The 122,246-nt window shown below is 51.4% G+C and overlaps 2 protein-coding genes and 1 long non-coding RNA gene across 6 annotated transcripts; 2 read left to right on the top strand and 1 right to left on the bottom strand.

The window, feature by feature from the left end:
• Window positions 1–36,896: 36,896 nt before the first annotated feature.
• LOC120384691 (C-factor-like) lies at window positions 36,897–47,967 on the top strand. Its single transcript, XM_039503683.1, has 6 exons — window positions 36,897–37,043; window positions 38,409–38,460; window positions 39,144–39,331; window positions 45,276–45,434; window positions 46,643–46,762; window positions 47,833–47,967. Exons 1-6 carry the CDS (start codon window positions 36,897–36,899, stop codon window positions 47,944–47,946), a joined length of 780 nt encoding a protein of 259 aa, XP_039359617.1. The 3' UTR covers window positions 47,947–47,967.
• A 33,245-nt stretch (window positions 47,968–81,212) lies between these two features.
• LOC120384220 (C-factor-like) lies at window positions 81,213–104,195 on the bottom strand. 4 transcript variants are annotated; one of them, XM_039502600.1, is made up of 7 exons: window positions 99,847–100,054; window positions 99,440–99,491; window positions 89,205–89,392; window positions 87,146–87,304; window positions 85,837–85,947; window positions 84,321–84,430; window positions 81,213–81,344 (listed from the first exon to the last, which is right to left on the bottom strand). In XM_039502600.1, coding segments are annotated over exons 1-7 (786 nt in total). In that variant the 5' UTR covers window positions 100,012–100,054; the 3' UTR covers window positions 81,213–81,343. The 4 variants fall into 4 exon arrangements, 3 of the variants coding, with proteins under 3 accessions (XP_039358534.1, XP_039358535.1, XP_039358533.1); XR_005588680.1 differs by having other exon boundaries at window positions 81,233–81,344; window positions 84,216–84,430; XM_039502601.1 differs by lacking the exons at window positions 81,213–81,344; window positions 99,847–100,054 and adding an exon at window positions 104,052–104,195 and having other exon boundaries at window positions 83,518–84,430.
• Window positions 96,342–105,385, top strand: LOC120384222. The gene is made up of 3 exons (XR_005588681.1): window positions 96,342–96,453; window positions 104,073–104,258; window positions 105,139–105,385. It is a non-coding gene; the product is annotated as an uncharacterized LOC120384222 (long non-coding RNA).
• Window positions 105,386–122,246: the final 16,861 nt, after the last annotated feature.

The raw sequence follows: 122,246 nt of genomic DNA, 5'->3' as shown, positions 1-122,246 counted from the left end.
GCCAAGAGCTATGGGATCCCCTTCATTGAGACGTCAGCCAAAACAAGACAGGGTGTCTCTGACACATTGGTGAGAGAGATCCGCCAATACCGGATGACAAAGCTCAACAGCAGCATAGACGGGAATCACGGCTGCGTGGGATTGTCATGCACTGTGATGGGATAAGCCCCCAAGAACACCTGGTTCAGACGTAGCTGGAGGACAAGTCTTGGTGCCACTGTAAAGCATGTCATGAGGATGCCCTGCCAGTACCTGGTGCCAGCCAAGCAGTATAAAGTCCTTTTCTGTGCTCCAGCTGAAGAGAACATCTCTGAACAGCTACCTCCTTGCTAGGCTACCTGAGCAGAGAAAGCCCCATCTGCTGATGCACTGGGATTTCTTTTTTCTTTTTTTTTCCTGGGTAGGTTCAAACAGAAAACCGGTCACAAGAAAAGCAAACTTTAAACACCAAATGCTGTGAAAAAGATGACAACATTTTTACCTTTAGAGTAGATGCTAGAAGTGATGTTTGTTTCGTTTGTATCAGATTAAGACCTGGGGAGGGATAGCTCAGTGGTTTGAGCATTGGCTTGCTAAACCCAGGATTGTGAGTTCAATCCTTGAGGGGGCCATATAGGGATCTGGGGCAAAAATCAGTACTTGGTCTTGCTAGTGAAGGCAGAGGGTTGGACTCGATGACCTTTCAAGGTCCCTTCCATTTCTATGAGATAGGGATCCTGAACGTGCTCCCCACGCTCTCCAGGAAGGAGAACGGGGCCTTTGTGAACTGGGAAGGGAAAGTTCTTCCCTGGTGAGACGCCCCCTGGCCACGCGACAGGAGCCCTGGGTCAGGTCATTCCAGTGACCGCGCCGTCAGCCGTGCCTGTGTCCTCAATAAACACTCTGTTCTCAGGCAGCAGTCCTGCCCAGGCTGGTTTTGTAGCATTTGCCCAGCCTGAAAGCTGGGCAAGCGCTAACCCCCGTATGCCCAGCAGAGCGGAAAGGCTGGACTCCCAACGCCGGGGCTGTGCCGGTGCCAGGGCGGTGGCGAGTGAGATCAGGGCAGCTCAGCACCCGGAGGGCAGCACTGTCTCTTGTGTTGTCTCATCTGGAGGCAGGGCTGGATTTAGGGGCAGGTGACGCAGGCGACCCCCTGGGGTGCTGCACTTGGGGGGGGCACCAGGCTCGGGGTGCTGCTTTTGTTCTTAGCAAATGTATAGTCTTCTCTGACTGTGATAACTCATGCCTGCAAATCATGCAGCGAAGTCGTGAAATGGGCTCCCAATGCAATACAAATCTGGGTATTCAAATGTTTTACAAAGGGGGTGGGTAAGTCGAGGACGCTCCTTGCTTGAGCGCCATTGGGTCATGGGCTGGCCCTGCCTGGGGGATGCTTCATCCGTGTGCTGCCTGGACTGGGGGTAAATGACTCTTTGGCTCAGTGCTCTCGCCCCAGCGTCAGCTGAGCTCGACCCTCCTGCACCTAAAGGAGGCTGAATTCAAAGCAGTCGCTCGGACTGGGGTCTCTCGCTTGCCATTGGCCTTACAGGGCACGGCGCTGCATTGAGAATGGAAGCAAGCCCCTGGGGCACTTCACTGTGGGGAGAACAGGTGACTGCTGGAGTGGGGGCTGCTCGCTTTGAAGCGAGCCATGAGGAATACACCTCCCAAGAGGCGCTGTCAGCATGCCAGCCTGGCACCTTGCTGGGCACTACCTTCTCTGTCCCCATGTCAGTTCTGTACCTCGGGGGGACACCTTAAAGCTCCATGTTCATCCATATAATATGATTGTGTTATATCCAATGCAAAGTTTGTCATGTTAGGGGGTCTTCAGAAGGCTCATGATGCACTGAGCATGGTTGTTATAGTGAGGTTATAGGTTGTAATTTCATGTAGAATCATAGAATCATAGAATTCAAGATCAGAAGGGACCATTATGATCATCTAGTCTGACCTCCTGCAAGATGCAGGCCACATAAGCCGATCCACCCACTCCTTAAGCAAGCGACCCCTGCCCCATGCTTCGGAGGAAGGCGAAAAACCTCCAGGGCCACTGCCAATCTACCCTGGAGGAAAATTCCTTCCCGACCCCAAATATGGCGGTCAGCTGAACCCCGAGCATGCGGGCAAGACTCTCCAGCCATACCCTCTGGAAAAAGGCTAACAATATCCTATCATTGACCCATTGTACTAATTACCAGTGTGGCACTTAATTGACCTATTGACTAAGCCCGTTATCCTATCATACCATCTCCTCCATAAACTTATCTAGCTTAATCTTAAAGTCATGGAGGTCCTTCGCCCCCACTGTTTCCTTCGGTAGGCTGTTCCAGAATTGCACTCCTCTGATGGTTAGAAACCTTCATCTAATTTCAAGCCTAAATTTCCTGACTGACAATTTATATCCGTTTGTCCTCGTGTCCACATTAGCACTGAGCTGAAATAATTCCTCTCCTTCCCTGGTGTTTATCCCTCTGATATATTTAAAGAGTGCAATCATATCTCCTCTTATCCTTCTTTTGGTTAAGGAAAACAAACCGAGCTCCTCAAGTCTCCTTTCATACGACAGGCTTTCCATTCCTCGGATCATTCTAGTAGCCCTTCTTTGTACCCGTTCCAGTTTGAATTCATCCTTCTTAAACATGGGAGACCAAAACTGCACACAATACTCCAAATGAGGTCTCACCAATGCCTTATATAACAGGACTAGCACCTCCTTGTCCCTACTAGAAATACCTCGCCTAATGCATCCCAAGACCGCATTAGCTTTTTTAACGGCCACATCACATTGCCTACTCATAGTCATCCTACGATCAACCAGGACTCCTAGGTCCTTCTCCTCCTCCGTTACTTCCAACTGGTGTGTCCCCAGCTTATAACTAAAGTTCTTGTTAGTCATCCCTAAATGCATAACCTTACACTTCTCACTACTGAATTTCATCCTGTTACTAATACTCCAGTTTACAAGGTCATCCAAATCTCCCTGGAGGATATCCCTATCCTTTTCCGAATTTGCAATACCTCCCAACTTGGTGTCATCCGCAAACTTTATCAGCCCACTCCTACTCTTGGTTCCCAGGTCAGCGATAAATAGATTGAATAAAATCGGACCCAAAACCGAACCTTGAGGAACTCCACTGGTAACCCCCCTCCAACCCGACAGTTCCCCCTTCAATACGACCCTCTGCAGTCTCCCCTTTAACCAGCTCCTTATCCACCTCTGGATTTTCATTTCGATCCCCATCTTTTCCAATTTAACCAGTAATTCCTCATGCGGTACCGTATCAAACGCCTTACTGAAATCAAGATATATTAGATCCACCGCATTTCCCTTGTCTAAAAAATCTGTTACTTTCTCAAAGAAGGAGATCAGGTTGGTTTGGCACGATCTACCTTTTGTAAATCCATGCTGTAATTTGTCCCAGTTGCCATCGGCCTCATGCTCCGTAACCACTCTCTCCTTTAAAATTTTTTCCATGATTTTGCATACTACAGATGTTAAACTAACAGGCCTGTAGTTACCGGGTCACTTTTTTCCCCTTCTTGAATATAGGAACTATATTAGCTAATCTCAGTCGAGGCAACAACCCCGAGTTTAGAGATTTATTAAAAATCATCGCTAACGGGCTTGCAATTTCACTCGCCAATTCCCTTAATATTCTAGGATGAAGATTATCCGGGCCCCCCGATTTACTTCCGTTTAGCTGTTCAAGTTTGGCTTCTACCTCAGATACCGTAATGTCTACCTCCATATCTTCATTCCCATCAGTCCCTCTACCACTATTCCTTAGCCCTTCATTAGCCTCATTAAAGACCGAGGCAAAATATTCGTTCAGATATTGTGCCATTCCAAGATTATCCCTAATCTCCACTCCGTTTAAAGTTTTAAGCGGTCCCACTTCTTCTTTCTTGGTTTTCTTCCTATTTATATGGCTAAAAAACCTTTTGTTATTGGTTTTAATCCCCTTCGCTAGGTCCATCTCCACCCGGCTCTTTGCCTTTCTCACTGCTTCCCTACACCCTCTGACCTCAATGAGGTAGGTTTCTTTGCTAATCCCTCCCATTTTCCACTCCTTGTACGCTTTCTGTTTTTTCTTAATGACCTCTCTAAGACGCTTGCTCATCCAGCTCGGTCTAAAACTGCTACCTACGATCCGTTTTCCCTTTCTCGGGATACATGCCTCTGACAACTCCTGCAGCTTACGCCTGAAGTAACCCCAGGCGTCATCTGCCTTTAGATCCCTAAATATGTTAGTCCAGTCCACTTCCCTAACTAGTTGCCTGAGTTGCCTGAGTTTAATCCATGAGGACAGTATGAGGCTGAAAATATGTCCTCATGGATTAAAACAAGCCCAGGCAAAAACTCTCCAAGCGCAGAGAGGCAGTTCACACCTTGTCAGGGCATGGATGGGACAAACCCAGCGCAGCCTCACAGGAACAATGGACTCTGGCTTCGGCAGCAACAAAATAATCGGTTAGACCCTCGAGGGAGTCACCCCCTTCCTTCGGGCAGTTTGGAACTGTGATGATGTAATGCTCACCTGACTCTGAAGGGGGGGGCGGGCAAAGCCAAGAGGAAAGAAAGGACATGATAAAAGGGAGAGACATTTGCCAGGCTGTCTCTCTCTCTCTTCCACCTACATCTACAGACATCACCACCACCAAGCGACTGAAACGCTGATCAAAGGGGAGAGCCTGGCTGAAGGGCAGCCAGCCAGCCTTTGGTGAGAAGCAGCTAAGTTTGTAAGGGCACTGAAAGTGTTCAGATCAGCTTAGAATGTGTTTTGCTTTTATTTCATTTCACTAAATCAGACTTGTTTTGCTTTGACTTATAATCACTTAAAATCTATCTTTATAGCTAATAAATCTGTTTGTTTATTCTACCTGAAGCAGTGCGTTTGGTTTGAGGTTTGTCAGAGGCTCCCCTTGGGATAACAAGCCTGGTGCATATCAATTTCTTTGTTAAACTGACAAACTTATATAAGTTTCCAGCATCCAGTGAGCATGACTGGACACTGCAAGACGGAGGTTCCTAGGGTTGTGTCTGGGACCCGAGATATTGGCTAGTGTCATTCGGTTGCAAATAGCTGGTAGCAGGTGTTGTGTATTTGGTTGTCATGGTTTTTGTTCCTATGGCAACTGAGTTAGCTTATTAGGGGATAGCCCAACCGGTTTCAGCTGGTTGGGTGAGCTCTGTGTCTGTAAATAAAATGGTAGTTTTGTTAGCTGTCTGCTCTCTGGCCTCAAGTGATTTTTTCCTAAACCGGCTGCCCCCAAGGATATAACAAGTGGCGACGAGGGTGGGAGTCCAGTGGTGCTCCAGTAACAGAAGGAAGTAGAAGTCAAGGTAAAGAACAAACAAACAAAAAACCTGCTTGTTTGCACTGACTGTGAAAGTGAAACTAAAAATCATGGCTACTCTGACCAGGCCACTGGAACCTTTTGATGAGAATATAGAGCAGTGGCATGTGTATACTGAGCGTTTTGAGCTTTTTGTTATTGCAAATGACATTACAGAAGCGAAGAAGGTGCCAATATTCTTAAGTGTTGTAGGGGCTAAAACCTACTCCCTGCTACGCAGCTTACTACACCCTGTTAAGCCAGCGACTAAATCTTACAGTGACATTGTGGAAATCCTGGGGTCCCATTTGTCCCCAAAACCACTGGTAATTGCTGAAAGATATAGGTTCCACAAAAGAGACCAAAAGGAAGATGAAACAGTTGTACAATTTGTAGCAATTTTAAAAAAGCTAGCAGAACACTGTGAATTTAAAGAGATGTTAAATGATGCCCTGCGTGACAGGTTAGTGTGTGGCCTCTACAGTGAAGCTATACGGAAGCACCTACTGATAGAGGCTCAGCTTACATTACAGAAGGCTGTTGATATTGCTGTCTCCATGGAACTGGCTACAAGGGAGGCGCAATACATCGGTGAATCCCCTAGGGTGCAAAAAGTGTCACAAGAACCAACCCACAAAACGGTGCAGAGACAAGAATGTTACCGCTGTGGTAAACCGGGTCACCAGGCATCAGAATGCTGGTGTAAGGACCTGGTGTGTCAACACTGTGGCAAAAGGGACACATTGAGTGTGCCTGTAAACAAAAGAAAAAGAGGCCTGTGGTCCGGCCGACAAAAAGAGGAACCCTGCATACCCTAGGGCAGACCCAGGATGATCAAGGTGACACCTCATCGCAAGAGGAAGTGCCACTGCATGTTTTGTCTTTGGCAGTGGGCTCACATGAATACTGGGTAACCCCGTTGTTGGATGGCAAACCTATACGCATGGAACTGGACACCGGTGCAGCCGTCTCGCTGGTCTCCGAGACTGTGTATAAAGAAAAGCTACAGCGTCTTCTGCTTAAGGCAACAAAAACTGTTCTGAAGACGTATACGGGAGAAGCTGTGCCCATGTTGGGCACTATTGATGTTAAGGTGGAGCTCAATGGACAGGCTGCTAAATTGCCACTGTTTGTTGTGAGAGGTAACTACCCAGCCTTAATGGGTAGGTCTTGGCTTGGGAAGATTCAACTGAACTGGGCAGAAGTGCACCGGATGACTAAAGAAGAAACCAGTCTAACCCCTATTCTAAGGAAACATGCTGCTGTTTTTGGAGATGATTTGGGAAGTATGAAGGGAATCACTGTGACATTGAACATTAAACCTGACAGTCCACCAAAATATCTGAAAGCCAGAACTGTGCCATATGCCATCAGGTCAAAAGTTGAAGCAGACCTGGAGCGCCTGGTCACCAATGGAGTCCTAATACCAGTTACCCATAGCTCATGGGCCACTCCTATCGTTCCAATAGTGAAGAAAGATGGCTCCCTCCGGATTTGCGGTGATTTTAAAGTCACTGTCAACCCAGTGTTGTGTGCAGAGCAATACCCGCTTCCCCACATCGATGACCTCTTCGCAGGCCTGGCTGGGGGACAAAAGTTCAGTAAGATTGATCTGAGTCAAGCATATTTACAGATGCACGTTGATGAAAAGTCCCAAGAGTTGTTGACTATTGTGACTCATAAGGGGCTTTATCGATACTGTCGCCTACCCTTCGGAATAACGTCTGCTCCTGCCCTGTTCCAGAGGTCTATGGACCAGACCTTGTGTGGCTTGTCAGGAGTTCAGTGCTATCTGGATGATATCCTGGTCACTGGAAGAAATGAAGAGGATCACTTAAAGAATTTAGAGGCTACCCTACAAAGACTGGAAGAGTATGGCCTACGAGTTCGCAAAGACAAGTGTGAATTCTTCAAACCCCCTGTTGAATATTTGGGACACATCATTGATTCTGCAGGTCTTCATAAGGCCCCTGCAAAAGTTAAAGCTATTGTGGAGGCTCCCCCACCTCGAAATGTAAGCCAGCTGCGCTCGTTTCTAGGACTACTGAACTATTATGGAAAGTTCATCTCACAGTTAGCCACACTGCTAAAACCACTTCATGAGCTCCTTGGGCAGAACAAGGCCTGGAAGTGGACTGAAGCCTGTGATGTTGCATTTAACAAAGCTAAGGATGCATTGCAAAATTCTGAAGTTCTAACGCACTTTGATCCATCCTTACCCCTGCAGTTGGCCTGTGATGCCTCCCCTTATGGAGTGGGAGCAGTCGTGTCACATATTATGCCTTCGGGAGAAGAGAGACCTATTGCTTTTGCTTCACGCACTCTAAGCAAAGCAGAAACTAACTACGCCCAAATCGAACGTGAGACATTAGGAATTGTTTTTGGAATTTGGAAGTTTCATCAGTACCTGTTTGGGCGAAAGTTTACTCTTTTCTCACAGACCATCGACCTCTGACGTCAATTTTTGGACCCTACACAGGCATTCCCCCATTAGCTGCTAGTCGTATGCAACACTGGGCATTGTTACTTTCAGCACACACATATGAAATCAAATATCGGAAATCCACTCTGCACGGCAATGCAGATGGCCTCTCAAGGTTGCCTTTGCCGGTCAAACATCAAGATAGTGCCCAAAAGGAAATCTTGTACTTTGAACAGGTAGAGAATACACCCATCACTGCTACTCAGATAAAGAAGGCAACTCGCGTTGACCCAGTATTGTCCCAAATTATGGACCTGGTGATGCATGGAAAATCTCGACAAACCTCTCCGGTCTCACCCGACCTTGTTACCTACATGTCCAGGAGGATGGAGTTATCGGTCCAATCTGGTTGTTTGTTGTGGGGGAGACGTGTCATTATTCCACCACCATTGAGATCACAGATGTTAGAACAGCTACATTCTGGTCACTGTGGAATAGTGCGCATGAAGGAAATTGCACGAAGCTATTTTTGGTGGCCTGGATTGGACAGTGCTATTGAAGAGAAGGCAAAAGCTTGTATGTCATGTCAGGGTGTGAGGAATGCACCCCAGTGGGCACCCTTACATCCATGGGACTGGCCTGAAAACCCGTGGCAACGTATTCACGTTGACTTCACTGGCCCCCTTGAAGGAAGCATGTTTTTGGTGGCAGTAGATGCCCATTCTAAATGGCTAGAAGTCTCTATAATGCAGTCCACTACTGCAGAGAGTACTATGCAAAAACTATGAGGACTCTTTAGTCGTTTTGGTCTGCCAGAACAACTTGTGAGCGACAACGGACCGCAGTTCGTCTCTCAGGAATTTCAAAATTTTATGAAGGCAAACGGGATACACCACATCACATCAGCACCATATCATCCATCCACCAACGGATTAGCTGAAAGATTTGTGCAGACAATGAAACACGCTTTGACATCAGCAAGGGGACAACACTCCATTCAAAAGCGTCTGGATACCTTCTTACTTTCCTACAGAAACACACCTCATGCTACGACCCAGGCATCCCTGGCCTTTCTAATGAGGGACGACAGCTGCACACTTACTTTGATCTGCTGAAACCTTCTGAACCCCGACAAATTGTGCAATGTCAGCAGCAATATCAAGTCATCAGACCAGAGCAAAAGACCGAACTTTTAGCCCGGGACAGCCAGTTTTGGCTCAGAATTATACTTCCAGAGCTAAATGGGTCCCTGCCACAATCATCACTCAAACAGGACCTGTTTCCTACACAGTCCAGACTGCAGAGAATCTTACCTGGCGGCGACATGTAGATCATCTGTTGCCAGGTCATGCCAGTCCTCAGGACACATCTGCAGTTGAGGGGTCTGACTTCACCACTTCTGGTGAGACACCGAATCACGAACCACCTGTTCCTGACTGTTCTCCTCCATTACTGCCGGCTGAGATACCCCTTTGCCCAGCACGAGCTGATACCACCTCCTCACGTGTTCGTGCTGCGGACCCTGAGCCCATGGTACTTTCGGGTGCAACAACACCAGAAGTTCACCGTAATCCACCTAGAGACAGAAGGCCTGCTTATCGGCTGGATCTTTAGCTAGGGCGAACCCATGGTTATGGGGCAAAATAATCCCCCGGGTTTAGCTGGGAATGGAGGCAGTCTACCCTCCTTCTCTAGTCTAGTGTGTGTTTTATTTAGGGGATGTTCTTATTAAGGGGGGGAGGAATACGTTGTGTATTTGGTTGTCATGGTTTTTGTTCCTATGGCAACTGAGTTAGCTTATTAGGGGATAGCCCAACCAGTTTCGGCCGGTTGGGTGAGCTCTGTGTCTGTAAATAAAATGGTAGTTTTGTTAGCTGACTGCTCTCTGGCCTCAAGTGATTTCTTCCTAAACCGGCTGCCCCCAAGGATATAACAGCAGCTTACATGCCAGAGGCTGTGTGTGAACAGCCCAGGAGTGGGGGTTCTCACAGCAGAGCAGGGTAAGGCTGGCTCCCAGAGTCAAGCATTAGAGGGGCCTAGCAGATCACTGGTCCAGACAACACCAGAGGGGAACGTCACAGTGGGGGCTCAGGGAGAAGGCGTGGGGCCTTGGAGAGAAGGGGTGGGGACAGGGCCTCGGAGGAATGGGTGGTGTGAGGATGGGGGCTCAGTGAGAAGGGGCAGCAGGGGGCAGCAGGGCCATAGTTCGGGCACTGGTGGCCCCCCCACATTTAGGGAGTTTCCACCACTCCCGTCTGGGGTGCATTAGTTTAGGGTTAATCTCTGTGCAGTGCAGGGGATTTTAGTCCTTTCTGTTAGTCTATAAGGTGCCACAAGACTCTTTGCTGCTTTTAGTCCTTTCTGGTCGCCCCGCTGTCCTTTGGCTTGTGCTGTTGGCTTGGTGAAGCATTCTGCCTTTGGGCTGGATTTCTAGCAGCAGAGGGAGTAGACGGGCTGCACTAGTGCTTTTCCCATCTCTGACAGGTGTGATTCTGTGACTCGATGAGTGAGAGCACTGGTGCAGCTCTCGCCTGGTGCCTCTGAAAGGGCTGCTGGGTTCATTTCAATGGAATAAAGGGGCCCAGAGAGTCACAGGGACCCTACCACTGTCCAGCATTAAGCAGGGTGGCCAACTTGTAAGCGGGGGAATGGTCCCGCTATTGTGCGGAACTTTTCTGGCTTCTGTGCTACCCCGGTGAAGTGGGCTAGCGAAAGGATCTGAGTCCTCGCTCCCACTTCCTTTACCCAGAGGCCTCCCTGCCCTCGAGGACTCTCCTGTCTGGCAGAGTTCTCGTAGCCCCAACAAGGCTGGGACCAGGATTCCTGGGGGGCTCGACCCTCAACCCTGCTGTGGTCACCCAGGACAGGGGCTAGGGTGTCCCCACTCCGGGGTACCCTTTCTGCACTGGGCACCTCCCTGACCCACTGATTATTCCAGACAATTTAAAGCAAATACAAGTTGTTTACTTAACAATTAATTTAAAGAAAAGAATAAGAAGAAATGGGAACGGTTACAGGGAAACACATCACCCTGCTCTGTGGCAGGGAACATCACAAACAGTGTCTCTGGACATCAAGGCACTTTGCAGTCTGTTCCTTGTAGGCCCCAGGCCTCCTTCTCAGGCTCTGGCTGTGCTGCAGGGATGCTGCCGGTGGAACACGTGCAATGGTGGTAACCACACACCTCCGGGCTTTGGGTGGTGGGACCCTTCTTCCCAGTGCCAGCCCCCCGGCAGGTTAAGGTCCCCCTCCCAGCCTGGCCTGCATGGACCCTTGGCTGGGGGTGTCTTTTTGTGCTGGGCCCTTTGCCCAAGGTCCCCCCTTGGCTGGCCCCAGTTGCTCACCACACCTGGCACTGGGGCTGCAGCTCTGTTACCAGCACAGGATCTGCTCCCCCTGGGCCGTGCCTCTGGCTCTCTGGCTGCAGCTCTGCTCCCAGCACAGGATCTGCTCTCCCTGGGCCGTGCCTCTGGCTCTGTGGGTGCAGCTCTGTTCCCAGCACAGGATCTGCTCCCCCTGGGCCGTGCCTCTGGCTCTCTGGCTGCAGCTCTGTTCCCAGCACAGGATCTGCTCCCCCTGGGCCGTGCCTCTGGCTCTGTGGGTGCAGCTCTGTTCCCAGCACAGGATCTGCTCTCCCTGGGCCGTGCCTCTGGCTCTCTGGCTGCAGCTCTGTTCCCAGCACAGGATCTGCTCCCCCTGGGCCGTGCCTCTGGCTCTGTGGGTGCAGCTCTGTTCCCAGCACAGGATCTGCTCTCCCTGGGCCGTGCCTCTGGCTCTCTGGCTGCAGCTCTGTTCCCAGCACAGGATCTGCTCCCCCTGGGCCGTGCCTCTGGCTCTCTGGCTGCAGCTCTGCTCCCAGCACAGGATCTGCTCTCCCTGGGCCGTGCCTCTGGCTCTCTGGCTGCAGCTCTGTTCCCAGCACAGGATCTGCTCCCCCTGGGCCGTGCCTCTGGCTCTGTGGGTGCAGCTCTGTTCCCAGCACAGGATCTGCTCTCCCTGGGCCGTGCCTCTGGCTCTCTGGCTGCAGCTCTGTTCCCAGCACAGGATCTGCTCCCCCCTGGGCCGTGCCTCTGGCTCTCTGGCTGCAGCTCCGCTCCCAGCACAGGGTCTGCTCTCTCTGGGCTGTGCCTCTGGCTCTCTGGATCTGGCCCAGCTCTGCTCCCCAGCTCAGCTTAGGCCCCTGCTTTCTACTTAGCTCGGCCCCACTCTGTCTGACTCCGGCACATTCCTGCTCACACGGAGGACGGGACCCACACTGGCCTTCTGTCTCCCTGATTAGCCGGCCTGCCCTGTCAATCAGGCTGACCTGGAGCATTGGCCTCTTGCCATTGTTCCTGGGGAGTGTCAGTCTCAGCGTCCTGATTTGCCATTGATCCCTCCCCTTTTAGTGCTGGGAGCTAGCAACCAAAACATCCCCACTGAATGTTAGTAAGGGGGCAACAGTCCCCTTACATACTCACACAAAACCAAACACCCTTGCCCTGCCCCCTGCCCTGCCCTTCTCTGAGGCCCCGCCCTCTTCACTCCATCCCCTGCTTCCTCTGTTGCTCACTCTTCCCACCCTCACTCACTCATTTTCACCGGGCTGAGGCAGTGGGATGGGATTTGAGACGGGGTGAGGGGTCCGGCTGAGGGTGTGGGCTCTCTGTGGGGCCAGGGATGAGGAGTTTGGGGTGCAGGGGGGGCTCGGGGCGGGGGGGGCCGCCACGGGGTTCAGAGTCTGGGAGGGGGCTCTGGGCTGAGGCAGGGGGTTGCGGTGTTGGAGAGGGTATGGGCTCTGGGCTAGGGCATGTGGGTTCCAGTGTGGGGCCAGAAACTAGGGGTTCAGGGTGCAGAAGGGGGCTCTGGGCTGGGGCCGGGGTGCAGGGCTCGGGCTGGGAGTGCAGGCTCGGGTGTGCGGCTGGGAATGAGGGATTCGTGGGGCAGGAGGGTGCTTCAGGCTGGGATCGAGGGGTTCAGAGGAGGGGAAGGGGATCAGGGCTGGGGCAGGGGTTTGGGGGGTGTGAGGGCTCCAGCTGCGGGTGCAGCCTCTGAGGTGGGCCGGGGGCTGAGGGGTGTGGGGGGCAGGTGGGGGCTCGGGGTTTGAGGGGGCTCAGGGCTGAGGCGGGGGGGTGGGGGCGGGGGGCTGGGGCACGGGCTTACCTCGGGCAGCTCTGGACTAGCAATGCCGCATGGCTAAGGCAGGCTGCCTGCCTGTCCTAGATCCGCGATGTGCCCCAGCAGCGGCCAGCAGATCCGGTTCCTAGGTGGGGGACCAGGAGACTCTGTGTGCTGCTCTTGCCCGCAAGCACCGCTCCCCCAGCTCCCATTGGCCACCTAGGAGCCAGACGTGCTGGCTGCTTCTGGGGTGCAGCATGGAGCCAGGACAGGTCGGGACTAGCCTGCCTTAGCCCTGCAAAACTGCTGACTGGATTTTTAACAGCTTGGTCGGCGGTGCTGACTGGAGCTGCCAGGGTCTCTTTTCGACTGGGTGTTCCAGTCAAAAACTGGACACCTGGCGACCCTAACATTAAGCCAGGTTCAGGGCGTGGCACACAGAGAGCCCGGCCTGCTTAGTTTTATGACCAACACAACCCAAACCATTCTGAAAGGAAAATGGAGTGGTTACGGAAACCAGACCGAATTGAGCAGCTGCTCTTTCTGAGGAGCTAGTGCTCAGAGTGCCACTCCTGACCCTCGGCTCCTATTCCTGGGCTCTGGCGCCTGTCTACGCTGTAAAGAAAAACCTGCAGCACCAAGCCTCAGACTTGGGCTTGCAGGGCTCAGGCTGCACGGCTAAAAATAGCAGTGTAGCTGTTCCTGAGCGGGTCGGAGCCTGGCAGGGGAGGGCTGGCCCCCAGCGAGGGGGGGAGGGTGTCAGAGCCCAGGGGCTGACACACAGCAAGGGGGAAGGGCGTCGGAGCCTGGGGGGCTGGCCCCCAGCGAGGGGGAAGGGTGTCGGAGCCTTTTGTTTTTGCCAGTGGCTGCTTTTGAAGAAGTGTGTGTGTGTTTTGGGGGGGCTCTGCCAGTTTTTGGGGGAGGCTATTTTCAGCATAATTTTACACTTCTTTCATATTCTAGTCATTGAACATGTGTCCAGCTTTTGCGAACAGGGGCTGCTAACAGGGAGTTTCGCAAGGGAGTTTAGAAGGGGAGTGGGAAGAGAGTGGGAGCCCCTCACCAGCCCTAACCCCTTCCCCGTGGCCCCCCCCCAAACCTATAAACCGAACCACATTCCAAAACTACTTTCCGTAAACCACCCTTTCACTAACTAGGAGACAATGCAGGCAGAAGCCCAGCAGCAGAGTGGGGGCTATCCAGTTTATTGCACTGAGTGTAGCATGTATGATTACCTGCCCTGTGGGCGGGTGGCGTATGTGTGCGGTCGGTGCAAGGAGCTCCTGGTCCTCAGAGACCATGTACGGACTTTGGAGGCCAGGGTGGCGGAACTGGAGGAGCTGAGAGAGGCAGAGAGGTATGTTGATGAGGCTTTCCTGGACACTGTAGAATTGTCCCACCTCCGCTCAGACAGCCCCTGTGCTGTTGAGGAGGAAGAAAGGCCCAGGGAAGCAGAGCAGTCAATGGGAGCAGAGGGAAACCTTTCCATAGTTGGGACCCTCCTTCCAGATGGTGCTGGGGTTGCCTCTCGCACTGAGGTTGCCACTCCGGGGAAGGGAACTCCAGTTGCTAGGAAAAGGCAGGTGTTAGTAATGGGAGATTCGATCATTAGAAATGTAGATAGCTGGGTTTGTGATGACCGGGAGAATCGTATGGTGACTTGACTGCCTGGTGCGAAGGTTGCGGATCTCTCGAGGCATCTAGACAGACTTATGTGTAGTGCTGGAGAGGAGCCGGTGGTCGTGGTACATGTAGGTACCAATGACATAAGGAAGGATAGGAGAGATTTCCTGGAAGCCAAATTTAGGCTGCTAGGGAAGAGACTGAAATCCAGGACCTCTATGGTGGCATTCTCAGAAATGCTCCCAGTTCCACGTGCAGGGCCAGGTAGGCAGGCAGAGCTTCAGAGTCTCAATGCGTGGATGAGACGATGGTGTAGAGAGGAGGGGTTTACATTCATTAGGAACTGGGGAAACTTCTGCGATGGGGGGAGCCTATACAGGAGAGATGGGCTCCACCTAAACCAAAGTGGAACCAGCCTGCTGGCACTAAACATTAAAAGGTTGTAGAGCAGTTTTTAAACTAGGAGATGGGGGAAAGCTGACTGCTGCAGAGGAGCATGTGGATCGGACACAGACTTCTCTTAGGGGAGAGTCTGATGATAGAGAATCTCCAGGTTATAGTCAGGAGCAGAGGAATGAGAAGTATAATGAAAGGGCCGGATCAGATGATAAACAGTCACATAAAAAGAATCTGGCACATCAGAAAAAGGCAGGCTAATAAACAGGGACAAGTTTTTAAAGTGCTTGTACACAAATACCAGAAGTCTAAATAATAAGATGGGTGAACTAGAGTGCCTTGTGATAAAGGAGGATAGAGATATAATAGGCATCACAGAAACCTGGTGGACTGAGAGCAATCAATGGGACACAATCATTCCGGGGTACAAAATATATCGGAAGGACAGAACAGACCGGGCAGGGGGAGGAGTGGCACTATATGTTAAAGAAAGTGTAGATTCAAATGAAGTAAAAATCTTAAGCGAATCCACAGGTTCCATAGAGTCTCTATGGATAGAAATGTCATGCTCTAGTAAAAATATAACAGTAGGGATCTATTATCGACCACCTGACCAGGACAGTAATAGTGATGATGAAATGCTAAGGGAAATTAGAGAGGCTATCAAAATTAAGAACCCAATAATAGTGGGGGATTTCAATTATCCCCATATTGACTGGGAACATTTCACTTCAGGACGAAATGCAGAGATAAAATTTCTTGATACTTTAAATGACTGCTTCAATGACTGCTGGTACGGGACAGCTGGTACGGGAACCCACAAGGGGAGAGGCGACTCTAGATTTAATCCTGAGTGGAGCGCAGGAGCTGGTCCAAGAGGTAACTATAGCAGGACCGCTTGGAAATAGTGACCATAATACAATAGCATTCAACATCCTTGTGGTGGGAAGAACATCTCAACTGCCCAGCACTGTGGCCTTTAATTTCAAAAGGGGGAACTATACAAAAATTAGGGGGTTAGTTAGACAAAAGTTAAAAGGTACAGTGACTAAAGTGAAATCCCTGCAAGTTGCGTGGGCCCTTTTTAAAGACACCATAATAGAGGCCCAACTTCAATGTATACCCCAAATTAAGAAAAAACAGTAAAAGAACTAAAAAAGAGCCACCGTGGCTTAACAACCATGTAAAAGAAGCAGTGAGAGATAAAAGAGCCACCTGGCTTAACAACCATGTAAAAGAAGCAGTGAGAGATAAAAAGACTTCCTTTAAAAAGTGGAAGTCAAATCCTAGTGAGGCAAATAGAAAGGAGCACAAACACTGCCAAATTAAGTGCAAGAGCATAATAAGAAAAGCCAAAGAGGAGTTTGAAGAACGGCTAGCCAAAAACTCCAAAAGGTAATAACAAAATTTTTTTTAATTACATCAGAAGCAGGAAGCCTGCTAAACAACCAGTGGGGCCTCTTGACGATCGAAATACAAAAGGAGCGCTTAAAGACGATAAAGTCATTGCGGAGAAACTAAATGGATTCTTTGCTTCAGTCTTCACAGCTGAGGATGTTAGGGAGATTCCCAAACCTGAGCTGGCTTTTGTAGGTGACAAATCTGAGGAACTGTCACAGATTGAAGTGTCACTAGAGGAGGTTTTGGAATTAATTGATAAACTCAGCATTAACAAGTCACCGGGACCAGATGGCATTCACCCGAGAGTTCTGAAAGAACTCAAATGTGAAGTTGCGGAACTATTAACTAAGATTTGTAACCTGTCCTTTAAATCGGCTTCGGTACCCAGTGACTGGAAGTTAGCTAATGTAACGCCAATATTTAAAAAGGGCTCTAGGGGTGATCCCGGCAATTACAGACCGGTAAATCTAACGTCGGTACCGGGCAAATTAGTCGAAACAATAGTAAAGAATAAAATTGTCAGACACATGGAAAACATAAACTGTTGAGCAATAGTCAACATGGTTTCTGTAAAGGGAAATCGTGTCTTACTATTCTATTAGAGTTCTTTGAAGGGGACAACAAACATGTGGACAAGGGGGATCCAGTGGACATAGTGTACTTAGATTTCCAGAAAGCCTTTGACAAGGTTCCTCACCAAAGGCTCTTACGTAAATTAAGCTGTCATGGGATAAAAGGGAAGGTCCTTTCATGGATTGAGAACTGGTTAAAGGACAGGGAACAAAGGGTAGGAATTAATGGTGAATTCTCAGAATGGAGAGGGGTAACTAGTGGTGTTCCCCAAGGGTCAGTCCTCGGACCAATCCTATTCAATTTATTCATAAATGATCTGGAGCAAGGGGTAAACAGTGAGGTGGCAAAGTTTGCAGATGATACTAAACTACTCAAGATAGTTAAGACCAAAGCAGATTGTGAAGAACTTCAAAAAGATTTCACAAAACTAAGTGATTGGGCAACAAAATGGCAAATGAAATTTAATGTGGATACATGTAAAGTAATGCACATTGGAAAAAATAACCCCAACTATACATACAGCATGATGGGGGCTAATTTAGCTACAACGAGTCAGGAAAAAGATCTTGGAGTTATCGTGGATAGTTCTCTGAAGATGTCCACGCAGTGTGCAGAGGCGGTCAAAAAAGCAAACAGGATGTTAGGTATCATTAAAAAGGGGATAGAAAATAAGACTGAGAATATATTATTGCCCTTATATAAATCCATGGTACGCCCACATCTCGAATACTGTGTATAGATGTGGTCTCCTCACCTCAAAAAAGATATTCTAGCACTAGAAAAGGTTCAGAGAAGGGCAACTAAAATGATTAGGGGTTTAGAGAGGGTCCCATACGAGGAAAGATTAAAGAGGCTAGGACTCTTCAGCTTGGAAAAGGGAAGACTAAGGGGGGATAAGATAGAGGTATATAAAATCATGAGTGATGTTGAGAAAGTGGATAAGGAAAAGTTATTTACTTATTCTCATAATACAAGAACTAGGGGTCACCAAATGAAATTAATAGGCAGCAGGTTTAAAACAAATAAAAGGAAGTTCTTCTTCACGCAGCGCACAGTCAACTTGTGGAACTCCTTACCTGAGGAGGTTGTGAAGGCTAGGACTATAACAATGTTTAAAAGGGGACTGGATAAATTCATGGTGGCTAAGTCCATAAATGGCTATTAGCCAGGATGGGTAAGAATGGTGTCCCTAGCCTCTGTTCGTCAGAGGATGGAGATGGATGGCAGGAGAGAGATCACTTGATCATTGCCTGTTAGGTTCACTCCCTCTGGGGCACCTGGCATTGGCCACTGTCGGTAGACAGATACTGGGCTAGATGGACCTTTGGTCTGACCCGGTACGGCCTTTCTTATGTTCTTATGTCATTTCTTCCAAAGGAGAGCTTTGGGGAAAAAGCATACTCATGTACTCCCCATTCGGCCCAATATGCTAAGTTGCAGTGGTAGCTTGTGTACTGGAGTACTGTGTACAGGCCTCCCTTAAACCTCATACCAGTGTATTGGTCTGTTTTCAGACTCTGCTTGGGTGTGCAATTCTCTCACTGAGTTCCTGCCCTGTTGGGAAACAAATGGGTTCACATTCTCTGATGGGTCCCCAATCAAGTATGCATCACTGCTAAGGTACATCTATGACCTGGCATTAAAAATCACTATCTCAGGAGGGCCAGTCATGGTGAAAAAGGTCAAGGCCCATTCCAGATCAGAACCCTATGTGATGGAGAATGGAAAGGCTGATAGACTAGCCAGAGAGGGAGCTCAATCAGGGGAACCTTGGAAAGAAAAGGACTTAGGACATTCCTTCATAACCCTTGGTTCTAAGTGTTCAATTGCTGTTGCCAAGGTGGTAGAGACTGACATTCGCGACTTAAAGGAGATGCAAGCATTAGACAAAGATATAGTGGAGATAATTCGAGAACTCTCCAGGACAGAAGGAGAATGGTCATCTATATTGAACCGTGTATATGGGAGGTACAGACATTATCTACAGGTGGTGAATAAAATCCTCATGTACATAGGAGGCCTTTTTCCAGTGTGGGTGTTTCCAACCTCCCTAAGAAGGGAAATGATATACATGGTCTGTGATAGTCCAACAGGGGGACATCAAAACTTCCAATGTCTCTTAACCGTGGGATGGTGGCCTCTTCTTAAGCCTGGTCTACACTAGGCGTTTAAATCGGTTTTAGGAGTGTAAAACCGATTTAACGCCACAACCGTCCACACTAGGAGGCACCTTATATCGATTTTAATGGCTCTTTAAATCGGTTTCTGTACTCCTCCCCGACGAGAGGAGTAGCGCTAATATCGGGATTAACATATCGGAATAGGGTTAGTGTGGCCGCAAATCGACGGTATTGGCCTCCGGGCGGTATCCCACAGTGCACCACTGACCGCTCTGGACAGCATTCTCAACTCGGATGCACTGGCCAGGTAGACAGGAAAAGCCCCGCGAACTTTTGAAATTCATTTCCTGCTTCCCCAGCGTGGAGAGCTCATCATCACAGGTGACCACGCACAGCTCATCAGCACAGTTAACAATGCAGTCTCCTGAGAATCGAAAAAGAGCCCCAGCATGGACCGCTCGGGAGGTACTGGATCTGATCGCTATATGGGGAGAGGATTCAGTGCTAACAGAACTGCGTTCCAAAGACGAAATGAAAAAGTATTTGAAAGAATTTCTAAGGCTATGACGGATAAAGGCCACTGCAGGGACTCAGTGCAGTGCAGAGTGAAAGTTAAGGAGCTCAGACAAGCCTACCAGAAAACCAAAGAAGCAAACGGAAGGTCCGGGGCAGGTCGAAAAACATGCCGCTTCTATGCTGAGCTGCATGCAATTTTAGGGGGCTGTGCCACAAGTACCCCACCCCTGACTGTGGATTCCGAGGTGGGGGTTGTAATCTCTGCCATGTCTGAGGATTATGCAGACGGGGAAGATGAAGATGAAGAAGAAGAGGAAGACCTAGCAGAGAGCACACAGCACTCCGTGACCCCCAGCAGCCAGGAGTTTTTTATCACCCTGACGGAATTACCCTGCTCCCAGCCCTCACAAGCAACTATTCCAGACAATGACGCCATGGAAGGGAGCTCTGGTGAGTGTACCTTTGCAAATAGCAAACATTGTTTTTTAAGCAAGCCTTTTTTAATGATTGATTTGCCCTGAGGACTTGGGATGCATTCGCAGACAGTATAGTTACTTAGAAAAGTTTGTTAACATGTCCGGGGATTGAGAGGAAATCCTCCAGGGACATCTCGATGAAGCGCTCCTGTAGGTACTCCAGAAGCCTTTGCAGAAGGTTTCTGGGCAAGGCAGCCTTGTTCCGCCCACCATGGTAGGACACTTTACCATGCCATGCATGTAGCAAGTAATCAGGTATCATTGCGTGGCAAAGCATAGCAGCGTATGGTCCCGGTGACTGCTGGCATTCAAGAAGCATCCGCTCTTTATCTTGTTCTGTTATCCTCAGCAAAGTGATATCGTTCAGGATAACCTGGTTAAAAATCAGGAATTTAAGTAAGGGGGGTGGCCATTTTTCTACTGGGTTCGTGGAATGCAGCAGCTTAAAAACACTTTCCTGCACATAGCGAAGCGGGGAGGAGGAGTGAAATGCCGATGATCTTTTCTGTTTGGTAAAAGGAGATCTTCCCCAAGCTACCAGACACGCAGTGGGTGGGGGGGAGGGGGAAGGTTGTTGATTAGCAGGGAGCTATCGTGGTATTAGCCATGCGTTGGGGGGGAGGGGTAAATCACTGAGACAGTGGCTTACCATGGCCACATGCAAGCTGAATTCTGATGCCTGGACCTGTGTCTGTGAGATCTGTAACTCCAGAGCTGCAAGCACTCACTATTAAGATGAAAAATGCGACCTTGTAGGGAAATCACATGTGCTAGGTGAATAGTGATGTTCACTGTGAAACAGTATAACCATTGTTCTGTAAAATGTATCTTTCTAAATATTTATCTCCCTCATGCAGCTGCAAATTTTTCAACCATCCCTCCTCCATCCCAAAGGCTAGCACAGATAAGGCGGAGGAAAAAGAAGACGCGAGATGAGATGTTCTCGGATATTATGGAAGTTACACGCAATGAAAGAGCTCATCTGAATGAGTGGAAGGACGTGGTTTCAAATTACAGGAAAGAGGCCAGTGAACGTGAGGACAGGAGGGACAACCGAGATGAGAGGTGGCGGCAGGAAGACCGGCAGGAAAATCAGCGGTTGCGGCAGGAAGATCAGCGGTGGCGGGATGCAACTCTGGGGCTGCTGCGTGATCAAACTGACATGCTCCGGCGTCTTGTGGAGCTTCAGGAACGGCAGCAGGATCACAGAGTGCCGCTGCAGCCCAGTATAACCACCCTCCCCCCTCACCATGTTCCTTAGCCTCCTCACCCAGACGTGTAAGAAAGCGTGGGGGGAGGCTCCGTGCACCCGCCCACTCCACCCCCGTGGACAGCCCAACCAGAAGGATGTCGTTACTCTGAATTTTTTTTAATGGCCTTCTCCATCCCTCCTATCCTCCTCCCAAACCACACCCTTACTTCTCTCCCTCTTTTTATAATGAATCAATAAAGAATTCATGCTTTTTAAATGAGAGTGACTTTATTTGCATAAGTAAGCTGTACTCGAAGGGGGAGGGGGAGTTGCTTACAGGGACTGAGTCAATCAAAGGGGTTGGGTGTTCATCAACAAACACAGCAGTCACACTGTACCCTGGCCATTGATGAAGCTCGTTTTCAAAGCTTCTCTGATGCGCACCGCTTCCTGGTGTGCTCTTCTAATCTCCCTGGTGTCTGGCTGCACGTAATCAGCGGCCAGGTGATTTGCCTCAGCCTCCCACCCCGCCATAAAGGTCTCCTCCTTACTCTCACAGAGATTGTGGAGAATACAGCAAGCAGCAATAACATAGGGGACATTGGTTTGGCTGAGGTCTGAGCGAGTCAGTAATGTGCGCCCGCGCGCCTTTAAACGGCCAAATGCACATTCCACCACCATTCTGCACTTGCTCAGCCTGTAATTGAACAGATCCTGACCACTGTCCAGGCTGCCTGTGTATGGCTTCATGAGCCATGGCATCAAGGGGTAGGCTGGGTCCCCCAGGATAACGACAGGCATTTCAACATCCCCAACTGTTATTTTCTGGTCTGGGAAGTAATTCCCTTGCTGCAGCCGTTTAAACAGAGTAGAGCTTCTGAATACGCGAGCGTCATGAACCCTCCCTGGCCATCCCACGTGGATGTTTGTGAAACGTCCCTTGTGATCCACCAGTGCTTGCAGCACCATTGAAAAGTACCCCTTCCGGTTTACGTACTGGGTGCCCTGGTGCTGCGGTGCCAAGATAGGGATATGGGTTCCATCTATCGCCCCCCCACAGTTAGGGAATCCCATTGCAGCAAAGCCATCCACTATGGCCTGCACGTTTCCCAGAGTCACAAGCTTTCGTAGCAGCAGCTTAGTGATTGCTTTGGCTACTTGCATCACAGCAGCCCCCACAGTAGATTTTCCAACTCCAAATTGATTCCCGACTGACCGGTAGCTGTCTGGCGTTGCAAGCTACAACAGGGCTATCGCCACTCGCTTCTCTACTGTGAGGGCTGCTCTCATCTTGGTATTATGGCGTTTCAGGGCAGGGGCAAGCAAGTCACAAAGTTCCATGAAAGTGCCCTTACGCATGCGAAAGTTTCGCAGCCACTGGGAATCGTCCCACACCTGCAACACAATGCGGTCCCACCAGTCAGTGCTTGTTTCCCGGGCCCAAAATCGGCGTTCAATGGATAGAATCTGCCCCATTACCATCAGGATCTCCAAAGCGCCGGGGCCCGCGGTTTGAGAGAATTCTGTGTCTACGTCCTCATCACTGTCATCGCCGCGCTGCCGTATCCGCCTCTTACTCGCCTCGGTTCGAAGGTCCTGGTTCAGCATATACTGCACGAGAGTGCGCGAGGTGTTTAAAACATCCACGATTGCGGTATGGAGCTGAGCAGGGTCCATGCTTGCTGTGCTATGGCGTCTGCACAGTTCACCAAGCAAAAAAGGCGCGAAACGGTTGTCTGCCGCTTTCAGGGAGGGAGGGGTGAGGCTGTACCCAGAACCACCCGCGAAAATGATTTTTGCCCCATCAGGCACTGGGATCTCAACCCGGAAATGCCAAGGGGCGGGGGAGGCTGCGGGAACTATGGGATAGCTACGGGATAGCTACCCACAGTGCAACGCTCCAGAAATCGACGCTAGCCTCGGACCATGGACGCACACCACCGATTTAATGTGTTTAGTGTGGCCGCGCGCACTCGATTTTATAAAATCTGTTTTACAAAACCGGTTTATGCAAATTCGGAATAGTCCCGTAGTGTAGACGTACCCTTAGATTAGATGTACAACAGTATTGTAACAACTATTTGACTTGTGCCCAAGTCAATCCAACTCCTTCCAAACATAATGCACCATTACAAACTCAGGTGTATGAAGGTCCATGGATGGCTTTGCAGATTGATTTCATAGGCCCTCTATCGTGAACAGCCAATACCTGTTAGTGGTTGTCGATCCTTTCTCAAAATGGGTGGAGACCTTTCCTTTGAAGACCAATACTGCAAAGGCCACAGCCAAGGTCCTGGTAGAAAAAGTCTTCTCTTGTTGGGGGATCCCTGCAAAAGTGGAATCAGACCAGGGATCACATTTCACAGAGGAGTTCTTCAAAGACTGTCTTAAACTAATAGGGATCTCACAGAGATTACACATCCCATACAGACCACAGTCATCTGGGATGGTGGAATGTACAAATCTGACCATAAAGGTAATGTTGAGGAAACTGGTAGATCCCCAATCTAATCAAAGACGAGCAATTATTAAACTGATATTCCCCTAAATGTTTTCAAAGGCCTGAAGGGCAGAGATCTATATGTTTGAATGCATGTCTGCATGTATCTATTGGAATTATGAGACAAACGGGGTCTGTGACACCTCATCCCAACCAAGACAGTTGTTTATTTTCTTAAAATTGTGTTGTAGCACGATCCTTGTATGTTTCATTCACAGTCTCTTTACCTGTGTTTGATTCAGACAAGGCCTGTGTATAAGCGGTTGGCTGCAGTACAGTCCATAGGTTACCTTGAAGACGGCATCTTCAAGGAATGTGTCCATGTGCCTCCCTTGGTAGTCTATCACACTGTAACCCAAACATGGAAAGCTCCGCAGATGGCCTGTTGCTCTAAAAAGAAGCCTTAGTATATCTGCAGATGTAAAAACAATGAGTCGTCCTTGTGGCACCTCACAGACTAACAAAATTATTTGGGCATAAGCTTTTGTGGGCTAAAATCCACTTCATCAGATGCAAATGTAATGTGTTTGAGGCAAATACTATCAGGGAGAGCTCCAGAATCAATCAGTGTTAGGGTGTATGGTCCAACGGACCAGATGGAAGACCCCTACAGAGAGGGTGACCTATGCTGGAAATAGCCAATTTTGCATAGTAACCAACCAGGAAAGGTTCCTATATGGCTCCGTGGAGTGCTTTAATGTTGCTACCCCTTCCCCCCTTCCTACCAGCAGGGTCACCGACAAGGGAGGCAAAAGGGGCAGGGACATTAACGTGCTGCTGTGGCAGCGCTTTAATGTGGGCTGGGTATGGGCTGGTTCGGGTTTCATCCCTGGGTGAGTTGTGCCTCTCTGTTTTAGGGAGCAGGCTGCTTTGTTTCTCTCTGTTTTGGGAGGTCTGTGTGTTCTGAATTCTAAGAAATAAAGAAGCACTACACAGCAGCCTTCCAGCAAGATTAGTGATGCTGTTTATCTAATTTCTCTGTTTGTATGTCATGAAACATATTGACTTAACTGGAGACTCACTGAACCGCCAGTGGAGGCTATGGCTCAGGGCCGCCCAGAGGATTCAGGGGGCCTGGGGCAAAGCAATTTCAGTGGCCCCTTCCATAAAAAAAGTTGCAATATTATAGAATACTATATTCTCGTGGGGGCCCCTGTGGGGCCTGGAGCAAATTGCCCCACTTCCCCCCCCCACTCCCGAGCAGCCCTCAGTTGAAAGCAGTAATTGTATGTATCAACTAAAGCTAAGGGAAAACAATAAGTGAATGGTAAGAGTGGGATTGTCGCTTTTCTGTGTTTGCACCAGCATCCAGTACCATAGGGCACCAGGCCTTTGGATGCTATTGTAATACAAATATTTATCACTACCAATGTTTAGCAACACCTATGCCCTATTTGCACTAGCAGATCTGCCATTGCTACCATGGTGGAGCTGCTTGGGTGGGGATTTCTCAAATTGTGTCTGCATGTAAACCTGGGCAGAGCTTTGGAGCACCATAGGAATGACCAATCAGGTGCTTTCTTGTGCCTAAGCATTTCCTCCAGGTGTGCAGAAGACAATGGTTAAAAAAAACTACATGGGAGCTTCATTCTATCTGCCTCACTCCTGGCTTGAGAAATGCAACCTTCACTCCTAATTCCCTGGCTTTCTAATGTTTTTAAATTTCACTCCAAGTTTTTTTAAAGGGACCCCCCATTGTGCCAGGCATTGGCCGGATGCAGAGAAGGACACACTTACAGTCTCGGTGTTTTAGTCTTCGTTTCAGGGGAACTGGTGCTTTAAAGAGGGAAAGGTGTGCTCCCGCTCACTCTGGCTGCAGGGAAGGTGGGATTGGTTGGGCTTCCATCCATCCTGAAATCTTGTTTCCGGCTTTGCACTGTCGCTGTGTGATGACGTTGCAGTGATAGATGGTAAAGCAGTGCCCCATGCATTGAAGCCATATCGTGATGTGAAGATTGTAATGCAATCCAAGGGGCCAGACTTGCTTCGCTAAGAGCTCCTAAAACCAGCCTGTAAAAAACCCCAGGGAATCGTCAATAAGTGCAAGAGGGCATTTTTTCTGAGAGACAGTTTGCCACCCCTGCCTGCATGCTCGTGCCCTGGATCAGCAGAACTGGAACTGGGGCACACGAGCACCTCATGAATAAGGCAATGTTTTAGTCATGGGCATTTTAGTAAAAGTCATGGACAGCTCATGGGCAGTAAACAAAAATTCACAGCCTGTTACCTGTCCATGGCTTTTACTATATACCCCCGACTAAAACTTGGGAGCGGGGCAGCTCAGAGTGGTTTGGCCTGGGGGCACCATGGGTGCTCAGGGGGGCACAGCCTGGCAGTGCCGCGGGTGCTTGGGGGTGGGTCGTGGCCCAGGGGGACACCGCAGGTGCTCAGGTGGGGGCAGGTTGGTGGGGCTGAGGCAGGTTTCCTACCCGGCTCCTGGGAAGCGGTGACCTCCTGCTCCCACTCCACATGCTGCCTCTGCCCCGCTCTGCCCTGTGCCCCAATTCTGCGGTCAATGAGAGCTGCGGGGGCGGTGCCTGAGGGCAGAGGCAACACCTGGAGCTAGGAGCTGAGGGAGGGGAGTTCCTGTCGCCCTTCTGGGGAACCTCCCCCACATAAGCACTGCCCTGCACCCCAACCCTCAGCTCTGAGCCCCCCCAAACTCCTGCTGCTGGGGGTGGGGGAGCCCGAAATTGCCCCAGCAGCAGACAGTGTGACTGGCCCAGGGGCTGCCTGAGCTGCTCAGGCGGCTCCTGGGCCAGCTGCAGGGGCTACTGCAGAAGCCATGGAAAGTCACGGAATCCGTGATTCCATAACCTCCGTGACAAACGTGGTGCCTTACTCATGAATAACTGATGCAACTTTTCACAACTTCTGTGTTTTCCCTAGAGGCCGAGATTCCACTGGGCATGCTCACAACAACCTGACAAGCCAGCATTTTTTCCTGGTGGCTGCATCCAGAATCTTATCTCCTATGTCCTGAGTAACAAAAAAGGAGATTACCACCCCTATCTGACTCCTGGCCAGAGGTTTCCCATTGCGTTCCAGCAGTGCCTGGCCTCAGAAATCCAAGGAGATCTCATCACAAGCTCACAGGCCATAAAGAATCTGATAGCCACGCTATCATCCATTCCTGAGTCTCAAATGAGTAGTGAGGGATCCTTTGTAGCCAAGATCATTTCCGTGGAATTGGCCTACTTATTCCACTCCGCCCTTGGGAGTCCTTAAGGTCTCTGCAAATAGTCAATAGCCCAGCTCCTACCCAGCCTCCTCCTCTCCTCCCTGAGAAGTCCTAACACGTGCTCTGCAGGTGCTTTTCTAAGTGAAATTCCTTTGTAAGGTTTGTGTTTTTATGACACTCGGGCACTGACTCAGAGACAAAACAGGTTACACCATTTCACTGGAACAAAAACCATTCTGCAACACTGACCCTTCTAGAGAGAACAATAGGCTGAGAAGGGAGGGTTTTGCTAGGTGGAGCAGCACAGACGTGGAGCTAGAGCTTCTGGGTTCCCTTGCCAGCTGGCACCGGTTCACTGTTGCTGTGCAGAAAAGCACTCCCTGCCCCCACAGTCCTACCCTCCTCTTTGGCACGGCTCTCACAGATAGCGTGCAACAGCTGTGAGCCAGAAAAGCATCCTGGAGCTTATTAAAAAAGCACAGCCAGGAACCCACTTTATTTCTAATTCCCGTCCTTACGCAAGAGGACTCACAGGGAGAGAGTCCCCTGCTGGGGAGAGACGGGGACTTGGAGAACGCCAGCATTTGCCTCTCTCTTGGCAGGGTCGGGGAGGATAACGCAGGGGTGTTAGCTACTCTTGGTAGCTAATCTGTGTATGATTTGCTGGCTCTTTATTTTCACCCAGTGCTCTCTTGTTCATATCAGGTTTGTCTCACCACATGATCCCGCCTGAGTTTTTGGAAGACAGACGTCAGTCTCACCCCCTCCATCCTTGGGCATGGCCAGACCCAGATCTTGTGTCCTTTCCCCAGAGGTTACCAGCTCTTTGTTCTTGCTGCTCTCTTCCAGACCAACATGGACACTGTGTGTAGCGCACAGTGTCTGCTTAGCTAAACATACTCTAACAAAACCTTTCCAGACAACACATTTCCTGAGCTTTCCTTTCCTCCCCATCTAATACATCCCAGCTTCTAGTCACTGCTGTACACTGGGCTCACATTTCCAAGGGTCCACTTCCCATTAATCCCAACACCTCCTGGTGATTTCTATTCTGCTAACCGAGCTGATTAGCGGACACTGCCCCTTCTTGACCACAAACGTCAACCTTGTCCAGTTTGTAACTCATGAGCCACAGGACTCTGATTTCCCTCTGGTGTCTCTATGGGTGGTTAATCCAAAGGACTGTGGGGGTGGGGAAGTTTCTAAAGCACCTGTGAAATTCAGGAACACAAGTCCCAAGGAAAATCATTAAACAGTTCCCCAAGCTGTAAATCAATCTGCTCAGCCACCCTGTTTTATATAATCTATTCCAGGAGTAGGCAACCTATGGCACACGTGCCAAAGGCGGCATGCAAGCTGAATTTCAGCGGCACTCACACTGAACATAACATAAGAAAGGCCGTACCGGGTCAGACCAAAGGTCCATCTAGCCCAGTATCTGTCTACGGACAGTGGCCAATGCCAGGTGCCCCTGAGGGAGTGAACCTAACAGGCAATGATCAAGTGATCTCTCTCCTGCCATCCATCTCCATCCTCTGACGAACAGAGGCTAGGGACACCATTCTTACCCATCCTGGCTAATAGCCATTTATGGACTTAGCCACCATGAATTTATCCAGTCCCCTTTTAAACATTGTTATAGTCCTAGCCTTCACAACCTCCTCAGGTAAGGAGTTCCACAAGTTGACTGTGCGCTGCGTGAAGAAGAACTTCCTTTTATTTGTTTTAAACCTGCTGCCTATTAATTTCATTTGGTGACCCCTAGTTCTTGTATTATGGGAATAAGTAAATAACTTTTCCTTATCCACTTTCTCAACATCACTCATGATTTTATATACCTCTATCATGTCCCCCCTTAGTCTCCTCTTTTCCAAACTGAAGAGTCCTAGCCTCTTTAATCTTTCCTCATATGGGACCCTCTCTAAACCCCTAATCATTTTAGTTGCTCTTTTCTGAACCTTTTCTAGTGCTAGAATATCTTTTGTGAGGTGAGGAGACCACATCTGTACACAGTATTCGAGATGTGGGCGTACCATGGATTTATATAAGGGCAATAATATATTCTAAGTCTTATTCTCTATCCCCTTTTTAATTATTCCTAACATCCTGTTTTCTTTTTTGACCGCCTCTGCACACTGCGTTGACATCTTCAGAGAACTATCCACGATAACTCCAAGATCTTTTTCCTGACTCGTTGTAGCTAAATTAGCCCCCATCATGTTGTATGTATAGTTGGGGTTATTTTTTCCAATGTGCATTACTTTACATTTATCCACATTAAATTTCATTTGCCATTTTGTTGCCCAATCACTTAGTTTTGTGAGATCTTTTGAAGTTCTTCACAATCTGCTTTGGTCTTAACTATCTTGAGTAGTTTAGTGTCATCTGCAAACTTTGCCACCTCACTGTTTACCCCTTTCTCCAGATCATTTATGAATAAATTGAATAGGATTGGTCCTAGGACTGACCCTTGGGGAACACCACTAGTTACCCCTCTCCATTCTGAGAATTTACCATTAATTCCTACCCTTTGTTCCCTGTCCTTTAACCAGTTCTCAATCCATGAAAGGACCTTCCCTTTTATCCCATGACAGCTTAATTTACGTAAGAGCCTTTGGTGAGGGACCTTGTCAAAGGCTTTCTGGAAATCTAAGTACACTATGTCTACCGGATCCCCCTTGTCCACATGTTTGTTGACCTCTTCAAAGAACTCTAATAGATTAGTAAGACACGATTTCCCTTTACAGAACCCATGTTGACTATTGCTCAAGAGTTTATGTTTTTCTATGTGTCTGACAATTTTATTCTTTACTATTGTTTCAACTAATTTGCCCGGTACCGACGTTAGACTTCCCGTCTGTAATTGCCAGGATCACCCCTAGAGCCCTTTTTAAATATTGGCGTTACATTAGCTAACTTCCAGTCATTGGGTACCGAAGCCGATTTAAAGGACAGGTTACAAACCTTGGTTAATAGTTCCGCAACTTCACATTTGAGTTCTTTCAGAACACTTGGGTGAATGCCATCTGGTCCTGGTGACTTGTTAATGTTGAGTTTATCAATTAATTCCAAAACCTCCTCTAGTGACACTTCAATCTGTGACAGTTCCTCAGATTTGTTACCTACAAAAGCCAGCTCAGGTTTGGGAATCTCCCTAACATCCTCAGCCGTGAAGACTGAAGCAAAGAATCCATTTAGTTTCTCCGCAATGACTTTATCATCTTTAAGCGCTCCTTTTGTATTTTCATCGTCAAGGGGCCCCACTGGTTGTTTAGCAGGCTTCCTGCTTCTGATGTACTTAAAAAACATTTTGTTATTACCTTTGGAGTTTTTGGCTAGCCGTTCTTCAAACTCCTCTTTGGCTTTTCTTATTACACTCTTGCACTTAAGTTGGCAGTGTTTGTGCTCCTTTCTATTTGCCTCACTGGGATTTGACTTCCACTTTTTAAAGGAAGTCTTTTTATCTCTCAAGAACCGGTCAGGGAGGCTCTGCATTTTAATTTTAAAAGAAACTTTTAAAACATTTTTTTAAAAAACTTATTTACTTTACATACAATAATAGTTTAGTTATATATTATAGACTTATAGAAAGAGACCTTCTAAAAATGTTAAAATGTATTACTGGCACATGAAACCTTAAATCAGAGTGAATAAATGAAGACTCGGCACAGCACTTCTGAAAGGTTGCTGACCCCTGATCTATTCAGTGGTGTCAGTTCCCCTCAGAAAGGAATTGTGTATTCTGGCTCTAAAAGAGAGACCGAGGATTCCCAATATTTGGTATTTCACCCTGGGGTGAAAGTAACTGAAGACCCTTACCATTATGGGGGGGCGGCTGGGGAGCTTGGGCAGATGGGGCGGGGCGGGGGGTCAGCATCCCCCAGCCAGTCCTTCCATGCCACCTGGCCTGCGCCACCTGGGGCCCCGTGTTGATTTAAAGGGCCCGGAGTAGTAGGGGCAGTGGTGTCTGGAGCCCCGGGCCCTTTTAAATTGCGGGCCCCATGGCAGCTTCTCCCATTGCCCCACCCATCAGCAGCTGGGGAGCAAAGGGGCAGGAGGTTAAAGTGCTGCAGGGTCTTTTGCCGTGGCAGCGCTTTAATGTTGCTGCCCCCGCCCCTGCCAACAGCAGGGTGGTGCGCAGCAACATTACAGTGCTGCCATGGCAAAGGGCTGGGTATGGGCAGTGCGGGTTCTTACGGTACACAGTCCCAGCTCACTTTCACCCCTGTTTTTAGTACATATTCCCCTCTGGGACTACAATTAAAACAATTGGTATCCCGAAAGGAAACCCACCTTATCCAAATTACAAATGACGTGGATACGGCAGAACAAGCAATTGTCCAGTTATTAGATGGGGAAGTGTAAATGGGCAGAGACTCACCCGGTGGCACCGTCTGCTAGTCATCCGTGGGAATTAGCTCATCCGGCCTCCAGAGAATGCTCTGCTGGTCGGTGTCCTGCTGCCGGTTGCCCCCCGTGTCCCTCCCAGGACCCCAGTGCCCCTTTAACTGGGTGCTGCCCGCTGGCAGTGCCCCCACAGTTCTGGGTCTCCCCTCCCCAGGGGAACCCCCACCTACTATCCCAACTTCACCTCAGTCTTGGCTACTGCCCAGTCTCCATCTGGCCCCTGTTCACGGAGGCAGACTGCAGTACAAGCCGCTCATCACAGGCAAAGGGTTCGGACCTGCTGCCTCTGGCTACCTGGGAGCTGCCCCTACAACCCAGTACCTAATAGGCCTTACCAGGCCTGCAGCCTGGAGCTTTCCTGGGCCGGAGCTCCCTGGCTCCCTTGGCCTTTCCCCAGCCCTGCTCCGCTCCAGATACTTGGTTATCCTCCCTGCAGCCAGGCCCTTCTGTCTCTGAACACAGACAGACTGCTGCGCTCCTGGCTCCCAGCCTCTTATATAAGGCCAGCTGAGGCCTAACGGGTGTGGCCCAGCCACCGCTGCTTCCCCAATCAGCCTAGTAGCTGCTTTCCCTGCCCCAGCCCTCTCTCAGGGCTGTTTTAAGCCCTTCAGGGCAGGAGCGGGGTAAGCACCCCGCTACAGGAAGGCCAAGAAGTAGATTCTTCCTAGTAGGAAATTGGATTGAAGGGATGGATTATTATATATGATATTGCAACCGGAATTGTTTTAATCACTTTAGGATGTATGCAGTGTAAACTCAAAAATGACAAAGGCAAACACCTCTGGTATAACCAACTGAATATGCCTCTATAATGCCCATGATAGAGATATATCAAGAAATAGTGTCTATTCCCGCACATGAACTATCTGTCCCTTCATCAGTGTGATGGGGTTCTTTAGTAATCACCCCATCAAAGAAGGGATTTGTAACCCACAGGATTACTTTGCTAGCTATTACATATTACTAATCCAGCCAGATATATCAAATAATGTTTCTCTTTCTGAATTAATCCATTTCATATATGATTCTTATATTTTATCAGTATTAATTCCTATGAAATTAGGATATGTTGAGGCATATGATATGTGTTTCCTAATAATTATATATAAAATAAGTTTTGCTAAAATGCAAGAAGCCTACCGGCCTGTATCCAGCAAGATCAGCTATATAGCTAAAAGTATGATCAGTTAAGAGTAAGTCAGCACAAAAGCTGGCAACCTTTAGTAAAGATAGAAACGGTCCCTGAATTTTGGGGAACCGAAGGGAGGAACTACACACAACACTGAATAGGTTTATCTGGCATCTGCAACCGGTTGGTAACCACAGGGTACACCACAAACCTGCAAGTCACCAAGAGAGCCTAGGTTGGCAGTTTTTGGAGTGAGATAATCCTTATTAATATGTAGAGAGTAAGAGTCACAATCCACTAACCTATAGGAGAAGAGTACCCATACATTTCTTAGGGTACGGAAATAAGATTTGGGTCTAGTAGGTTGGGCCTGAATTGCATGATATTTTATAGGATCCTGACACTATGTAAGGATATCTTAGGGAGCTTTTTTTTTCTTTTCTTTGTTCTTCTATATTCTATAGACTATCTTTTATCTACCTATCATTCCACTTCCATCACGCTATCAGCTGAGCTTGTGCAGTACAGTAGAACTACTCAACATTCCTAACCATTGGGGAAGCCAGAACCATTGTGTTATCGGGCATGCCAGGAGTGAGACTGGTCCTTCACCTTCTATTACCGGGTCCTCAAGGAAGGGTGTGAGTATGTTAGGTTAAGGTACTTATAATAGGAATGTTAACACCAGGAGTTCTGGAATTCCTTTACTGTTTTGCAGTCATAAGTTTCATAGCATTTATTATTCTTGTGTGACTTTCAGTAAAGCTTTTATCAATTTGGTATTGTCCTCAGTGTAAGTGTTTTTGCCGAGCACCCCGAGAGTCCTCTCGCGATATAGAACTCAGAGTTCTTGGACCCTGTATTCTGAATTGGACAAGAACCTATAGATCTTCTGGTTGGAGGTGATCAGTGGCGAGCCATAACAACTAACCCATAAAATTCAGGTCAACATCTGTTGGGACTGGGAGAAACCTGATGTGGTGTGATTGTGACAAAAGGTTATTTAAACCTAAAATGTTCAGTTTGTCTGGGTGGCAAGGTAGGCTGGAATCTAAGGGGACTGTCGGTGACTCCATAGTAAGACTGGTAGAGTGATCCCGGAGTGCACATTTGTTACTGGCTTGGTGAAATTACCAATTTGGGGTGTCTGCCTTTGTTTTCTGACAGCGTGACCTGAAACTGGCACTCACAACTGTGAGCCACTCCAGGCAGCGTGACACCATCTATATGTAACCCTTCTGCCCCTCTGAGTTGGCAGCAACAAGGGCCGGGTTCAGTATCCAGGGGTTCCGTTTCAATAACACAATGCAAAACCGGCTCGAGCCCCCACCCAGTGACCTGAGACAATTATCTACCACCCCCCCGGGCGCCTCTAGGAGGCAATACTTCCCCACTCGCAAGCGAAGTCTGAGTGTAGCAAAATCCTTTTAATAAAGGAGGGAAACAATGTGGCATCACGTTGGAGAGACACCACAAACAGGACTATACACAAACCATAAGCAAAACCCCCCTCCAAGTACATTTGGCACTGTCCTTAGGGTCTTAAGTCCAATCACCCCAAAGTCCAACAACCCAAAAGTCTCAGTCTCCGGTCAGTGCCACCCCAGAGTTCAAAAGTTTATCTGCAGAGTTTTACCCCCCCCAGCCTGGGTGGAAATGGGGGGGGGGTCGCACACACAGGGTGTTAAGGGACACCTTACGTGGGCCAGGGCCGACTGCCCCGCTTCTCCGTGGAGTTCTGCTGCAGCCTTCACCACAACTGGCTCCCTCCACCAGCTGTGCCGCTCCTCCAGCAGACCCGTGAACCACGTCAGCCATCCCCGCAAACCGCTCCACACTGCTCACTGTTCCATGGGCTGCTCCAACGTGCTGCAGACCGCTCCACTCTGCCAGCTGCTTGGTGATAGATCTTCAGGCTCTCCCACTACTTAACACAGCACTCAGTGATCTTAGCTTAGTAAGCTTAGCTCTTTTAGTGATTTCAGCTCCTAGTGATTTCCACTTGTAGTAGGAGAGCCCCACTGCCACATGGCCCAACGTGAATTCAGGTCAGCAGCCTCTAGATGGACTCCTAAAGGATTCAAAATTAGCTCTGCTCTTTAACAGTGGAGAGAGGAGGAAGTGCAATTGGTGTTCCAGGCCCTCAAAAGGGGCCCATACCATCAGGTACACACACCAGTCCCCAGCCTCTCTCCCTTCACTGGGTTTTGGAACCCCTGTCCCTTGTCTGGCAAGTACTATTTAATGTAGGTTGAGTCATTTCTGTCATAAAGCAGTCTCATAGTTCCTCATTCACATAATTAAGGTAACAGCCCCTTTTTTTCCTTCCTGCCCCAATAACAAAGAAATTGGGGATTCCACAGTGTGAAAATAACCTTCCCATGCTGCTGTGTGTTATGCTAAGTGAAGTGGGTTTACCAATGCAAATGCACATTCCTAAAATTCCTTTGCCCACTCCTCATAATGTACCACCAGATGTCAGGGCAGGGCTCATCCTGACTCTGCTTACATCTACATCTGTCAAATATGGGGGGAAGGGGTTCTTTCTACAAACTCTCTTCTGCAAAAGGGCAAGAGAACAAGGGATGTTGTTAAAATAAAAACTGATCTTAATATTTTACAATTCAAATGCTAGAACTGTTTTTTCCTCCTTTTCTGTCTCTGATAAGGGTTTTAAAGGATTTTTAATGGTGTTTGTCATGGTATTACGCTGGCTAAGGTCTCTGGGTACCAAACACTGAACCTTATTTACAACTGTTTAATGTTGAACATAACAGGGTCATGTTAACACCTTTGATTCTTTGGGCCTACATATTCCATCAGAATTAATACAACAGTGCTCTTACAGGCAGTACTCACCTTCTTGCAGGCACCGAGTCTGGACATAAGGCAAAGGAACAGAGCATTCAGTTGGGAAAACATGACAACAATAAATCAACCGTGTCCTTAGATGAATTGTAAGTAAAATACCGACCTCCCCAGTATCTTGGTCAGTAGACTTTTGTCTCAATTTCCTCACCAGCTTGTGTTAATAGCCAGTGGACAAATATCCCCTTCGTCCCATTTATACCCCACTCATGGTTTGTTATTAGTAGTTAGTGAAATTCCCAAGCATGGGCGCGCACTCAGGCAGGTCTGTCTCCAGTCCCTCAGGGGAGGTGCTACCTTGGATTGTGGAAGAGATGCCTTGCCAATAACACTACCTTGCCTCTTGCCACAGTGTTCGATGTGCTACAGTTCTAGCAGGGCTGGGTACAGGCACCTGGGCACTTGTCATTGCCTCTACAACTGCAGATCTACATCCTTACCAGAGTTCACCCTTCCCAATTCACACAGTCTTATCGTCACTTTGTAGAGAAAATTAAACATCACATAGATTTCTAGAGCAAAATCCTTATTTCCAAGCACATGCCCTTCCCCCACCCAGTTTCTCCCTGTTTTGTTTCCAACACCACTGCCCAGCTGTGGAAAACAGATCATGGTTGTGGTGACTCCTTACTCCGAGTGTGCTGAGTACAGTTGTTCTGCCCTTTCACACAATAAGGAGACCAACACTTCAAAGGCCCTGCACCCAAAACTTCAATAGCTAGCAACCAAAACAGCCAAACTGTTCACCCTGAGACCCTTACTGAATGGGGGAGGCAACCTAGTGACAGATGATGTGGAAAAAGCTAATGTACTCGATGCTTTTTTTGCCTCTGTCCTCACAAACAAGGGCAGCTCCCAGACTGCTGCACTGGGCAGCACAGCATGGGGAGGAGGTGAGCAGTCCTCAGTGGTGAAAGAACAGGTTAAGAACTATTTAGAAAAGTTGGATGTGCACAAGTCCATGGGTCCAGATATAATGCATCCAAGGGTGATGAGAGAGTTGGCTGATGTGATTGCAGAGCCATTGGGCACTATCTTTGAAAATTTGTGGCGATCGGGGGAGGTCTTGGATGATTGGAAAAAGGTGTGACCTTGTTGCCAAGAAGGCCAACAGCATATTGGGGTGTATTAGTAGGAGCATTGCCTGCAGATAGAGGGAAGTGATTATTCCCCTCTATTCAGCACTGGTGAGGCCACACCTGGAGTATTGTGTCCAGCTTTGGTCCCCTCAATACAGAAGGGATGTGGACAAATTGGCAAGAGTCCAGCGGAGGGCAAGGAAAATGATTAGGGGGCTGAGTCATATGACTTATGAGGAGAGGCTGAGGGAACTGGGCTTATTTAGTCTGCAGAAGAGACAAGTGTGGGGGGATTTGATATCAACCTTCAACTACCTGAAGGGGGGTTCCAGAGAGGATGGAGCTTGGCTGTTCTCAGTGGTGGCAGGGGGTTGGACTAGATACCTCCTGAGGTCCCTTCCAACCCTGATATTCTATGATTCTATGATGGGTAACAAATATACAAATAAGGTCTGTCTCATTCCAGTAGATGGCAGCAGAGAGCTCATTCCCTAGCGCTAGCTTATATAACCCAGGTGCAGGGGAAGTGGGGCCAGCACTAGCCCAGCGCTCGCTGAGCACAGGCCCTGCCAGCTGGGGCACAGGCAGGCGAGGACCATGGCTGGCTTTAATGTCCGCAGCGTTCTGGTGACTGGGGCCAATCGGGGAATCGGCCTGGAGCTCGTCAAGCAGTTTCTGGAGAAATCCAACCCACCCGAGTGGGTCTTTGCGACCTGCCGGGACCCGGAGGGAGAGCGAGCGCAGGTGAGAACGGGGCGAGGTGAGACGGAGTGAGCTGTACATGGTGGTGGGGAGGGAGGGGAACCTGAAGAAGCCTTCAGCTCCGAGAGCAACGTGCCGCAGGAGGAGGCGACTGCAGACACCGCTCCAGGCTGAGGGTTGTAGCTACACCCGAGCTAGCGTTAACAGAGGTAGCTCGAGTCCCGGAGCAGTGAGGATGCGGCAGCACTGGCTAGCCCTTGAGTAATTCCCCAGGGGTTCCGGGCCGGCTTGTACAGCTTCTACACGTTGTGATTGCGGTGGAAACATACCCAGTACTGCCAGCCTCAGGAGAGAGACAATCATGCGTCCGACCCCCAAAATCACGATACTTTTAACAAAATCAGTTTTTTAGTCTGTCTTGTGACTTTGTAACTGCCCTCTATTCCTCTGTCAATGTGTGCGTGGATCATTTCAGGTGGAAATGTCAATATTTAATGCGCACAGAATGCACGGCACTCCCTGGCTGCTCCGATGGCAACTCCACCCCCCGTCTTCAGCCTCCTTCCCCCTCACACAGGGGAACTGCCATCCATTTCCTATGGCTGTGCTGTCCCAGCAGCAGCACTTCTCTGCTCAGCGTCCATGGCACCACTTCCCTGACCCCCCCTCCCTTGTCTGCCACTGCCCCAGACCCTCTGTCTGCTCTAGGGCCATGCTTACATAGAGGCAGGGCTGCTCTGTGTCCTCAGCCCCGAGGCTCTTGCACTGAGCTCTGCCCATGCGCCCACCCTGGGAAACTGCAGAACCAGAGTTCCTTCCCGTGTTATCGCCAAAACCCTCACTCACAACCAGTTCACGAGAGCTGGCAACACTGCCACACTCCCTTCCCCTGGCTCCTGAGCGAGGACTCCCCTTCCTCACAACTGTCCCATCTTAGGGGAGCTGCCCCCAACCCCATCCCTGTCTTCTGCACCACTCAGACTCACTCCTGCCCCCCATCCCCATATAATTCCTAAACCTGCTCCTCTCCAGGGTCCTCATTCACAATGTCCCAGCTGCTCCTTGCACTCGCTGTGCCCTGACCAGCCCCCGGTGTCACAGACTCCCAGAGCGCATGCAGGGAGAGGGCAGAGAGCACAGGTGTGGTACTGACAGGGAAGTGGTTTGTGTCCCTGACTCGATCGCACTGAGTTAGATGATGGTGTTTTAAACGCTCAGGAGACAGACAGACGCCTCCTACCGACCCGGAAAGCCAGAGCTGGGTGCTGCACGTGGGGGCTTCGCAGAGTCAACGCAATAAGATATTGACTTGGCCCCAGATAGCAGCAGGGAGCTGGACTCTACCCAGCCTGGCCATCCCCGGGGCTGGCGGCTCCGTCAATAATAATTGACTTTATTCTTTTCCAGCAATTGAAGAACTTGGTGTCCAGGCATCCAAACCTGGTGATCGTTGCGCTAGGTGGGTGCCCTGCCCTGGACCCAGAGTTGAGGTTCCCTTCCCTGGATTATGTTGTTCCCTGTTCCCTGCCCTCCAGATCTCAGTGGGGAGAACAGGACCAGAGTCAATAATCACTCGGAGCCCACTGACTCCTTACCCAGCCCCAGAGAAGGCGGGTGTGAGTGGGGAGCCCTGCAGGGGTCGGAGAGCCCTGGGTGGGCTGGGAAAGCCCCAGGGCCACTGTGTGCCAGGCCCCTCGTGTGACAATCACACCTGGGCAGCTCTGTCATGCAGTCCCACCTCTGGGATGGAGCCTCAGGCATCCAGCTGATCAGTTCTCTCACCTACAATGCATTCAAAAATAGTTTTAGATCGTTCCAGTTCTTTGTCTAATGTAGATCAACGACACACATCTGAAGTATTCACTAATTACAATAAATTGAGGTTTTTTAAAATCTCCTACTAAGATTGTCCAAATAACTAATTATTATTATTGATTATCATTATCCTTTCCTATTGCTGCCCCAGTACAACCCCACTTCTGTGGGCCCAGCAGCAACTCCCCACCCCACCAACTTCCACCCCCTCTCCTCCCTCTCATTCCGGCTGGAAGAAGCCCCTTGGTGCCTGGGAGAGGGGTGTGCCCTGGAGTGACATGAGGGAGGAGGAATCATGCACCTGAACCCCCTGCTCTGTCTCTATAGAAGCTACTGACCCAGCCAGCATCAAGGCGGCAGCAGCCAGAGTTGAGGAGCATCTGAAAGGCTCGGGGCTGAATCTGTTGATAAACAACGCTGGGGTACTAAAGCTGAACACACTAGAGTCTGAGACACCGGAGAACATGTCCCTGGTGTACGCGACCAACGTGACAGGGCCCCTGCTGGTGAGCCAGGTAAGGGCCCCGACCGAGGGCAGGTCGCCAGCTGCACTGGGGTTACGGGATCAATGAGCCAATCCAGGCAGGGCCCCAGGGTGGGGCAGGTCCCATCCCAGCTGAGAAATGGGCCCGGAGTCCCAGATCCACAAGCAGCCTAGGTGTTGTGACGCTCCCGAGAGAGCCAGGGGAAGAGCGATGCGATGCACAGACCCAGGCACGTTACCACAAGAACGGCCACAGTGGGCCCCTCCAAGAGCCTGTCTCACTCAGGGGCCAGGGAACTTTTCCAGCAGAAATTCAGGCTCGCGCGGGAGGAGGTGGTGATAGTTTCCAGTGTATCCTTTCTCTGTGACAAATAGTCCCCCATGGAATCGTTAGCGAGCGTGATGGAAAGGGGGCTTTGCGGGGCAAGGGCCCTTCCTGTGCAAACTGCATCTATTGCTGGTTAGCTTCAGTCTCATGCATAGGCAGCGAGTTCCAGACCCACGTGGTGCCCAGGCCCCAGCAATATTCAAAGCCAGGGGCCCAGCTCCAGCAATATGTGGGGCTGGGTGTCTCCCCCCCACCTGTGGCCCCCCCATGTCTCCCCCGAGTGTCCCACGGCCCCGACTTGCTGCCCCTGACACCCTTTCCAGCCCAGAGCAGAGTGTCACTGACTGTCTCTTCCCTGTGCGGCTGCATGTTGCCTCCCTGCAGCAACTGCTGCCGCAGGGTCCCACTCCACTGACTCTGAGCCTGCCCTTCCCCCTCAGACCCTTCCCTTTTCCGGCAGGACCCTCCACCAGCACAGCCCCCTCCTGCGCCTGCAGTCGCCGCTCCTGCCCCATGCAAGGAGGCAGCGCCATCCCTCACCCCAGTGAGGCTACAGTGACTGTGTGTTGCTGGGTGGGCAGGAAAGGGGGGCTCCTCCCGCAGAGCTCGCTGCTGCTGGCAGGGAAAGGGCTGGGGGGAGTCCTCCTCTCTGGCCCCTGTCCCGGAGCAGCCTGCCTGCACCCCAAACTCATCCCCAGCCCTGCCCCACCCCTGAGCCCACACCCCCAGCCAGAGCTTTCACCCCCCACCGCACCCTCAACCTTCTGCCCGAGCCCTGAGCCCCTCCAGTACCCCAAACACCTTATCCCTAGTCCCAGCCAGAGCCCTCACCCCCCACACTCCTCCTCTTGCCCTGAGCCCCTCCCACACCCCAAACCCCTCATCTGCAGCCACAGCCTTCACACCTGCACCCCATCCCTCTGCACCCCTCCCATCCCCAAACTCCCTCCCAGAGCCTGCACCCTGCACCCCAATCAGGGGCCTGCACCCTGCACCCCAGACCTCCTCCCTCACCCAAACTCCCTCCCAGAGCCTTGGGCAGGTGGGGAGGGAGTTTGGGGGGACTGCGTTTGGGCAGGCGCGGGTTCTGGGCACCCTCAAAATTTCTACAGACATGCCACGCCTGGTCTCATGTTCCTCAGCATCTCTGGTCCCTTCTCCCTCTACCTTTTCCTTCCCAGCAGCAGCCCAGCCTTCCTTAGGTGTGATTCACAGGACAGGCTAACTTTGCTGTGAAGTGAGTGCAGTGTGTGCTGAGCTGCAGCTGTGCGAGGGCACCAGCTGCTTTCTCTATCGCTCCCCAGCAGTGGCGGCTGACTGGGCCTGGGGATGGCCAGGGCGAGCCGAGAACCTGTCTCAGCTGCAGGGGCAGCTCTCGGGACTCACTCTGAATCTCTGCTCCCGGCCCCTTGGGAGCTCGTCCTCAGTTCCTAGGGCGAGAGGCAGGGGAAGAAAGGAAGCCGTGTCCGGAGCACAGGGCAGTGTGAGGCAGGGATGCCCGGGCTGTCAGGCTGGAGAGGCCCAGCTGACGGGGCTGTTAGAGCCAGTGTAGCAGGCAGGGTTTGTGTAGCCGGAGTGGCAGCTGGTCTAGCCGGCCCTTGGCTGGAACAGGGTGAGAGGAGACTCGGCAATGGCGCTCCCCTGGCACTGACTCTCCTTGGCTGTCATAAGGGGTGTAGAGTGGGGTTCTCAGACTTTTGTACTGGTGACCCCTTTCACACAGCAAGCCAATGAGTGTGACCCCCCTTTATACATTGAAAACACTTTTTAATATATTTAATACCATTATGAATGCTGGAGGCAAAGCAGGGTTTGTGGTGGAGGGTGAGAGCTTGCGACCCCCCCCCCAGGTAATACCCTTGTGACCCCCTGAGGGGCCCCGACCCCCAGTTGGAGATCCCCCGGTGTAGAGGTATGAGAGCTGGGGTGTGTGTCACATTTGGGTCCATGGGGCTGAATGGCCAAGACTGGCTGCTCTGAGGTCCTTGTGCTCCATTCCCTTCTCTTCCAAATCAAACCATTTAACACAAGTTCAGCTTCTCACTTATGGCCTTTTCCCCAGCCCAGGGTCTGCTGCAGGGACCTGGCTACCCTACAGGATTCCTGTCCACAGCTCATGTGCCTGGGCCTCCAGTCGACCCTCTGTGCTCTCTTCTCCTTCCCAGCCTGCTCCCAGCAGCACTGCACTGAGCCTGAGTCACACATGAACCGGTTGCTTTCCCCTGCCGGAGCCCTGCCTCCTCCCGGCGCTCTCATGCTCACTAAGGCTCCTGTGAGGACCATAGAATTATAGAATATTAGAGTTGGAAGAGATCTCAGGAAGTCATCTAGTCCCATCCCCTGCTCAAAGCAGGACCAACCCCAACTAAATCATGTCCCAGCCAGGGCTTTGTCAAGCCAGGCCTTAAAAACCTCTAAGGATGGAGATTCCACCACCTCCCTAGGTAACCCGTTCCAGTGCTTCACCACCCTCATTATGTAATAGTTTTTCCTAATATCCAACCAAAACCTCCCCCACTGCAACTTCAGACCATTGCTCCTTGTTCTGTCATCTGCTACCACTGAGAACAGCTGAGCTCCATCCTCTTTGGAACCCCCCTTCAGGTAGTTGAAGGCTGCTATCAAATCCCCCCTCACTCTTCTCTTCTGCAGACTAAATAACCCCAGTTCCCTCAGCCTCTCCTCGTAAGCCATGTGCCCCAGCCATCCCATCATCCAGATCATTAATGAAGATATTGAACAAAACCAGGCCCGGGACCAACCCCTGGGGCACTCTGCTTGATACCGGCTGCCAACTAGACATGGAGCCATTGATCACTACCCACTGAGCCCGACGATCTAGCCAGCTTTCTATCCACCTTATAGTCCATTCATCCAAATTTGTACTTTTTTAACTTGCTGGCAATAATACTGTGGGAGACCGTATCAAAAGCTTTGCTAAAGCCAAGGTATGTCACGTCCACCACTTTCCCTATATCCTCAGAGCCAGTTATCTCATCACAGAAGGCAATCAGGTAGGTTAGGCATGACTTGCCCTTGGTGAATCCATGTTGACTGTTCCTGATCACCTTCCTCTCCTCCAAAAGCTTCAAAATGGGTTCCTTGAGGACCTGCTCCTTGATTTTTCCAGGGACTGAGGAGATACTGTACTTCCCCAAATTCTCCTTCTTCACTTTTTTAAAGATGGACACTATATTTGCTGTTTTCCAATTGTGCAGGACCTCCCCCAATTGCCACAAATTTTCAAAGATAATGGCCAATGCCTCTGCAATCACAACAGCCAACTCCCTCAGCACCCTCAGATGCATTAGATCCGTCCCCATGGACTTGTGCACATCCAGCTTTTCTAAATAGTCCTTAACCTGTTCTTTCAACACTGAGGGTTGCTCACCTCCTCCCTATATTGTGCTGCCCAGTGCAGCAGTCTGGGAGCTGACCTCGTCTGTGAAGCATTGAGTACTTCAGCTTTTTCCACATCATCTGTCACTAGGTTGCCTCCCTCATTCATTAAGGGGCCCACACTTTCCCTGACCTTCTTCTTGTTGCTAACATACCTGTAGGACCTTCTTGTTACCCTTCACATCCCTTGCTACCTGCAACTGCAGTTGTGCTTTGGCCTTCCTGATTGTACCCCTGCAGGGGATCTCCAAGCTGTCTGATCTCTGCCCCGCAGCTGCAGCTGATCAGCCAGAGATGGGGCTGGGCCCAGTTCCCCTTAGAGGACCAGTCATCCTCTGACAGGTTCCCTTCTCCTAAGCTGACCCCGTGGGTGCTTTTTTTCTCCCCTCCCACCAGGCTCCTTCCCCTCACTCTCCTTTGCCCTGTGCCGGCCCCACTGACGGTGGATGTGAGTGTCTGAGGGACCCCCACACTCTCCAGGAAGGAGAACGGGGCCTTTGTGAGCTGGGAAGGGAAAGTTCTTCCCTGATGAGACGCCCCCTGGCCACGTGACAGGAGCCCTGGGCCAGGCCGTTCCAGTGACTGCGCCGTCAGCCGGGCCTGTGTCCTCAATAAACCCACTGTTCTAATGCAACAGCCCTGCCTGGACCCTGCCTGGCCTCGCCTGGCCTCCACAGGCTGGGTTTGTACCATTTAGCCAGCCTGAAAGCTGGGTAAGCGCTAAGCCCCTATGCCCAGCAGAGCGGAAAGGCTGGACTCCCAGTGCCGGGGCTGTGCCGGTGCCAGGGCCATGGCGAGTGAGATCAGGGCAGCTCAGCACCCAGAGGGCAGCAGGAGCCAGGTGGTCAGGAAGCTGGTTTCAAACTTCCTGCTGAAAGAGTCTGCGAGACAAAGCGGGCTGCAGGGAGCCAGCCAATGCAGGGGCGGGGCGCTGGGGATGCCGCTAGAGAGCAAGCTGAGATGGCAGCTGCTGCAGGGGAACCGGGGCAGCCCTAAGCGTATGGAGACCAGAGCCCGGGCTCCGCACTACGGCAGAGCCAGGGGGTGGAGCGAGAGCGGGAGCTACGGGCAAGGCTGCTCTGGCTCTCTGGAGACCTGCCCACGAAGGAGGGGCTGACAAGGCTGGGGAGAACCATTCTCTGTCCAGGGCAGCTCGGCTCCTGCCCGGCAGCCTGTGGGGTTAGAGCCGCTCTCTGCCTGGCTACAGCTGGCTGCCAAGGACATCGGGCCAATAATCTCGCACCTCTCCCCTGTAACGTCTCTGCCCAGCGCCTCGCCCCTGACACCAGGCGGAGCGTCCATGCCAGGTGGGTCCTTGACCCCCGCACCACGGTGCAGCCCTCTGGCTTCTGGGCTGGGAACTAGACACTGGCACTGGCAGGTCTCCAGTAACCTGTGTTATTTGTCATGGTTTGAATGATACCTTGGAGCCTCCTTTTCCCAGTAAAGCTTGGTGCCCCCAGGCATCAACCCCGCAGCTCCCACTGGTCATGGTTCCCGCCCAATGGGAGCTGTGCAGTTAGCACTTGGGCGGGGGCAGTTCATGGAGTCTCCCTGGCTGCCCAGGTGCCTAGGGGTTGCAGGAACCTGGTAGCCACTTCTGGCAGCTGTGCAGAAGCAGGGCAAGTAGGGAGCCCTCCGGGCCCCCACTGTGCTGCCGACTGGACTTTTCCGGTCATCCAGTCTTCATCCCAGTTTGAGCTGGGCACAGCCCTACCTCCCTGAGGGACTGTCTTTCTGCTTCCCAGCACCTCCTCGCATCCCAGTGGGCCTTATTCTCCTCCCCTCCCCTCCCGCAGCCCCATTCCCAGCACTCGGAGACAGGGATACATACCTCGAACTCCTGGTGCCAGCGATGGGGTGACAGACCGCGGGGTCGCTGCAGGAGCACACGCCGCAGCTGGGCCCAGCCACAGGAGGAGCGTGAGGAGCTGCAGGGTATGGACAGAGACCTATGGCAGTTCTTGCCTCTCCCTGCTACAGGCAGGTGGAGGGTCCATCATCCCCGGTCCACTCTTACCCGGCCAGGCTCCAGCTTCCATCCGGGCCAGAGGGCAGGACCTGAGGGAGAAGAGGAAGAGCAGGGGATTGGGTCCGTGGCAAAAAGTGGATGAGCCAGACCCGTCCACTTTCAAAAGTGAGAGGGCCACGGCCCCTTGGCCCTCTCTGTTCCGGTGCCACTGCCTCACAACCCGGGCTCCTTTCTCCTAAGCTGACCCGGGGGTGCTCTGTTCTCCCCATTGCCCAGGCATTCCTGCCCTTGCTGAAGAAGGCTGCCCAGGGAAGCAACCAGAAAGGGCTGAGCTGTAGCAAGGCGGCCATTGTCAACATGTCCAGCGAGGCTGGCTCCATCCAGAATGTCTTAGCCTGGCCCACATGCCAGATTATCTCCTGTCGCTGCAGCAAGGTACAGGACATGCTCAGTGTCACTCAGTGCTTTCCCCATGTTCCCCGCAGTGGGGAGTTGGAGCCGGTTCCCACAGGTTCTCAAGAACCGGTTGCTAAAATTAGACCTCCGTGGAGAACCGGTTGTTAAAGGGCCAGGGGGTGGGCAAAGAACTCTGGTCCACGGGCCAGACCATCCTGTTGCTCCCAGGATTCCCAGCTGGGGAGGCTGAGGGTCCTCCAGCCCTCCCCCCGCTTCCCCCCAGCTGCAGCGTGGCCAGCTGCCGGCACCAGCTGGGCAGCTCAGCTGAGCTCAGGAGTCATCCTGCTGCCGCTTTTTGAATGGCACAGCAAGGTGTGTGTGTGTGTGTGGGGGGCTGCTGCAAGCTCCAGGGCTGGCCAGAGGGGAGGGGAGGGGAAGGGGCAAGTGGGACAATTGGCCCAGGCCCTGCAGGATGTCTCCCCCGGCCCCTCCCCCGCTCCCCTTAAATCAGAACTTTTTATAGGGAACCGGTTGTTAAGATTTTGGCAGCTCATCACTGGTTCCCCGCCCTCCTGCCCAGCCGTTCTAGCTTCCACTGCTGTGCCAGGTGGGACCAGCTGTTGTTCAGCTGCCTGGAATTCAGATCAGCTCCCGGATTTCCCCTCAGTGAGGAACCTTCCATCGTGTGTATCCCAGCAGGGAAATCCCCACACTGGGAGGCACATGGGGCTCCTCAGCACTACACTAGCCAGTCTCAGCACAGACAGGGGAGGGCCACTACGGAGCTATTAATTATAGCCCTTCCTAGGGGCGAATATAACCAGTTGAGAGACCGTCACTAGGTCTAAATGGAGGGGACCAGATCCTCTTCTGCCCCTGGTGAACTCTTGGGGGAAAACAAAGGAGAATCGATGCCACATTTACACTTCCCTCTGCCACCCCCTGATCATGCAAAACCTAGAGCAGCCTCAGCACTGCTCTAACTTGTACTCAGCTGTCACAGCCCCCCTGAAGCTACGCAGTAGCTGTGGCTGATTGAAGTGCAGCTACATCCCCTTCCCCATGGCCATGCCCCTGAGAGCACCTTGTTATCCCCATCGAGCATCAGAAACTGCAGCTCACACCAGGGTCCTCACGCGCTTGTCTGTCTTTCCCTTCCCTGCCCTCAGGATCTGGGGTCATTTCCTGTAGGGCTCATTCCCCTTCCCCACACGCTGCTGTCTCTGCTCATGGTGTCTCGCCCACAGGCTGCTCTGAACATGCTCACCAAGTGCCAATCCTTGGGGTATGAAGGAGATGGAATCCTGAGCATCGCTGTCCATCCTGGCTGGGTGCAGACTGACATGGGGATCTCACTCTCCCCCGAGGTAGGTGCCTCGCTGGGAGAGGCTGGTAGTAGCCTCATGTCATGGGCAGATGTTCATCGTAGGGGGAATGGTTACGCCGTAACCTGTTGCCCCCTCCACTTTCGACCTGTGTGGAGGAAAACTGTCGCAATGAGCCTGTCATCAGATCCCACCTCCCGGGGATTCAGCACTGTGTCCTGGGCATTGATCCCCCTGCTGCTACTTCCTTGGTTCCTCCGGCTCCTGGCATCGCAAAGCAAACGTCAGCAGAGCTGCTGCCATGGGGAACTGGGGGAGATGGGACCTGGTCATCATGGGCACCTGTATGAAGGTATCTGCATGGGGATCCTGCCCCAGCTCCCCACCCAGCATCAGGGGACAGTGACCTGGGTTGGCCTCTCATGGTTTTGGCTGGCCCTAGGGAGATCCTGGCCTCAGCCATGGGCACCTAGCGGCCTGGACCAGCACCAGGCCAGATCTGATAGTTTGGGCCAGATTTTAAGCCCAACTAGATCGGAACTAATCCAAGAATGTCAGGTTGTTTTGAAACCAGATCCGATCTGAACCTGACACTGCCCCTGAACTTGTGTCTATGTCACTTCTGCCACCTTGTCCTTGAGGCTCGGCCTGGTGGGGGCTTCCTCTTCGCATGCCCCATGCCAGCCCCCCATCTCCAGCTGCCTCACACCCGTGGGGTCAGCATGGCAGTGGCTGCATGCCCTGCTCATGCCAGCCACCACCGCCTCGCTGTGCAGTGCTGCTGGGGGAGAGGGGCTGCCAGTAATCAGCACACTCTCCACAGCATGCACAGCGCGGTGAGGTGGTGGTGGCCAGCAGGAGCACAGAAATGCTGCCACCACCTCACCAATCCCATGGCAGGAGAAGGTAATGAGAGACCCCAGACCCCAGTCAGAGTGTGTCAGGTTGTTTTCAGACTCCACCTGACCCAAGTCCGACACCTGTAGTTGTGTCCCGTCAGGTTCCAGTTTGGTTGCAAGGCTCTAGGTCCATCCCCTGGGCCAGCCCTGGAGCCGATCCTGGTCTTTCCCCTGGGCAAGTTCCTCCCCCTCACTCTCCTTTGCCCCATGCAGGCCCCACTGACGGTGGATGCAAGTGTCCGAGGGATCCTGAACGTGCTCCCGACGCTCTCTGAGAAGGACAACGGGGCCTTCGTGAGCTGGGAAGGGAAAGTTCTTCCCTGGTGAGATGCCCCCTGGCCACAGGACAGGAGCCTCGGGCCAGGCCGTTCCAGTGACCGCGCTGTCAGCCGTGCCTGTGTCCTCAATAAACCCACTGTTCTAATGCAACAGCCCTGCCTGGACCCTGCCTGGCCTGGCGTGACAGCCACAGGCTGCGCCACGGGTGGAGCTGCCATGGGGTGGGAGGGCAGCTCCATGTGATGGTTCTCACTGGGGAGAGCCTCACTGATTCCTCCCACCACAGCCAAAGCCCAGAGCTGGCCTGTGTGGGAGGAGCTGAGCAGCTGCTGGATGGAGAAGGGTGAGCAGGCCACTGGCCGGGAGGGCAGGCTGGGGGTGGCTTTGGTAGCTGCCAGGTGTGGGAAGATCACCAGGTTGTTCAGGTCCCCAGGGAACATCCTGCGGGAGGGTTTCTCTCAGGCCAACTGCAGCTGGGTTTCAAGAGTGTCTGGAAGGGACCCAGGAGTTGTTATGGGGTCTCCTTGTTCCATGTCCTGAACCTCTGACTAAGTCGCAACCCCCCATCTGGGGAGAGCCTGGCTCACCCAGGAACAGACACCACACTGAGCAGTCACTGCCGCAGGAAAGAGATCCCACGGAGACCCCACGGGACGTTACACCCCCCCCTTCCCCCACAGTAGTGCAACGTATTGACTTAGCCAGGCTGAAACATACAGGCCGACGCTCTGTAACCTGATCCGAGATGCCCCTACCCCCAAAACAGCACAGAGGGCGCTGGGAAGGGGGCAGCCAGGAGCCGCTGGGTATATCAGCTCTTTTAATTCATGGGGCGAGGGACCCTTGGGGATGGGGGAGTCCTCCCTGCCTGCTCCTATTGGTTGGGGGAGGGCAGTGCCCTGGGAGGTGGGGGTTGGGGGCTGTGGGAAGGGGAGCCTGGAGGAGCTACACCCCCCCCCATGTGGCACAGAGGGGTTGGTTTGCTCATGGAGCCTGAGTGGGCTTTAAGCACAGGGTGAGACCAGCCAGGAGAGGGAGAGGTACAGGGGTGCTGGAACAAGGGGGGCCAAGGTGCCAGGCCTTCCCATTTTTGGAAGTCCACTTTTTGCTGTGGGCCCTGCCCTCTGTCCCTCTTCTTCCCACCGAGGCCCTGACCCCTGGCCAGGCCAGAAGCTGGAGCCCGAGCAGCTGTGGGGAGCTGCAGACCCTCCTACTGCCTGGGGTAGAAGGTCCATGGCTACCCACAGCTTCCCAGGCAGCTCTGATCAGGTCCGGTTGAGGCTCTTTGGCCCCGGGTCCCCACCCCCATGCCAGGCTGGAACCGGAGCTGGGTCCAGGTAAGAGTGCCACAGGCATCTGAGGGGAGCCGCGGACCCGACACCTGCCCTGACCCTCCCCACCCCAGGCAGGTGGAGGGACCTGGTCTCCTCTGCGTGGCTCCAGCTTGGTCAGGGGGCGGAGCCTTGGGAGAAAGAGGAGGAGTAGGGGTGGGGCCTTGAGGGGGGCAGGGCCCGTGACCCCCACTTTTAGGAAGAATCCATCTCCCCTGGAGAGGCACCGACACAAAAGAGAGGGGCTCCTCCACAGGCCAAAGGGGGGAAGATGAGGGGACCCTGCTCTGCACTCGGTGGGAAGGAGTCAAACCAGAGGCAGGAGGGGAGAGGCAATTCTTGCTTTAGTCCTATGTGGAGCGCAGGATCTGGTCCAAGAGGTGCATAGAGCTGAACTGCTCAGTAAGAGCAACCATAATATAATTAAATTTAACATCCTTTGTGGGGCAGGGGGGCAGAAATACCACAGTAGCCCCCCACAGTAGCACTTCGGTTCAGAAAGGGGAGCTACACAAAATGAGGAAGCTTGTTAAACAGAAATTAAAAGGCACAGGCACGAAAGGGAAAAGCCTGTAAGCTGCATGGAAACTTTTTAAAAACACCATAATAAAGGGTCAGATTAAAAAACATAGTAAGAGGACCAAATATGTGCCACCGTGGTACGCAGCAAGGTAAAAGAAGTGGTTAGAGGTGAAAGGCATCTGTTCAAAATTTAAGGAGAAATCCTACTGAGGCAAATAGAAAGGAGCATAAGCCCTGGCAAGCAAAGTGTAAATGTAGACATAGCAGGCCAGAACGACTTTGAAGTGCAACTAGCAAAAGACTCAGAAACTAACAGCAATTTTTTAAAAAAGTACAAAAGCAGGAAGCCTGCCAAACAATCAGTGGACTCCTGGAAGATGAAGATGCTAAAGGAGCGCTCAGAGAAGATAAGGCCATTGCAGAGAAGCTAAATGAATTCTTTGCATTGGTTGTCACTGCAGAGGATGTGAGGGAGATTCCCACATCTGGTCTCATCTTTTTAAGAGACAAATCTGAGGAACTGCCCCAGATCGAGGTTTTGGAAGAAGTTGATAAATTATACAGTAATAAGTCATCAGGAACACGGCTGCTACTCTAAAACTCATCAGGAACAGGTGATATTCACCCAAGAGTTCGAAGGAACTCAGATATGAAATTGCAGAACTAGTAACTGTGGTATGTAACTGATCATTTAAATCAGCTTCTATACCAGGTGTCTGGGGAATAGCTAATTTGACAACAATTTTTTAAAAAGGCTCCAGAGGGAATCCTGGCAAATACAGGCTGATTAGCCTAACTTCAGTACCATGGAAATCGGTTGCAACTATAATAAAGAACAGAATGATCAGACACAGAGATGAACACGATTTGCTGGGGAATAGTCAACATGGCTTTAGTAAAGGGAAATCATGCCTCACCAATTTTTTAGAATTTTTTGAGGGGATCAGCAAGCATGTGGACCAGGGTGATCCAGTGGCTGGAGCGTCCATGACAGGTAGGACCCACAGCTGTGCGTCTCCTCACCCTGTGTGGTTTCCAACTGTGCGACCTTAACACTGCGATCCAGAGGAGGGGGTCAGCGCTGCAGATCCCTGCCTGGAACGACTCCAGTGCCAAGGTGCCCCTCGGAGAGAGGAGAATGAGATCAGCCAGTCTGAGCATCAGCCTGCCCACATTCTGACAGATTAACAGGAGCCTGAAAACCCTGCCCAGGCTGCAGGTCGCCCCGTGAACCCGCATGAACACAGCCAACTCCCATGGCTTCCTGGCCACCTCCTCATGTCCCCAGTTCACCTCCTTTTCTGTACTTCAAAGCTCCATCCCTTCTGCTCACCCTGCTCCTGAGAACGTAACCAGCGAGCACCTCCAACCCCTGCATGCAGGATTTGTTCAGCTCCTGCTTTCTCCCTGCAGGGCAATGTCAGCAGCTCTCTGATGATGGGGGCCAGACGTTTCAAAGCACACCATTGGCCTCATTCCACTGTAATAAAACTTAGAGGGGGGGGGAGGAGTACTGAGGAATCGCAGAGCAACCATATGGTGTAGGGGAGAGACCACTCAACTGGGGCTATTCCTGGCTCTCTCTCCCACTGAGCTGCTGGGTGATCTTGGGCAGGTCACTTCGCCCCTCCGTGCCTCAGCTTCCCCATCTGTAAGACAGGGAGGATGATATCGAGTTTGTTGAGCTTGACCAATAGAAAGTGCAGTGTAAAAGCGAGGTCTTTTGTAATAGCCTAGCCACAGCAGAGTATCAACTGTAACCCCACATGGGACCTACACCTGTGTACCTGACCACTAACTCACACAACAAAACATTTCTTTCAGTGCAAAAGACAAAACTAAGACATTTGTTGACAAAAATGGTCATTAATGCAGCATTAAATTTGCCCAGAAGTATCACTTGTCCTTCCAGAACATCTAGTTCAGAAAAACTGAAACCTCTGCAAAATGAAGGTTGAACAGCCACATAACCTTAACTCTGCCCTCTTTGAGTGATGAGCTGGTAGGCCCAGAGTGCACACACTCGACATCCACCTTTGCAGATAGTGCATGTCCCTTGGGGAATAGGGCACAGGACAAGTGGAGCACAGAATTGAGTGCCGCCTTGTTGTGAAGGTAGAACTTGTTCAGCACAACTCACCAATAACCAGGAGCTACCTACCCTTGTTCTATACTCAAACACTGATCCTGCTCTCCAGAAACAACCCCACACTTGTTAAAAACTTTACAACCTCTTTTATAGTCATGGGTGTGACGTGTTGGGTCACAGAAACCCCCTTGGGACTGCCACCTGATGCGCTGGGACTACCTCTGAGCCCATTTTCCCTGTCAACTTGGGACTTCAGAACCCTGCCTTGTTGTGCCAGACATGCTAGCCTGCTACAAACACAGACCCAGGTCTGAACCATGTCCCCCAAAAGCTTCAGGCTTAACTGAAAACATCTTAAGAAGTGCTCCTGTCTCTAGCACCCAGATACTCAGTTCCCAAATAAATCCCAAATAAATTCATTTTACTCTGTATAAAGCTTATACAGGGTAAACTCAGAAATTGTTCACCCTCTATAACACTGATGGAGAGATATGCACAGCTGTTTGCTCCCCCAGGATTTAATTACTTACTCTGGGTTAATTAATAAGTAAAAAGTGATTTTATTAAACATAAAAAATAGGATTTAAGTGGTTCCAAGTAATAACAGACAGAACGAACTAAGTTACCAAGCAAAATAAAATAAAACACACAATTCTAAGCCTAATACAGTAGGAAACTAAACGCAGGTAAATCTCACCCTCAGAGATGTTCCAATAAGCTTCTTTTACAGACTAGACTCCTTCCTAGCCTGGGTCCAGCAATCACTCACCCCCCGTAGTTACTGGCCTTTGTTCCAGTTTCTTTCAGGCATCTCTTTGGGTTGGAGAGGCTATCTTCTGAGTCAGCTGAAGACAAAATGGAGGGGCTTTCAGGGCCTTTTATATCCTCTCTCTTGTGCAACATCACAGCCACAAGATGGGGTCTCTGGTCACCTGGGCAAGTCACATATCTATGACTGATTCAGCTTTTTGCAGGCCGATGCCACTGTTTACTTATTAGTTTGAACATTCCCAGGAAAGCTCAGATGTGTTCATCAATTTAACAAAGAAATTAATATGCACCAGGCTTGTTATTCTGACATGCTTCAAACCAAACACACTGCTTCAGGTAGAATAAACAAACAAATTTATTTGTATAAAGATAGATTTTAAGTGATTATAAGTCAAAGCACAAGAAGTCAGATTTGGTCAAATGAAATAAAAGCAAAACACATTCTACTCTGATCTTAACACTTTCAGTGCCCTTACAAACTTAGATGTCTGTAGATGGACGTGGAAGAGAGACGAAGAGCCTGGCAAACATCTCTCCCTTTTATCATGGTCTTTCTTCCCTCTTGGCTTTGCCCTCCCCCTTCAGGGTCAGGTGAGCATTACCTCATTGCAGTCCCAAACTGACCAAGGGGAGGGGGGTGACTCACTCGAGAGTCAACAGATCCTTTGTTGCTGCCTAGGCCAGTGTCCTTTGTTCCTGTGAGGCTGGGCTGGGTTTGTCCCTTGCATGCCCTGAGGAGGTGCAAACTGCCCCTCTGCTCTTGGAGAGTTTTGTCTGGGCCTGTTTTAAGCCATGAGGACATATTTTCAGTTTCATAACTATATACATGAAATTACAACCTATAACATTACTGTAACAACAATTACTATAACAACAACGCTCAGTGCATCATGAGCCTTCCGAAGACACCTGACATGACAAACTTTGCATTGGATGCCACACAATCATTTCATAAGGATGAACATGGGGGTGTAGTGTGTTCCCACGAGGTACAGCACATCACAGACTGCAAACACCCAAGAAATGGACCCAGAGCCCCTAGCGCTGTCCCGGTGGGGTCTGAACCAAGAGTCCAGCTCCCACAGTAAGGTCCATTTCCCTAGAGAAAAGATGGTGAGGGGTCTCCACTGAATCCTTCCTCTGACAAATAGTCCCTCAAGATGACAAGCACGGGTAGAGAGAAGGGGGTTCTCAGGGGCAGGGTTATCTCCTTAGCCAAATGCACTTAGTGCTTGTTAGTCTGTCTGAGGCTACATGGCCTCTCTAGACCCTCCTCCCCAGACATCTCCCTTCCCGGGACAGCTCACCCACCTTAGGTGTAACTCACAGCATGAGCTAACTCTGTGAATTTAGTGCAGCGTGTGCTGGGCTGCAGTGAGCAACGGCTGTGACCGCTTCCCTGACCTTCCCCAGCAGTGGCGGCTGACTGGGGCCAGGGGATAGCCAGGCCGAGCAGGGAACCTGTCTCAGCTGCAGGGGCAGCTCTCGGGACTCACCCTGACTCTCTGCTCCCAGCCCTTGGGAGCTCGTCCTCGGTTCCTTGGGCGAGAGGCAGGGGAAGAAAGGAAGCGGGAAGGGTCTGTGTAGTGAGGCGACGACTCACCCGGCGGTGCCGCCTGCTGGTCGTCCAGGGAATTAGCGTGCCAGCCTGCAGAGCGCCCTCTGCAGGCCGGTGCCCCATCTCTCAAGGTTCAGCCCCTGCAGTACCCCGCAGACTCACTGGGTCTCCTCTCCCCAGGGAACCCCCAACCCTCTGTCCCCGCCTCACCTCAGTCTTTGGTGACTGCCAGTCACCATCTAGCCCCTGCTCATGGGGGCGGACTGCAGTGTAACTGCCACCCATCATCGGCAAGGGGGGTTTGAACCTGCTGCCTCTGCCTACCCTTGGGCTGCCCCTCTGCAACCCCAGTACCTTCTTGGCTTTAACAAGGCCTGTAGCCTGGGGTTTTCCAGGCCGGAGCTCCCCAGCTCCTCTGGCCTTTCCCCAACCCTGCTCCACTCTAGGCACCCGGCTCAGCTCCCAGCAGCCAGGCCCGTCCCTCTCCACAGCTAGAGAGAGACTGCCAAGCTCCAGCCTAGCAGCCCCTTTACAGGGCCGGCTGCAGCCTGATTGGGGCCTGGCCCAGCTGCGGCTGCTTCCCCAGTCAGCCCAGGTTTACTGGTACCCGCCCCAGCCCTCTCCAGGGCTGATTTTAACCCCTCTGGGCAGGAGTGGGGTGACCACCCCACTACAGTCTGTTAGAGCCACTGTAGCAGGCAGGGTTTGTGTACTTGGAATGGCAGCTGGTCTAGCCGTCCTGGGCTGGAACGGGGTGAGAGGAAACTCATTGACGCCCCCACCACACACACTTGGGGCGTGTGTAACATAGAATCATAGAATATCAGGGTTGGAAGGGACCCCAGGAGGTATCTAGCCCCACCCCCTGCTCAAAGCAGGACCAATCTCCACATTTGGGTCCATGGGGCAGAATGTCCAGTGCTGGCTGCCGTGAGGTCTTTTTGCTGGGGCTGGGAGCTCAGAGGAGGAACATGGCTCCACGAGCTGGCAGGCGAAGGAACCGGGCCCCACACTGAAGAATACTCTCCAGCTGTCCAACTCCCTTCCCTTCCCTTCCCTTCCCTTCCCTTCCCTTCCCTTCCCTTCCCAAGGAAACTGCTGAACACAAGTTCAGCATCTCACTCATGGCCTTTCCTCCTGCCCCAGGGGCCTAGGCAAAGGACCATCTAGCCCTGCAGGCTCCCTGTCCACAGGCCATGGAGGGGAAAGGGCCCTCACTGGAGCTCACTCTGCTCTGTTGCTACCCTCTGCAGTTTCAGTGGCAAGCTGCCCTCACTTCTCCCCACAGCACCCGATTTGTGCATGTCACGCTGTCTGGAGCGGCTCACGCCGGCGTTCCTACCTCAGGGCAGGTTGTCAGATGCAGGGCAGAGACCCCGATCTGGTGAGGTGCTCTACAGTTAGATTTCACCAAGCGGGTACCATGGAGTCTTACCAAGGAGTCACAGACAGCCCCCTTAGACTCCCCAGTCTATCTCGCCACCCGACAAATGGCTAGTGACAAATGGTCACTTACACCAAACATCACAAATATTTCAAGTGTCAGGTTGAGGTCGTCACTGAATACATGACAGTGGTCTGGTGTCCTCCCACAAGCTCTGGTGTCATGGCAACAGTCCTGCCCCGCAGCCATGGTGACGGTAAATGTTCTTTTTCTGTTCTCCCCCAAAGTCTCTTTTTCATGGCCCCAAGCAGGTGATGGATGGAATAATCCAGCCTCCCATTATTTTGTCCACCAATTAGGCCTAACTTCCAAGCCATCAATTTTGGTTCCTTGATGTCCCATCTTCTGCTTCTCTTGTTTACCAGTCATAATCCTACCACTGAAGAGCTGTGTTATGTGTAGACTCTGTTTTGTTCCCTTCTCACATCTTTTCATATACTGTTTGATATGACAGCTCTTTGTGTCACTGCATGAACAAGGAGCAATGGTCTCAAGTTGCAGTGGGGGAGGTTTAGGTTGGATATTCGAAAAACTTTTTCACTAAGAGGGTGTTGAAGCACTGGAATGGGTTACCTAGGGAGCTGGTGGAATCTCCTTCCTTAGAGGTTTTTAAGGTCAGGCTTGACAAAGCCCTGGCTGGGATGATTTAGTTGGGTTTGGTCCTGCTTTGAGCAGGGGGTTGGACTAGATACCTCCTGAGGTCCCTTCCAACCCTGAGATTCTATGATTCTATGAACCTTCACCCACTTCTCACAGTTGATTTTACAATTCGGGTACATTTGTAGGCTCTGTTATCATAACAGTGCCCTGAACAGACAAAACTTCCCCATGCGCAAACACCGGATCAGTGTCTAAAACAAGGAAAACTGTGTTAAGGGGAAAGGAACAATAAATCCATCGTACGTTCCTGCCAGCACTAAGACACTGACTCCTCGGTACCTTGGTCAGTCCTTTCGTTTTCCCCTCCCGTATACACTACTCACAGTTTGTTAGTAGCCAAACCCGGGAGTGCAGTGCATGCAGGTAGGTCTGTCTGCAGCCCCTCTGGGGAGAGAGGCCTTGGATTCCTCAGCGCTGCCTCTGCATTCTCCCTTGCCAGTCTCAGATCCATTATAACTGTAGCAGGCTGGACCAGGGCACCTTGCCACTGCCTCTGAAATACTCGATCCAGCTCCTTCCTGGAAGTCACTTAGCCCTGTGAAGATTAAAGAGCATTAGGATACTGGGATCCGTATCCCCTGATATTTACGCCTGACGTCCTTTGCCTAGCGCTTTGTTTCTGGTTCCACTGCCCAGCTGTGTCAGACGGAGCTTCTAGATGTGGCTGCTCCTCATTCAGGGCATGTTGGGTACACTTGTGCTGCCCTTTCTCACACACAATGTGGAGAAGAACATGTCACCAGCTCTGCACTCAGAACTTCACTGACTAGTATCCAAAGCAAACAGACTGTTCTCCCTGAGATGAGGGGTAACAAGTATACAAATAAGGTCTGGCTCCTTCTATCTCTTCCTGTCTCATTGCTAGCTGGCAGCAGAGAGTTCTTTCCCTGGAGCTCCCCTTAGGTAACCCCAGTTGTTGGGGGTGTGAGTGTGTTTGTGTGCAGCTAGCCCAGCGCTCGCTGAGCACAGGCCCTGCCAGCTGGGGCACAGGCAGGCGAGGACCATGGCTGGCTTTAATGTCCACAGCGTTCTGGTGACTGGGGCCAATCGGGGAATTGGCTTGGGCCTTGTCAAGCAGTTTGTGGGGAAATTAAATCGACCCAAGTGGGTCTTTGGGACCTTCCAGAACCCAGAGGGAGCACAGGTGAGAATGGGATGAGGTGAGACAGAACAAACTGTGCGTTCTGGAGGAATCTGAGCAAGGAGCTGACGTAACTGCAGTGAGCAGCTGCCTGAGCAGGAGAGGATCTCAGACACTGACGACCAGCCTTTGGTTTTGTAGATACACTCACGACAACTTTCATCTAGTAGCTGAAGCAGGACAACTGTGAAATTGTGGCTGTGTGCACTGTATTTGCAGGCTAACCCCACACATAGTTACCAAGGGGTTCAGGCTGCATCTTTGTAACTTATCCATGATTGCAGTATAGACCTGTGACATAGCGGGACACAGTCCAGACCAGTATGGGGCTTGTCACCCCTGCCCTGCAACCTCGGGTGCCTCACAATGCCCTGCTGCGGTAGCTCCCACCGGGGCTGCTCACAAACAGCCTTCGAAGATGCAAGCCACACCCTGAGGGTCTGTGTGTCACTGCACCTACCTGCTACACTCTGGCTCTCACCAGCCTGGGTTATACAGCAGGGTGACCCCTTCATACCCCCAGGCCCAGATCTTTCCTCAGAAATGTATGTGCTATACTGCCCAGCCCTCTCCTGGACACTACAGATATATTGTCTGGTATTTCTTTAAGGGAATAATATGCTATTTTATTACCTTAAATAGTTATCCAAACACTCCAATTTAAACACACTGAATTAGATAAACCAGTAAAACAGGTATATTTGAAGTGAGTTCAAGTAGTAATGCATGAAAGAGCTGTTTGCCAACTTCTGTGTGGGCAGGGCGGTGGGGTTTGGATTTGGAACATGTATTAATAACACCATACAGGGGACTCTTGCACCTTCACATACAATGTTGCCACACAAATTGTACCAGGACAATACTGACCAGCAAAGTAAGAGTTTTCTAATGATACCTTACAAAGCATCCTTTTGTACAGAGGTTATTACCATGGTGTGTAGGGTGTGAATACAGGGGTATGTTTTGTCACAAGACCTTCCCTGGATTGCTTACCTCAGGAGAGTAAAAATCGTGAGTCAGACTCCCAAAGTCAGAAGATTTTAATGTAAGGAAATCCAATCATTTTTTGCCTGTTTTTGACGTTAACTCCCCCATATGCTGTGTGTGTGTGTGTGTGTGTGTGTGTGTGTGTGTGTGTGTGTGTGTGTGAGTGTGTGTGAGAGAGAGAGAGAGAGAGAGAGAGAGAGAGAATTTCAGGTTGAACCATCAGCCTTTAGTGCACACAGAAATGTAGCAACTCCCTGGTTGCACAGCTGCAGACTTCACTTACCTTCTCCCCCCTCAGACGGCGGAACCGCCCTCCATTTCCTATCGCTGTCTTCACCCAGCAGCAACAAGTCTGTGCCTGGGACCCAATGGCACCACTTCCCTGGCTCTCTCTCCCCCTTTTCTCCTGCTGCCCCAGCCCTCTCTCAGCTCTGGTGCCATGCATTAGGGTTGCCCGCTGTCTGGTTTTTGACCAGAACACCTGGGTTGCTGCTAAAAGTCTGGTTGGCCACAGTGCCAGCAGGGCAGGCAGGCTCTGTGCCCGGCTCCTCGGAAGTGGTGGGCGTGTCCTTCCAGCTCCAAGGCAGAGGGGTGGCCAGGGGAACTCTGCAAGCTGCCCCCGCCTGCAGACACCACCCTGAGCACCAGCTCCACAGCTCCCATTGGCTGGGAACACAGCCAATGAGAGCTGCAGGGGTCACCTGCATATGGGGACAGAGTGCAAAGCCCCATGGTTGCCCCTCTGCCTAGGACCTGGAGAGACATGCTGGCCACTTCCGATAGCGTCCTGAGGTGAGCACTGTCCAGAGCTTGCATCCAACCCCCCCCATACCCCAACCCTCTGCCCCACCCCTGACCCCCCCGCCCACATCCAAACTCCTTCCTGGAGCCCACACCTCTTCCCATACCCACACCCCCTGCCCCCTGTCCCAGGCCTGAGACTCCACCCTTATTCCAAACCACTCGGCCCCAGCCTGGAACCACCTCCTGCACCCCGAACCCCTCATCCCTGGCCCCACCCCAGAGCCAGCACTCCCAGGAGGAGCCCTCCCCGCTTCCCACAGCCCAGCCCCCTGACCCAGCCCCCTCTCACATTCTGAACCCCTTGGTCCCACTCCCTAGCCCGGAGCCCCTCCTGCACCCCAAACCCCTCATCCCTGGCCCCACCTCAGAGCCCTCACCCCCAGCCGAAGTCCTAACCCTTATTTGGCATTATTAAATTATAGAACATTGCCTTTACAGCCAGGTTTATCACCTGCACAGATGTGACAACAGAAAATTTAGAAAGAGGTTACCAATGTTTTTTTCAAGAAGTATATAAGGAAAGGAGTAAGTATTAATATCAGTCGAGTTTGTATCAAAATTATTGTGATAGAGAATTGCATAAACTACCTTCTTTGAAACTAAATATTACAGTACATGTCTATAATGGCCTAAATGGGGCTCAGAAGCTCACTGTAACGAAAGAGGTAACGCCTCAATCTTATAATATCACAGCTAATAATGGTCAAGTGCAGAGACAAAATCTGCTGCAATTGTTACCTGAAAGACTTGACTCCTCTGAAAGAAGAAACGATATAGCACAGCACCCAGAGCAGCAAGAAATGGAAAACGACATCATTCCTTCAACAATACAGCAAATATAGAAGTCAGATGCTCGTTGTGGCAATGGAGGCCTGTTACAGGACTTAGGGAAAGCTGATAAGATAATTCTCTCTCTCTTCCCCCCCACCCCCACCACATGAATACATTGTTGTGAACATTAACAGAAAGGAGAAGTGGGGTTCCTGGGGCTGGAGGAGCATGAATAGAATCTCCAGGGGGTGGGAGCTGACAGCGGGAGGAGGTTGTTGGTTTGAGGTTAGACTGACAGAGAGATGGGAGTTTAGATGCTCTTGTTAGGTAAAAAGCAAGTCCTTACTCACCTCTCCAGCACCCGAGTTCGTGCAGAGTTGGTATGGGGCTTACAATCTGTCAGAGACCAGACACCAATTCGTTGATCAACGGGCTCACACTATCCTTAGCTTAAAAGGCTTCGGAGTAAGTGTGGCAAGTTTATTAGGGGTGAGCATCAATATTTATACACAGAAGTAAACAAAGTGATTAACAGATCATAATGGTCATGCATAATCAATCAAGATTCTACAGGATAAAACAGGTTAAAATGTAAATTTAAAAAGACAAAAGGGGAGATGGCTACTTAAGGGGAGGGGGGGGGTGTCATGAGTAGTTTGCAGGTCAGAGCTTTGATTAAAAGTTTCAGATAGAGACATCAAGTCTGGGTTAAGTTTAAGCTCATCAAAAGTTCAGACTCAACATTCCTCCATTTGTAGCTTTGGGATAACTATTTACCAAAAGCTACACCCCATTTTAAGGAGCCAAGGGCGCTATAATTTCAGCCTGGGCCAACTCGAAGAGAGTAAGGCCTTTGGCTGAAGTAGGAAAAGAATAAACTGACCCACATGAGTCTATGAGGGAGGGGACACACTGAATACAGCAACACAGTATTATAAGGATTACTATGGCCCCAACAATACCCACCAAGAGTTTTTTAACCCACCCAAATCCAGGCAGCCAATTCCATAAGGCTCCCCACCAATCATAAGGTGGCTGGCCAGAGAAGTAGTTCTTAGCCATTTCCCTTAGATGTTTGGTACGTTGAAAGGTGTCAGGGTAGGTGTCATTTACAAAAACACAGCATTCTTCATTTATGAGGGCGCAAGTTCCTCCCTGGGCTGCTAACATTATATCTAAAGCCATTCGGTTTTGCAAAGCTAACTGGCGCAGTTGGGACATTTCCCCGGCCTGATTCTCAAATAGGGTCACAGTTTCATTGGTTAAAGATTCTAGTAGTCCCTGTAGACGGATGACACCACCCCTCAAGCTAATGAGACCAGCCCACCGCTGCCACGACAAACCATCACAGATATTAATATCTCTGAAGGTTTCACGGATGTTACGACCGTGGGGAAAATGGGGGGGGGGTGAGGGAGATGCGAGAAGGCGGTGTGAGCCACGCTAAATAACATGACCCTGCCCAATCAGGGGAGAGAAAGTAATAAGCTTTGGGCCCGCACACCCAGTATGTTCCATACATTGCGTTTCTGGTATTCCATTTCTCAAAGTAGGAGGTAACCCACCACCCGTTGGACCACTGTTCCCCTGGTAATGCAGAGGGGTCGTTGTGCGAACTGAAGAGGCACAATTTGGTAGTGGTGTTTTCAAAGTGCAGTGTAGTACTGCTTGAGCAGTTGTAGAAGGCAATCGTATATCCCTTAACAATTAGTTGGACACCCTCGTGATCTAAGCAGGGCTTCTTAAAAGCTGACTCTGAAGGCTTGCCCACCCATGAAAAAGTTGGATTGGGGTGAGCGATCCACATATGGGATAAGTGGGATGCGCAAGGCTTGAAGCCAAGATTTTTACTAAAGGCGGTGCCATTAAAATACATGTTGCATTTACTTGTTCCCACAAAAGTTGACCCCTTTTCTTTAACAAAACACAGTGATCCTGTCTGATTGGTTACCCTGAGATATCTGTTAATTGGCACTCCTGTTTTGTCCCATGTAAGATTGTGTTGGACTGGATCTTTTACTCTAGCCGGTGGCATCCAAGTCATATTAGCAGTGGTCAGGGGAATGGGTGTGAAGGGGAGTCCCTGTTCTGCATTTAATGGAAATTGAGTACATACCCAGCAATTACTTCTATTTCCTAAAATACGAGTTTTAACCTCGTGGGAATATCTAATAAAAGCATTATCTTCATAAGCAGAAAATAAACTAAAAAGGCATAATAAAAAACATACAGTTGTCAGAATAAAAGGTCCTCTCATTTTTTCCGAGTCAATTTAAGTCTGATGTCTGAAAGAGGTAAGCTGGTCCACTGGTCAGAGGTAGTGTCTTCAGTGGTGGCAAGAGCCACTGGTCCGTCACTGTGGTCCACTACGGCTGGCTTGACGTGGGAGTGGTGGATCCAGGATTTGCGTCCTTCCAGGAACACTGCAGTCTGGGTTGTTAAAAGAACCTGGTGGGGTCCAGTAAACCTCGGCTGGAGGGTGTTGCCATGAACGAACTTTTTGGCCCAGACGAAGTCCCCTGGTTGGAACGGGTGTATCTGTTCTTCTAGTGGCACGGTCTGGGAAAACTGCGAGGCTTTCCAAAGGGTACGGAGGCGAGCCTGTAGGGAGAGAAACTGGCACGCGGTCATATGATCCCCTCCCAATAGTGAAACATCAGCACGTGGTAGCGCCCCGCCTTTGAAAGGGGGGTGTCCATAGAGCAGTTCAAAGGGGGATAATCCCAATACGCGGGTTGGGCGAGTACGAAGGTGAAACAGGACCAAGGGAAGTACCTGAGGCCACTTTAACCCTGTTTCCTGACAGTATTTAGCCAATGTGAGCTTAAGCTCCCTATTCATACGCTCAACTTTCCCGCTAGACTGGGGGTGGTAGGGTGTATGAAAGGAGTGTGAAATGCCCAGTCCTTGTTCTAAACGGCCAAGGACATTACCAGTAAAGTGGGGTCCGCGATCTGAGTCAAGCAAGGGATGCCAAAACGGGGTACAATGTCTCTAAGGAGAATCTTTGCCACTGTGGCAGCAGTACAATTAGCAGTAGGAAAAGCTTCGACCCATGAAGTCAGAGGGCAAACCAAAACAAGGAGGTGCTTTTTCCCAAAAGCCTTTGGCATATCTGCAAAGTCAATTTGAAGATGTTGAAATGGAGCAGCAGGCGGAGGTCTTCCACCCTTAATTTTGCTAAGGGGCGGAGCAGGTCCATTACGTTGACATGTGCTGCATGCTTTCACTATTGACAGGCAGTAGGGTTGAATGCCTGGAGCATACCAAAAGCGAGCGATGGTGTCCACAAGGGCGTGTGTGCCGTAGTGACCCCCCTTATCATGGTGCCAGCGAACTGCCACGGGGTATGTGGAGCGAGGGAGGCAGGCTCGGCCATCCGGCATAAGCCAGGTCCCTTTGACCAGAGTGGCTCCGAGGCTCTCCCACGACTGTAGTTCAGCAGCGGGTACCGGTACGGGGTGCGGTGGAGTAAAGGAGGAGGTTACAATAGCCAACGTGGGCATGGCTAAGGGTAAGACGGCAGCCGTTTTGGCGGAGGCGTCAGCCAGGGCATTCCCACGGGTGACGGGGCTATCATCTTTAGTATGGGCCCGGCAGTGAACTACAGCCAGGACCGAGGGTTCTTGGAGGGCGTCCAAAAGCTTGTGGATGAGGGGGAGGTGCTGAATGGGTTTACCGGCAGCTGTCTGGAAACCTCGAAACTTCCAGAGGTGGATGTGACAATGCACAACTCCAAAAGCATACTTGCTATCAGTAAAAATGGTAACGGTCTTACCAGCGGCCAACTGGCAAGCTCGGGCCAGGGCATAGAGTTCGGCGGCTTGGGCTCCCCAGTTGCCTGGCAGTGAGGCGGACTCTTGAATGTCCCATTCAGAGGTGACTGCATAACCGGCGAAACGCTTGCCATCAACATAGAAGGAGCTTCCGTCCGAGAAGAGGATGCAATCAGGGTTGTCCAGTGACACGTCAAACAGGTTGTTCCTTATCTGTAAGATGCTATGAACTACTTCCACACAGTCATGCTGATCCTGGAGGACTGGCAGGTCAGGAAGCAAGGTAGCTGGATTAAGGGGCCCACACCTTTCAAAAATTAGGTTAGTGTCTTCTAGGAGTTCGGCCTCTAGCTGCTGCTGACGATGGGCCGAAAAGACTTGGGTTGTGCCTCTACACAGAAGGGGTGACAAGGCATGAGAGGTCCAGACCGTGGTAAAATGACCCAGGATCAGGCTCTTTGCCTTTGTGATCAGCAGGGCAGCTGTTGCCAGAGTCCGGGTGCAGGATGGGGTTCCCTGAGCGACAGGGTCGATCTGCTGAGAGTAAAAAGCAAGCGGGAAATGGTGGGGCCCGCTCAGCTGGGTAAGGACGCCACTAGCAATTCCGCCCCTCTCGTGGACAAAAAGGTGAAAGGGTTTGCTGTAATTGGGGGGGCGGAGAGACATGGAGGAGGCCACACTGTCCTTGAGTAACTGAAAGGCTTGGATCGTGTCTGGGGACCACTGCAAAGGGTCAGGAGCAAGGTTAGCAGTGAGTCGGTGGAGCGGTTTGCTTAACTCCCCGCAGGACGGCAACCAGGGGCGACAGAAGCCAATTAATCCTAAGAAACCTCGAAGTTGTTTCTTGGTGTTTGGCAGAGGGCAGTTTTGGATAGTCTTTATGCGGACCGGGTCCATTTGTCTCCCTTCTGGGGTTAACAGGAAGCCCAGATATCGGACCTTCTGTGAGACCCACTGAATCTTGTTAGGGTCTACCTTGTGGCCTCTGGTGTGTAGGTATAATAAAAGTGCCTTACCATCGATGCGGAGGGCAGCTTCTTCGCGGTTACCTAATAGGATGTCATCTACTTATAGGACTAACGTGGATCCCTGCAGACTGGTGAAGCCTTCCAAATCGTGGCGGAGGCACTGGCTGAAAATCGTGGGGCTGTCTCTGTAGCCTTGAGGAAGTCGTTGCCAGACATAACTTTGTCCCTCCCAGGTGAAACCAAAGAGATACTGAGAGTCTGGGTGCACAGGAATGCTAAAAAAGGCTGATTTTAAGTCAATAACAGTGAACCACTCAGCATCCCAGGGGATTTGGCTGATGATAGTAGCTGGATCAGGAACTACTGCATGAAGAGGGACCACATACTGATTAACAACCCGTAGATCCTGTACAAAGCGCCAACGAATAGGGTCTCCGTCCTTTTTAGGATGCTTTTTGACAGGCAGTATAGGGGTGTTACAGGGAGTGCGCTGAGGGCGGACTAACTTTTGTGCCATGAATCCCTCGATAATGGGGCGGATGCCCTCCCGGGCTTCCAGCGACAGGGGGTATTGAGGGACTGACGGGGGCGTTAAGGAGGGCTTCACTTGAATCCTTACTGGATCTGCCGAAAGGAGCAGGCCAACATCAGTGTCAGAAATTCCCCAGAGGGTTAAAGGCAAGTCAGTGAGGTCAGGGGAGAGAGGGGGGGGGGTGTTCCCAATTACCCTGAGTTGGGGCCGAAACTCCTAACACTGTCATCAATAATCCTACCCCTTCAGGAGTGCAGGTTAAAGTAGCCTCAAGCTTACAGAGTAAATCCCGGCCCATCAAAGGGATCGGACAAGCTGGGGGAAAAAGAAAACGGTGAGAAAAACATTTATCAGCATAAATAACATTTAGAGGTAAAGTGAGTCCCAGAGACTGTGGGTTGCCCTCCACCCCAGTTGCAGTTTTAACCTCAGAGGATAGCCAGGGAGAGGGGGCATGATTTAAAAGAGAGAAAGTAGCTCCAGTATCAATGAGGAAAGAGACAGGCAGTCCTTGGACTGAAAGGGTTAGACGAGGCTCTTTGCTGGGAGGGGAGAAAGTGAGGAAGGAGCTGGCTAAAGACATTAAGGAAATAAGACCATCACATTGTTTGCCTTCGCCCCCGGGGTACCGTCATTGAGGAGGCTGAGTTTGCTGCAGCTGCTGCTGTTGCCCGTAGTTGATCCAGGCCTGAGGAACGGGCTGGGCTGGTGGTGCAGGGGTGTATTTGTCCCTGGTGTAAGTATCTGCAGATGCGACCGGACCCTCTGGGCGTCCCCAGGGGCATTCACGTTTAAAGTGACCAGGCTGTCCGCACTGAAAACAATTTCCTGGTGGTTGGGGTTGCCAGGACCCTCTTCCCTGAGCACCCTGAAATCCCCTGCCACGGCCACGGCCTCTGCCTCGAATACCGCCGCGAAAAGCTAAAGCCATCAACTTATATTCTTCCTTTTTCTCTTTCTTTTTACTACTTTCCCTTTCTTTCTCCCATGCAAAATCAGCTACGTCCAACACTGAAGTGACTGACTCACCTCCCCAACCAGGGCGAAACTTTAAGAAATAATCCCTTACAGGGGGCACTGACTGATTCACAAAAAAACAAAATAAGAGTAGGGTGGTCTGCTTCTCTCTCAGTATCCATCTGAGTGAACATTCGGGCCCCCTCCAATAGCCTCGACCAGAACTTTCTGGGTGGCTCATCAGATTCCTGCCGAATCTGCATGAACTTAGCCTGATTAGGCGAGCGGCGAGCCATTTCTTTGAGTCTCTCTAACAATCGCTCTCGATCTGTTCGCAGTTGAGTCAGCCTTTGCTGACTCCAGTCTAGGGGATTCCAGCCAGCGGCTTGATCCCGCCTATCCATCCAAGTGGTATTAACCGCATCGCTATCCCCCCATGTCCTTTCTGCCATCCACAATCTACTACGTTCCTCTCCGGTCAAAACTCTACTCAACAACTGATCTACATCCGTATAAGTGGGATTATGACTTGAAAACAATCTTTCTAAAAGTTCTGTGATCTTTCGGGGATTTTCCCCAAAGGACCCTGACAACCGTCCCCACTCTTTCAAGTCCCATTCTAGCCATCCTTTATATTCCACAATATTAGTATGTTGTAACTGGCCATTATTGTCCACAAAAGGTTGGCCGTGCACCTGTAAAGGCATTTCTCTACTTACACCTTCATTACTCATAAAAGGTTTGGCGGAGGCAGCCTCTGGGCTATCCTCAGGGGAGGGATATGCATCCTGCTGCATTTGCTTGATCTTTTGCCTAGTAATTACTCCTTGCGAGGTGTGCCCCTCCATTTCCTCCTTATTCCTCTGCAGAGATTCCAATCTGGAGTCCTGCAGATTCCCCTCTGCACTCTGGAGAGAGTCCCCCGGGCTCACACTATCCTTAGCTTAAAAGGCTTCGGAGTAAGTGTGGCAAGTTTATTAGGGGTGAGCATCAATATTTATACACAGAAGTAAACAAAGTGATTAACAGATCATAATGGTCATGCATAATCAATCAAGATTCTACAGGATAAAACAGGTTAAAATGTAAATTTAAAAAGACAAAAGGGGAGATGGCTACTTAAGGGGAGTGGGGGTGTCATGAGTAGTTCGCAGGTCAGAGCTTTGATTAAAAGTTTCAGACAGAGACATCAAGTCTGGGTTAAGTTTAAGCTCATCAAAAGTTCAGACTCAACACTCTGTTACTCTGAAATCTGTTACTTATGTATCCAATAAAGACTGTTAAGTTTCAATGAATAATTATTGAGCCTGGTGGATTACTTGGATATAAAACATTCCCCCCTGTACCCACATCCCCCTGCACTTGCCTCAGCCTCCTTCCTGCCCCCCACATCTCCTACCTGCCTTCCACATGACCCCTGACCTGCATTTCCCTGCACCCCCAATCCTGCTTTCTGCTCCCCCAGTGCCCTGAGCCTCCCCAGTCACGGGGTCTCTGCTGCTCCTCACAGTCCCTGGGCCCTGACCATCCACCTGGGGCATTTTGCCTCTGGGCTTCAGCCTCATTGAAAACTGTGGAAGGTGGCAGCCACCGTTATTGGGGGTAGCCTCCCTCCCACATGCAGATGGCCTGGGCTGACAGTGTGACACTGCAGTCTATATGGTTTTTTAAAAATATGCTAATGAGTGAATATAATGTAACTGGAATATGCTTCATGCAAAAGGTCCCTTGTAAGGTATCATTACAAAGCTGATAACCTACGGAGTGTGATCATCCTGTTTGTATAAATGTACCACTCTTGAATCTGAAACAAGAAATATGAAATATAACTCTGAGGGCCTATTGTAATTATGCAAAGTGGGCCATTAATGGTGGTTTGGAATCTTGATGGGTCCCATCAACCAGGACAATTGTCTGCAGATGGGTGTGTTTTACCTGTAAGAGTTCCTGTATACCTGTGTGCTGGCAAATGGGCAATGAAGTCTTGCAGTGACATGTGATCATGTCACCTGAACTGGAATCCGTCTTTAACCTGGTGTCTTTCCATTGAGAAGGAGGGGTGGGAACCCAGAGAGGGACAAAGGATTCCCGCCTTATGCAAAAGATATACAAAGGGGTGGAACAGAACAAAGCTGGAGGAGCCATCCTGAAGAATCCCCTAGCCACAGCCTGAGCTGGAACAAGAGCTTTACCAGGGGAAAGAATTGTGCCCAGGCCTGGAAGGTGTCCAGTCTGAGGAAAAAACTTACTGAAGCAGCTCTGAGGGTGAGATTATCTGTGTTCAGTTTCATTAGACATAGATGTGCGCGTTTTATTTTATTTTGCTTAGTGACTTTGTTCTGTCTGTTACTACTTGGAACCACTTAAATCCTACTTTCTGTATTTAATAAAATCACTTTTTACTTATTACTTAACTCAGAGTGTGTATTAATACCTGGGGGAGCAAACAGCTGTGCATATCTCTCTATCAGTGTTATGGGGGTGAACAATTTATGAGTTTATCCTGCGTAAGCTTTATACACTTCTGTTAGCTGCTTTCAGGTAAACCTGCAGCTTTGGGGCAAGTAATTCAGACCCTGGGTCTGTGCTGGAGTGTGTCTGGCTCAGCAAGACGGTGCTGGGGTCCCAAGCTGGCAGGGAAAGCAGGGGCAGGGGTAGTCTTGGCACATCGGGTGGCAGCTCCCAAGGGAGGTTCTGTGATCCAACCCATCACAGGCAGATCCATCAATAATCGTTAACTTTATTCTCTTTCAGGAATTACAGAACTTGGCATCCAGGCATCCAGACCTGATGATCGTTGTGCTAGGTGGGTGCCCTGCCCTGGGCCCGGAGCTGAGGCTCCTTTGCTCCGTGTCCCTTTGTTCTCCATTCCCTGTCCCCCTCCATAGCCCCGTTCCCTGCCCTCCAGATCTCAGTGGGGAGAACAGGACCAGAGTCAATAATCACTCAGAGCCCACTGACTCCTTACCCAGCCCCAGAGAAGGGGAGCCCTGCAGGGGTCGGAGAGCCCTGGGTGGGCTGGGAAAGCCCCAGGGCCACTGTGTGCCAGGCCCCTCGTGTGACAATCACACCTGGGCAGCTCTGTCATGCAGTCCCACCTCTGGGATGGCGTCTCAGGCATCCAGCAGAGCTGCAGCAAGGGAGCTGTCAGTTGCCACTAGAGAGTTCTGTGTAACCTCCTGAGCCAGCAGCCTGGCACCTCCTCTCCCTTCACCTCAGGGCCAGGAAGCAGCAGCCAGGAGGCAGGGGTGGCTGGAAGAGGCGGCAGCTGCAGTGCAAGGGGAAGGTCCCAGGAAGGGGCCCTGCAGCCAGCTGCTCCAGGCTCCCCCAGCACTTACACCTTTGCACCCACACTGCAACCCCAATACCCCTCTGCACCCCAGGGTTCCCGGCTCCCTCAGGGAGCCCCAGCACCCGCCTTCAGAACTGCCACCCACAGAGATCACAACCCATCAGACAGACCCCCCCAGTCAAGAGTTTGGCCCCTAAATCCTGAGACTTTAAACAACAAATCAGGTTTTTCAGCCTCTTTTCATTTTTCAGCTCCCCCCAACTCCTCTGCCAGTGGGTGTGAGGAGAATCCCAGCTGGAAGAGTCAATCTGTCATGCACCTCTCTCCCTGGTTGCTCACCCTTAAGAGGGAGGAACTGCCATCCAATCTCTATCCCTATCTTAACTCTCCCCTCCTAGTGACCCACCTAACCCCCATGGCCCCTCTGCCCATGGGATATGAAATAGAGCAGGAATGTGAACATCCAGGAAACACAGAGTAGCCTCCCTCTGTATCGAGTTTGCCAAGTAGGTTTCAATAAAGGTTACGTCAGTGTAGTTAGCCGGGTCTGAGTTTTTATTTCAATTATCCTTCCCTGCTGCCGACTCCCCACAACTCCACTTCTCTGGGCCCAGAAGCAGCTTTCCCCGAATTGCCACCTCCACCTCTAACCACGGTGGTAAGAAGCCCCCTGGCCCCTGGGAGAGGGGTGTGCTATGGGGTGTCATGAGGGAGGAGGAATCATGCACCTGAACTCCCTGCTCTGTCTCTATAGAAGCTACTGACCCAGCCAGCATCAAGGCTGCAGTAACCAGAGTTGAGGAGCATCTGAAAGGCTCGGGGCTGAATCTGCTGATAAACAACTCTGGGGTGATAAAGCTGAACACACTAGAGTCTGAGATTCTGGAGAACATGTCCGTGGTGTACACGACCAACGTGATGGGGCCCCTGCCGACAGGGCCGGCTTTAGGAAGTGCAGGACCCAATTCGAACATTTTCGGCGGGGCCCCGGCAGGGATGACTAAAAAAAAAAAACATGCACAAAAAAGCCTTTCATTTCTTAGCAACCAGTTCCCTATAAAAAGTTCTGATTTAAGGGATGTGCCACAGTATGTATTTTTTGTAGCAATAGGGTTACCATACGTCCGTATTTTCCTCCCGGATGGTGATTTAAGAACCAAAAAGCCTGAAATGTCTGGGAAAATACGGATGTATGTTAACCTGACCTAAAGTTCTTTTTTAAAAAGCTGGGCCTGAACTAGAACTGAGCTCCGCTTCACATGTGTGGGTCCCCCTACTCCCTGGGGGTGTGCTAGGGTGACCAGATGTCCCAATTTTATAGGGACAGTCCCGATTTTTGGGTCTTTTTCTTATATAGGATCCTATTACCCCCCACCCCCTGTCCCGGTTTTTCACACTTGCTGTCTGGTCACCCTAGGGTGTGCACAGGTGTGGGTCCCAGCTGCTCCCTGCCCCGCCCCCCCATTGAAGCAGGTGTGCAGGGTTACTGCCCTGGGAACTGCAGGGCACCAGTGGACATGGAGCTGGCTGGAGGCAGGGCAGGGGCTGACTGGAGGTAGGGTCTGGCTGCAGGCAGGGCAAGGGGTGCGGGGCTGGCTGGAGACAGGCATGTGTGGGGTGGGCTGGCTGGCTTCAGGCAGGGCCGCAGGGGGGTGCAGCAGGGGTTGGCAGGGCTGGAGACAGAGGAGTGCGGGACTGGCTGGCTTCAGGCAGGGGGGTGCGGGAGGGGTTGGCTGGAGATAGGGCAGGGGGTGCAGGGCTGGTGCGGGAAGAGCAGGGGGTGTGGGGCTGGCTGAAGACTGGGGCTGGTGCAGGCAGGGCAGGGGGTGCGGGTACAGGGGGTACAGCCCACCCTGTACGGTGAGTGCCCCCTCCCCCACCAGGGTAGCAGCAGCAACCTGGGGCTCGGGGGCTATTTAAAGGGCCTGGGGCTCCCCTGCTTTTACCGCCCCGGCCCTTTAAATAGCTGAGGGAGCCCTGGGGAAGCGGTGGGGCTCCAGTGGCTATTTAAAGTAGAAGCAACGGGAGCCCCAGACTTTTTAAATAGCCCCAGAGCGCCACAGCCCTGCCCCAGGGCTCCAGCAGTGGGGCTCTTGTGGCAATTTAAAGGGCCTGGGGCTCCAGCCCCTGCTGGGAGCCCCAGGCCCTTTAAATTGCCCCCTGGGGAAGCCGGGCCACCTCGGTACGGCTCCCTGGCTCTTGCCAGTACGCCGTGCTGGGGCTTGGGTGCGGGGCCCTCTTAGGGGCAGGGCCCGATTCAGGGGAATTGATTGAATTGGCCTAAAGCCGGCCCTGCCTGCTGATGAGCCAGGTAAGGGCCCCGACCGAGGGCAGGTCGCCGGCTGCACTGGGGTTTGAGACAATCCCCTTCCCTTTGGTTCTGGTTATGGGATCAATGAGCCAATCCGGGCAGGGCCCCGGGGTGGGGGCAGGGCCCATCCCAGCTGAGAAATGGGCCCGGAGTCCCAGATCCACAAGCGGCCTAGGTGTTGTGACGCTCCCGAGAGAGCCAGGGGAAGAGCGATGCGATGCACAGACCCAGGCACGTTACCACAAGAACGGCCACACTGGGCCCCCCCTAGGAGCCTGTCTCACTCAGGAGCCCAGGGAACTTTTCCAGCAGAAATTCAGGCTCCCGCGGGATGAGGTGGCAGCTGAGCAGTGGTTTGATGAGTTGCAGTGTTGCCAAAATCTGGAATTAGGGGGCCTAAAACCAGAGTTTGGAGACCTAAATCCCTTTGTGGATTTTCCTCCAGCCTGCCCCTGGCATGGCTACAAACCAGTAGAGTCCAGCTCCCATAGCAGATTCCGTCCCCTTAAAGCAAAGGGTGGTGATATGTGTATCCTTTCTCTGTGACAAATAGTCCCCAATGGAATCGTTAGCGAGCGTGATGGAAAGGGGGCTTTGCGGGGCAAGGGCCCTTCCTATGCCAACTGCATCTATTGCTGGTTAGCTTCAGTCTCAGGTTCCCTTCTCCCTCTACCTTTTCTTTCCCAGCAGCAGCCCAGCCTTCCTTAGGTGTGATTCACAGGACAGGCTAACTTTGCTGTGAAGTGAGTGCAGTGTGTGCTGAGCTGCAGCTGTGCGAGGGCACCAGCTGCTTTCTCTATCGCTCCCCAGCAGTGGCGGCTGACTGGGCCTGGGGATGGCCAGGGCGAGCCGAGAACCTGTCTCAGCTGCAGGGGCAGCTCTCGGGACTCACTCTGAATCTCTGCTCCCGGCCCCTTGGGAGCTTCATAGGCGGCAGGTTTGTATAATTTTTGGTGGTGCCCAAAATAGTGGTGTCCCCCCGCCCCCGCTCCCGCCCTGTAAGCTGATATAAAATGAAGCTACAACGCGTCGGCACCACAAGATTACAAGGGTCAATTAAAAGTGGAAAGTCAGAAGCAGCACTTGCCTGCTTCAATATACGGTATTAAATTTTGTTGCACCTGTTGTGACAAAGTGGGAATGTTCTTAATGTTTTCTCTGAATACTGTGTGGGTGCCTCAGTTTCCCCTGCAAGGTGCCAACTGAAGGTGTTGGGGACAAAGAAATCAGGTGGCCTCCTTGTCCAGAAGAGACACAAAGGCCAGAGAAGGGAGTGTCAGTTTGGAGCTGGCTGGGGAAATGGGGAGAGGCCCAGAACTTGGGTCTAGGCTCCCCACCCTCCAAGATGGACCTGACTGAGGGGTTCTGTTTTCTGTACCTACAAGCTCTGTTTTAGACTGTGATCCTGTCGTCTAATAAACCTTCTGTTTTACCGGCTGGCTGAGAGTCATGTCTGAGTGCGGAGTTGGGGCGCAGGGACCTCTGGTTGCCCCAGGACCTGCCTGGGCAGACTCGCTGTGGAAAGTGCATGGTGTGGAAGGGCATGCTGAATGCTCCGAGGTCAGACCCAGGAAGGTGTAAGCTTCTTGCCCTGGAGACAGTCTGCTCAGAGAGAGGAGGCTCCCCCAGAGTCCTGATTGGCTTTGAATGGAGTAGTTCCAAAGCATCCCAGCATCCCCTTCCACACCAGGCGCTTCCCGGAAGTCTGCACAGGCACTGACACTCCCTCCTCTGGCCTTTGTCTCTTTTCCAGGCATTAGGAGGCCACCTGATCTCTTTGTTCTCCAACACCTTCAGTTGGCAGCTTGCAGGAGAGCGGCCCAGGCCATCAGTTGCCCGGAGACAGGGTTTCGGCCATTCTCTGTGCAGATGGCATCACACTGGCCCTCTAGGGCTCTACAACAATTACACCCCCTTATCCCACCATCTAGATCCTTGAGAAATGCATAGGAGAAACTGAGGCACCCACACAGTATTCAGAGAAGAACATTCCCACTTTGTAACACCTGTATATGACTAGTTATATACTTTAAAGGGGTGTAAAATAATCAAGTATTGTGCTAAACACAATGATACTCCAAACTGACCACCAAATTTAAGTTGCACGTTTTTCCCCTCAGGTGAGGGCTCTGGGGTGGGGCTGGGGATGAGGAGTTCACAGTGCAGGAGGGTGCTCAGGGCTGGGGTGCTGGGGGCGCAGGCTCTGGGGTGGGGCAGGGCTGGGGATAAGGAACTTGGGATGCAGACAGGCTGCCCCAGGGCTATGGCCAGAGAGGACTCCCCACCCCACCCTGTTACTGGCAGCAGCAAGCTCCAGCGGAGGGACCCCTCCTCTCCCCCCCAGCAGCACACTCACTCTGCACCACAGTCACTGCACATGCTCCTAGGGACTCTCTCAGGTCCAGAAAGCTCACTCGCCTCCCCTATGGTGGGTACCGGGTGTCACGGAGTCCCCGGGCGATGCTCTGGAACTGCTCCCCACCAAGCCAGGCAGGACTCTGGGGAGCCTCCTCTCCCTTGGAGCAGACTTTTTCAGGGGAAGAAGCTCACACGTCTTCACCTCCTGGGTCTCTCCTTGGAGCATTCAGCATCCTCTGCCCCTCTGTGCCCTTCCCACAGCGAGCCCGCCCCAGCAGGGTCCTGGGGAAGCCACAAGGTCCTGCACCCCCACTTTGCAGTCAGACGTGACTCTCAGCCAGCCAGGAAAACAGAGGTTTATTTGATGACAGGAACATGGTCTAAAACAGAGCTTGTAAATTCTGGGGGCAGTGAGCCAGACCCCCTGTCTGCACTTAACTCCTCGTCCCCAGCCAGCTCCAGACTCCCAAACCTGCTCCAGCCCCTCCTCTCTGCTCAGCTCCTTTCCCGGGCAAGGAGGTCACCTGATCCGTTTGTCTCCAACACCTTCAGTTGGCACCTTTGCAGAGGAGGGGCCCAGGCCATCAGTTGCTAGGAGACAGAGTGCCAGGCATTTAGGTGCACTGGCCCTTTGCTATGTAGCAATCACACACCCTGATCCACCACCTAGATACTTAAGAACTGCAGAGGGGACACTGAGGCACCAACACAGTATTCAGAGAAAACATTAAGAACATTCCCAGTTTGTCACACTGGGGCGGGGGGGGGCGTTGCCATCATGTGTGGCCTCCCCACCCCTGCTGCTGCCCCTGGGTGCCGGGGGTGGGGGAGAGAGCTCCCAAGCACCTGTGTGCCTCCTTCCTCCTCCTCTTTCCCTCTTCCCCTCCCCCGGTGCTCCAAGAGGCTGCCGGGCCGCTGATCTCTATAGCCTTAGGCAGAAGCAGCACAAACAAAGGAGAGAGGCACTGGCTGTTTTCTTTCAGGCAGGGAAGCTCCGAGGCGGGGACAGGGGAGAAACCCAGCTCCAAATATTGGTGGAGCAGAGCCCTCAGCCTTGAATATTCCTGGTGCTTAAGCACCTCCAGCCCATATAAGATGCTGCCCCTGCTCGTCCTCAGTTCCTAGGGCGAGAGGCAGGGGAAGAAAGGAAGCCGTGTCCGGAGCACAGGGCAGTGTGAGGCAGGGACGCCCGGGCTGTCAGGCTGGAGAGGCCCAGCTGATGGGGCTGTTAGAGCCAGTGTAGCAGGCAGGGTTTGTGTAGCCGGAGTGGCAGCTGGTCTAGCCGGCCCTTGGCTGGAACGGGGTGAGAGGAGACTCTGCAATGGCGCTCCCCTGGCACTGACTCTCCTTGGCTGTCATAAGGGGTATAGAGTGGGGTTCTCAGACTTTTGTACTGGTGACCCCTTTCACACAGCAAGCCAATGAGTGCGACCCCCCTTTATACATTGAAAACACTTTTTAATATATTTAATACCATTATGAATGCTGGAGGCAAAGCGGGGTTTGTTGTGGAGGGTGACAGCTTGCGACCCCCCCGTCATAGGTCTCCCCCCACTTGGAACTGTTGGGCTCCAAGGTGGGGACCCGCATATATTCCCCCCACCCCAAAATCCTAGCGTAGGTCTCCTTGTCGCTGCCACCACCTCGGTCAATTTACGTGGGCCGGGACACCCCTGTATTCCCCCTCCCACTCCTCTTTCCAGAGACGTTCCCTGGGGAAATACAGATCCACTCATAGGAGGGAAACCTCCCCCCTCCCTCTCTCCTAGCCACTGGAAAGAGATACCTGATTCAAACTGCTTGAATCAAACCCAGGAGGAATTCTCTCTTCCCCCTCCCTTCTCTGCCCGGAGATAAGCCGTCTCACCACCGAGAGAGAGTTTCTCAGCCCCCACCCTGTATCCACAGTGGAGGGATTTAATCAAATCTTTATAGAAAGAATTTATTAAAAGAAAAACAAGAAAAATACAGAATCTCTATGAGCCCAAGCTGGACACTCATAGGGTATAACCTTGCTAAGTTCTGGAGAGAATCCTCTCTCCTTCCCAGTACAAACAATACAGGCAGAATTAAGAATAATCAATAACAAACACACAGAATTGCAAACATAGGATTATTAGATGGAGACACAAGGTATCTTTCTAATACTCACTATCTTGACTAGAAGAAATTAGCTCAGAAAGGTGGAAACTTGTAGAGACTTGATTAAATCGTCTGGACTCTTGCAACTCCAAACGGCTAAGAACAATACACACACACACAGAGAGAAAAAGTTCCCTCCTAGGAATTTCGAATTCTCTTCCCTGATTGGTCCTCAGGTCAGGTGCCCACCAGGTACCATGTTAACCCTTTACAGGTGGAAACTTAACCCTTAACTAACTATTTATGACACGCCCCCCAAATCGCCACAGTGGGATCCACTGGCGGTGATTTCCTCCTAGAACTGTAAAACAAACAGAGTAATAAAACACATGCACTATCACATAGACTACTAAGTATGAAAACATGTTAAGAACAGTTATTAGCCACTTGATTGTGGGAAACTTTCACGAGAGAGTGCATCAGCAACTTTGTTGGAAGCTCCTGAAATGTGTTCAATGTCAAAGTCAAAGTCCTGGAGAGCTAAGCTCCAGCGGAGAAGTTTCTTGTTGTTTCCCTTGTTAGTGTGAAGCCACTTTAGCGCAGCATGGTCAGTTTGTAGCTGGAACTGCCGGCCCCAAACGTATGGGCGTAGCTTTTCCAGGGCATACACAATGGCGTAACATTCTTTTCACTGATGGACCAGTGGCTTTCCCTCTCAGACAGTTTCTTGCTGAGAAACACGACAGGATGGAAGTTGTGATCCAGTCCTTCCTGCATTAGTACCGCTCCTACCCCACGTTCAGATGCATTGGTGGTAACTAGGAAGGGTTTGTCAAAGTCCGGGGCCCTTAATACAGGGTCAGACATGAGCATCGCCTTAAGCTGGGTAAGGGCTGTCTGACACTCATCAGTCCACTTAACTGCATTTCGTCTGGAGTGCAGCTGGGACTGCACAGCCTACTCCCCCCAAACACTGATGAGGTCCAGCAACTCGCCATTGCTCCATGCTGGGGCTCGTTTGGCACGTGGAGGCATGGTCACCTGGAAAGATTCACTGATTGCACTCCACACCTGGCTGAGGAAACAGGAAGGGGATTTTTAAAATTCCCGGGGAATTTAAAGGGCGGGTCTGACGGTTGGTCACCTGAGGCCAGGGCAGTAGAGTTCGAACTGATGAGCAGATTGGCTAGAACAGGCATTCTGGGATATCACCGAATACTTCTGGAGGCCAATCACAGCGCTTTGGGTGGCCACACTGGCGGCACAGCGCTGCAGCAGCAGCGCAATACTCTTTATTCCTCTCGGGGAAGTGGAGTACAAGCAGCGCTGCAACCGCAGAGATACAGCGCTGTATGTGCCTTGCCAGTGTGGATAGGGAGTGAGTTACAGCGCTGTAAAGCCACCACCAGCGCTGCAACTCTCAAGTGTAGCCAAGGCCTAAGGTATGTATGGATGATGGAATCAACCTCCAGCCCCAGCCTGTCCTGATGAAATAGAGTTCAAACCCCACCGGCTAAAGATGCAGACAAGAGCCCTAACAAAGTAAGAAGAGTCCACCCTCAAAAGAAAAGGTACAATAAAAGGAAAATCAAAGCCAGGTCCGAGGCTGAAAGTCACTCCTGCAATTGACGGGTGATCAATCACCAAACCCAGAGGCAGCGTGACACAGCAAGACCTATAGACTCTGGATTCAAACTAAAGACTACAAAAAGGATGGGTAAGATGAAAAATTTTGCAGGATAACATTCTGCTGCCAACATGGAAGGGCATCTGTTTATGCCCAACAGAGACCCAGCTCGTCCTTGTGCCCGGCTTTCCTGACCAGTTACCGCCACAAGCTACGAACCCAAGCTGCAAAATCAAGCCACAAACTCAAGCTATCTTCAGGACTGGTAACTATGCAGCAGCTGCAGAACATCTGATGGATGTGTGTGTGTGAATGTGTGTGTGTGTGTGTGCGCATATAGTTATTAGGTATAATGTGTGTGTATAAGGATTAAGATATTAGTTATTGGTCATAAATCAAATTATCATAATAAATGTGGCATCTTTGTCTTGCCCCCTGGAAAGATCCTGTGTAGTTTTGTCTGTACAACACGCTTTGCACCGCTGTGGCCAAGGATTCAGGGACAGGGAGTTAGCAGGAGTCAAAGAGGGAGCAGACATTTATATGGCCAACAAGGAAAGCCCACGTTACGATAGTTAGTGCCCCTTCAGGGACTCCCTGGAACTCCCCCAATCTCCCCCTGCCAGGGGCTCTGTGTGCTCCCTCCTATTCTCCCCCATACCAGAGACCCCTGTTCCCCCCACTCCCCATGGCAGGGGCTCTGCATGCACCCCCATAACCACTCCCCCATGTCCTCCTCTCTCTGACCCACTCCTACGGCAGGGGCTCTGTGTGCACCCCCGTAACCATGCCCCCATGTCCTCCTTTCTTTGACCCACCCCCATGGCAGGGGCTCTGTGTGCACCCCCATAACCACTCCCCCATACCCTCCATTCCCCTCACATCCCCAATGGCAGGGCATCTGTGTGCACCCCCATATCCACTCCCCCATGCCCTCCATCCCCCTCTTACCTCCCATGGCAGGGGTTCTGTGTTACCCTCCCTTTCCCTATACTAGGATCCTCCAGTTTCTCTCCCAACACGCCTGAGATTCTGTGTACATCTATCCCTGCCATCCCCTTTCTCCCTGCCATGCCAGGGGTTCTATTCCCCCAATACACCAGTCTCCCAATCACACCAGGGGGTTGGGGGGCTCCCTTGCCCAGGGCCGGTGCAAGGATGTTTCGCGCCCTAGGCGAAACATCCACCTTGCACCCTCCCCCGTCCCCGCCCCCCCGCCCTGCGGCGCCCCCCGCAGCAGCGCCCCCCTCTGCCCTGAGGCGCCCCCCGTGCACCAGCTCCACACCCCCCACCCTCCACCCTGAGGCACCCCCCCTGCCCCAGCTCACCCCTGCTCCGCCTCCTCCCCGAGCACGCCGTCGCTGCTTCACTTCTCCCACCTCCCAGGCTTGCGGCGCCAATCAGCTTAGGCACCGCAAGCCTGGGAGGTGGGAGAAGTGAAGCAGTGATGGTGTCCTCGGGGAGGAGGCGGAGCAGGGGTGAGCTGAGGCGTGGAGTTCCTCTGCATGCTGCCCCGCTTACTTGCTGCAGTCGGCCCTCCTAGTGCTCCCCTGCCCCAGCTCCCTCCGCCTAGAATCATAGAATCTCAGGGTTGGGAGGGACCTCAGGAGGTATCTAGTCCAACCCCCTGCTCAAAGCAGGACCAAACCCAACTAAATCATCCCAGCCAGGGCTTTGTCAAGCCCTGCTGCTGACTCCGCTCCTTGCTGGCCGAGCTCGCGTCGGCCGTACGCTTGGCCCAGCAGTATTTCCCTGTCCCGCTGTCTGCCCGTCATGGGGGCATGTTTGAACACCACATCGATCTGCCCCAAACATCAGGGAATGTTCTAGACATCCATGGGCAGAGCCTCTCATCCTGGGGCCAGTCGGCACATCAAGCGGGGGACACAGGGAGCTGCTGGTCTCCCTTGATGGCACCATTAACTGCAGCGTAAGGACAGCCCCTGCTCCTCCGCCCAGTGGAGGGTGGCCCTGGCACCCTGCATGAGGGAAGAGAAGTCAGTGCTCTCCCTGCTGGGAGCCCGAGGCCCGTAGGACCTGCCAGAGGAGAAAAGAGAGACAAAAGGTTCATTCATCCCTGCCTCCTGCTTACATCCTGCACCCTCAAAGAGGGCACCAGCCATCCATCCCACCCTTCAATGGAGGAGGGGAGGTATGTGGGGCAGGGGCAGGGCGGTCGCCTAGGGTGCTAGGATTTGGGGGGCACCATTTTCTTCGGCAGCGACCGCAGAGGCTGGATCTTCGACCACCCTGGTCGCCGCTGGCATTTAGGCGGAGGGAGCTGGGGCAGGGGAGCACTAGGAGGGCCGACTGCAGCAAGTAAGCGGGGGGGGCAGCATGCAGGGGAACTCCACGCCTCAGCTCACCCCTGCTCCACCTCCTCCCCGAGGACACCATCACTGCTTCACTTCTCCCACCTCCCAGGCTTGCGGTGCCTAAACTGATTGGCGCCGCAAGCCTGGGAGGTGAGAGAAGTGAAGCAGCGACGGCATGCTCGGGGAGGAGGCGGAGCAGGGGTGAGCTGGGGCGGGGGGCATGCCTCAGGGTGGAGGGTGGGGGGTGTGGAGCTGCTGCACGGGGGGCGCCTCAGGGCAGAGGGGGGAGCTGCTGCGGGGGGCGCCTCAGGGCGGGGGCTCGGGGACGGGGGAGGGTGCACGGTGGAAGTTTCGCCTCGGGCGCGAAACATCCTTGCACCGGCCCTGGGCAAGGGAGCCCCCCAACCCCCTGGTGTGATTGGGAGACTGGTGTATTGGGGGAATAGAACCCCTGGCATGGCAGCTTGAGTTTGTGGCTTGATTTTGCAGCTTGGGTTCGTAGCTTGTGGTGGTAACTGGCCAGGAAAGCCGGGCACAAGAACGAGCTGGGTCTCTGTTGGGCATAAACAGATGCCCTTCCATGTCCAGGAAGCTCTCTGCGGCCCCAGCCAGGGCTTCCGAGCCCACAGGCTAAGTACTGGGATCATAGAATCATAGAATCTCAGGGAAACACCCTCTGTCCCTTTGTGAACTCTGGGGCTCGCTCTGTCCTGCCTGCGTGTCACGGGCTCTCAGCACCACACCTCAGTTCACTTCCCCCCCAAAGAGCCTAGTGGTGCCCCGGTGGGTCCCGGAGACAGGGAGCGAAGCCCACCCTTCTCTGCTCGGCCGGTGTGCATGTTGGTGTGACAGATATGCCCGTCCTTGCTGATTAAGCTCAAGTATCTTAGGAGGTTGTCATGTTAAAAATGCAAATGCTTCTGTATGATTGTGGGCTGGGACTATCTTCTTTTGAGGAGACAGGACGAATGCAAACACTGGGAAGTGGATGTGCTTCAAGGCCACTTTTAAAACAATGGACCAGACAGACTGAACTTTGGCGGGAGTTCCGGAGCAGACAGATCTTCAACCACAGCCCTTGTAGGAGTTGGGGTGATCTCTGGTGAGCACATGTGTGGGATCTTGAGTTGTTTTCTCTGTGACGCTTCATCTGAAGGATAAATGTGCTCACTTAGGAAGATCTGTGGGTATCTTGACTGGGGCATTTACCTAGCTGGGGGATAGCAGATGAAGGCAGGGAGCTGTGCAGCCAGGAAACACCCTGCTCAGAGGGGAGAGAGACGTGTTCCCACCCAAGAGCGGTGATGGCGAGGCGCCTGGAGTCTAGTGGAGGTGCCCCCACTGGGGGAATACAGGTGCCCTGCACTGTGATAACATGGTGCATTTTCAAGCCATGGTGCATGTTGAGCCTGCCCCTAGGCAGCCCTATGGCCTATCCAGAGTGGTTTATTGCAGGTGGCCTGTGGGATAACTTACTTAGCGACCGGACACTCTCTCCCCATGGTAGACTGACCTGGTGCCCTGGAGAAATGCTGCCTGCTGTGTCGGCTCCAGGGCTCCCCACTGCCAGCCCCTGGCTGCACCCTGCCCCATCGCGGTTGCTCTCTGAACCCTTTGCAGATGTCTGGCCTTGGGGAGCTCAGGCTCCCTCGTGCTCAGATCTTTGAGCCAAATCCCAAACCAGCGCAAGTGTTTCCAAAGCCGCAGAGCTCCCCCGGGGACGCGACACCTCCGGCACCCAGTGGCTATCTCACCGTGGCAGAGGCGCTGCACAGGGGAATGGTAGGAAGGTGGAACCGAGCACGTGGCCCAAACCCGTGGGACGCGGCCTGGGGCTCCCCACGCAGCACTGGGCTGCGGGAAGACTGGGAAGGTCTGTTGGGGGAGGGGCACTGAAACCAAGCTTCCTCCCCACCTCCAGCTCTGAAAAGAGCCACATCCACCTGTAACCACAGCAACGCCCCACGCAGCCATGGGGGCACCGAGCCGCCCTCACAACCACAGAGACATGACTAGATGGGCTAGAGAGGCCAGTGCTGTGCACAGAATTTATGGGCTTCGTCCTGCCGAAAGCAGCACACGACATAAGACCGAGACGCTGAACAGGGGGGTGGGTGGGAAAGGGGAGGACGGACGCGCCGAGCGTGCTGGCCCGGTGCTTTTTGGCAGTTACATCTGACTGGCTGGGGGGGGGCTGAGCCCCAAAGAGGGACACACCAATAACCACCCACCAAAGCCAGCCTGCTGCCCACGGAGAGCCAGGTGGGAGGACTGGAGCTGTGCTAGGGCCTGAGAAAACCACGAGCCCCCAGAGTGCTCCAGCATTTTGGAAAGGGAAAGAGAGAGAGACTCGGGGGTGGGGGGCACCCGGCTGATAGAACTGCAGAAAGAGCAGGAGAGAGCGCCAGGGAGTGTGACCTGAGAGGACCAGGGTGTGACTTGGAGCTGCTGAGGCCCAGAGAGGAGGGGAGGGAGGGGGACTGGGAAGGCAGGAGGGAGCTGGGAGGGGACTTTGTTTTAGTTGGCACCAGGTCACCTTCCTCAGCGAGTCGCTGGGCACAGTTGTCAGGGCCGGCTTAGGAAGTGTGGGGCCCGACTTGAATACCCGATGGCGGTCCGGGTCTTCCGCAGCACTGAAGGACCCGCCACCGAAGTGCCACCAAAGACCCAGACTGCTGCCGGGTGAGTAAAAATTAAGAAGTTAGGTGCTCTTCTTTAGGGCGCGGGGCCCTCTTAGGCACGGGGCCCGATTCGGGGGAATCAGGGGAATCGGCCTAAAGCCGGCCCTGACAGTTGTGCCTAGAAGCTGCAATTGGCTGGCTTTACAAATGGGCAGAAATAAAAGGGAGAAGGCAGGTGGGCAGGGCCACTGGGAAACGGTGGGTGGGAGGAGATGGTTAGACAGGGGAGAGAGCCCATGCAGCAGAGCGAGCTGGGACGTCAAGAGATGCGAGGCAGGGACAGCAAAGCTCACGGGCTGGGACCAGCCTGGCTGGCTGGAGAGAGGCTGCTGGGAGATGTGGACAGAGCACTGCAGAACCTGAGCGGCAGGGTGACTTGCAGCCGCATCGGATATTTAGGAGAGCTGCAAGGTCCAGCCACATGGGACACAGGCTGGAGAGAGAAAGCTGCAGGTCAAAGATACTCCCTGTTCCTAGTGGTCACAGCAACCCATGGGAGCGTCATTAACTGACAAGCAGCAGAAAGCGAGGAGGAGAAGTGGGGGAGGAAAGGGTTTCGGCCTTGGCCTGGCTTAAGGGATGGAAATGGGACCAGTGCAGTCTCGCCCTGCTCAGATCCAGACAGAATCTGCTGCAGAGATCCTTTTCCTAGCCCGGTGCTCTAAGCCCATCACCCCTCTCTTTGCATCCCTCCACTGCTCTCCTTCTGTCATGGCCTGTCCCCACCCGCCCTATCGTCGTTCCCCTCTGCTCTGCCTGTGCTGCCAGCCTCCCAGCCCGCTTAGTGACTTTTCACCTTCATGCTGCCCCTCATGCTTGGGAAGAGCTCCCTGCAAACAGCTGCACGGGTCCCTCCTTCCAATCCTCCCTTCAAACTCTCCGGTGCTGCGATGCCGCCAGGCACTTGACAAGGGCCAGGCTGCTGGTGAGCTGAGAGCCCGGCCTGTCATGCAGGCCAATAGCGAGTCATTGTTTCTAGTACGCCCCCCATTGGTCTGTCTGTACCCCCCACCCACTGTCTCCTGTCTCACAGAGAGACTGGAAACTCTTTGGGGCGTCTCTCTGTTCGGTGACTGTGCAGCACCCAGCAGAGCTGGGCCCTGGGCCAGGACTGGGGCTCGGGGGCACTACACTGATACAAACAGTTAATGAGGGTAATTAATCCAAGAGGAAATGGGTACCAAGCAGGTGGGGGGAGAATGGCGGCTACAGCGGAGGCAGGGAAGAAGGAGAAATTTCATAAGGACGTGTGGCGCGTCATGGGGTGGGAGCAGAGAGAGCTTTGCCAAGAGGTTGAGCGTGACCAGAGCGGAGCAGGGGATGCTGGGGCCAGGGGTTACCCGTGGCTAGGGAAGACAGACCATTAGCTCGGGAGGTGGCACATGGCGGGGAAGCTGTTCAGGGGACTGGGCCTGCTGGAGCTTGCTGGCCAGGAGCCCCCTCACCAGGGCAGGCTCTTCCCTTCCCAGTCCAGGAACACCCCGGTGGTTGCCTGCGAAAGGCCTGCCAGCACGCTCAGGATGCCCTTCACGCTGCACTCCACGGTCAGAGGGGCCTGTGGGCGACAAAGGTCAAGACCTGAGACACGAGGTTGGTTAGACACGTGGGGCCTGACCCTCAGTGCAACTCTGGGGGGCCTCCCCTATCCTGGGGCTGCTCTGCACCAGGGGCGGTTACAGCCACAGCCCCCTTCCCTCAGCCATGTGCCCTGGGCCACTTGTAGGGTGGAGAGGGTAGGAGCAGCCATGGTGGCTTTATCCCAAGGAGACTCCCCTGGGGCTGGGGATATCGGCCTACGGCCGTCCCCTCACAGAAGAGGATCTGGCCCAGTGTATCCCTCTCGTGCATGCCCCATGCCATGCGTCTCAGCTTGCGCTGCCATAACAGACTCCCTCCCCCACCCAGAGTCACAGGTGCTCCGGCTGCTCCTCCCCAAGGTTGCTGCGACACCCCTCTGCTGCCCCATCATTCTAGAGCAGGCCCAGGAGCCAGGAGGGCCCAGGCCCAGCTGGGCCCAGCACCGTGTCAGACAGACAGGGCCGGACTCGTCTCTGGGGTAAGGGCATTGGACATGGAGCGGCACCAGGGAGGACTTTGATTCAATATTCCAGAGCGGAGCCATCACAGCCTCTGGAGCCCAGAGGCTGACCCCTCCTCACAGTGGTAGGGGCTCACTGCCCACACAGGCCCTGGATTTCGCTGGGGCGGCTCCCTGGTCAGAGCACTGCGCCCTGTGAGTACGGGATGCAGGACCTGCCATTGGAAAGGACTCCGGGGGGAAAATGTGAGCGGGAGCCCAGTGTGCTCCTGCAATGGCCTGTGGGATGAAGGCTGGGGCGAGATTTCTGGGCTCGTCTGGAGGCAGGGCTGGATTTAGGGGCAGGTGACGCAGGCGACCGCCTGGGGTGCTGGACTTGGGGGGGCACCAGGCTCGGGGGGCTGCTTTTGTTCTTAGCAAATGTATAGTCTTCTCTGACTGTGATAACTCATGCCTGCAAATCATGCAGCGAAGTCGTGAAATGGGCTCCCAATGCAATACAAATCTGGGTATTCAAATGTTTTACAAAGGGGGTGGGTAAGTCGAGGACGCTCCTTGCTTGAGCGCCATTGGGTCATGGGCCGGCCCTGCCTGGGGGATGCTGTATCCGTGTGCTGCCTGGACTGGGGATAGGTGACTCTTCGGCTCAGTGCTCTCGCCCCAGCGTCAGCTGAGCTCGACCCTCCTGCACCTAAAGGAGGCTGAATTCAAAGCAGTCGCTCGGACTGGGGTCTCACGCTTGCCATTGGCCTTACAGGGCATGGCGCTGCATTGAGAATGGAAGCAAGCCCCTGGGGCACTTCACTGCGGGGAGAACAGGTGACTGCTGGAGTGGGGGCTGCTCGCTTTGAAGCGAGCCATGAGGAATACACCTCCCAAGAGGCGCTGTCAGCATGCCAGCCTGGCACCTTGCTGGGCACTACCTTCTCTGTCCCCATGTCGGTTTTCACCCAGCCGGGATGGATGGCAGTGCACAAGATCCCAGCGTCTTTGAGCTCTGCTGCCAGGCACCTCGTCACCATGTTCAGAGCAGCCTGGAAAATAAACCACATCTTTGTAAGGGCCTCTTGCTGCCGATCACGCTGACCACAGCGGCAGGGATCTCCTACCGGCCACCTCCCCACTCCACGGATCTGCTTCAGTCAGATAGGAGTTCAGAGTGTGGGAATGGAATCAAACCTCCAGCGGGAAGTTTGGCCTGGTGCCTCCTCAGAGATGCGGCTGGCTGGTGTCATGTTTCCTGCAGGGAAGGCCGGTGCTGCCCAGGTTCCACACTGGAGTGGTGTTGGACCAGTAAATCCAGAGTGACTCCATTCACTTAGCTGGAGTTTCTCTGTATTTCTCCGGGGTTAACTGACTGGGTGAACTGGGAAGCTATGCACACCACCAGCAAACCCAGGGGCCTTGTACGCCTTCCATCAGGGTACACAGGGCATGTCCATAGCACAGTTTAGGCGACGGGGCCTTTCCCCTTAACGGGGCCACCCATGGACCAGCAGCACAGGGCACTGCAGAGACTAACTGGGCATTGGTAGAAAGGCTAGCCATTAGGTGTTTGTAATTGTGTGTTGTATTAATGCTGGTTTTTAGTGTCACTGTCATAGGTTTGGGCTTGGAAGGGAAGATGTGTTATTGGGGCCTATGCCTCCAAGGGCTGAGCTTCCCAGCCAGAGTCTGTTGGGCGTGGGGGGAGGGGGAGCTCTGGTCATGGTGAACAGCCAGTTGGAGTCAGACACCAAATAAAGGGATTGTTTAGTCTGCAGAAGAGAAGAATGAGGGGGGATTTGATAGCTGCTTTCAACTACCTGAAAGGGGGTTCCAAAGAGGATGGATCTAGACTGTTCTCAGTGGTAGAAGATGACAGAACAAGGAGTAATGGTCTCAAGTTGCAGAGGGGGAGGTTTAGGTTGGACATTAGGAAAAACTTTTTCACTAGTAGGGTGGTGAAGCACTGGAATGGGTTACCTAGGGAGGTGGTGGAATCTCCTTCCTTAGAGGTTTTTAAGGTCAGGCTTGACAAAGCCCTGGCTGGGATGATTTAGTTGGGTTTGGTCCTGCTTTGAGCAGGGGGTTGGACTAGATACCTCCTGAGGTCCCTTCCAACCCTGAGATTCTATGATTCTATGAAAGCAGAGCTCCCGAGTCACTGTCCATTACACCCAGGCCCTGCACAAGGCGGCGTGGCCTGACGCTCTCCCCACTTTCTGAAGCTGAGCGGGGAACACAGCTTACCTTGCTGGCACGGTACGGGTACATGGGGATCTCCAGGACGTTGAAGCACAGCTCGATGGAGCCCACTTTAGTGGACATGTTGATAATTGCTGCCTTGCTGCAGCTCAGCTCCTCCTTTCCGGCTTCCTCAGCTGCCCTCTTCAGGAGGGGCAGAAACTCCTGATGAAAACAAAACCCCAAGAAACCTCCTCAATCATGGTGTTGGGACCCGCCTGAGCTGTGGCGCTGAGCTGTGGACATGGCAGTTGTGATGGAGCCCCGCCTTCCCTGCCACCGGCGGGGTAGCTCGGCCATGGTCCTGTCGCCCCTTTCTGAGCCAAGCGGCTAGTCAAAGCGCAGGGCCTGGGGCTGTTCCAGCGGGAAGCAGAAGTTGATGAGCCTGGTGTCCTGCTCCTTCGAATGCAGGGGGAGCCAAGAGCTAAAGGAGCAGCTTCTTAGCGTACAGCCCCCACGCCGCTTTAGCCAGCGCCAGACCCACAAACTGCCTCTAGCTTGTCCCAGGGTCATGCACAGAGCCCTTGCTGGCCCCGCTTGGCTCCCTTCCTGCCTCTCTGTCTCCCTCTCCAATCTTGCCTGGCCTCAGTCTCTGTGTTTTCTGCCTTCCCTCCCACACAAAACACCAACACTTGTCAGCAAGAGCCCTCTGCCTCTCAGCCCAAATGCCAAGTCCCTTTGGCCGTGTGGAACAGAAGCTTCTGGTTAACTCCTCATGGGGCCTTCACACCAGTCTCCAGGGGGGTTTTGGTGGAAGCTCTCAGTGTAACACTCCCTTATGGAGAACCAGAAAGAAGGACAGGGAAGCAGGAGGACGAGGCTAGGTCGCAGGAGGAGAGGAAGGTGATCTCGGCAGCGCTGTGATAGTTACAGGGGCAGGAGCTGGGAAGGAAGTGGCCAGAGAGGATGAAGTTCCAGCAGTTGCCATGTCTGTTGGGATGGCCAGGAGCAGGGATTGGGAGGTGAGCTGGGGCGATGAGGTAGGTGTGGGAGTCTCTGGGTTAGAGGGGAAAGTTGAGACTATGGGCCAGACTGAGATCCCTGAGGGCAGAGGGCAGAGGGAGAAGAGAAGACGTGGATGGAGCCCTGAAGGGAAGGGAGGAGCCCCCAGTTGTCAGGGGGGTAAGAAGAGAATCACGTGAGTATGGAGTCCAAGGAGCGCCGGGGGCCAGGAGCAAGGAGGAGCAGAGAGAGAACAGCCAGCTAGCTGGCAATGGACACACCAGTCACACACTCCGTGTGCACAGAGATATGGGGATATCACACACACCACATTGCTGCAGCGCACACTCACAGACACAGGCACCTAGACACACGCACACACAGAATCAAGTCTGCACGTCAGCACACATGCTCCAGCTCTGTGCAGCTATAATGAGTAGTTGCAAAGGCCAACGATCCACTTGAGCTAGTGGAGCAGCATGGAGGAGACGCAAGCTGCAGCGTGTTGACTCTGAATGAGCGGCCTATGACTTGGCTGCAGCATGGGTAGGGCGGGCTTCCTGCATGGTCTCTGCTGCTCTATATACCTTGTGCAGGCAGGAGGAGGTGCTGAGCAGCCCATGATACATATTCCCTTTTCTCCTCTTTCCATGACTTGCTGTAAATGTCATGTTCAGAGCACACAGAGAGAAGTTCGATAAAAACATTAATACTCTTGCTGGAAGGTTGCAACATAACATGACTTTATTTCTTAGAATCCAGACCCCTAGCACACAAGAACCCCAAAACAGAGAGAGAGAAAGCAGGCTGCTCCCTAAGGCAGAGAGGCACAACTCTCCCTGCCTCACCCTAGGCTGGCACTTTGCAGACTACTTCTTGAAGACCCAGCTCCCATGCTTCTCGCTAGCCCACAAGCAGAACAGGAAACCCCTTATACTTAGAGCAATAGCTTATAATGTTAACAGTTTTTAATACACTGTGATAAACAGTGGGTGGCTCCAGGTACAGAATGAACTCCGTTCAATCCAGTCCCTAGATAGGGCGAAGGTCTCTCCACGCCTCCCAGTCCTTCCCTTCCCTCGCCCTCTCCCCAGTAAATAATAACCAGTGAGACCATACGTACCTTGGCCACCTGGATTGGCCCAACCACATTGGTAGTGAACACGGAGATCATCTCCTCCGGCTGCACTGACTGCAGCGTGGCATAGGAGTTGACTGCTGCATTGTTAATGAGCAGGTTCAGGCCCCTGCCGTTCAGCTGGGACTCCACCTCCTTCACTGCTGCTCTCACGCTGGCCAAGCTCACCGCATCTGCCAGGAAATCAAGGGGGAGCAGAGGAGACAGATCAGCCATTCCATGGGGCCAAGAGCAGGGCCGGTGCAACCATTTAGGCGACCTAGGCGGTCGCCTAGGGTGCTAGGATTTGGGGGGCACCATTTTCTTTGGCAGCGACCGCGGCGGCTGGATCTTCGGCCACCCCGGTCGCCGCCGGCATTTAGGCGGAGGGAGCTGGGGCAGGGGAGGGCGGGGAGGGCCGCCTGCAGCAAGTAAGGGGGGGGGCGGCACGCAGGGGAACTCCCCACCCCAGCTCACGCCTGCCCCGCCTCCTCCCCGAGGACACCGTTGCTGCTTCACTTCTCCTGCCTCCCAGGCTTGCGGCGCCAATCAGCTTAGGCGCCGCAAGCCTGGGAGGCGGGAGAAGTGAAACAGCGATGGTGTGCTCGGGGTGCTCGTGCTCGTGAGGGGAGCAGGAGTGAGCTAGGGCAGGGAGGGTGCCTCAGGGCGGCGGGTGGGGCAGGGGGAGCGGTCGGGGGGGGGGGGGCCTCAGGGCAGAGGAGGGAAGCTGCCGTGGGGTGGGGGTGCCTCAGTGCGGCGGTGGGGAGCTGCCGTGGGGCGCCTCAGGGTGGGGGCTCAGGGACGGGAGGCGCAAGGTGGAAGTTTCGCCTAGGGCGTGAAACATCCTTGCACTGGCCCTGGCCAAGAGCAAGGCCCAGGCACCAGCCAGAGCCAATGTGAAGACAGCAAGAGCCAAGTGACACAGGCTGAGCTAGCAGGACTCTCACTCCCTGGATGGGGGGAGCCAGGGAGCTGAGACTGTGTGATTAATGAAGGGGGTGGAGCCAGCCAGTTAGCTATAAAGTCCCTCTTAGTGGCTGTTCTCTGCTTTCTTTACCTGTAAAGGCTTAACAAAGTCCTCCAGGTAAAGAAAAGGGCACCTGACCAAAAGATCCAAAGGGAAGGCTAGAACTTTTTAAAATTGGGAAAGAAGCTTTCCCTTTGTGTCTGTGGTTGTTCTCCGAAGAGCAGAGACACAGAGAAGCACTGCTGTAAGCAGCTTTAAGCCAGGTATGATCCAATATCAACAGATCATACCTAGAACTACGTGTCTGGAACTCCCAAATGTGTAAGTAGATCAGGAATGTTTAGAAAGACGTGATTAGGGTTATTTCTGTTTATTTCTTATGGCTAATGGACTCTTCTGTGCTAACCTCGGATGTTTTTGTTTGCTTGTAACCTTTAAGCTGGATCCCCAAGAAAGCTATTTTGGGTAATTAATTTTGGGAATTGCTCTTTTAAAATCTAGCAAAAGCCTAAATTCCAGATGTATTTCCTTTCCTTTTTGTTTTTAATAAAATTTACCTTTTTTAAGAACAGGATTGGATTTCTGGTGTCCTAAGAGGTTTGTGCATGTTGTTTGATTAGCTGGTAGCAACAGATGATTTCCTTTGTTTTCTTTTTCAGCTCTTCCCCGGAAAGGGGTGGGGGGTGAAAGGGTTGAGGGTACCCCACAGGGAGGAACTCCCAAGTGCTACTTCCTGGGTGCAAGGATTTTTTTTTGCATTTGGGTGGTGGCAGTTTTTACCGAGCCAAGGTCAGAAAACAGCTGTAACCTTGAGAGTTTAATACAAGCCTAGAGTGGCCAGTATTAATTTTTAAAATCCTTGCGGGCCCCCACCTTCTGCACTCGGAGTGCCAGAGTGGGGATGAGGCCTTGACACCATGTCAGCTTGTTTTCTGGGAGCATAAGCTAAATATGTGGATTCAGGGAAAGAGCCTTTACCTCTGGACTGTCTGGTCTCTCACAGGGAAGGGTCCCAGATGCAAAGCAGAGATTCCCACAGACAATCTGGGTTCCCTGAAAAGACTTTTGGGAACCTGGCAGTTTATTACATCTCTGCTGCCATTTGGAATTACAGACTGTGACTCACCGGTCCATACATTTCACCTGCTTTAACCTCCCATAACTCTCCTTTCCTTTTCTTAGCTACTACCCCTCTTGTGCGTTTACTATAGAATTGGCTACCAGCGTTGTCTTTGGTGTGAGACTGAGGTACCAAGTGACCGGTCTGGGAGCAGCCTGAATGTGGTGTGACCCTTTGTCACTAGCCCAGTTTGTGGGGTGACGAGATAGACTGGGGAGTCTAAGGGGGTGTCTGTGACTCCTTGGTAAGACTCCATGGTGCAAGGGTGGGACTCAGGGAGAAGGGGCAGGACCTTGGGAAGAAGGGGTGAGGGTGGGGCCTTGGGGGAATGGGTGGTGCGAGGATGGAGGCTCGGTGAGAAGGGGCAGCAGGGAGCAGCAGGGCCATAGTTCAGGCGCTGGTGGCCCCCCCACATTTAAGGAGCTTCCACCACTCCTGTCTGGGGTGCGTTAGTTTAGGGTTAATCTCTGTGCAGTGCAGGGGATTTTAGTCCTTTCTGGTCGCCCCGCTGTCCTTTGGCTTGTGCTGTTGGCTTGGTGAAGCATTCTGCCTTTGGGCTGGATTTCTAGCAGCGGAGGGAGTAGATGGGCTGCACTGGTGCTTTTCCCATCTCTGACAGGTGTGATTCTGTGACTCGATGAGTGAGATCACTGGTGCAGCTCTCGCCTGGTGCCTCTGAAAGGGCTGCTGGGTTCATTTCAATGGAATAAAGGGGCCCAGAGAGTCACAGGGACCTGTCCAGCATTAAGTAGGGTGGCCAACTTTCAACTCCTACAAAACTGAACACCCTTGCCCCGCCCCCTGCCCTGCCCTTCTCTGAGGCCTCGCCCATGCCCTGCCCCTTCTCCAAGCTCCACCCCATTCACTCGATCCCCCATCCCTCTGTTGCTCGCTCTTCCCACCCTCACTCACTCATTTTCACCAGGCTGAGGCAGTGGGTTGGGATTTGGGAAGGGGTGAGAGCTGGAGCTGTAGATCTGCAGTGGGCCCGGAGATGAGGGGTTTGGAGTGCAGGAGGGGACTCTGGGTTTGGGGGGGATCAGGGCTGGGGCCGGGGGTAGGGGCTCAAGGTTGGGGCGCAGGCTTGCCACGGGCCAAGGCTGCCCGGGGGCAAGTGGGGCAATTTTCCCCAGGCCCTGGCCCCACAGGAGCCCCACCAGAATACAGGAGTCTGTAGTATTGCAACTTTTTTTTCTGGCAGGGGCCCCTGAAATACTTTGCCCCAGGCCCCCTGAATCCTCTGGGCGGCCCTGCCTGGCACGCTGGCACTCCAGGGCCCTGCCTGCCTTCTTCTTACCAGCAGAAGTTTGGGAGCCACTGTTCTGATTTCAGGGGCACTTTGCAGTGTAAAGCAGGGCAGACTTGGGCTCCAGCTCTGACATTTGGCAGGGAAAATATGTATTCACTAGCTGCCTTTGTCTAGCAGTGGTCGTGCTGCTCTGCTCCCGAGTGTGAGAGAAAGAGCTAAAAGAAGAGAATACGAAATGCACCATGTTAAACTCTGTGCTCACCCCCACTAGATCTATGAAAGATTTCCAGGAAATCTAATCAGGTTATTGTTGGGTAACTGGATTATAAAAAGATTGGATTATTATTGCTACTACATTTGGGGAGAGATTTAATTAATGGATAAATGGAGTGCATCCATTTCTATCAGTACTGCTGGACAGGGGAGAGAGGCTTCCATTTCTGGTGTCATGGTAACTGTGCATTAAAAGTTGGTTTAAATTTAACCTAAAGCACAACACTACTTTTGTTAACTGAGGGTAAAGTTCACTGGAGCTAGTAGTGGTTAAAGGAGCTCATTAAAGCTTGTGTTCAGAGCAAACATTTTGTTAATTTGTTTGTGACCTATTTGCATTCACCTCAGTCTTGGGTGAAGGGGATCTGTCTACCTCCAAATGCTTGTCATGACAAGCCATAGAAATGGACCTTGGTGTTAGGGTCATTCAAGCTCTCATTGATTACACAGTGCAACAAGCTGCTGGAACGTATTTTAAAAAGTTAGACCACTAAAAGCCCATTGAAATATATGTGGGTGAAAGTGCAAAGGAGGGTGGGAGAATTTATATCCTTCCAGGCCTGGCTGGGGCTACTTGTTTATGCTGGAAAAGATTTTTGACCTTTCAGTCAGTTTATTTCATGGGCCATCAAGGCTTTCATACTTTTTCAGTGTTAATGTTATATGTAAATTGAAGATGAAGATGCTGTGATTTTCAAAAAATGAACACCTGACATATTAATGATGTTTACCTGAATGATTCAGAGAGTTATGTTCCATCTAGTTCCAGATTACTGAATATAAACAGTTCTATTTCTAAACAAATGGCAACTTGGATATTTGTCATTATTTCCTCCTGGGTATTGTGTGTTCGTGTTGTTGCTGGTTTTTGTTTAAGACAACCAGTTTGGTTATGTACAATTTTCAAGAGGAAATGTTTTGTTGTGGTATTACTATTTATTAATGAGACACTATAAGCTAGTGCATTATAGGGTTTTTAAAAAGTATATTGACAATCCTCCTGAAATGTGTATTCTGATCTTACTCTTTTCTTAAATGTGGCTTTGGCTTGTCAGTGTTTAATCAGTAATGGATGTGATGATGTTTGGATTTTAACCTGTGAGAACAATAAGTAGGCAGTTCATTGAGCAAGAAATGTTTTGAGACTCACAGATAACCTCTGAGTTCATCGTTACGCCCCACTCGTACAGTTGAACTGATGAGCAGACCCTTGCACCCGTCAGAGCCCCACTGACTTGGGGGCCTCAATGCACAGTCCTTGCTCAGGCAGAACTTCCATTGATTCCACTTAGTAAAGAGTACAGGATTTTAATAGCAGGCATTGCTTGATTGCTCTAGGGAGACAAAGAACGCTGTCTGGCGTGAAGGAGTGAGGCCCTTGAAGCTTGACTTCTCCAGTTTTTTTGGTGTGACTAGTTAACTTGAGTTAATAAATATACTTAGCATTCAGATAATGCTTATATATGTTTGGAGTTCTAATTTGACATTAACTATTAAATCTTCACAAGAGCCCAGTGAAGTAGTCCTGTCCCTGGTTTGCAGATAGGAAAACAGACAAAATGGCGAAGTTACTGGCCTGGGGCTACAGAGTGAATCACTGGAAGAACTAGGATTAAAACTCAGGACACCTACCAGGGCCGCCCGGGGGAGGGGGGGGGGCAAGTGGGGCAATTTGCTCCAAGCCCCAGGCCCTTCAGGGGCCCCCACAAGAATACAGTATTCTAGAGCAGTGCAACTTTTTTTTATGGAAGGGGCCCCTGAAATGGCTTTGCCCCAGGCCCCCTGAATCCTCTGGGTGGCCCTGCCACAGGCGGCTCCCGGTCAGCGACGCAGCAGGGCTAAGGCAGGCTGCCTGCCTGTCCTGGCTCTGCGCTGCGCCCTGCAAGTGGCCAGCAGGGCCAGTTCCTAGGCGGGGGGCCAGAAGGCTCTTGCCCACAGGCACCACCTCCCCCAGCTCCCATGATCTGTGGTTCCCGGCCAATGGGAGTGCGGAACTGGTACTTGGGGCAGCGGGCAGGGTCTCCCAGACACTGCAGCAAGCCTGACTTTGCAAGGGTTGCAGCGAGCAGACCCCTCCAAGCCCCTGGCTCCAGAGAAGAGTCTCACTCCAACAGAGGCAAGAGGTCTCATCCCCGGGGGAAGACCAGAGCCAAGAGAATGAAGGATTAAGCAATTAGGATTTTAGTGAGGGACTTTGATGTTTGGGGTATTTTTATTAGTGTGATGCCAGGGTTTGGTCCTGGAACGACAGCTTTTTTCAAAGGTGCTGGAACTAGGGGTGCTCCAGACCCCCTGCCTTGAAGTGGTTTCCATTATATCCGGAGTTTACACTTTGGTTCAGTGGCTTTCAGCACCCCCACCATACAAATTGTTCCTGCACCCCGGCCTTCTTGCTGTTACTGGTAACGCAGCGCAGGTGCATATAAAGAAGGATGAGCCTTTCCATTCAGTTACAAGCCACACTTTAGTTTGGGGCTTGTTTGGGCTACAGAGGCTTTTCCGGTATAGCAGAGCCCCCAGTGGAGGCGCGGTGTGAGCCAGCCGAAGGAGTCCTGCCAGCACCGCGTCTCGAATGACATTAGCAAAGCTGACAGAAGCATGATTGACTCTTTGCCCTGTGTGGGTACGTCTACACTGCAACTCAACCCCTGTGGCTGGCCAGTGTCAGCTGACTTGGGCTCGGGCTCGAGGACTGTAAAATTGTGGTGTAGACATTTGGGCTCAGGCAGGAGCCTGGCTCCAGACCCCTGGGAGCAGGATGTGCGAGGGGGTGGGACAGGAGAGGGAGGGGAAAAGGGTGGAGAATGGGAGGAAGAGGAGAAGGTACTTTCTAAATTTTTGGACGCCCCCCCTTCCCCTTTTTCTCATGGGAAGGGAAGGATTTTGGGTTGTTTTCTTTGGTGGATATTTTTGAAAACCTTCTGACCAGGCTGCACAAATGGATTAAAACTCACTCTCCTGAGAAAAATATTTTACTTTTGACTGTAAAATTTCCTTTTCAAATTAACGCTGGCTTTAAAGTGGGTTAGGAAACTTGCTCCTAGAAGGGCCCTGATTTTAGTGTTTCTAAAAACATAAAGGAATGCAAATCCGTTACACCTGGACCGCCCACAGCCAAATGGCAAGTGAATTGAATTGGAAATGCGGTTTCATTAAAATGTATTTTCTTTCCTGGAGAAGTAAAGACTTTGCCACTGGACTTAGCCAGAGGAACTCATTGAATGTTTTTTAGTGTTGCCTTAAAAGTGTTGTTACCCGGCCAGGACTGTTAAATTAAACAAATGTTTAGGGGTTTTGCGCACCACAGTTTATTTATATCTGTGTGGCAAGGATCAGCCAGGGTTAGCTTGTCTGGAGACCTGTGTCGTTCTGGGCTCTGCAGTGGAGGAGGAGGAGGATGAAGAGGAAAGGGGACAGGAGTCAGGAGTCCGAGCCCCAGACAGCCTGCTTAGCCAGCCTGGGGGTTAAGCGGGCAGGTAACGAGCACAGCAGGGTCCCAGCTGAGCTGTGTGATCGGCCAAACCGCCCAGTGGGCTGAGGGGACCAACAGACCCGCTCTTAAGCCCAGCAGCAGGAGCAGGGTGCTGGCTACTCAGGGCTACAGTAGTTCCTGTGCCTGCTTGTTCCCAGTGCTGCCTTGCTCCAGGTAAGCCACTCCTGACCCTCGGCTCCTATTTCTGGGCTCTGGCGCCTGTCTACGCCGTAAAGACAAACCTGCAGCACCAAGCCTCAGACTTGGGCTTGCAGGGCTCAGGCTGCAGGGCTAAAAATAGCAGTGTAGCTGTTCCTGAGTGGGTCGGAGCCGGGGGGCTGGCCCCCAGCGAGGGGGAAGGGTGTCGGAGCCTGGGGCTGGCTCCCAGCAAGGGCAGGGGAGGGGCCTGGCTCCCAGTGAGGAGGGTGTCGGAGCCTGGGGCGGGGCTGGCTCCCAGCAAGGGCGGGGAGGTGGCCTGGCACCCAGCGAGGGGGAAGGGTGTCGGAGCCTGGGGGGGGCCTGGCCCCGGCCCCCAGTGAGGGGGGAGGGTGTCGGAGCCCAGCTCTGGACCCAGCGGAAACACCTGCACTCACAGGGCCTGACTTTTGTTTTTGCCAGTGGCTGCTTTTGAAGAAGTGTGTGTGTTTTGGGGGGGCTCTGCCAGTTTTTGGGGGAGGCTATTTTCAGCATAATTATACACTTCTTTCATATTCTAGTCATTGAACATGTGTCTATCATTCAGGGCCGGCTCCAGGGGTTTTGCTGCCCCAGGCAGACCAAAAAAAAAAAAAAAAGCCTCGATCGTGATCTGCGGCAATTCAGCAGGAGGTCCCTCTCTCCGAGCGGGAGTGAAGGACCCTCTGTCGAATTGCCGCCGAATAGCAGGATGGGGCGGCCACTCCGGAGTGGCCGCCCCAAGCACCTGCTTGGTGAGCTGGTGCCTGGAGCCAGCCCTCCTATCATTGTTCTTAGTGGGCAGGGGCCTTTGGGGGAAGAGGCAGAGGGGGGTGGGGCCTCGCGGGAAGGGGGAGAGGAACAGGCAGCGGGCCTCAGGGAGGGGGCGGAGAGGGGGCCTCGCGGGAGGGGGAGAGGAGCAGGCAGCGGGGCCTCAGGGAGGGGCCGGAGGGGGCCTCGCGGGAGGGGGAAAGGAGCAGGCAGCGGGGGCCTCAGGGAGGGGCCGGAGAGGGGGCCTCGCGGGAGGGGGAGAGGAGCAGGCAGCGGGGCCTCAGGGGAGGCGAGAGGCCCATGAAGAGGCAGAGCGGGGTGGGGCTGCAGGGCAGAGCGAGGCTGGAGCACGGGAGGGGCATCGGAGGCCAAGCAGGGGCAAGGCCGCAGGGCAGAGTGGGGGGCAGGACTATGGTCTGGGCACCAGTGGCCCCGCTCCCCCCACTGCTAGTGAGCTTCTGGCACTCCCGCCCGGCCTCCCCAAACGCAGGAGTCACGCGCCGCCTCTGCCTGCGGCTTGTGGGGGCTGAGCACCCCCTGGCTTTTTCAGCGTGTGCTTGAGCCCCGGAGCACCCCGGAGTGGGCGCCTGGGGCTACACTGCTATTTTTAGCCCCATTTCCTAAGTCCTGCAGGCCTGAGTCATATGACCTGGTCTCTCAGACTCGGCACCATGTGTGTTTCTTTGCAGCGTAGGCACACCTTCACTCCGGCTCTGACGCTGGGCTCGGATCCCTGGCTACTGACTCCTGCTCCAACCACTAGGCAGGACTGCCCGCATCCCGGTCCCTGACAGCAGGTGTCTTTGCTTTCAAAACCCACATTTTTGTGTGGTTTAACCCATTTGAGTAGTGCTATGTTTACTTATTTGTTAGTTATTGGGGGTTACTTATGGTGGAGACAAGAGATTAGCTTTGTTTATTGTATTGCCTTTTTGGTTGATTGTATTTTTTTTATATATGACTTTTTAGTTTGTATTAGGGTTACTTGTTTAAACAAGACTTGGTATTTGACGACTGGGGCCCTGCATAAAAAGCACCTTAAAAACATGCCTCTTATACCGAGCGTTTGGATTTTTTTTTGTTTTTTGGCCTGCAAAGTAAGTGTGCCTTTGTTTTTATGGTTCACCTGATTAGTACAGGGAGTGTTTGCCAGCCTCTTAGAAAATGTTTAAAGTTCCCATCCTCTGTTTCTTGTAAAGTTTTGCTAATGGACTTTGTTTGTTTTTATAATTTTAAATACGGGCTTTAACAGCTGTATTTTATTTAAGTTTGTGAGAATTAATCCCTTTTGGCTTGAAAGTTTTAGCTAATTTTTTTTGTTGCAGTTAGGTAAGAATTAACATTAGCATTTGGTGGAGTCAACTTAATTATTTGACTTAAATGCCAATTTTGGGGGCTAACCATTGTAGGCTTGCTTACTATTTGTGTTCATAGCACAGGAGTATTTGTGTTACTATTTTTTTTTAACTGGTTGCCTTTATTTAAAGATTTTGTGTTTAAGGAGGGGGCCATTTTAAGAGAGGCTGGGAAACCCCCAGATTCTTACTGTTTTTAAGCAATTTTATTACTTTTTTCAAGACTGTGATTTTTTTTTTAATTAACTTTAAAAGAAAATTATACCACTTGAGCATTTAAAGATTTTTGGACTTTTTTTTAAAAGGAATTTTCTTTCCCCTAACTACACTGTTTTGGGCAACCTTGTTTTTCACTTACAGTAGTTGCAACAATACCAGTTGATTTTTTATTGTATTTTGATACTATTCTTTAATTTTTTAGGCTGAGCTCTATAAACTCTTTACTGAGAATTTACCTTAACATAGTTACAATTTTCTGGCCTCTTATTTTATTTTATTTATTTTAAATTTTGTTAATTTGCATAATTCCTTACAATTAAATTTTTTCATTCTATCTTTTGTTATGTCAGAACCATTTAAAAAAAGATGTTGACCCTTTTGGGCACTTTTGTATCCCCAGGACAAAATGCCAATTGTTTTCCAATGTAGCAAGTTTTATTTGGGTTAATATTTAAAGTAGATAATTGAGGAGGATGAGCCTTAATGCTGCTTGAATCACCTGACTTTAGTACTGATACAGTTCAAGGGGTGAGACCTGGGGACAGAGGAATGATACTTTTTGGGTGTATGAAGCAAGAGGAGGAATCCCTTTACTGAGGCTGAGCACACACAGCATGCAGTGCAGGGTGATCATTCCATACCTAGCTGAATCAGCCTCACGGGGGGGTACTTGGCAGCCAGTTCCTGCAGGGCCTGGAAACGGGGCGAGAAAAGAAGCTGGAATTAGAACAATGAGTCCGAGTAGAGCACAAATAATGGCACCTCCAATATTCCGGCCGCTGCAAGCGATGCCCTAGCCCCGCCCATAGGCGCCGGGTTATATGGGCTCCAGGAGCCCCAGCCCCAGGAATATTCAGGGCTGGGGGCTGTGCTCCACCAATAACTGGAGCTGGATTTCTCCCCTGGCCCTGCCTGGAGCAGGCACCGGCCCCTGGCTGCCACTACCACCACCCCCAGCCCCGGAGCATCCCCGCCCACCCAGTAGCGTAGTGGGGTGGAAGGGGGGAAGCAGCCGCTCCCTTTTGAGCACATTTTACAAAATCAGCACCTTTCCAGGCAGCCAGCACTGGGCTCCGGACTTGGAGTCCAGACCGGGTTTTGCATGTGGCTGCCAGCTGGCTCTGGGCTCTGCACCGCCCTCCTGCAGGGGGCTGCAGGCAGGTCGGCTGGTTGCCGGGCTCCCCGGGGGTGAGGAGGAGGAGGAGGCGCCCATCCGCTCGCAGCTGCCCAGTTCCCCGAGCCGGCTGGGGTGGGCTCTGCCGGGAGGGGCCGCAGGGCAGCCCCCCCAAGTGCGGTGGGGGACTGAGGAGCAGCAGCCCCGTGCAGAGCAAGGCAGCCATGCGGCAGGCAAGGGGGCTCTGAAGCTCAGCTGGTGCCCGTGGAGAGGGAAGGAAAAGGGGAGGGGGGGATGTTTTTTTTCTCCTGGTCTCTCTTCAGCGGAGGGGGCTGAGGGATCAGCAGGGCCAGGAGGCAAAGGAGCGACTTTGGGTTATTGCCCCCCCCCACTTACCCTCCCTCAGTGTTGCACCTGGGGCTGTGAAACGGTGCTTAGTGCAGCTTGTGGGGGGGGGGGGTAAAGGTGCTTTAAGGTGCCAGTTGTGTCTCCTCAGTCTCACTGCTGACTAGCTGCAGCCCCAGTGCTCAGAACTCAGCAGTGATCTCAGGGGCTGCACAGGGCTCTATAGGAGTTTTCAATTACCTGCTAAATGCTTCCGCAATGCCACCTTTTCACTCAGCTACATCCTGAATAGTGGGGACTGGGGGCGGGGGAGGGGGGAGTGTAGCTGATGCCAATTTGAGGTGAATAGTCTCTTGGCCAGATTCTACTGCGTTTCTGGTGCTTTGTGCCATGGGCTGGAGCAAAGTGGCTGGTGGATAACCAGGAATCTGGTTAATAATTGTTCTCTAAATTCAGCTTTCTTCTTTCTCTCTCTCTGAATTATCGCTAATTCAAAATAGTAGCGTGCAAGCTGACTGGATAATGATAATAGCATAATCTCTTGTTATAGCACTGTAAACCCTACTACCTGATTAGTAATTGGATATGTTGGCTGGCACCTTTTTTTACGTGTTTGCTCCCCCTGATGTTAGAACCTGGCTACACCACTGGGGAGGGGAGCTTCCTAGACCTGAGCAGCTGGGGCTTGGGTGAATTTTGTGATACTCTGCCCCTCCCCAGCCACCACCCTGCACCCCCCACTCCTGCACCATGCTGGGCAAGGGGCAGCCCCATCCCCAGTGAGGCTATGGTGAGGGGTGGCAGCAGGGGAGGCCACACGTGATGGCAACTCCCCCAGCCCGGTACCCACCATAGGGGAAGCGAGCGGGCTTTCTGGACCTGAGAGGGACCCTAGGAGCATGTGCAGTGACTGGGAGGGGGAGAGGAGGGGTCCCTCCCCTGGAGTTTGCTGCTGCCAGGGAGGGTGGAGGGGAGTCCTCTCTGGCCCTAGCCCTGGGGCAGCCTGTCTGCACCCCAAGTTCCTTATCCCCAGCCCTGCCCCAGAGTCCTCACCTGACGGGAAAAACACTCTACTTAAATTTGGTGGTCAATTTAGAGTATCATAGAATATCAGGGTTTGAAGGGACCTCAGGAGGTATCTAGTCCAACCTCCTGCTCAAAGCAAGACCAATTCCCAACTAATTCATCCCAGCCACGGCTTTGTCAAGCCGGGCCTTAAAAACCTCTAAGGAAGGAGATTCCACCACCTCCCTAGGTAACCCATTCCAGTGCTTCACCACCCTCTTAGTGAAAAAGTTTTTCTTAATATCCAACCTAAACCTCCCCCACTGCAACTTGAGACCATTACTCTTTGTTCTGTCCTCTGCTACCACTGAGAACAGTCTAGATCCATCCTCTTTGGAACCCCCCTTCAGGTAGTTGAAAGCAGCTATCAAATCCACCCTCATTCTTCTCTTCTGCAGACTAAACAATCCCAGTTCCTTCAGCCTCTCCTCAGAAGTCATGTGCTCCAGCCCCCTAATCATTTTTGTTGCCCTCCACTGGACTTTCCAATTTTTCCACATCCTTCTTTGCAATGTGGGGCCCAAAACTGGACATAGTACTCTAGATGAGGCCTCACCAATGTTGAATAGAGGAGAATGATCATGTCTCTCGATCTGCTGGCAGTGCCCCTACTTATACAGTCCAAAATGCTGTTAGCCTTCTTGACAAAGGCCAGAGGAGGGAGTGTCAGTGCCTGTGCGGACTTCCGGGAAGCGCATGGTGTGGAAGGGGATGCTGGGATGCTCTGGAACCACTCCTTCAAAGCCAGTCAGGACTCTGGGGGAGCCTCCTCTCTGAGCAGACTGTCTCCAGGGTAAGAAGCTTACACCTTCCTGGGTCTGACCTCAGAGCATTCAGCATGCCCTTCCACACTGTGTGCTTTCCGCAGTGAGTCCGCCCAGGCGGGGTCCTGGGGCAGCCAGCGATCCCTGCACCCCAACTCTGCAGTCAGATGTGACTCACAGCCAGACTGTAAAACAGAAGGTTTATTAGATGACAGGATCACAGTCTAGAACAGAGCTTGTGGGTACAGAAAACAGGAGCCCTCAGTCAGGTCCATCTTGGGGGGTGGGGAGCCCAGACCCAAGTTCTGGGCCTCTCCCCATTTCTCCAGCCAGCTCCAAACTGACACTCCCTCCTCTGGCCTCTGTGTCTCGATTCCGGACAAGGAGGCCACCTGATCTTTGTCCCCAACACCTTCAGTTGGCACCTTGCAGAGGAAGCTGAGGCACCCACACAGTATTCAGAGAAAATATTAAGAACATTCCCACTTCATCACAACAGGTGCAACAAAATATAATACTGTATATTGAAGTAGGCAAGTGCTGCTTCTGACTTTCCACTTTTAATTGACCCTTGTAATCTTGTGACACTGACGCGTTGTAGCTTCATTTTATATCGGCTTACAGGGCGGGAGCGGGGGGGGGCACCATTTTGGGCCCCACCAAAAATTATACAAACTTGCCGCCTATGGTCCCGCCCCCGAGTGCACAGACACCCACACAGCCAGCAGCTGGACATACAGCTACCTCTGCACAGCATCTGCCTGGACCCTTACATGTTCCTTATACTGGGCCAGCTCTTCAGGCGGTAGAGCTGGTGCTGCTCCATTGAAGTCGCCAATGTTTGGTATGATTAAGCCCCAGAATCAATTGTGCTGGTGGCAGTTTTGCACTCGCAGATGGCGTCTTTCCTGCCAACTCCCAAAGCACACGGGAACTGACGAGGTTAAACCCCAAGTGTCTCTCCCAGGCTCAGCTCCATAAGTTGGCTCGAGAGAGGTTTATGGGCAATGCAGCTGGACCTCCCTAGATGCAGAGGGGGATCAAGAGGAGACCCTCTGTCAGTGCTGGGGAGCAGACACAGCAGAAGTCTCCTATTGCAGGGCACAGTCCCTGCTCCCAGCCTAGATTCTGCAGCCCTGAGGTTAACAAAAGGGGCAGAAGGGAAATGTAAGCTGGAGTCAAACCCTCCCCAGGGGCCCTTGGGCAGCAAGGAAGGGTGGTGAATTACACCTGGGCTAGCGCTGAAGGGCCAGCTCAGCAATCGCTGCCACTAGCCCAGCCTGCTTTGCCCCCTCGTTTGTTTCCATCAGCCCTAACCGCAGCGCAAACCTTAGTGCTGAATTGGAGACCCAACAGCCGCAGCTGAGGTGCTGGGAAGGAGCCTGCTGCTCAACAGAGACTCTAATGCAGATTTTCCCAGCGCCAGTCCCAGCTGGAGACAAGAGTGCCCAGCCTACCCTGCCAGCAATCGCAGAAAGCATCTCCGTAACTGCTGCTGGTTCCGCTCAGTGCCTTGAGGGGAGCACGTGCCTTGGAGGCTCGGCACGCTGATGGTCCATTGGGTTAGACCAGGGGTCGGCAACCTTTCAGAAGTGGTGTGCTGAGTTTTCATTTATTCACTCTAATTTAGGGTTCGCGTGCCAGTAATACATTTTAACATTTTCCAAAGGTCTTTTTCTACAAGTCTATAATATATAACTAAACTATTGTTGTATATAAAGTAAATATGTTTTTTGAAATGTTTAAGAAGCTTCATTTAAAACTAAATTAAAATGCAGAGCCCCCCAGACCGGTGGCCAGGACTCGGGCAGTGCAAGTGCCACTGAAAATCAGCTTGCGTGCCGCCTTTCACATGTGTGCCGTAGGTAGCCTACTCCTGAGATAGACAGACAAACCCCTTTCCCATGTAGCTGCTTTGGAGACCACCTCTCTGACCCCTCCCTAGCCCTCACCTGGCTCTCATACCTTTCCTCTTGATCCATCCAGGTCTCGGTAGGTTGCAAAGATGTGTTCTGGGGGGTCTGGACCCTCCACTAGCTGCCTGACCAGCTCCAGCCCAATACCCCGATTGGATCCAGTCACCAAGACATTCCGAGCCAGCGGAGACATCTCTGCCCCTCACTGTTCACAGAAGAAATGGACTTTGGCCAGCACAATTGTAACGCATGCTGGGTAAATATTAGTGGAGGGATAGTCTGTCCAGGCTTGTTGACATTTTCTTGTGTCTGCCCAGCACTGTCACACCTGTCTCCGATGGGAGACATGCTGCAGGACTGAGCTAGCCTCTGGGGGCCAGGACATTTACAGCTGGACTTTACCCCCCTGCCCACGTCTTGGTGTCTCACTGGTGATCTCACTTCCATGCTCCCAGCACCCAGTCAGCAGCATGTAGAAACCACCATCTTCCTCCAGCCCCAATTCAACACAAGAGCATCATCCATCATACTGGCAGTAGTGCTGAGTCCCCCAATACTTGTTTTCCTTAAAGCCCCAGCTGCTGGAGTCATGGGATTCTGGGAGGTGCTCAGCTTTCATTTAAACAAGTAAAAGTATTAGCTCTTGTGGTTCAGGCAAATGCTTGAAAATGTGATTCCTGAAGGCTCAGTACTCAGTAGACAACAAAAGAGGGCCGGAAATGTTATTTCTTAAAAATGGCATGACTCATGCTATTTTGCATGCTGAGAGATTGGTGACCGTGTGCTGAGTTCTCTTGAAAGTTGGCCTCACGAGTGCAGGGAGGTTGCTTCTAGCTTTTGCTCGGAGACCTCTGCTGCCAGGTCCCAACCACGACCACCCAGTGCATAGCCGGGTGCTGGGCATGCTGCAACTGGCAGATGTGCAAGGTGTACCATTCTGCAGAGCATAGCCTTCAGCCACCACCATGCCCCAGCCAGAGGGGGTCTCTTCTCTGTAGAACCAGGGGAAGCTCATCAGACCCAAGGGTAACCCCTCTGCCCAAGACCCCTGCATCCCCAGAGCCCTTTTGTTGACATGGATGGAAGGATGAGAAATCCAGACGCTGCTGGGTACTAACAATACTTTATATTTACAGATTTTTAAAATCAAATTTAAGAGGAAAAAAGACAAGGAGTGGAAGGAAGTGTTGATCAGTGCCAGCCTGGTGTGTCTGAAACTGTGCCCTTTGTTTATAGTGATTCAGTGGGAGCTAGTGCTTCTCTGTTGAAGATGACTGGGGTTCACAGACTGAGAGCAGCAAGTGATCAAACATTCTGTAAATGATTTCAATGCCAACTGTAAACTTCCCAGCAATTAGGTAAAGAATGACAGCAATAAAACCCCCAAACACTGTTGGAGTGATGATACATCCCTGTTTGACTCCTGTTTGTACTTTGAAAGGTTCACTCTGGGAGCCAGTGCTGCTCAGAACAGTCACTTTCATGTTATCATGAAGCAATTTTAGGACATTGATGTATTTATCAGGACATCCGCTCTTAGGGTATGTCTACACTACAAGACTATTTCGAATCAACTTAAGTCGAATTTGTGGAATCGACCTTATGAAGTCGAATTTGTGTATCCACACTAAAAACACTAATTCGACTGTGTGAGTCCACAGTAACGGGGCCAGCGTCGAATTTGGAAGCGGTGCACTGTGGGAAGCTATCCCACAGTTCCCGCACTCCCCGCTGCCCATTGGAATTCTGGGATTTCCCCCCAATGCATGCTGGGGGAAAAAATGTGTCGAGGGTGGTTTTGGGTAACTGTCATCATTGAACCGTCAATCACGCCCTCCCTCCCTGAAAGCGCCTGCGGGCAATTGTTCGTGCACTTTTCTGCTCAGTGACAGCGCGGGCGCCACAGCACTGCGAGCACGGAGCCCGCGGCAGTTATGGCCGTTGTCAACTCCTCGCACTTTATCGTCCACCTCTTCCACAGTCAGCTGCTGAGAAATCGGGCTACTTTTCAATGGTGCTGCGAGCACTGGTGGACCATGGGGGACGTTTTACCAACATCAACGTCGGGTGGCGGACAAGGTTCATGACGCGTGTTTTCAGGAACTCTCGTCTGTTTAGACGCCTGCAGGAAGGTAGTTTCTTCCCGGACCACAAAATAACTCTTGGGGATGTGCAGATGCCTATAGTGATTCTCGGGGACCCAGCCTACCCGCTAATGCCCTGTCTCGTGAAGCCCTATGCAGGCACCTTGCACAGCAACAAGGAACTCTTCAAGTACCAGCGAGCAGCGTGACCTGTGACTGTTCAGTTTCTTTACAGAGAAGCTGAACCTGCCCCTGTTTCTTTACCAAGTTACTGTTGACTAGCATCTGCAGTTACATACCCCGTCCACCCCGCTTCCCCCACTTCCAACACACGTTTAAAAATAAAACAGATGGTCCACTGTGACTTTACAAAGGTTTCTTTATTGATGACTTTGCGTTAAAGGGTTGAAACTGGCACACAGACTGCGCTGGGTAAGGTGTGCGGTGATGTAAAGACCGCCTCTAAACTCGAGGAATGACAGACTCCTGCTCCCAGAGCGGTCCGCAGTGCCGGACTGGTTGTTTCAACGGAGCCTGCCATCCCTCCTTTTTGGGACTCTGTGTGCGGGGGCTATGTGGCCTTGCGGCGGGGGAGGACGGAAACAGATTCCTCTGCTGCGTGGCTCTGTGGTCCAGGACAGGGACCGTTGCATGAGATCTGTACCCCCCCCGCCCCCGCGACACAGTCACGGACCCCCACCCACACAGAACCTGCAAACCACCTCCCAGACCGACCAGGGTGCCTACTGACTGCACTGTGTGTGTGACCTGCTGCTGATCCTGCCCCCGTCTCTGTACCCTGCTAAAGGTGACTGTCCTATGCAATACCCTACCCCCTTCCCCACCCACCCACCCCTTCAAACACAGCATTGTGTAAAAAAGCATGACGGAAACAGTAATTAACAGCAAAGTATTTTTAATAATTAACCAGACAGTCAGGGGATGAAACTGGGATTGGGGCCTGGGTGAGTCAGGAAGGGAAGGAATTCTCAAAAATTAGGGTATGAGAGCTTTTGGGTACTCGAGCACTCTGCTGGGGTGCAGTGACAGTTTTCATGGCCCCTGGCGCCACTCCTTCTGGTTACTTTGGGTGACGGGAGGTATGGGACTTTGTGGCGGGTGAGGGAGGTTGCAGAAACACTGCGGGGGGGCTCTGTCCTCCTGGCTGCGGTCCTGCAGAACATCCACAAGGCGCCGGAGCATGTCCGTTTGCTCCCTCATTAGTCCAAGCAGCGTTTGAGTCGCCTGCTTGTCTTCTTCATGCCACCTCTTCTTCCGTTCGTTGTGTGAGTGCTGCTGCTGAGAGAGGGTCTCCCTCCACTGGTTCTGCTGGGCCGCCTCGGCTCGGGAGCAGCCCATAACTTCAGCGATCATCTCGTCCCGTGTCTTTTTCTTTCGCCGCCTAATCTTTGCCAGCCTCTGTGAGGGGGATGCTGTGGCAGGTCTGGAGACAGTCGAAGCTGTGTGATGGGAGAAAGGGAGTGAATTCCTTGCAAAGATACATTTTGGCGAACAATGAACACAGTCTAGTCTGTGTCTGTGAACAACACCATGCACAGCACCTATCTCATGCGCACTCCTGCTGCAGGCAATCCTGAAAGCATAAACTCTGCCCCTGTTCTACCCCATCGCAGTGTCCCCCGACCCTTGCACTTCTGGGTTGAGATCCTAGTGCCTGATGGTGCAAATTTCATTGTCGCGGGTGGTTCTGGGTAAATGTAGTCAGTCATTCCTTCCTCCGGGAAAGCAACGTCAGACAATCATTTCGAGCCCATTTTCCCTGGATTGCCCTGGCAGACGCCATAGCGTGGCAACCATGGAGCCTGTTTTGCCTTTTGTCACTGTCACCGTATGTGTACTAGATGCCGCGGCCAGAGGCGATTCAGCAGCGCTACACAGTAGTATTCATTTGCTTTTGCATGACAGCAGAGATGGTTATCAGCCATACTGTACCATCTACTATGCCATTGTAAATTGGCAAGGTGATGATGGTTACCAGTCGTATTGCATTATACCTTCTGCTGCTGTCATAGGTGCCCCTGGCTGAGATCAGCTGGGGGTGCAAAAGACAAAACTGGGAATGACTCCCTGAGTCAATCCCTCCTTTATGGTATCTAAAAATAGAATAATTCCTGCATAGAATATGGGGCTAGTGTAGTAGAGATCCAGTGTTTCACAGAACCAGAGAGCACAGCTGTTCCGTGTCAGATTATTCAGGAATGATGAGCTGCATGGCATTCACAGGGGGTGCTCCTGCAACAACCCCACCTGTTGCTTCCCTCCTCCCCCAGCCTTCCCGGGCTACCGTTGCAGTGTCCCCTGATTTGTGTGCTGAAGTAATACAGAATGCAGGAATAAGAAACAGTGACTTGTTACTGAAATGAAATAAGGGGAAGGCAGCCTCCAGCTGCTATGATTGTCCAGACAGGACATTAAGCAGTGTGTGGGAGAGGAAAACAGCATCCTGCTGCTATGACAGTCCAGGTAATACAGAATCTTTTCTTTACACATGAAGGGCGGGGGCTGATGGAGCTCAGTCCCCTGTTGCTATGATGAAGACGGTTAGCAGGCCGTCTACTTATGGGCTGATGATGAGGACAGGTACCAGTCGTATTGCACTACACCATCTACAGCAAGGCTGCTGCTGCTGATGATGACGACGACGACGACGACAACGACGGCTATCAGTCATATTGCACCGTCAGCCACCCATAAGGGGGGGGGGAGGATGCTACAGTGCAGTGCCGCAGCATCGCATGTACCAGCAGCATTCAGTACACATAGGGTGACATTTAAAAGAGTCAAGAGATGTTTTTTTTTCCTTTTCCTTCTGGGGATGGGGGGTGGTTGTACATTGACGAGCTATACCCTTAACCGTCGCGGACAATGTGTTTGACCGTACAGGTATTGGGAGCTCAGCCAAGAATGCAAATGCTTTTCGGAGACAGCAGGAACTGTGGGATACCTTGCGTCCCAGGCCCCCCTCCCTCAATGAGCGTCCATTTGATTCTTTGGCTTTCCGTTACACTTGTCACGCAGCAGCGTGCTGAGTCTCTGCTACGCCGTCTGTCTGGAGATTTTTTAAAAATACTTTGGACCAGGCGTAACATTACAGTAATTCCCCTAATTAGATGCAGGACTCTCCGAGCGAGATCACCCTGAGGACGGTCACTGAAGGAGATAGAGAGCGCATGCTGCGTGAAAGCCAGCACAAACCAGGGCCCTATTTAGCCGTGCTCGGGGAGGCAATGCTCCCTGAGTACCTCATGAAAGCCTGGCGCGGAAAAGTGTGCTACCACGGAGCACCCAATAAGGCAGCTCTCCCCAGGAACCTCCTGCGGAGGCTTTTCGATTACCTCCGGAAGAGCTTCGTGGAGATCTCCCAGGAGGATTTCTGTTCTATCCCCATATATAGAGAGACCTCCTTTACACATACTTCAGATTCCTGTTATATTAAGAATTAAAGTTTACATGTTTAAAGCACTTACCGACTGCTCCTTCCCCTGATTCAGGGTCCGGGTTAACGGCCGGGGAGGGTTGGTAGGGGATCTCCGTGACGGTGATGAAGAGATCCTGGCTGTCAGGGAAACCAGCGTTGTAAGCGCTGTCGCCTGCCTCGTCCTCCACAAACCCTTCATCATCTTCCCCGTCCGTGAACATCGCCGAGGATCTGGCTGTCGACACTATCCCATCATCAGAATCCACGGTCACTGGTGGGGCAGTGGTGGCAGGCTCCGTAGTGTCTGTTTGCCGCTTTGATTTTTTGGTAGCCTTGTCTGGGGTCCTTGATTTTCACGCGGCGCTGCGTTGCATCCCGCCTGTATCCTCTGTCTCTCATGGCTTTGGAGACCTTCTCGTAGGTCTTTGCATTCCGTTTTTTGGAGCGCAGCTCCGAAAGCACAGACTCCTCGCCCCACACACCGAGCAGATCCAAGACTTCCCGGTCAGTCTATGCTGGGGCCCTCTTTCTATTCAGAGATTACATGAACTCCTCTGCTGGAGAGCTCTGCATTGCTGCCGGTGCTGCTGAGCTCGCCCCGATGTCCAACCACGAAATGAGATTCTAACTGTCCAGACAGGAAAAGGAATTCAAATTTTCCCGGGACTTTTCCTGTGTGGCTGGTCAGAGCATCCAAACTCGGACTGCTGACCAGAGCGTCAACAGAGTGGTCCAGTGTGGGATAGCTCCCGGAGCTACTAAGTTCGATTTGCATCCACACCTAGCCTAATTCGACATAGCCATGTCGAATTTAGCGCTTCTCCCCTCGTCGGGGTGGAGTACCGAATTCGAACTCAAGAGCCCTCTGTCGAATTAAATGGCTTCCTGGTGTGGACGGGTGCGCGGTTAATTCTAATTAACGCTGCTAAATTCGAATTAAAGTCCTAGTGTTGACCAGGCCTTAGAAAGTACAGTCCAGAGAGTGCGGCAATTCACTGAATCAAAGGCTTTAGTTAGATCAATAAAAGCCGTCTACAGTGGTCGTTTTTGCTCCCGACACTTTTCTTGCAGCTGCCATGCTGTGAAGATCATATCCACAGTTCCATGACATCGTTGGAAACCACTCTGACTCTGGTAAAATTTCTTCAGACAGGGGCAGAAGGCAGGTTGCAAGGATCCATGCCAGAACTTTGCCTGCAGTGGCTAAGGAGGGAGATACAATGATAATTTCCACAATCCACTTTATTCCCTTTCTTGAAGAGGGTGACAATCAAGGCATCCCTCATTTCACTGGGTATCTCCTCCTTTATCCAGAATTTAAGGATAAGAAGGTAAAGCTACCAAATTAGCTCTAGTCCACCGTTTTTGAAGACTTCAGCAGGTATCCAGTCTAGACCTGCTGCCTTGTTGTTCTTCATCTGCATGGTGGCATTGTGTACCTCATACAAACTGGGAGGATCTCCGAGCTCATCCCTAAATGGTCATTGAGGGATTTGCTCAAGGACTTATCTACAACCATAGAATTATGGTTAAGGAGATCTTCAAAATGTTCTTTCCAGCGAGAATTGATGGCTTAATTGTCCTTCAGAAGTGTGGTTCTGTCCTTAGGGCGAAGAGGATTCATACCATAACAAACTGGCCCATAAACAGCCTTGGTGGCACTAAAGAAACCACATGTATTGTGGATGTCCATGATATGTTGGAGTTCTTGCGCTTCCTCAGTCCACCATTTGTTCTTAAGTTCTCTGGTTTTACGTGGTACTTCCGCCCTCGCCTTGGCATGGGCTTCTCTCTTTATATTACAATTTATGTCATTCTACCAAGCATGAAATGCCATTCTCTTCTCATTGATGCGTTGCTCAATTTCAGCATCATTCTTGTCAAACCAGTCCTGATGTTTTCTGGTGTGGTAGCCTATGGTTTCCGCACAGGCATTGATGATTACCGCACACACTCTGTCTGTACGTGTGTGTACACACACACACACACACACACACACACACACACACACACAGTCTCTGAGTGAAACACACACAGTCTTTCGCACTTACTTCCCAACACATGCTTGTGTTATTGTTGTTTGTTGTTGCTACTTGGTCCTACCTGCAATGCACATATATTCTCTGTAATTTTATTCTTTCAGAGTGAGTTATTTAAGTTCTTTGGCTGGTCAATGCATTTCATAATTATTTATTTCTATCTTACATTTAAATTTAATTCTTTGAGTAGTGGATTCTAAAATGCCTAATTTGTCCTGGCTGCAGTAATTATCCCTATCGTCGCTCTTATATCTAGGTTTTTTTTCTACTGGTGGCACACAGCCACACAGTACCTCGGTGCACATAACAAAATTCATTCCACACACAGATGGAAAAAATTGGAGAGAACATTGGCCAGGACCCTGGGAAGTAATGATAGAAGCAGATAGGGAGCCTGCAGATTCTTAAACAAAGCCCAGTTGCCTCAGACTCCGGTGCCTAGGGATGCTCTTTTGAGGGGGGGAGGTCTAAAGCTATCTTCCTGTATTTACAAACCTAACCCTGGTGAAGAAATCCATTATTATGATTTGATCAGCCTGGAGCCTTTCATAAACAAAACCAAAGAATACCCTATTGGACACCCTGATAGTGTTTAGAACGAATGCAGACCCCTCACAAATTATTTTGGAATTGCAAAACTTATAGTGTACCTCCCAAGAGGCCTCTCTTTCCCATTGTTACCTGTCTGAGTGGGTGGCAAACTTATATTCCCCCTATGCCGAACCCGTGCGGAAACTGAGTAGCAGGAGATGTGCATCCATACTGAGAAGGAGAGGGCCATCCTGGGACTTGGTGCACAGTGGAATTAAATGCGGCCATACTGAAGGGGTATACGGTGGCTAAAATCTACTAAATCTGGCATTTTGAAGAAAAATCTGACAAACTGTTTTCAGAGTACGTAAAATAACACTTCCGTCAGAAACAAGAGGGTTCAGGTATCCCAGCTGGAGTACAGATGAAGAAAAAGAAAATAAGTACATTAATGATTTCTATAGGTAAGAAAGTGTGCGCTTACGCCAACACGACATCACGTTTAACCCTGCTAAGTGCCAAATTGCTAAACTGTTTTTAAATTGTCTGTGGGTAAATTCGGCCACAGAACAAACCCACCCAATATCAATCACCATGGTGAGAGATCCAGATGAACTCTTTCAGGTCCTTTTTTTTTTCTCCCAATTAAAAGATTTCATCCTGCAAGTTTATCGACAATGAAACAATGTGCATGTCTTGGAAGTAGCTGGTTTCACCACCACTTACACCCGCTTAAAACGATACAACCCGCTAGACAGGCTGTAGAGCGGTACCTGTACCACGACACAGACTCGATATTTGTGAAAAGGGAGAGTGACTGGAACCCCCCCTACCATCGGGCCTTGGACTGTGTTGTTGGGACTCCTGTACAGATGTTCTTGGGTTGTGCCCACCATTTTAGGGAATCTTTTACCCTGCATGGCATAATAAGACATCTGCTTAGGCTGTGCCTGGGTGGTATGTATGCTGTTCAAAGCCAGGCTTGCAGGCATCTCCTGTGAAGTTCGGTGTGCTTGACAACAAATGTCATTGCTGATGTATGTCCCAGTAGAAGTAAACATGTTCTGGCAGATGTTTGTGGGTGGCCCATCACCATCAAAATTAAATTGACGGGTGTGATGAAACATTGCTGAGGTGGTGTTGCTGTTGAACAGTCGAGAGAAGCCCCTATGAATTCCAGTTTCTGGACAGGAATCAGTGTGGACTTTTGCACATTTATTTGTAACCCTACGCTCGTGAAAAGGGTTATCCTTCTCTGCAGGGTGCTTATTGCTTCTTGTTGTGTTGGCATCTTTGAGGCAGTCATCCACATATGGAAATATGACTCCGTGTCTGCAGAGGTGTGCTGCCACCACCACTACTAAATCTTCGGAGAAAACCCTTGGAGTGGTCGACAAGCCAAAGAGTATTGGAAGAGTTGTTTCCCTAGGATGTACCTCAAGAATCGTCTGTGTGATGGTTGAATCTTAATGTGGAAATATGCATCCTGCAGATCGAGGGCCGAGAGCCAGTCCCCATTTTTCTAACACTGGAATTATGGTGTTAGTGTCACCATTTTAAAATGTTGTGTTTTTACAAATTTGTTGAGTTTCCTTAGATCTAAGATGGGTCTCCATCTGCCTGTCTTTCTGTGAGAATATTTTGAATAGAACTCTTTTCCTCTGTGCTGCATTGGTACCAGTTCCACTGCACCAAAGTGAATGAGATAGTTTACTTCCTGTTACAGCAGTGACTCATGAGGGGGTCCCTAAAGAGGGATGGGGAGTGAGGGTGGGGAGGTGGGATTGAGTAACCGGTTTGGATAATTTCCAAAACCCCTCTGTCTGTAATGATGCTGCACCAGACTTGGTGAAACAGGAACAGGTGTCCTGCAGATAGTCAGGAGAGAGTCTCTGTTTCCAGCATTAGAATGTGCGGTTGTCTCATGCCCTTGACCACACCTTCAAAATTGCTGTGTTGTGGCGGATTGTTGGGCTGTCAAAGGTTGGTTTTGTCAATGTCTAGTTTGCCTTTGCTCGCAGCACTGGCCGTACTGCCTGTGTGTTTGTGAATGTGGCATCAATCGGAATCTCTGGGTATAATATCTGCCCTGTTTTGTTTTTTTATTTGCAGCTGTATAGATGCCCAGGGATTTTAATGTTGCCCTTGAGTCCTTAAGGGTGTGGAGGGACTTGTCCAGTTTGGCCACAAATAATTTTGGGCCTTCGAAGGGTAGGTCCTTGACTGTTGACTGGACCTCCCTGGGGAGCTCTGAAAGATGAAGCCATGATGCACAGATGTTCGATTGTGTGGCCATGTCTGTGGAGCCAAGTGAGGCCTGCAGGGCTGTCCTGGCGATAAGATGGCCTTTGGTGATGTTAGCTTTAAATTTGGTCTTTTTTTCTTCAGGTAAACTGTCAATAAATCCTGACATTTTAAAAAAGATGGTGTGTGTGTATTAGTTATGTAAGCAGAGTCAGGGTGAGCTCTACCCTGACATCTGGTGGTAAATTGTGGTGAGTTGTGGAAAAGAACTTCAGGGGCTGATCTTGTTTGCATAGGCACACCCACCCCGCCTAGCATGAGCCCACAGCAGCCCAAATGGTCACTTTGGCTGCTGTGGGATCCCCAGTTTCTCTGTTGTTGAGGCAGAAAGAATAAAGTGTTACCCTGATTATGTGAATCAAGGACAGTGGAACTGTTTTATGACAGAGGGACTTGCCATCAACTAGGTAGCACTCACTAGACAAGGGACATGGGTTCAAAAAACCAGTGAATTGAGATGGTGGACTGAGGCTGGGGCTGGCATGGGCCCCCCCTTTGAGGGCCTGAAACACCAGTTGCTGCCTCCTCTCTCTGCTGTGGAATATCAGAGCTAATTTTGATTCCATTAGGCATCTAGTTACAGGCTGATGAGCTGAATTCACTTTGGGCCAATGGTGCACCAGCACTGAGGCTCCCCTACCATAAGCTGACATTACTGAGTGTTGTGTTAAGTAGTGGGGGATGGAGCAGAGCAGGTTGCATGATGGCTGGTGGAGTGGAGCGACTAGCAGAGCAGTTTGCTGAATGGCTGGAGTGGCTCACGGGATGGCTGGTGGAGCGGAGTGGCTGGCAAAGTGGCTTGTGGTGAAGGCTGCAGCAGAACCCCACAGAGGTGGTGCAGTCTGCTCTGACACTGTAAGTTGCCCTTTAACACCCCCGTGGACCCCCCCATTGCCACGTAGGCTGGGAGGTAAAACTCTGCAGATAAACTTTTGAACTCTGGGGCTGCACTGACCAGGGACAGAGACTTTTGGGATGTTGGACTTTTGGGACTTCGGGTGATTTTTTGTTTTGGGCTGCTGGACTTAAGACCCTGAGGGGAAAAGGACACTGCCAAACTTACTTGGGGATGGATCTTTTGCTCATGGTATGTGTTATGAATCCTGTTTGTGATGTTTCCCCAACATAATGCCACATTGTTTCCTTCCTTTATTAAAAGGATTTTGCTACACTCAGACTCCGTGCTTGCGAGGGGGGAAGTATTGCCTCTTAGAGGCGCCCGGGGGGTGGTATGTAATTGTCCCAGGTCACTGGGTGGGGACTTGAGCCAGTTTTTCATTGTGTTATTGAAACAGAACCCCTAGATACTGAATCCGGCCCTTGTTGCTGCCAACTCAGATGGGCAGAAGGGTTACCGTTATGCGGAACTATTGCAGACGAATACGTTTTGGGGCAAGGAGGTCTAACTTTTTCCAATCTCTGTTGTACGGGGTTGTTCCAGAGTAGTGTTGTTTTCCTCTCTTGTTTACTGCCTCCACCACTAGTGAGTTTGGTATGTGATGTGTAAATAAGAACTCAGCTCCTTTAGATGGCACATAGTATTTCTTGACCAGTCTTTTGCATGTTGGGGGTACTGTTACTGGTGTCTGATCAATGGTTTTGGCAGGCTCCATAACAGCATCGTTGATTGGTAATGCTATTTTTGCTGAGGGAGATGACTGAAGTATGTCTAGTAGTTTATGCTGCGATTCAGCTACCTGTTCTAGAGAAATCTCCAGGGACTCTGCCACCCTTTTGAAGAGCTCCTGAAATGCCTTTAAGTCATCCCCTTTGGTGGGTGGTGGGGGCATTTATAGTTTCATCTGGTGATGAAGATGAGAGGCTTGCAGGTGGCAAGGCTTCCTGGTCAGATATGTCTTCAGTCACATCCTCTTGTGTTTGTGAGAGTGCTGGGATAGGTGGTGATGGAGATCGTGGAGCTCTTGATCTTGGTTGTCTAGGGGGCTTGTTGTTGTTGCCCTGTACACATTGCCCATGGATCAGTAGGCCAGTTCAATGATGGAAGCAGGAGTGTGCCCCACCACACATACCATGTGCATGTGCGAGGTGGTGTGAGTGTAGATGGGATAGTCCAGGTTTGGGTGAGGAGTGATGAGGTGTATATATCACTCCTTCCTTGTCTTCATTGTTAGATTGTTAGGGAGGGACATAGATGGAGACATAGATGGAGAAGTCAAGCCCTCGGTACCAAGCAGTCCATTGCCATCAGTACCGCAGAGATGAGATTCCATGAGGATCAGTGGTCCTTTGATTATGATGGAATGAACCATTATTATTGTAGCGTCAGTACGGTGTCGCTGGTGCTGGTGGTGGTATGGGAGTGTGAGTTGTAGCTGCTGGCTGTGTGTTGAGTGCTGTGTTGTGCGCACCGCAGGACAGGGGGCACAGAGTTCAGCATAGACAGCAGCAGAAGCCATTTGGGCATGCTGGCATGCTGTGTCTCAAAAAGAAGTAAAAAAAGAAGTAGGGGGAATCTCTCCTAAACAAACATAAACACTCTACCTAAAATGGGGAATAAAAAAAAAAAAAATTAAAAAAATATAATAAATATATAAAATATAAAAAAATCTACCAGCTATAAAGTATCTTATCTAAAGATTAAGTGAGGGTGCTGCTGATTGCTCCAACTCAAGCCAAAGGCGGTAGAGAAGGAACTGACAGGTGGTTGGTTGTGCAGTGCTATGTAATGGTCTGGAGTGGTGTGAGACGGCGACGGCACGTGCGCGACCCAACCGGACACTGCTACTACGATCTCTGATTACAAGCGCAGGGCGCATAGACACCTAACATGGAGCACCCACAGGGACACTCCTAGAAGAGAAAACTATGTTTTCTCTCTTTGCTGTTATGTTCTCTCCCATCTTGGGTGCGTAGATCTTGTTTTGTCTTTTTAGGATCTTGTCTTGTTTTGTCTCTTTAATGCTATCTGTGAGGATGGCAGACCAGGTCAAGCCAGGACAGGTCAATTTACTTGCTATTAGGGTAGATCAGAGTTGTTGAATGTAGAAGAGTGCACTGGGTGTTTAAACGTCATGAAAACTAATGGGTCATTACTTGTATTGTTTGCACTTATTATTCCTCTATAATGCAACAGCAAACATTTACATTGTGTATACTCCTGTAACCGAATTACCCACCAAAGAAACCTTGTGAAATGCTAATGAAAGACTTAAGGACTTTAACAAGAAAATACTAATTTCAAAGCAAGTGGCCATTGTGTATATAGTCAGAGGTCAAAAGTCATTGTCATCAAAGGAAAAACCCACCTGGGAAGAGCCTCTCAGCTGCTTTCTGTGTGAAGAGACTATAAATATGGATTCAAAGAAGGATCCTGTGTCTCTGGACTGTTTGGATTCTAATGGGGCAGAATAACTGAACGAGAAGAGAGATCCCCAGAGTTATTCAGCGTAGCCCTGAAAGACTTTTGGGAAACTGGCAGTTTATTACATCACTGCAACTATGTGGAGTTATAAACTGTCATTTACCTGTTATATTTTACCTGCTTTAACCTCTCTTTCTAGCTAATTAACCTATAGTTAGTTTGCTATAGAATTGGTTGTCAGTGTTGTCGTTGGTGTAAGATCTGTAGTACCATTTGATTTGGGGTAAGCGACTGGTCTGTTGGGACTGGGAGAAACCTGATGTGGTGTGATTGTGACAAAAGGTTATTTAAACCTAAAATGTTCAGTTTGTCTGGGTGGCAAGGTAGGCTGGAGTCTAAGGGGACTGTCAGTGACTCCATGGTAAGACTGGTAGAGTGATCCCGGAGTGCACATTTGTTACTGGCTTGGTGAAATCACCAATTTGGGCTGTCTGCCTTTGTTTTCTGACAGCATGACCTGAGATTGGCACTCACAACTGTGAGCCACTCCAGGCAGCGTGACACCATCTGTACAACTGTCAAATATGGGGGGAAAGGGGTTCTTTCTACAAATTCTCTCCAGCCAAGGGGAAAGGGAACAAGGGATGTTGTTAAAATAAAAGCTGATCTTAATATTTTACAATTCAAATGCTAGAACTGTGTTTTCCTCCTTTTCTGTCTCTGATAAGGGGTTTAAAGGATTTTTAATGGCGTTTGTCATGGTATTACGCTGGCTAAAGTCTCTGGTCTCTGGCTAAGGTCTCTAAATTCTCAGAATGGAGAGGGCTAACTAGTGGTGTTCCCCAAGGGTCAGTCCTCGGACCAATCCTATTCAACTTATTCATAAATGATCTGGAGAAAGGGGTAAACAGTGAGGTGGCAAAGTTTGCAGATGATATTAAACTGCTCAAGATAGTTAAGACCAAAGCAGACTGTGAAGAACTTCAAAAAGATCTCACAAAACTAAGTGATTGGGCAACAAACAGGCAAATGAAATTTCATGTGGATAAATGTAAAGTAATGTACACTGGAAAAAATAACCCTGACTATACATACAATATGATGGGGGCTAATTTAGCTACAAGAAGTCAGGAAAAAGATCTTGGAGTCATCATGGATAGTTCTCTGAAGACGTCCACGCAGTGTGCAGAGGCGGTCAAAAAAGCAAACAGGACGTTAGGAATCATTAAAAAGGGGATAGAGAATAAGACTGAGAATATATTATTGCCCTTATATAAATCCATGGTACACCCACATCTCGAATACTGCATACAGATGTGGTCTCCACATCTCAAAAAAGATATACTGGCACTAGAAAAGGTTCAGAAAAGGGCAACTAAAATGATTAGGGGTTTGGAGAGATCCCATATGAGGAAAGATTAAATAAGGACTCTTCAGCTTGGCAAAGCGGAGACTAAGGGGGGATATGAAATCATGAGTGATGTAGAGAAAGTGGATAAGGAAAAGTTATTTACTTATTCCCATAATACAAGAACTAGGGGTCACCAAATGAAATTAATAGGCAGCAGGTTTAAAACAAATAAAAGGAAGTTCTTCTTCACGCAGCGCAGTCAACTTATAGCACTCCTTACCTGAGGAGGTTGTGAAGGCTAGGACTATAACAGCGTTTAAAAGAGAACTGGATAAATTCATGGAGGTTAAGTCCATAAATGGCTATTAGCCAGGATGGGTAAGAAATGGTGTGCCTGGCCTCTGTTTGTCAGAGGATGGAGATGGACGGCAGGAGAGAGATCACTTGATCATTGCCTGTTAGGTTCACTCCCTCGGGGGCACCTGGCATTGGCCACTCTTGTTAGACAAGATACTGGGCTAGATGGACCTTTGGTCTGACCTGGTACAGCCGTTCTTATGTTCTTATGTTAAAAGACGATTCATCTCGCCATTTTGGGAGGCAATCTACCCACCTATCTACTCTTCATTGTCTCCATCTTCAACAACGTATTGATGCTACCCATCTACGACGGCTATTAACTATTAATAGGCCGTACTTTGTTTCTTTTCAAACTTTAAGTTTTAAGGGGACTAAGCTAAGGGTATGTCTACACTATGGGATTATTCCGATTTTACAGAAACTGGTTTTTGGAAACAGATTGTATAAAGTAGAGTGCACGCAGCCACACTAAGCACATTAATTTTGCGTCCATGTACCAAGGCTAGCATCAATTTCCAGAGCATTGCACTGTGGGTAGCTATCCCATAGTTCCCGCAGTCTCCCCCGCCCATTGGAATTCTGGGTTGAGATCCCAATGCATGATGAGTGCAAAAACAGTGTCGCGGGTGATTCTGGGTAAATGTCGTCAGTCAATCTTCCCTCCATGAAAGCAACAGCAGACAATCATTTTGCACCCTTTTCCCTGGATTGCTTGGGCAGACACCCTAGCATAGCAACCATGGAGCCCGTTCAGCCTTTTTTCACTGTCACCATATGTCTACTGGATGTTGCTAACAGACACGGTACTGCAGCGCTACACAGCAGCATCCTCTTGCCTTTTGCAAGTTAGCAAAGATGGTTACCAGCCCTACTGTACTGTCTGATTTGCAAGTTGACAATGACAGTTACCAGTCACACTGTACCATCTGCTGCTGTCATGGGTGCTCCTGGCTGACCTTGGTGAGGTTGGTTGGGGGCGCATGGACAAAAATGGGAATGACTCCCCAGGTCATTCTCTTCTTTAAGTTTTTCTAATGGAGAGTCAGTCCTGCCTAGAATATCAGGCAAGACTACTAAAGAACCAGAGAGGCAAATAGCCACTCCGGGTCAGAGCCCCAGACATCCCGCAGAAATGATGAGCTGCATGCCATTCTAGGGGGTGCCCCTGCAACACCACTTCCCTCCTCCCCCACCCCTCCTGGGCTACCATGGCAGTTATCCCCCCATTTGTGTATTGAAGTAATAAAGAATGCATGAATAAGAAACAACACTGACTTTATTGCCTCTGCAAGCAGAGATCAAAGGGGAGAGAGGAGGGCAGCCTACAGCTACTATGATATTCCAGGCAGGAGTGACTCTCCATTAGACAAACCTTAAAGAAGAGAATGACCTGGAGTCATTCCCATTTTTTGCCCAGGTGCCCCCAGCCAACCTCACTGAGGCCAGCCAGGAGCACTCACGGGACGACGACGGCGGCTATCAGTCCTACTGTACCATCTGCCTTCGGGAAGGGAAGGGAAGGGGATGCTGCTGTGTAGCGCTGCAGCACTGCGTCTGTCAGCAGCATCCTGTAGACATACAGTGACATTGAAAAAAGGCGAGAGAGGATTTTTTTTCCTTTGCTTTCACGGAGGGAGGTGGGGGAGGGGGGGTGACGACATATACCCTGAACCACCCGTGACAATGTTTTTGACCCTTCAGGCTTTGGGAGCTCAGCCAAGAATTCAAATGGTTTTCGGACAGTGCGGGAACTGTGGGATAGCTACAGTCGTCAGTCACCCCTCCCTCCGTGAGCGTCCATTTGATTCTTTGGCTTTCTGGTAGGCTTGTCTCAGCTCCTTAAGTTTCACGCAGCACTGTGTTGAGTCCCTGTTGTGGGCTCTGTCCATCATAGCCTTGGAGATTTTTTTTCAAATGTTTTGGCATTTCGTCTATTGGAATGGAGTTCTGATAGAACAGATTCATCTCCCCATACAGAGATCAGATTCAGTATCCCCCGTACGGTCCATGCTGGAGCTCTTTTTTGATTCTAGGGCTGCATGGTCACCTGTGCTGATCAGTGCTCCACGCTGGGCAAACAGGAAATTAAATTCAAAAGATCGTGGGGCTTTTCCTGTCTACCTGGCCAGTGCATTTGAGTTCAGATTTCTGTCCAGAGCGATCACAATGGTTCACTGTGGGATAGCTCCTGGATGCCAATACCGTCAAATTGCAGCCACACTAACCCTAATCCATCATGGCAATACCGATTTCAGCACTAGTCCCGTCGTCGAGGTGGAGTACAGATATCGATATTAAGAGCCCTTTATATCGAAATAAAGGGCTTTGTTGTGTGGACGAGTGCAGGGTTAATTCAGTTAACGCTGCTAAATTTGAGATAAACTCGTAGTGTAGACCAGGCCTAAGCTTGGTTTCCCTATGCTTTATTTCAGCTTAAGGCTTATTGAGTTAAGTTAAAGAGTAAACAGTTTTAACAGCTCTGCATTAGCTTCCTATGCTAGAGGTGTGAAGCTGGAACTGCCAGAGGCATGGTCCCGTATCTTCCAACACTAGGTTATTAAAACAGAGTGTGACTATTAACCAAAGTTTGCAGCACATAATATTGTATTATTCAAGAGATACATATGATAACAGTAATACAATTGAAACTCTGTAATTCTAACTGTGTTACCATTTGCTCACTGTTTCATTGATTTTAATAAAAGGTCTTTAAGGCAATACCTGTCTCAGTGTGAGCTTCCTGTCATATCCCCGAAGGTCCTTTTATAAACTCTGTGAAGCCTGATTCAGGAAGAACTTTTACCTTCTGATCAA

This window comes from Mauremys reevesii, linkage group 16 (assembly GCF_016161935.1).
Source record: "Mauremys reevesii isolate NIE-2019 linkage group 16, ASM1616193v1, whole genome shotgun sequence".
In the NCBI taxonomy this organism is placed as follows: Eukaryota; Metazoa; Chordata; order Testudines; family Geoemydidae; genus Mauremys; species Mauremys reevesii.
This window is presented reverse-complemented; position numbering and strand designations above follow the sequence as displayed.

What these genes read in the sequence shown, in the direction of transcription:
- LOC120384691 (XM_039503683.1), top strand. Translation starts at nt 36,897, where the DNA reads ATGGCTGGCTTTAATGTCCGCAGCGTTCTGGTGACTGGGGCCAATCGG. An exon ending in GGCCCCTGCTGGTGAGCCAG is followed by an intron (nt 39,332 to 45,275) that starts GTAAGGGCCCCG and finishes CCCATTGCCCAG; the next exon opens with GCATTCCTGCCCTTGCTGAA. An exon ending in TCTCCTGTCGCTGCAGCAAG is followed by an intron (nt 45,435 to 46,642) that starts GTACAGGACATG and finishes TCTCGCCCACAG; the next exon opens with GCTGCTCTGAACATGCTCAC.
- LOC120384220 (XM_039502599.1), bottom strand. Translation starts at nt 100,011, where the DNA reads ATGGGCGCCTCCTCCTCCTCCTCACCCCCGGGGAGCCCGGCAACCAGC. An exon ending in AGTGCTGGCTGCCTGGAAAG is followed by an intron (nt 99,492 to 99,846) that starts GTGCTGATTTTG and finishes CCCCGTTTCCAG; the next exon opens with GCCCTGCAGGAACTGGCTGC. An exon ending in CGTGAGGCTGATTCAGCTAG is followed by an intron (nt 89,393 to 99,439) that starts GTATGGAATGAT and finishes ATTTCCTGGCAG; the next exon opens with ATGCGGTGAGCTTGGCCAGC.